This window comes from Phodopus roborovskii, unplaced genomic scaffold (genome assembly GCF_943737965.1).
Source record: "Phodopus roborovskii unplaced genomic scaffold, PHOROB, whole genome shotgun sequence".
NCBI classification, from domain to species: domain Eukaryota; kingdom Metazoa; phylum Chordata; class Mammalia; order Rodentia; family Cricetidae; genus Phodopus; species Phodopus roborovskii.
Window position 1 is genome coordinate 3,034,498 of NW_026126550.1, and position 119,127 is coordinate 3,153,624.

The window sequence follows — 119,127 nt, forward strand, 5'->3', positions numbered from 1 at the left end:
TCCATTTTTACCAAGCAGTTTAAGATGTCATCTATAGGGTAGGAGGAGATTTGAGAAACATTTTCTAATTATCAGTCATTATATTGTTCATTGTATCAGTGGGTTCCTCCTGTGTTCTAGTGAAACTTGAAGTCTTTTCTTTGTTCCTGGGAAGGTAGCTATAAAACTTGCTTTTCTGGGGAGTGGGCATGGACATGTTAACTGAGATCTGCTTATGTGTATCTTCTTGAGCCAGTGTGTCCTGTGTGGCCCTTGTGTGTATCATGTTACCTACTATACTGAGAACTGTGCTGAAGTACAGAGTTCTGTGAAGAATTTGGTCAAGATGCCCAGCCACTTCTTCAGCCTTTCTTACCTTCCCAGGCTCAGGACAACTATAAATAGGCCATATAAACAAAGCTCTGTTATTCAGAATTATAAATTCCTCTTGGAGACTATATTTCTCTTTCCAGAACATCTGACTTCTAATGATTTTTAGTTTTGGGAGGTGCAGTGAAAGAGAGATGTTTATTTTAGATTTTTAAAAACTTCTAATTTTCCATGGTCTTGGCCCTCCTCCTATATGTACAGGAATTTCCCCCTTAATCAATAATACCCCTGAGCTGAAGGAGAAAGTTGATTTGAAACAAACAAACAAACAAACAAACAAACAAACAAGACGGAAGTCTGGATGTTACTTCATTTCTTTCAAGCTGATAGCCCCTGTTACAGAAAGCAAGATAGAAATTATTTCTATTGACTGTCCCTGTGGATATTTGCATAGGCTGCACTGGTGTGGGGGGGAGTAGGATGGACTTAGCGGGCAGCACATGTCAGAGTCTGTTCCTGTCATGTCATAGCATCAGCAGGTTACTTGTGGGTAAAGAGATAAGTTAACAACAGGAGGAGCTGGAAAGAGAAACCAAGTCCTATTGATAAGTACACAGTGAATGTGTGAACAGCATCCATTGTTGTAATTTAAGAAAACCAGTGCTCAAGAGACAGATGCCATGCAACAGGGTTCAAGCAGTTCAAGCAGAGGGTTTATTTACTTATTTATTTTTAATTTATTATTTTATATGTCGATCCCTTCCTCCCTCCCTTTCTCCCTCCCTCCCCTCTCCCTCCCTCCCTCCTTCCCTCCCTCCCTCCCTCCCTCTCTCAACTGCCTTAACCTAGAGACAGGAGAGAAGCCCTAGTCCCTACTTCACATGACCTCAGATCTACATGACCCCAACTGGATGGCATTCCCCTACATTTTTTTTTTTTAATTAGGCAAAGGGATCATAAAAAGGGGAAAGGGAAGCCGGGAGAGATCAGCCTCCAGAGACAGGAGTAGCAGGAGAGAGAGAGGAGAAAGAAAAGGGGGAGAGAGAGGAAATGGGGGATAGAGAGAAGGAGAGAGTGGGGGAGGGAGAGGAACAGACAGAGAGGGAGAGAAAGAGAGGAGGAGGATGGGAGGTGAACAGGGCCCTTAAGGGAACATAGTGAATATGTACAAATGGTGCTCTTAGTGGCAGCAGCTGAGGTCATATCCTATCAGAATCCCAAGGACAAGCCAGTATAGATGCCTGAGTACTAATATCCATAACCTGTGTTTCCATTCCATGTACTACCTGATACATGTACCTATGCTGAATGTTCAGATATTGTAGAGAACTTTAAAGATAATCTGATTTAAAGATATTAATGTTAAAATAACAGAATTTTTTATAGTAACAGAATGCTTTTTTAATTTTACTAATATTCTCTGCCTAACAAAAACATTGCCATGTATTTCTCACATATACTTTTATTTAGCATTCATATATATTTTCCCTTATTTAGTCAGTATTTAGGAAAATATACCAAGATATTCTATTGAATGTATTTATTGCACTGTCATATAATTAGCATTTTTTTTTACTATATTAGGTATTTTACTTATTGTTGTTACTGAAATAAATATTGCTTTTCTTCTTAGGTTACATTCTTGTGGTAAATTATCATGGGTTCATGGCACAGCTTTTCCTAAGCTCTAGGCTGATATGGATGCCTTATAAGATCCACTCTCATCATTGCAGATCTACCTAGTGCCAGCATGTGGTGTTGGGCATCCTCCCCTGTGGACTCTCCCTGGTTCTCTTATGACCTCTCCACTTCCACCTTACTCAGAGGGCTGTTGTCAGGGCAGATAGCTATCCACATCATATTTTAGAGATCTCTGTCCTTGCATGATACCAGACACAAGGGTATTCTCCAGCTCTCATTTATTACACCCTGTTTTTTCACAACCCTTCTGTTCAACCCATTGTACATACCAGGATGTGGGTCTTTCTTCTTATCTGCCTCAAGGCTATCATCAATTCTGTGTGTTTGTCTTTTCCAAACCCACCTCCCTGAGCTATTTATCGGGGTCTTGGGACAAATATGAATGTATGAGAACATCTCAACAACTCCCCATTTAGAAAATGCATAGCACCAGAGGAGGCTCCCATAGTTAAGGCCAAACATTCAGTAATCATCCTTCCTGTTCAGTCTTTTGCTACAGCGAATTTCCACAGTACTCACCCTGATCTTTTCCCACTGCCAGTCTTCTCTATATATCTTCCTGCTCTCCCAGCACAGGAGTACATCAGGTCCTCACTTTCCCATCAGAAATATTGTAAGGCTTGAAATCGGGCCTTTGGTCAACAAGACAATACTCAACCCAGACCCATCTCTAAAATCATCCACAAGGATGGTTTATAACTGCTTCTGCCTTTGAATACGTAACATTACTGAGTAAAGGTTTGCTAGCGTCAGAGATCTTGGGTTTAGGAAGAGTCTAGCAGTGATTTCCTAGTCTGTTTCCCCAGAATTCAGAGATGGTTAGTCTGAAGAGACTTACTTTCATCTCTGGTATTGTCAACATCGTCTTCTAGACTGGGTGGATGACTGTTCCAGAACTTTGCACAGCCGCTTTGCCCCAAATAAATGTACAGACACTATATTATTTATAAAGCTGTTGGCCAATAGCTAAGGCTTCTTATTGGCTAGCTGTGTCTTAATTATTAACCCACTTCTACCAATCTATGCATTTCCATGTGGTCTTATGCAAGAACACCTGGCTCTGTCCTCTCCTCCCGCCTCTACATGACAACGACTCTCTGCCTACACTTCCCAGAATCCTTCACATCACCTATCTTGCTGCCTATTGGACACAGTATTTTATATTTATCAGCCAATAAGAGAAACATATGTAGAGAAGACATCCCTATCATATGGCTTAGTAGATAAGAATGCTTGCTTAATAAGTATGAGAATCTGAATTCAAATCCCCGTCACCCATGTAAAAAGCTGAGCATGATGGCTGCACAAGAAAACTTTAACCCCAACACTGGTGGCACACAGGAAGGTGGGGCTTGCTGGCAGTCAGCCTAGCTTCAGATATAGTAAAAGACCCTAACTCAAGGGATACAATAGAGAGTGATCTAAGTATCACCTATGTTCTTCCCTGGTTTCCACATGTGCACAGGTGGGTACATTCCAAGCATGTATGCAAATACCACACACACACTACACATACACAAACCTCTTGGAGGGCATAGATTTACAAAAACCATTTTAGTTCCTGCCAGGACCCTGAGGCCACAAGAGACAGTGTTCTGAGATAGTAAAATGCCGCCTTCTACATTTACACCAAGAGACTACCATATTTTTCTACTGATATAGTTAACAAACTTTAAAACACTTTAATTTTCATTCTTTCTTTATCTCTTCCCCATTTCATCTTATCCCAAGTCTTGAACTTCTGCAGTGTCCACAAATTCTTGATGTTCAGGTCAGCCCCATGAAGTGATGCTTCTGAATTCACCCCAATCTCTGTATTGACACAGTGTAAAGTTTGCTTTGAACTTACTCTCTCTCACATTCTGAGTTGCTTTCAGATAACACATGTAATTAAGAAAATAAATTCAGACGAACTCTGCTTTTTTGAGAGAATGAGTCACAGCAGAACACCCAGGGTCTGCTAAGGGTGGTATTTGTCTCCATCTGTGGGACTCCATCCTCCTCATTATGTGGGAGGAAGATGGCACAATCATTTTAGAATAAATAACTAGCGGGAAAGGCATACAGTACTGGGGCAAATTTGTGAGTTCATTTCTGAGTTCCTTAAACAGGCACCCAGATACATTCCCACCATTTTGATGCACTAATTTGCTTTCAACTTCTTTGCATGAATGCCAGCTAGAGACTTGCTTGCCCTGGGTTGATCAGTGTGAACTTATTTAGTGAGTAACGTGGCATCTCCTGTGGAAGAAGGTATATTAAATACCCGTTTTTAAAAGAGAAAAATCACTAAAATATCACATTCTTGGTAATGATAGAGGCACATTGAATGCCTCAGTGATGGGCAGAAATATACAATAGAGAGACTTCAAGGAGCACTGAGGACAGACAGAAATCAGATGAACTAGTCAGATTTCTCAGTAAGACATCACAGAATATTAAATGCTTCATTTCATAACATCTTCCTTAGCTCAGAAAAGGGACAATATGTATGTAGCTTGTTTCTCATTGTCATTATCAGATACAGTACCAATTGGTTCCTTAGTAATTCTCAGTCGTGCACAAGAACAAAATGTTTGCCTTTATCATTCTCTGTAGTGTTTACAGGGCCTTGAATGACATTTAACATATAGCAGCTACTCAACAAACACTTCTTGATTGAATGCATAGATAACAGAGTAGTTCTTTAACCTAATAAATAGTGGTCTCACTAAATATATGGATATAACATTTTAGCACAGGTATTTTAAGACTTCTATTTGTCAGTTTGGCATTTATACAATAAAATGGCACTTGTGTACTTATGACCTTTCTATTAGCATGTCAAACCCTGAGATTATAAGGAGGCTTGCTTCTCGGGAAGCTCATTGCTTCAGTGGCTACTGCTGCTGCTGATAGTGAAACACACAGACACAACCAGGAACAGAGGACATAACATTCATAAGTCATAGGTCTGCTGCTGCAGAGCAGCTCTACAAGGAAAGTTAATGGCCAAAGATGGATATGAGAGAGATGGATATGAGAACCAAACATATCCAGAGGTCACTGAGATGTCAGGCCCTAACAAAGAGTCCTGTAGGACCATCCCTTTTAACATGAGCTAGAGGTGAGAGCTACTGGCTGGCTGCTTTGCTTTTCTGATATTCAGCTTGAAGTTTGAAACCCAATATCAGTCTCTGGGTCTTTTATTAATTTGTATTACAGGGAGCATTTCATGGTCAAACCACAACACAGATGAAATCTGGGATCTAGGCTGGTAGAAGTTTCTGATCATGAAGTAGTGTGTACACTATGACTTTGTCCATCCATAGAGAAAGGCAACTTAGGATGGATTTCTTTTTTTTAATTATTCTTTTTTTATTTTACATGTTGAACCCAGTTCCCTCTCTCCTCCCTCTCCCCCTCCCTCCCTATCTTTCTCCTTCCCCCTCTCTCCTTTCCTCCCTCTTACCCTCTCTCTCCCTCACATGCACCCTGACCACACTCCCCTCCCATCCCCCCACCCCAAATCCACATGTAGGGCAATGCCATCCAGGTAAGGTCATGTAAATCTGTCAAGTCATTTGAAGTAGGGACTAGGACTTCTCTCCTGTCTCTAGGTTAAGGCAGTATCCCTCCATGGGGGATGTGTTCACAAGGTCCTTTTGTGCACCAGGAATACATCCTGGTTCCAGTGTCTGAGGTCCCTTAGACTGCTCAGTCCTTCTAGCTGAGAACCATATTCAGGGGGTCCGAGTCAGTCCCAAGCTGGCTTCCCAGCTATCAGTCTGGGGGCCCATTAGCTCCTCCTTGTTCAGGTCAGTTGTCTCTATGTGTTTCTGCAACCTGGTCTTGTCCTCTTCTTCTGCATCTGGATTCTAGTTCGACTCAGTGTTTAGTTATGGGTGTTTGCTTCTGTTTCCAACAGGTACTAGATGAGGGCTCCATGATGGTGGATAAGTTAGTTGTTGATCTCACTATCCAGGAAGGGCATTTATGGTAGCCTTTCCATAAATTGTTAGTTGGCTCGAATTGTTAGTTGGCAGCAGTCTTTTAGATCTCTAGACCTTTCTTTAGGATCAGTTTTCTCTTCAAACCAATAATGGCTCCCTCTTTTATGTTCTCTCTCTCTCTCTCTCTCTCTCTCTCTCTCTCTCTCTCTCTCTCTCTCTCTCTCTTCTGTTTTCTATTCCTACCTTGACTCAATCTTCCTAATACCATGTGCTTTCCTCTACTCCCCTTCTATTTCTCCTATTTTGCTCTCCATTCACTACCCCCTCCCCACTTCCTATGTGCTCTGGGAGACTTGTTCCTTCCCCCTTCTGTGAGGGACTTTATATGAATCTCTTAGAATACACATTGCATCCTAGTTCCTTTGGTGGTGTGAATTATAGGCTCATGATCCTTTGCTCTGAACACAGTTGAGCACATGTCTTAGTTGCATGGATGTGGATCATTTGGGTATATGCCTAAGAGGGGGATTGCCGGGTCCTGTGGTAAACTAATTCCCATTTTCTTGAGGAACCGCCATACTGATCTCCAAAATAGCTGTACGAGTTTGCCCTCCCACCAGCAGTGGAGAAGTGCTCCCCTTTCTCCACATCCTCTCCAGAATAAGTAGTCATTGGTGTTTTTAATTTTAGCCATTCTGGCAGGGGTAAAATGGTATTTCAAAGCTGTTTTGATTTGCATTTCCCTGATAGCTAAGGATTGAGCACTTTCTTCAGTGTCTTTCAGCCTTTTTGATTTCCTCTATTGAGAATTCTTTCTTCAGTTCTGTACCCCATTTTTAATAGGGTTATTTGGTGTTTTGTTGACTAGTTTCTTGAGTTCTTTGTATATTTTGGAGATCAGCCTTTTGTCAGATGTAGGATTGATGAAAATCTTTTCCCAGTCTGTGGGCTGCCGTTTGGTCTTGTCGAAATGTCCTTTGCCTTACAGAAGCTTCTAAGTTTGAAGAGGTCCTATTTATTAATTGTTGATCTCAGTGTCTGTGCTCCTGGAGTTATGTTCAGGAAGCAGTCTCCTATGCCAATTTGTTCAAGGGTACCTCCTACTTTCTCTTCTAAGAAGTTCAGTGTTGCTGGATTTATGTTGAGGTCTTTGATCCATTTGGACTTGAGTTTTGTGTGTGGTGATACACATGGGCCTATCTTCAGTCTTCTACACACCATCATCCAATTGTGCCAGCACCATTTTTTGAAGATGCTTTCTTTCCCCCATGGTATTTTTTTAAAGCTGTTTTGTCGAAAATCAGGTGTTCATAGGTGTGCTGGTTAATATCAGGATTTTTGATTCGATTCCATTGGTCTACCTATCTATTTTTGTGCCAATACCTGGCTGTTTTCAGAACTATAGCTCTGTAGTAGAGCTTAAAGTTGGGGATGGTAATGCCTCCTGAAGTTCCTTTATTGTACAGGATTGTTTTGGCTATCCTGGGTATTTTGTTTTTCCATATAAAGTTGATTATTATCCTTTCAAGGTCAGTCAAGAATTGTGGGATTTTAATGGGGATTGCATTGAATCTGTAGATTGCTTTTGGCAAGATTGCCATTTTTACTATATTTATCCTACCTATCCAAGAGCATGGGAGATCTTTCCATTTTCTGGTATCTTCTTTAATTTCTTTCTTTAGAGCCACAATGTTCTTATTATATAGGTCTTTTACTTGTTTGGTAAGTGTTACACCAAGATACTTTATGCTTTTTGTGGCTATTGTAAATGGTGATGTTTCTCTGATTTCTTTCTCTGTCTCTTTGTCATCTGAATAAAGTAGGGCTACTAATTTTTTTGAGTTTATCTTGTATCCTGCTAGTTTGCTGAAGGTGTTTATCAGCTGTAGGAGTTCCCTGGTAGAGTTTATTGGGTCGCTTATGTAAACTATCATATCATCTACAAATAGAGACAGTTTGACTCCTTCCTTTCCAATTTGGATCCCCTTGATCTCCTTTTGTTGTCTTATAGCTTTAGCTAGAATTTCAAGTACAATATTGAAGAGATGTGGAGAGAGAGGGCAGCCTTGTCTTGTTCCTGATTTTAGAGGAATCACCTTAAGCTTCTCTCCATTTACTTTGATGTTGGCTGTTGGTTTGCTGTATATTGATTTTAGTTTGTTTAGGCATGTTCCTGTTATCCCTGATCTCTCCAAGACCTTTATCATGAAAGGGTGTTGAATTTTATTGAAGGCTTTTTCAGCATCTAGGGAGATGATCATATGGTTTTTCTTTTGCAATTTGTTTATATGGTGGATCACGTTGATAAATTTTCGTATGTTAAATCATCCCTGCAACTCAGGGATGAAGCCTACTTGGTCACTGTGGATGATTTCTCTGATGTATTCTTGGATTTGGTTTGCCAGTATTTTATTGAGTATTTTTGCATCAATGTTCATTCATGAGGGATATTGGTCTGTAGTTTTCTTTCTTAGTTGTGTCTCTATGAGGCTTATGTACCAAGATTATTGTGGCCTCGTAGAAAGAGTTTGGTAATGAACCTTCTGTTTCTATTGTGTGGAACAATATGAGGAGTATTGGTATTAGTTCTTCCTTGAATTTCTGGTAGAATTCTGCACTGAATCCATCTGGCCCTGGGCTTTTTTTGGTTGGAAGGCTTTTGATGACTGCTTCTATTTCATTAGGGGTTATAGGTCTATTTAAGTTGTTTGTCTGTTCTTGATTTAATTTTGGTAAGTGACAGTTATCCAGAATTTTGTCCATTTCCTTTGAATTTTCAATTTTTGTGGAATACAGGTTTTCAAAGTATGACCTGAAAATTGTCTGGATTTCCTCTGTGTCCGTTGTTATGTTCCCCTTTTCGTTTCTGATTTTGTTAATTTGCATGTTCTCTCTCTGCTTTTTCCTTAGTTTGGATAAAGGTTTGTCTATCTTGTTGGTTTTCTCAAAAAACCATCTCTTTGTTGCGTTGATTTTTTTGTATTGTTTTCCTGGTTTCTATTTTGTTGATTTCAGTCCTCAAATTGATTATTTCCTGGCATCTACTCCTCCCGGGTGAGTTTGCTTCTTTTTGTTCTAAGGCTTTCATTTGTGTTGTTAATTCTCTTATGTGACTATCCTCTGTTTTCCTCATAGGAAAACTTAGTGCAATGAACTTCCCTTGTAGCACTGCTTTCAAGGGGTCCCATAAGTTCGGGTATGTTGTGTCCTCATTCTCGTTGAATATTAGAAAATCCTTAATTTTTTCTTTATTTCTTCTTTGACCCAGGTGTGGTGCAATTGCACATTGTTCAGTTTCCATGAGTTTGTAGGGTATCCGCAATTTGTGTTGTTATTGAATTCCTATTTTAAAGCATGGTCAGGTGGTCTGATAAGATACAGGGAACTATCCCAATTCTCTTGTACCTGTTGAGGTTTGTTATGCCACCTAATATGTGGTCAATTTTAGAGAAGGTTCCATGTGGAGCAGAGAAGATGGTATATTCTTTTGTCTTTGGATGGAATGTTCTATAGATGTCTGTTAACCCCAGTTGAGACATAAATTATGTTAGTTATTTTGTTTGTTTGTTGAGTTTCTGACTGGTGGTCCTGTCTAGTGTTGAGAGTGGTGTATTGAAGTCTCCCACTATAAGTGTGTGAGATTTTATATGAGCTTTGAGTTTTAGTGGCGTTTCTTTTATGAATGTGGGTGCCTTTGTATTTGGGGCATAGATGTTCAGAAATGAGAGTTTGTGTTGATGGATTTCTCCTGCAATGAATACGAAATGACCGTCTTCATCTCTTTAAATTAATTTTGGTTTGAATTCTAACTTGTTAGATATTAGGATAGCCATGCCTGCTTGCTTCTTGGTTCCATTTGATTGGAAGATCTTTTCCCAACCCTTTACCTTGAGGTAATGTTCATCTTTGAAGCTTAGATGTGTTTCTTGTATGCAGCAGAAGGATGGATTCTGTCTTTGTATCCATTCTGTTAGCCTGTGTCTTTTATAGGCGAGTTAAGACCATTAATGTTGAGGGAGCATAATGACCATTCATTGTTAATGCTTGTTTGTTTTAGATTTGTTGTTGGCTGTGGAATTGTGAATATATTTGTCCTGCTTTACCCTTAGTTTGTGGTGGAGTGGGATTATCTGTTGCCTATGCCTTTGTGAACGTAGTTAACTTCCTTGGCTTGGGTTTTCCTTCTAAGGCTTTCTGTAAGGCTGGATTTGTAGATACGAATTGTGAAAATATGGCTTTGTCATTATATATCTTGTTTTCTCCATCTATAGTCATTGAGAGTTTTTCTGGGTATAGTAGTCTGGGCTGGCATTGGTGAACTCTTAGTACTTGTAGAACATTTATCCAGGACCTTCTGGCCTTGAGGGTTTCCATGGAGATGTCAGGTGTAATTTTGATAGGTCTGCCTTTATATGTTACCTGTCCTTTTTCCTTCTCTGATCTTAATATTCTTTCTTTATTCTGCATTTTGGTGTTTTGATTATTATATGTTGAGGGGTCTTTTTTCTTTGGTCCAGCCTATTTTGTGTTAGGTATGGTTTTTGTACTTTCATGGTCATGTCCTTCTTTAGATTGGGAAAGTTTTCCTCAATTATTTTGTTGCATATGTTTTTGCAACCTTTGAGCTGGGCTTCCTCACCTTCCTCTATGCCTATTATTCTTAGGTTTGTCTTTTTCATGGTGTCCCACATTTCCTGGATCTTTTGTGGTAAGGATTTGTTGGATTTAAGATTTCCTGTAATTTATCTTCCTTGCCTGTGATTGTCTCTCCCATCTCTTGAATTCTGTTGGTTATGCTTGTGTCTGTATTTCCCGATCATTTGCCCAGTTTTTCTATTTCCAGCATTCCATCGGTTTGTGTTGCCTTTATTTTCTCTATTTTAGTTTTCAAGTCTTGAACCATTTCCTTCACCTGTTTAACTGTTTTTTCTTTGCTTTCTGTACTTTATTTTCTTTAAGGAATTTGTTCATTTCTTCCACTTTTTTGTTCGTTTTTTCTTCCATTTCTTTAAGGGATTTTCTCACATCTTCTTTGACAGCCTCTATCATTTTTATGACAATAATTTTTAAGTCGTTCCCTTCTGCTTCATCTGCTTTGTTGTGTTCTGGTCTAGTTGGTGTAGATTTCCTAGATTCTGGTGGTGTCATGCTTGCCTTTCTGTTGTTAGGTGTTTTCTTGTATTGCTGTCTTCCTATAGCTTCTCCCAGTAGGTGTTGATGGGTCTCTCCCTCTCTCTATGGCACTTCCACGGTGGGCTTAGGTGGGCCAGAGGTTCGATGTCTGTAGCTCTGGATGGTCCAAGCTCTTTAGGAGGTCTCTCCATAGGCAGGGTTCCGGTGATGGGGGTCAATGATCAGGCTCCAGCAGAAGACTGGGGATGGGATGTTCCTTAAGCTGATAGGCAGATCTAGCCTGGGCCTGGCACTCTCTAGCTGCGGCCTCTTTGGCAGATGTCCTGTGATGGGGGTCTTGGGAGGGCCCCGGAACTCCAGTAGAGGACTCTAGCTAAGGCCTGGTGATGGGGGACAAAGGCTGGGCTGATACTCAGGGTGTTTCTGCTCAGATAGGCAGATCTAGCTGGGACCTGGCACTCTCCTTCTGAGGCCTCTTTAACAGAGGCCCTGCAATGGGGGTCAAGGATTCTGCTGGCAGGAATTCAAAGTGGTCCCGCAGAGATAGGTGGATCTCTGGGAGGGGTCTGGGACTCCAGTAGAGGACTGGGCGTGGGGGTCCGAGACCAGGCAGATGGAAATTACAGGTGGTCCTGCGTGGATAGGCAGGTTAGTGTGCTAGGAGTAGCTCCAGGAAGTTCCCCGAAGGTGGGCTGGATTGTTGGCTCTGCCTTCTGTCTCAGCACTCAACCATAGAGGTGGAACAGTAGGCATGGTAGGGGACAGGGTAGGGGGAGGGCAGGCTCTTGGTGGGAGTGGGTGGGGGAGCTCCAAGAGTGCTCTTGATGGGGATAGGACACAGGAACAGTGAGATCTGGGACCAACCCAGGGAGTTCCAGGGGAAGGGTGTAGGGGAGAGTCCACCCGAATTGGTCCCAGACTCACCTCTACCCAAGGCCTGGAGATGGGGGACCTGGATTTCTTTTTATTACAGTTTGTATCAAAGTGTGGAGAGATTTCCAGGGAGAAACATTCAATATTGAAACACACAAGTTTCAATTGCAAAGACCCCTCCAAGAATGTAGCCAAACATATCTCCTTATAGTCTCTTACCCTCCTTGCCCTTTCTATTCTGTTGAGCTTATTGTTCCCAATAGAATTAATGTTGAAGACAGCCTGTTTTCACACTGTGGTATTTGAAACATTGTTATATAATACTATAAATAAACATATAAAAGTTTAGAAGGGCCAAATACCACAGTGGCAGTGGCCTAGTCAACCAAAGTTTAACCTGGTATTGCAAGATGCCAAGTACAAGAACTCAGGTTGGATACCTCTGAATAGTACTAGCTGAGTATTTTGAGAGGGTACCAGTGGAGGCCTTCAAGAAGTTTGAGTCATATCCTGGGAAAGATACTGGCGTGGAAACTTGGGAAGATATACTTGGCGGCCTTGGAGGACATTATGGTTAGCTTTGGAGAGCACTGGTCAATACCTTTGAAAGGAAATGGTCATAAATCTTAGAAGAGCATTCATTGGTCAGAGGAAGGTACTATTGGGTACCATGGAAGAATACTGGTTAGAAACTTACCAGGGTATTGCTGGTCAGTGTGGCTCTGATAGGATGCTAGTCTATTGACTGCTTATCAATGCCAAATTGTTGACATCATTGCTCTGATAGTCTGTCAGGCTAGCATAAGGACTCTGGGAGTTTGAATTAGAATGTTCTCTATAGGCTCATATGTTTGAATGCTAGGTCCTCAGCTAGTGGAACAGTTTGAAAAGGATTAGGAGGTGTGACCTTGATGGGGTAAGTAGGAGGAGTGTCACTAGGAGCGGGATACCATGTCTTCTATTATTTATTTGTCAATGTGCAGTAAAAGTTACAATAGGATATTTTCATTATTTTCTCATCTGACATGGTCATTTCACTTTCTGTCTTTAAATATTTTTCATATTTATCATCTATTTAGTGTACAAAATAATTTCTTCAGACCTAAGTCTGACATGAAATGAAGGGACACACCAAGTTTTAATCCTAAGTATCACAGCATTCACTCATAAATGTCACATTTAGAAATGACCAATTTTAAACATGCTTTTTATTTATTTATTTATCTTATTTTACATATCGATCCCAGTTCCCTCTCTGTCCCTCTCTCCCCTCCCCCCTCCCCCCATCCCACCCCTTCCCCTATTTCACATGTAGGGTGATGCCTTCCTGGAGGGGTCATCTAAATCTGTCAAGTTATTTGGAGTGGGGCCTAGGCCCTCCCTCCTGTCTCTAGGTTAAGGGAGTATCCCTCCATGGGGAACGTGCTCCCAAAGTCCTTTTGTGTACTAGGGATACATCCCGGTTCCACTGTCAGAGGTCCCTTAGACTACCCAGGCCTTCTAACTGAGACCCATGTTCAGGGAGTCTGAGTTGGTCCAATGTTGGTTTCCCAGCTATCAGTCTGGGGGTCCATTAGCTCCTCCTTGTTCGGTCCAGCTGTCTCTGTGGGTTTCTAAACATGCTTTTCTTGTTTATGGTTTATAACGTTGTTATCATAATCCCTTTGCAAGTTATTTCAATTTAAATTACACACATTCAACTCAATTAGAAACATGAAGAAAATGAAAATAAATTAAGTGTATATGGAAGTAAGGAAGAAAGGAAATCTGGAGCTAGGATGGAGAAGAGGATAAAGCGTTTGCTATCAGGAGAACTCTTGACATATAGTAGAATTTTCATCATTTTAGAAGGATTTCCTATCAAGACTATGCCTGGGAAGGTTGCAAGTAATAACCTTGTGGTACAAAGACAACAAGATAAAAAATAGACAGCACTTCCTGAAGACTCCCTGTAAAACGAGCCTGTGAGCAACACAGCAGGCTTCCTCTTATCTTTCCCCTGCAAGCCAGGGTGTCTTAGTTGTTTTTTTTTTTTTTTAATGTGAAGAGATATCATGACCATGCCAATACTTAAAAAATGAAAAATATTTAATTAGGGTGGCTCACATTTTCAGAGGTTTAATCCATTATTATTATGTTGTGACATGGTGACATACAGGCAGACATCGTGTTGGAGAAATAGCTGAGTGCCCTACATTGAGGCTTGCAGGCTACAGGAAGTAGTCTCAGTGTCAGAGGGAAGCTTGAGCAAATGAGACCTCAAAACCTGTCTTGACATTTGCTTCAACAATGCCACACCTACTTCAACAAGGCTATGCCTCCTAACAGTGCCACTCCCTATGGGGGGGCAGTTTCTTTTAAACCACCACATAGGGTTTCTTAGTTTCTTTTATTCTGCTATAATAAGACACCATGGCTGAAAGTAATTTGGGGGAGGAAAGGGTTTATTTTAGTTTACAGCTTATATTATGAAGGGAAGTAGGGACAGGAACTCAAAACAGGAACTGAAGCAGAGATCATGGAAGAATGCTACTTACGTGACTTGCTCCCCATTGCTGACTCAGCCTACTTTCTTATTCCATCTAAGACCAGCTGTCCAGTGGCAACACCCAGTGGTAGGTTGGGCCCTCCAACATCAATCATTAACCAAGAAAATAACTCCAGAGTCCTGCCTACAGGTCAATCTGGTGAGGGTGTTTTCTCAGTTGAGGTTTCCTCTTTCCAAATGTTTTTAGCTTGTGTCAAGTGGTCAAAAACCAAAGCAAAACAAACTACAAAACATAACTAATCAGAACATAGGCTTCAATTCACCTTTTATCTTGTTCTTATTCTACTAACAATTCTACTTTCTGTATGCCCTTTTGAGCATTACAGCTAAAGATATGACCTCTTCTAAAGAAAAATCTAAGACATTTTCCAGACTACTAGGCTCTTGGGTCATAGAAACCCAAAGCTTCCAGAATCCCAATCTTGTAGACCAGGCTTCAGTTCTGTGACAGCTGTCCTGCCTGACACTTTTACACGAGACCACCAGTAGATGTTTGTGCTCTGCACTGAAAAGCAATTATTTAGATAGGTTTCCATGGTAGGGGTGGCACTGCATAGATTAAGAGGTATGCCTGTAGGATATATAATTGATGACATACGGTGACTTATAAGAGTTCAGCCCTGAGTCCTGATCCTGGCCTCTGCTTCCACCTGGGTCTTCAGGGAGAAGAGGCAGCATCTTAGAGGAGAAGGTTATCAACATTTCTGTGGAGTTTTAACATCCTTTGAAACAGCAACAGCCTAGGGCCTGCAGACCTAAATAAAGGACTTACATATTTCCTTAGTATGGTAGATTCATGGCCTGTGGGCTGCAAGAGCTACAATCAGCTGCTGTGATTCTCTGGTGTGCTGGCCTTTGCCAGCATGTATGCCCTCAGTAGTAGTCAATGGGTGCTACACTGCCCACTAACCTTAGCTATCTATGTAGCTAGTGAGGTTGGTGCTCCCAGAACAGTGACTATGCCTCCCTACATCCCTCCTCCAGGATCACAGCAGTAAAAAATAGATCTAGATTTATTCACTAGGGCTTGTCAAACAGATTTCTAAGTTTTAAGAACTTTTCTTATTAACGAATGCACATTTATAGCTGATGCCTCCTGTACATACTGGGCAGATACAGTACTGTTATCACTTTGAATGTATGTTTTTTTTTTCAAATATATACTTAATTAAATGACATTTTTACACTGTTTCACTCTGATCTTTTATTTTAGTGATATAGAATATCATTGCAAGTGATTAATTTCCAGATTTAACAGATACACTTTGGTGTGTTTACCACTAAGCCCATGACTGAGCTCATTTCATAACCAGGTTGTGATGATACTTGTCCTCAAAAGACAAGTTAAAAGAGTAGAAGTGGAAGAAATATATTTGATTATCATTTTATAGGACATCTTTTATGGGAGCCTTCAGACTGATTTATACTTAGATTCCATGACGAAAGGACAGCTGTGCACAACTGCAGTTGGCAAAGGCCATTGCCTGATATTCCTTGCCTGTGCCTAGTATGGGTCTTATGAGTTATCAGGCAAAGCACTTCAGAGAATCTCTTTATAGTTAGTTCCAAGATGGAAAGGTGGAAGAATAGGGGAAGATTATTATTTCTAGGCATGAAGATTTGCTTTGAGAAAAAAGAGGTTCTAGTTTCTAAGGTATTCCTTGGGAAATAGAAATTCTAGTTTCTATGGTTTGTCTTGGGAGAGAATGGATAGCAAAACATGGCAGGGTAGGAGACAAATACAGATTTTCTTGGAGGCCCCTCTAATTCATGGGAACCTTGTTCTTAAGTTCACAAGCTCATTTAATCACCCAAACCTTGTTAAATGAAAAAAAAACAAAATTCTCCCCTACCAAGATGTTCAGAGGTTGATCTACATTCACATAAAAGTGAGCAGTGCTCTCCAGCCATGCTTTGTTTATACTGAAACCATGGTAGTGAGCAGTCAGGTTACTCAAGGGTAAGTGGGGTCTGATGAGCACAAAAGAAACATGATCATAAAAATTGTTGATTACATCTGCAGATATGATTAAGTTGCTACACAGCGTTTACTGACATGTTAATTTAACCATTTATTCATATGCAGAGAAAAATCTTTTACAACTGGATAAAACATTTACAGAGCAACAATGTGTTCAAACAGCGTTGTGTAAATAAATTAATCCTGTCTGTGTAGAGATATTTTTGAGAAATTATTAAATAACAAACTAGCATGAACTTTAATTCATAGTTACATAGTTGGCTGGAAAAATTCCAGTTTGACCTCGAAGTTTTCCTTCCCACCAATCAAAATGTGAGTCAGTCTTTGATATAACTGTGATTCTGTCTCCGACTTGAAAATTCAAATCCCCTGGTTGTTGTCCTTCAAAAGAGTACAGTGCTGTCACTTCTATTGGCTGATTCAAACTGCCTAAAATAAGAAAATGCAATCGGACTGTAAATACTTTAGGAAAGAAGTTTAAGTATGGATTGTAAAGATAGAAACTGATCAGTTAGGGTTTAGGTTTTGGTTTGCTAAAGGTGTCAGAACCCACACTGCATAATCTCTGCAATACTCACATAATTAAACTTAGAATTTTTTCTTTTCACCCTTTCAGGATGAAAGACTGAGACAGATCCCCAGGATCCCTATGGTAGAAGGAGAGAACTGACTACTACACGTTGTCTTTACACCTCCATGAATGTTTTGCTTGTGTACACTGACTTACAACAGAACCAGTGCCAGGGGTTCGTAGCAGGGAACATGAAAACCCAGGGCAGCAGGGCCCAGCTGAGCCAGGGAAGGCTAAAACCCCAGGTTCATCAGCAAAGACATTTAAAATATTTTTATGTAGTTGATACTATTTAAAAATTTGGTTACCTGCTTTTTTGACAATGTTACTTATACTTACACAAAATAGCCAATTCCTCAATAGTTTATATACTCAGTAACACACAATTTGATGACTTTAGTGGCAAAAGTTTAGGACATTAAATTAATGGCTGTTTAATCTTTGGCCTCACTGTGTGTTCAATTCACATTTTTTTGGTAAGTGCTTAATTCTTTCAAGAAAAATTTCTAAGGAGTATTTAAGTAAAACAAGTTGAGAAATATTTTTACTAGAAAACCATGGGCTGCCAATGGCAATGCTTGCTACTGCAGAGTCTCCATTGGCCTCTTAAAGCCAATTTTGTTCAGAGAACAAAAGCATATCATTTTATTTATCATTCTTAATTGTAAAGAATATTTACAACAATTAAGAGTCTCGAACACTTTCCTAGAGATTTTCATAACCTATCAAATTAACTGGAAATTTTGTGATTGTAGGGCGGTTATAAACCATTTTTAAGCAATAGAGTTTTACTTACCAGTTTTCTCATGGTAGCTAGAAAGTTCAGGATATAGCTTATATTCATTTCCACTACCTGTTAAAATAAAAATAAGGGAAGATTTAAATTCTTTTAACCTTAATGTTGGGAAATGTGTTCACAGGTTTCTGGGTGTATCATAGCTGAAACAAGGCTTTCAAAATAAAAAGTTAGACTAGATGTTTTTGTCAAATAGTTTTGAGGTGAAAAACCCAAGAAGACAATCTAAAGTTTTAGAAAGACACATCATTGAGTGAGGAACTTGTTAAGGTTAGGGAACAAATACAAAGTAGCCAATTATTAGTAGCTGATGTACTTTCCTTGCAAGGGTTAGTTGGTGATTAAAGGCAATGATTAGTTACTTATACTCATTTTTACCCTCCATCTCATGATATTAAATACTATTGATGAGTGGTGTGTGCCCTAAAGAACTGAAGTAGAGCTGACTGGTTCTTTTTCATATATAAAAGTTTAGATTTGTGATTTCTTTAAGATTCCTTATAAGGCTACCTTGCAAGATAAGTAATAAAGTGGTTGGTTATTTCTTTGTAACCACAAAACACAGTCTGACAGTAAAAGAATATCTTGCTTGCTTATGCTCTGTTAGTTTATAATAAGTTGCTTGTGTATGAATGAATGTGGGTTCTTGGGATAATTTGTTTTTTCACCTGTGATACATAAAATGTTTAATCATGTAAGGAATATGGAAAACATGCTGCCTTTTACTTGCATGCATTATAATCATTCACTTGAAAAAACAGAATGTAACCACATTGTAATTTTTATATTGCCTGAAAGATTGTGCTGGGGTATATGAGCTGTAAGAGAAAGAATAAAGATAGAGTATGGTGACATATTGTTTATGATTTAATAAAGACACTGGAGATCAGTGTGCAATGCTAGTCACACTAGTTAGCTACAGAAACTAGACAGTGGAGGCATACACCTTTAGTCCCAGGACTCAGAAGACAGGCAGATGGATCTCTCTGAGTTCAAGGCTATCCTGTCCTACACAAGAGTGAAGAATAACAGAGCTCACACCTTTGATCCCAGCACTAGGGAGGTGGAGACAGGAGTAATATGACTGGGGGGGGGGGGGGAAGGGAGAAAGGAATAAAAGGAGGAGGATACAGGAATTCAGAGCCTTTTGCCTCTGAGGATTTGTGGAGACATGATTGCCATTTCAGTGGGGTAGAGTTAAGATCTACTGGCTTGTCTGCTTTGCTTCTCTGATCTTCAGCCTGAAACTTGAACCTCAATATCAGTCTCTGGGTCTTTTACTTGTCATGTTACAGTAGTGTTAAAATAAGTTAGAAGGAAAACATAAAAAAAATGACAGCATTTTGTTAACTTACATATTTTCTCAGCCTTTTGGTTAGTTTGGATAAAGGCTTGTCTATCTTGTTGAAAAGAACCAACTCTTTGTTTTGTTGATTCTTTGTATTGTTTCCTTTGTTTCTACTTTATTGATTTCAGCCCTCACTTCTATTATTTCCTGCTGTTTACTCAACTTTTTTTTTTTTTTTTTTTTTTTTTTTTTGTATTTTGAGACAAGGTTTCTCTCTGTAACAGTCCTAGTTGTCCTGAAACTCACTTTGTAGACCAGGCTGGCCTTGAACTCATTGAGATTTGCCTGCCTCTGCCTCCCAAATGCTGGGATTAAAGATGTGGGACAACATTGCCTGGGCCTCAACATTTTTAATAAATAGAAAAATGCAAGTTAAAACTAGTTTTATATTTAATCTTATATAAGGCAGAATGGCCAAGATCAAGAAAATAACTGACAACCAATGGTAGAGAAGACATGGAAAGGGGAAACCTTGTTCACTGTTGGTAGAATTGTAAACTGATATAGCCACTATGGAAATCAGTGTGGAGACTTCCCAAAAGTTAAAAGTAGATCTACCATATGACCCAGCTATACTAATCTTTGGTATATGTTCAGAAAAAAGGGAAATCATGAAATTTTCAAATAAGCAGATGGAACTTAGGTTAAAAACACTTCATGGAGAACCTGTACTCCTAGGAATATACAACAGACAAATTACAATTCTAAAGATTCTTTTTTATTTTATTTCTATGAATATTCTGCCTGTGTGTATGTGAACTACACATGCACAGGTCTATAAAGACTTGAAGGTGTCTAATCCCATGGGACTAGAGTTACAGACATTTTTGAACTGCCATGTGGGTGCTAGGGATGGAGTTGGGGCTTTCTGGAAGAGCATCAAGTGTTACTAATTGCTGAGTTATTTCTCAAGGTGTACATGATAAACATTTTGAATGTAAATCTCATTGTGGATTTAAGAAAATATTTTATGAATGAGAGAAGTCTTCACAAATCACAACAGTGGAAATTCATAAGAAAGTCTATGTTATGGCTTAGAAAAAGCTGAACATTTAACTTTTCTCTTAAATGCTTATAGTTCTTTCATTTGGTATTGAAATATAATAATATTTAATGATTATTTAAATACTGTTACATTTATACTGCAGTAGAAACACTTACTGTGGAAGCCAGCATTCTGTTGGACAGGTGCTGGAGATTGCTGTGGTCTTGATGATGGTTTTGGAGGTAATTCTTTAGCCTGGGAGGCACAAGAATAAATACACAAAATTTAAATACCTGCTTTTATTATGAGAATAGTCTGATTTTGTCTCTAACCTGTTTGAGCAGGTTTCATCCTCTGCATGTATTATTTAGGCTCTCAGAAACTCACATATATAGTGTAAGACTGGATGTGAGACTTTGTTATGGGTTGATCTAGTACACACTTGCACTTAAGCCTCCTCTTCCTCTGACATCTGTGTGTGGTCTGCAGGGGTCTGCAAGTCCAGTGATGTGGTCACAGGAAACATTCAGCAGAGAAAGGTTTAAACTCTGTATATCAATTTCACTCTGCACAACATCGATTAAGTGGAGACCAAAGGAAGATAGGCACAACTAGTGTTGGTTCTCTAATACTACCAGATTTCACCTTAAGAGATATGTAACTACAGAAGACAAACTATTCTTAAAATATGTGCAAGGTCAAAACTTTAGGACATTTTTAAAGACTTTATATAAATGAATCATAAAGGAAGCTCAGTATATCATTGGAACTTGATATTAGAGATAGTATGTCCTAAGACAAACACCTTATATTGGTTGAGAAAAACAGGAAGACTTTCCATAGTACCTTCCTCTGCTCCCGTGCTATTCTTCTCAAATTATTGCGTTGTCCTTCATTTTGATACTTTTCAGTAAAGGAATTGAGAATTTCATAAAGATCTTCTGCTTGAGCAGGCTGTGGAACATCTCCAAATAAAATGTCATAAGCACGAATGTCCTGACAGTAAAATCTAGTAAACACAAAATTAAGAACATTTCTGTAAAATACAAAGATGTGCTTTGGAGGTAAATACAGCACATTCATGTATATGTGTAATCACCCTTATGACATATAACAGATACCACAAGACTTACCCCATGTCTAATTCTTTGATTCAACCCAAGCTCATTTTCTAAATCAGTGAGCATAAATATTGATATGTACTTTTCTTCACACCAAAAGCATGTCAATAGACAGACATTTTATATAGAAGTACATAAACATATAAAGTATACATAATTTTTGTAGGCTTTATCTTTGTGCTTTTCTCTAAAATAATTGCTATACATGGCTTTGTGATTTCTTTAAAATGTTTGTTTTTTATAAAAATTAAAAATTTACTTTTCAAGTTTGAAAGACTTGCAGTTCTTTAAGGGATTATTGTTGTAGCTTACCTAAGATTTAGCTGAGCTTTAGGGAGAAGACTGCGCGAAACGCCTAGAGTTAAGAGTTTCTAAAAGCATTCTCAAATTCATGAAACCATAAATGAGCAGACACAACACTCATGCTTCTATAAGATGAAGATTTTTGCAAACTTTAATTTCCCTCATTCAGACTAGTTCTGTTTTATATGCAAGATAAATGCATGATATTATTCTCTTGGGAAAATTGATGTGAACATTCATTCCTTCAGTAGAATGCCTGTCCTACTTGGTGGTCCCTTGGGTCACCAAGACATTGGCTCCTTTGGGCTCATGATTCTGGTATTTGCTGGTTGGATTTCTAAGACCCACTTGAGGACAAATGATCCAGACAAAAGATTAAAGAAACTCTGAGATAGCAATAATATTTAGAAATCAAAGTGACTTTTGAATCAAAATTGGTCTCTATTTTGTATGGAAGACAAATCCAGAGTGTGGTGGTGATAGAAAATCTTTCACAGTGAGGCACTTTTAGCTGACCCACAAGATTATTTGCTGTACTTACTACAAGGCAAATACTGTCATATTGTCACCTAGTTGAATGTGCTTATAATGGCAAGCCAAAAAAGAAAAAGAAAAAAACAAAAACACAACAACAACAACAATAACAACAACAAAAAACACAAAAACCAAAAAAGCAAAAACAAAAACAAAACCCACACCCACAATTAATAGATGTCATGATTGTAGTCTTATTTGGCAAAGGAAGTATGAGTAAGAAAAATGTCACATTTTCACAAATATATACTACTTTTCAACTTCTATTATTTTATGTCTTTTGCCTGTGTATATCTATGTGCTCCACATGCTTACCTGGTGCCCTCAAAGGTAAGAAGAAGGGGTTTTATCCCTTGGAACTGGAGTTATGAACCACCATGAGGGTGCTGGAAACAAAACCTGGGACCTCTGTAAGAGCAACAAGTGCTCTGAATTGCTGTGACATCTCCTCAGTCCCAAACAATACTAATTTCATCACAAAGGTTTTAAATATAGATCTTGCTGCATTTAAATGATTATATAAGTATACTCATAAATTCCTAAACTATGACAAATTTTGAAGTATTATCTTCTTATCACATACTTTAAAAAAATAAATCAAAGTCACTCTGTATGAACTTACTTCCGGTTAGTTTCTTTCCTTTCAATTAAACAGCTTCCTTCTAGGGAAATGCCAGCAAAGAGGCCTCGGGATTTGCAGTAAGTGAAGACAGCTGCAGAGCTCCTCAGGGATACATTTCCTTCCAGGTTCCTATAAAAGATGGCAGAACCAGGATAACTGCTCATCACTTGGTCACAAGGCCTGTCTTCCTAGGCCATGGTTTTCTTTGGCTAAGCTAGAGTTTTAATGTGGGAGAACATATCACATGGAACAGCTGTAGAAGGCCTGATGACCTAGTGAGATTGCACTGGAGAGAGAGATTTGGGAGCTAATCCTCTCAACCAGAGAAACACATCCCAAGAGTGCTGAGAGTATGGATTCTTCCTACATAGACCATTCCAGATGGTTTACTGTTTAACTTCTGTAAGTAGGGATCGTTTCTGATTCTCTAGTTTTACTAACCCAAGGGTAGTCTTTCATTAACAGAGAAGGAAGATAAAATTACAGGGTTATAAACACTGCTCAGTAAGATTCAACCATTTCACATTCTCATGACTTAGTTTGAGGAAAACCTGTTTTTAAAATTCCAGAACACCAACACCCTTTATCAGTTAAGAATTTGAATACACTTGGCTTCATCAAAACTATAGTAAATTTTATGTCAGTTCAATGGAAAGCATGGCCTGTGCTTGTGAAAAACCTTATTTTTTCTTGTGTGTCCAGTGCTCAGAGTTGATTACATTCACTGTTTTCTTTTTCTTCTTTATTTTTGTACATTTCTGGTTTAAGAGACCTTTAATCATCTCACAATTGTAGAAATCATATTTGTTCATTTTAATTCAAATTTCTTCTTAATATGAAAAAAATACTATGACTTTTAAAGGCTTTACAGTTTGGTGTATGTTTACTCACCTGCCTAAGGGTCCAACTGCAACAGTAAAATTCCCTCCAAGTGTCAGGTTTCCACCCTTTGCAAAGGCTTCTACTGCTTTGTCATAATTCAGAATTATCACCAAATCTGATACCTGAAATGTAGAAACCCACTCATTTATAAACAGCCATACTGCCTGATGTAGTGGTGTTCATCTATAATCCTAGCATAGGCAGTTGTGTTCAAGGCCATCTATATATCACATTCCAGCTAGCAAACTACTGTTTCAACAAATAAACAACAGCTCCCCTACCAATAAAATAGCCATACCTAAATATTGCATAAAATCAGCTATACCATGTATAATGTAAACTCTCAATGTAGACAGAAAGCCAGATATGGAAGGGATACCATTACTTTGAATAGATAAGGCCAGAAGCCAGCCTTGTGCACGTATTTATGGCAAATACCTGTGTGCCATTCAACCCTCAATAGTCCCCTTTATGGCTCGTGACTATAGGAAATGGAAGCTGATAATGTATCAGCTTCACTATCTGAAAATTGCCATACTGATAACCAGAAAAAAAACAAAAACAAAAAAACCATGAAGACAAAACGTGCTTTGATTTCAAAATAAACTTCTACAAAATCCAGTCTCATAGAATGCAGAGCTATGTTTCCAAGGTCAGGGATTGGTGGGTTTTCAAGGCCAAGGATTGATGAGTTTTGATGGCTTTTCACACCTGAAGTACAGACTTTTTACCCTATACTTAGAATAGCCAAGGACAGTTAAGTAAAGTAAAGGAGCTCTGAGAGGCCACTTAGGAAAAAATGTCAATCTTCTTCTAATTGTCTATCTGCTCTATAATAGTAAGACGATCCTGTGTTCTTTTTGTGATGCCACTAGTTAACAGTCAATAGCTAAAGGCACACATTTCTATAGCTGAAAATGCAAAGCAGAAAAGTCTTCTTGAAAAAAGGCTGGGCAGTGGAGCAACAGAGACCGTATATGATAGCACTGGAGAATCTGATAAAAGTTTGAGTGTCCTATATAAAAATGGTGGTGTAAGTTTTTAAACTAAATAATTCCTTAAACATAGGAGCTAAAAAATGACAGTCCCAACAATAAAATTTGAGGAAAATGTTTTAAGGTGTCTTTTCTCTGAGCTATGGTCAAGAAACCACTTGGGATCTGTGTCACCTAACTGGGTTGCTAAGGAGGTCTTTCCATAATCTCAAGTCTGGTTCAGGGGTACCACTTGAGAGCTGGCAGCTAGCCATCAGTCCCACCTCTGAGCACTGATAAGAAGCCTGGGGTACTTCTTGTTTGGCTCCTGTTGTGTAACATTAAAACATTCTTTACTGCAGGAAGCTCCTTAAGCAGGAAGGTAAACAAATCAAAATAGCTTCAGGAAGTCCCTGAAATGGATATGCACTAGGCTCCTCCTCAACAGAGTAAGCAATAAAAGCTTCAAGTGCACCTAAAATGGAAGGAAGCTGGGTGGCAAAGAAGACTCTTGGAGAAAAGCTGCTAGAAGAGCTAAAGTTATGTTTTAAGTTTTAATTACTGTGATTAAGAGATCCATAAAACAAACAAAAAAAAAAATACCTCTAACCTGTAAGCACCACTTGTTCATGTAAGATAATAAGCTATGCATTTTCACTCTGGTAAACAAGGTTGGCTGTCCCAAGTGCGTGATCATATGTAGGCAGGAGGTACGTAGACAGGAAGACAAAGGCAGGAAGTACATAGCCTTATGGGTTTGTCTTTATAAGCCTCTGTTTAATGTAATTTGGGTGATTCTCTGGGAATCCCAGGTGTAGACCTGGCCAGTGTCTAATTTCCTGGCTAGTATTTAATAAGGTCTGCTTCAGACTTGGCTCAAGAATTGTGGTAGTGGTCTTATTCTCAACTGGTGGGATTAATGCTGCAAAGACTCTGAGATCACTTGCCTAGAAAAATCTAAAACCAGAAGAGATGTCTTGAAGAGGTTTAGACCAACTCAGGCACCTGGAAAAGGCACCCACCAAGCTGTTGAGTGTAGTGGCAGCTTGTCTTGTCAATGAACTTGTAGTGGTGGCCACACCCTTTGGGCATGGTTTTAGGTGCAGATGTGACCCATTATAAGGTAGAGGAGGGGCTGGCTCATGCTCTCTTGGGTTGCTGAGATCATTGGAAGAGCAGAAACTGCATCTTCTGGAGCAGGAAGACTGCTGTGGTTATTTACCCTTATCTGTGTAAGTCTTTCCATAATAAACATCTATTTATCATTTATCTTGGGTCTGGTGAACTCATTTAAACCCCGCCTTCTGGTGACCTGTCTACAGGTTGCAATGTGCTCCAGGGTTGAAGCTTTGTGAGCTGGCATTGATGCTTGGGTGGACTTTGATGATGCAGCTGTCTTTGAGTCATTTCTGCTCCTGTAATAACCCCTCATCCATATTACTATAGGTAATCCCAATAAAACTAATTGGTTTAACAAGCTGGACTTTGGTGCTCTCTGTATTTTGCTGTGGGTTCCCTATCTGGAGTGAGCAGATGTGTATTATATCTACTCAGGAAAAGTTGACATACAAACTTCATACTTCACAGAAGCCAGGTTGTCTTTTCTCTCCATTCTCCCTTACCCCCGCCCCTACCTCCATCCCTTGGCTCTGTGTAGAAGCTATGCAGCTTTTCTGCCAATCTTGTTATTACAGGGGTTTATATATCCTTCATACCGAATTTGGAGGCACAACTATTCTCACCACACAAATCAGATATAGAGATTATCTTACAACATCTTCCAGTCCTCACTCAGAAGCTTGAAGCCAAGTCACAGGAGGTATGAATATACTGTATAAAGATTCTGTAGAAGCAAACAGCAAATCCTTTACTTAAGATCTCCCAAACTCACATGTGAGGATATGATACTTATCCCTGTACTTAAGTACAAGGGGAATCTTGTACTTAAATTGCTAGCTGATTGGTATGGAATCTGTATCCCAGTTCAATTGGCCATGCCCTTTACCCTGGACTTAAATCTCCTCTTAACCAAGCTGATGCCAGGCCTTTCCTACTCACATAAACATGAATCAGGCTCCCCCTTCCCCAGCATGGAATTTCTTGGGAACTTTTAATTATTTAGTGTCTATATTTTAGGGCTTCTGTTTCAAAACTATTTTAAAAGAAGCATTAAAAATACTAAAGACAGTACTTTAAGATGAAATAAGTAACTAGATAATAATTCAAAACCACATCTAAAAACTGATCTTTCCTGCATGTTAATGAAATAAATTCCACAACTAATTTTATACCAACATGAATATATGCTTTGTGATCAAAACTTCATAAATGGCAAAAAATTTTAAAGAAAAATTATAGCTTATATTATTCCAAGAGTTTTTATGCAACATCAGTCTATTTGATCATCAATATTAGCTCAAGAGAAGGCCATTTTCATCTCTGTGTCATAGCTGAAGAAAGCAGGATCCAGAAAGAAAAGGTGACCTCCAACATCACACAGCAAGAAGGTGCTGTAGCCAGAATTTGAGCCAGTGTTACCCTCCCCCGTAGTATATAGTTCAACCATTAACCCATGTTGCTTTTGAAAGTATAGCATTTAATAAAACGTTTGTTTAATATCTTTATGTTTTAGTATATTTCTTTTTCGAAGCCATTAAAATGGGAAAAAGTCCTCAATTTCCAAAGAATAATCTTGAACATCTCCTTTTTGGTCTTGAATCTTTTGAAATTTAAGCTACTTGTTATTACTTAATCTTTCAATGTGTTTAAAGCAAATGGTCAAAGCAGGCTCACATGGAGTTGTAATGATAAGAGAGCACAGGGACTATAGAAAGGTTAAGAGGTTGTAAAAAGAGCACTGGGAGTTGTGGAAAAGGGGATTGTGGAAATCAGGGGGTGGAGCTAAGGGGAGGGGCGAGACATCAGGACGGGAATTCTAGCTTATTTATAGAAAGGAAACTACTAGGAGAAGGCACTGGAGGCCACAACTGTTGGGAATACCACTTCCAAGGTTCCAAAGTGGATTCTACTGTACACAATGCAGATGAAACCTAGAAGAGCAGAACTGAAATGATTTGTCTTTTTGCTGTCTTGAGTATATACAACAGTTTATATATAAGGCCAATGATAGACAAGTTCACACAGTGGGAGAGAAAGACAAGAGGAGAGGAGAGGGAGAGGGAAGCAATTTCCACAAGTGTAAGAAGCAAAGTAAGAGCACTAAGAAACCTTAGTTATGTCATGCTGGGTTTGAGTTCCTTAAGGGATTGTGACAAAGGCATAGACAGTCCTCTTACCTCTATTCCTATTTCAAATCCTCCACCAAGCCCAGCTATCCCAATGGCTGAAGGTGCAGACCATTCTGATAAAAACAGACAAAAACAGGGTTAGGGTTAGGGTTAATATTCAAGACAGAGGTAGCCAAATATCAAACCAAAGCCAAAGGCCAACAGCTTTATAAAACTAATATAATGTCTGTGTGTTTATATTGGGGCGGAGAAGGGCAGCAGGACCTGCTGGGCCAGACAACCTCACACTACAATCAATATTTGTACAACTTATCTTCCTAGGTTTATGTCATGATTGTATCACATACATAAGAGATCAAAATTCAAAAGTTTGTTCCAATTCTTACCAGAGATGGGTAACATAATTCTAATTTGCTGCCATGGCAAATTGTTTTGGCTTCTCTGTGTGAAGGAAGGATATTTTATAATTGTAAACTATGCACAATTAATTCTTTTTGGAATTTTAGGATTTATTGTACTTACTTTTACTGTATAGAAACAAATCTAGAAAAACTATGTTTAACTTGGTATTGAACACATTCTAGACAAGTATTATTGATGGACACATCTAGAATTAACTTGCCAGTCTTGGAAGAGTTTCATTGCCTGAAATTCACAAAGCTGCTTTTCACTCCTGTGCTAAGAAACCTTACAGGCTTATTCTCTGGGATCAGGAAATTGCCTTGCCTTATTTGGGCAGCCTTTTAGTTAGTTTCAGCAGGAGTATAGCTGCTGTTCTATAAGATGGAGGAAAGAAACTTTAGCTTCCAAAAATAATAGAAAAATGTAGTATGGTTGAGAGCAAGAATGGAGAGGTTGGCAGAGTCAGAATCTCACTTTTAAGCAACAAGTTGTCCTGTCATTGGATAGAAGACCAATCTGTAGAGCCTTACTGTGGAGACTAGTTAATTCTTCTCTAACAGGGATCCTTTTGAAAGGTGTCAGATCTGTGTTTGGTGTCACTGCTGACAGCATTGGGCAATATTTTAAAAAAAAAAAAAGAGCTTCATACTTTCCAATTTTTAAAGATTTAGGATATTTATTATTTTAAAATGTGAGAATTTAAAAAGTTAATTGAAAAAAAAAAAAAAGAAAAAAAAAAAGAAAAAAAAAAAAAAAAAAAAAAAAAAAAAAAAAAAAAAAAAAAAAAAAAAAAAGTTAATTGAAGTGATTACATGTTAAGACATTTTACTAAAAGGCCTAAGGAAGTAAAAGTGACTGGTAGATACAGCACTGGAGTTATAATGTACCCCAGTACCAAAGGAACCCTGAACTATGAAAAGATGAATTACAACTATGGGAAGAGAATACTACTGTCTCTGGAGAAATAATGAGTTAAATCTAGGGATAAAGGACATGTCTATCAATACCTGTGCTTATTGTCTGAAAGTATAAATGATTTCTGTTAAAACAGTTAATGACACAACAATGTGTTCTTTTATATGAAAAGGTACATTTTTTTTGTTCCTGCCCCCCTAACACTAACCCCTAATCCTAACCATAACCACCACCATCCCAGAGTTTGATCTTGGGAATGGTTGATTTTCATTGCTTTCCAACATAAAACCAGTATGTTATGAACATGACACAAGACTGAGACAATGAGAAATTCTGCCATGCATACAAACATTTCTATCTTTTAATAATATGTTGTTTTTTTTAATTAAGCATAAAATGTTTGGATGTTGGCTAGATTAACAATATGTTCTTGTTTGTTCATTTTTCTTGTATAAGATGTTAAACATGCAAAATATGTTTTAAAGAGCACATCCTGTTGTAAATTAGGAATTTCATTTTTTAGATGCCCTTAACAAAACTTCCATTTCTTTTTTTTTTATTTAATTTATTATTTTACATGTCGATCCCAGTTCCCCTGCCTCCCTCCCTCTCTCCCTCCCTCACTTTTACCCTCTCTGCCCTCTCACATGCACCCTAACCACCCTCCCCTCCCATCTCCCCACCCCAATTCCATATGTAGGGCAATGCCATCCAGTTGGAGTCATGTAGATCTGACAGGTCATGTGAAGTAGGGACTAGGGTTTCTCTCCTGTCTCTAGGTTAAGACAGTTATCCCTCTATAGGGGATGTTTTCGCAAGGTCCTTTTGTGCACCAGGGATACATCCTGGTTCCACTGTCTGAAGTCCCTTAGACTGCCCAGTCCTTCTGGCTGAGACCCATATTCAGAGGGGCCTGAGTCAGTCCCATGCTGGCTTCCTGGCTATCAGTCTGGGGTCCCATTAGCTCCTCCTTGTTCAGGTCAGCTGTCTGTATGTGTTTCTGCCGCATGGTCTTGTCCTCTCCATTTGCATCTGGGTTCTAGTTTGACTCAGTGTTTATGTATGGGTGTTTGCTTCTGTTTCCAACAGGTATTAGATGAGGGCTCCATAGATAAGTTAGTTGTTAATCTCACTGTCCGGGAAGGGCATTTACGGTAGCCTTTCCATGGATGCTCGAATTGTTAGTTGGCGGCAGTCTTGTAGTTCTCTAGACCTTTCTTTGGGTTCAATTTTATCTTCAAACCTTATTGGCTCCCTCTTTTATGTTCTCTCTCTCTCTCTCTCTGTCTCTCTCTCTCGTCTTCTATTCCTACCCGGACTCAATCTTCCTAGTCACACGTGTTTTCCTCTCCTCCCCCTCTCTTTCTCCTACTTCTCTCTCCATTCACTGCCCCCCCCCCTTCCCCTGTGCTCTGAGGGACTTGTCCCTTTCTGCTTCAATGAGGGACTTTATATGAATCTCTTAGAATACAACTTGTATCCTAGTTCCTCTGGTGGTGTGAATTATAGGCTGATGATCCTTTGCTCTAGGCCTAAAATCCATATATGAGTGAGTACATACTATGTTCCTCTTTTTGTGACTGGGTTACCTCATTCAGGATGGTTTCTTCAAGTGCCATCCACTTGTCTGCGAATTTCAAGATACCATTATTTTTTTCTGCAGAGTAGTATTCCATTGTGTAGATGTGCCACATCTTCATTATCCGTTCTTCAATTGAGGGGCATCTAGGTTGCTTCCAGGTTCTTGCTATTACAAATAGTGCTGCTATGAACATAGTTGAACAGATGTCATTGTTGCATGGATGTGGATACTTTGGGTATTGCCGGGTCCTGTGGTAACCTAATTCCCATTTTCCCAAGGAACCACCATACTGGTCTCCAAAATGGCTGTAGGATTTTGCACTCCCACCAGCAATGGAGGAGTGTTCCCCTTTCTCCATATCCTCTCCAGCATAAGTTATCATTGGTGTTTCTAATTTTAGCCATTATGGCAGGAGTAAGATGGTATCTCAAAGTTGGTTTGATTTGCATTTCCCTGATAGCTAAGAATGTGGAGCATTTTCTTAAGTGTCTTTCAGCCTTTTTGATTTCCTCTATTGAGAATTCTTCCTTCAGTTCTGTACCACATTTTATAATAGGGTTATTTGGTGTTTGGTTTACTAGTTTCTTGAGTTCTTTGTATATTTTGGAGATCAGCCCATTGTCGGATATAGGATTGGTGAAAATCTTTTCCCAGTCTGTGAGCTGCCGTTTGGTCTTGTCCACTGTGTCCTTTGCCTTACAGAAGCTTCTAAGTTTGAAGGGGTCCCATTTATTAATTGTTTCTCTTAGTGTCTGTGCTCCTGAAGTTATGTTCAGGAAGTGATCTCCTATACCAATTTGTTCAAGGATACCTCCTACTTTCTCTTCTAAGAGATTCAATGTTGCTGGATTGATGTTGAGGTCTTTGATCCATTTGGACTTGAGTTTTGTGCATGGTGACAGACATGAGTCTATCTGCAGTCTTGGACACACCCTCATCAAATTGTGCCAGCACCATTTCTTGAAAATGCTGCCCTCGCCCCACTGTATAATTTTAGCTGTTTTGTCGAAAATCAGGAGTCATAGGTGTGCTGGTTAATATCAGGATTTTCAATTCGATTCCATTGGTCTACCTGTCTATTTGTGTGCCAATACAAGGCTGCTTTCAGAACTATAGCTCTGTAGTAGAGCTTAAAGTCAGGAATGGTGATGCCTCCTGAAGTTCTTTTATTGTATAGGGTTGTTTTGGCTATCCTGGGTCTTTTGTTTTTCCATATAAAGTTGATTATTATCCTTTCAAGGTCAGTCAAGAATTGTGGTGGGATTTTAATGGGGATTGCATTGAATCTGTAGATTGCTTTTGGCAAGATTGCCATTTTTACTATGTGTATCCTACCTATCCAAGAGCATGGGAGATCTTTCCATTTTCTGGTATCTTCTTTAATTTCTTTCTTCAGAGCCACAAGGTTCTTATTATATAGGTCTTTTACTTGTTTGGTAAGTGTTACACCAAGATACTTTATGCTTTTTGTGGCTATTGTAAAGGGTGATGTTTCTTTGATTTCTTTCTCTATCTCTTTGTTGTCTGAAAAAAAGTAGGGCTACTTACTTTTTTTTTTTTGAGTTTATCTTGTATCCTGCTGGTTTGCTGAAGGTGTTTATCAGCTGTAGGAGTTCCCTGGTAGAGTTTATTGGGTCGCTTATGTAAACTATCATATCATCTACAAATAGAGACAGTTTGACTTCTTCCTTTCCAATTTGGATCCCCTTGATCTCCTTTTGTTGTCTTATAGCTTTAGCTAGAACTTCAAGTAAGATATTGAAGAGATATGGAGAGGGCAGCCTTGTCTTGTTCCTGATTTTAGAGGGATCACCTTAAGCTTCTCTCCATTCAGTTTTATGTTGGCAGTTGGTTTGCTGTGTATTGCTCTTATTATGTTTAGGTATGTTCCTGTTATCCCTGATCTCTCCAAGACCTTTATCATGAAAGGGTATTGAATATTATTGAAGGCTTTTTCAGCATCTAGGGAGATAATCATATGGTTTTTCTTTTTCAGTTTGTTTATATGGTGGATCATGTTGATAGATTTTCGCATGTTAAACCATCCCTGCAACTCAGAGATGAAGCCTACTTGGTCATTGTGGATGATTTCTCTGATGTATTCTTGAATTTGGTTTGCCAGTATTTTATTGAGTAATTTTTCATCGATGTTCATTCATGAGGGATATTGGTCTGTAATTTACTTTCTTAGTTGTGTCTTTGTGAGGCTTGGGTACCAAGGTTATTGTGGCCTCATAAAAAGAGTTTGGCAATGAACCTTCTGTTTCTATTTTGTGGAACAGTTTGAGGAGTATTGGTATTAGTTCTTCCTTGAATTTCTGGTAGAATTCTGCACTGAATCCATCTGGCCCTGGGCTGTTTTTGGTTGGAAGGCTTTGGATGACCGTTTCTATTTCATTGTGTGCTATAGGTCTATTTAAGTTGTTTGTCTGTTCTTGATTTAATTTTGGTAAGTGACAGTTATCCAGAAATTTGTCCATTTCCTTTGAATTTTCAATTTTTGTGGAATAAAAGTTTTCAAAGTATGACCTGAAAATTGTCTGGATTTCCTCTGTGTCCGTTGTTATGTTCCCCTTTTTGTTTCTGATTTTGTTAATTTGCATATTCTCTCTCTGCTTTTTCCTTAGTTTGGATAAAGGTTTTTCTATCTTGTTGATTTGTTTGCATTGATTTTTTTGTATTGTTTTCCTGGTTTCTATTTTGTTGATTTCAGCCCTCAAATTGATTATTTCCTGGCGTCTACTCCTATGGGGTTGAGTTTGCTTCTCTCTGTTCTAAGGCTTTCATTTGTGCTGTTAATTCTCTTATGTGACTATCCATTGTTTTTTTTTTTTTTTTTTTTTTTTTTTTTTTCATATGGGCACTTAGTGCAAAGAACTTCCCTTGTAGCACTGTTTTCAAGGGGTCCCATAAGTTCTGGTATATTGTGTCCTCATTCTCGTTGAATGTTAGAAAGTCCTTAATTTCTTTCTTTTTTCTTCTTTGACCCAGGTGTGTTACAATTGCACATTGTTCAGTTTCCATGAGTTTGCAGGTTTTCTGCTATTTGTGTTGTTGTTGGATTCCAATTTTAAAGCATGGTGGTCTGATAAGATACAGGGGACTATCCTAATTTTCTTGTATCTGTTGAGGTTTGTTATGCTACCTAGTGTGTGGTCTATTTTAGAGAAGGTTCCATGTGAAGCAGAGAAGAAGGTATATTCTTTTGTGTTTGGATGGAATGTTCTATAGATGTCTGTTAAACCCAGTTGAGACATAACTCCTGGTAGTTCTTTTGTTTCATTGTTGAGATCCTGATTGGTGGTCCTGTCTAGTGTTGAGCATGGTGTATTGAAGTCTCCCACTATAAGTGTGTCAGGTTTTATGTAAGCTTTGAGTTTTAGTAGCGTTTCTTTTATGAATGTGGGTGCCTTTGTATTAGGGGCATAGATGTTCAGAAGTGAGATTTTGTGTTGATGGATTCCTTTTGTGATGAATACAAAATGACCGTCTTCATCTCTTTTGATTAATTTTGGTTTGAATTCTAACTTGTTACATATTAGGATAGCCACGCCTCCTTGCTTCTTGGATCTATTTGATTGGAAGATCTTTTCCCAACCTTTTACCCTGAGTTAATGTCTATCTTTGAAGCTTAGTTGTGTTTTTTTTGTATGCAGCAGAAGGATTGATTCTGTCTTTGTATTCATTCTGTTAGCCTGTGTCTTTTCATAGGTGAGTTAAGACCATTAATGTTGAGGGTGAGTAAGGACCATTGATTGTTGATGCTTGTTTGTTTTAGGTTTGTTGTTGGCAGTGATATTGTGAATATATTTGTTCTGATTTACCCTTGGTTTCTGGTGTAGTTAGATTATCTGTTGCTTGCATTTTTGTTGGTGTAATTACATTCCTTGTGTTGGAGTTTTTCTTCCAATGCTTTCTGTAAGACTGGATTTGTAGAAACGTATTGGGAAATTGTTTTTGTCATTAAATATCTTGTTTTCTCCATCTATAGTGATTGAGAGTTTTGCTAGGTATAGTAGCCTGGGCTGGCATCCGTGTTCTCTTAATACTTGTAGAACATCTATCCAGGACCTTCTGGCCTTGAGGGTTTCCATGGAGAAGTTAGGTGTAATTTTGATAGGTCTGCCTTTATATGTTACCTGTCCCTTTTCCTTCACTGCTCTTAATATTCTTTCTTTATTCTGTATGCTAGGTGTTTTCATTATTATATGTTGAGGGGTCTTTTTTCTTTCTTCCAGCCTATTTGGGGTTCGGTATGCTTCTTGTACCTTCAGGGGCATGTCCTTCTTCAGATTGGGAAAATTTTCCTTGATGATTTTGTTGAATATGTTTTTGGCACCTTTGAGCTGGGCTTCCTCACCTTCCTTTATGCCTACTATTCTTAGGTTTGGCCTTTTCATGGTTTCCCACATTTCCTGGATGTTTCGTGTTAAGGATTTGTTGGATTTATGATATTCTTTGGTCGATGAATCTATTTCTTCTAGTTTATCTTCCTTGCCTGAGATTGTCTCTCCCATCTCTTGAATTCTGTTGGTTATGCTTGTGTCTGTAGTTCCCTATCATTTGCCCAGTTTTTCTATTTCCAGCATTCCATCGGTTTGTGTTGCCTGTATTTTCTCTATTTTAGTTTTCAAGTCTTGAACCGTTTCCTTCACCTGCTTAATTGTTTTTTCTTGGCTTTCTGTACTTAAGAAATTTGTTCATTTCTTCCACTTTTCTGTTTGTTTTTTTTCTCCACTTTTTAAGGGATTTTTTCCCATATTCTTTGACAGCCTCTATCATTTTTATGATGGTAATTTTTAAGTTGTTCCCTTCTGCTTCCTCTGCTTTGTTGTTGTGTTCCGTTCTAGTTGGTGTAGATTCCCTAGATTCTGGTGGTGTCATGCTTGTCTTTCTGTTGTTATGTGTTTTCTTGTATTGCTGTCTTCCCATAGCTTCTTCCAGTAGGTGTTGGTGGGGTGTCTTCCTCTCTCTATGGCACTTCCCCGGTGGGCTTATGTGGGTCAGAGGTTCAATATCTGTAGCTCTGAGTGGTCCAAGCTCTCTATGAGGTCTCTCCACAGACAGGGGCCTGGGGATGGGTTCAGTGATCAGGATCCAGTAGAAGATGCTGGCAGGAAATCAGAGTGGTCCCACAGAGATAGGTAGATCTCTGGGAGGGGCCTGGGACTCCAGCAGAGGATTGGCGGTGGGGGTCCAAGACCAATCTGCTGGAAATTACAGGTGGTCCAGCATGGATAGGGAGGTCTACTGTGTTCAGATTCGCTCCAAGAAGTCCCCCAAAGTTGTGTGGACTTTGGCTCCACCCTCTGTCCCAGTGCTCAACCAGAGTGGTGGGACAGTGGGCAGAGTAGGGCACAGGGTAGGGGGGGCAGGCTCGAGGTTGCGGTTGGTGGGGGTGTATCAGAGCTCCAAGAGTACTCTCGATGTGGATACGACACAGGATCAGGGGGATCTGGGGCCAACTGAAAAGGTACTTTTAACTGAAAAGACACTTAGTTGGTTCTGACATGTGACTAAGTTTTAAATACTACTATATGCATTGGTTCTTAGGATTCTTAGCAAATGCATTTTGAATTTGTTTGTGAAAAAAATCAAACAACAGCTTTTACTCTAAAAAGAAATGATATAATGCTTTTAACATTATAACATTGCTGGAAGAAGGGGTAGGTCTTCAAATGTCACTATCTTCCAGAGAAACAAAGAAGTTTACAGTTTACTTTCATAAACAGCAGAAACTGGATTTCCCCCAAAACTGAGGAGTAAGAACTCACATTCAACAAGAGAAACACATGTAGTATATTCAAGAAAGTGTTGCATAGAAGGCCTAAAAAAAAGTAATATAATATAGTCAGATATACCTTGAGTCCCATCTAGTAATAATCTAAGGCTAGCTCTACTATGTTTCCTGACACACATTACTCATATTTCGAGACGAAGCACATGGCAGATTTGCAGATCATGTTTCCTACGAGAGCATTCACAACAGATGTAGAAGATTTAAGGTCTCTACAAGTACCAACTTACTTCCATCTGGAAGACGTGCCAGGACAATCCCACTGCCTCCCCTGGCTGTCACCAGAAATCCAGCTTTAATCACAGACAAAACTGCAAGTCCTTTTGCTTTTGCAATCACATGGGCTGAAACAAACAAAAGCAGCAATGACTAAAATACAGCTTGTGACAGAACTTATTTTAAAGATACAGCACTGAATTAATAATTAATATGAAATTTTGTATTTGACAACAACATTTAAGTGATTCGCCATTTCAAAAGGTTTCCCTTTTCAATCCATGGTCTATTTAAACTATCACTTTATATTGAAATTCTATTTAAAATACTAGTGTATTCACATTTTAGAGTTTATTACATAAAATGAGAGTTAATAGTACATGTATGCTCTAAAGGTACAATCTCATCACTATTTATTCTGCTTAGTTGCAAGGGAAGATTTGAGTTTGATGAGTTACATTAGCATATTGTAAACACAGGAATTAAAGCCACATCATTAACACTTGTTATGTATCATTTCAGGAGTTAATGCTATTGTTCATGAAAGCGTTGGACATAAAATAACAGTGTCATTTAGAAGAACAGGAAGCCAGTTATGGAATTCATCAGAATTATGGGCCAAATTCCCTTTGGTGCCTTTTGCTTACATAAAAAATATTGTTACTTGTAAATACAATTTTCCTATTTGCAAGAAACATCATGAAGTGCTTAGGAAGCTTACATCATAAACATTTATCTGAGAGGTTAGCTAGTGAGTTTTGAAAATCTGTTTGCAAATTCCCCTAAAACTGATAAAAAAAAAAAACAAAAACAAAAAACAAAACAAAACAAAAAAAAAAAAAATAAAAAGAATAAAAAGAACCCAAAAAAACAGAGTTTAAAAAGCTGAATGAAGCAGAGACTCAGCAGTTGTTTCTGCTGGTTCCTCTAAGTGGAGGGAAGCAAAGTGAGGGATGACTTTTCTGCTGATTGGCTCTGATCTTTGTCTATACACTAGAAGACAGCCTGTAAGGTGCTGCCCTTCTAAAGTCTCAGACTAGGGTGGTCTAAATGCTTGCTTGTTTCCATAGGACATCTATGCAGAAAAGCTAAGGAATGTAGAAAGCAATGTAGGAAACAAACATATTTAGAAATTTACCTACCAGGAATGATTTTATCAGGTCCATTTCTGGAAGTTATTTCTGTAAATTCTCTTAATATTTTGGCAGCTTTCTTTGCTTCTGATTTCAGATTAGAAGGTATAGGGTTATTCACTGAAAGATTAAAAAACATATTACAGTGGGAAAAAGAATCTAGTTTCAGAATGCATTTCAGTTTTATTCTCTCATACAATTGAGCATTTAAAGTCAAATGTTACCAAGGAGAATGACTTCCTATCCTCATTTATTGACTAGCTCATCTCTGTTTTCTTAAGTTGTGACTTCTTGCAGATAGCTAACATTAAACACTCAAACACTCACCAATTATGAAAACATGGGACTTTGGGTTCCTAGGTGAAAGCTGGCTGGGCTTCTCTCCTCACTAAGTATCTTCTCCTTATAATTAAATTACCCACTAAGGTGTAATAAGTGAAATAAAAACTTGAACTTGAGGATTAACAAAAGATAAACTTCATAATTGTCTTTGATAGAGATAAACTTTGATATAGTTGGCTTTTTTTTTCATAATGCCTGAATCCTTATACTCACTTTTCCTCTATTTTACTATAATGACAACAGAGTAGCGATATACATGGGTATCCTATTTAATGGTTCTGCTGAATGGCCACAATATTTCTTCAGCCACTGTACAATCAGGATCTGAACACTCATAATAACCTTAAACCACTGAATTCCAAAGCCAAGAAAACTATACGGTTTTCTTTTCTGAAGAAATATCAAGCCAAGAAAGTAATTTTTTTTCTGAAGCAACTAAAATATTTGAATATTTCTAAATTTTAAAATGTCATATTATTAATATTAAGAAGAGTATAAAAGTTGGGAAGAAAAAATCTTGCTTTGTAAACCTCATAGCTTCAGTGAACTTAAGATCTGGAAACCATTTTACATATTGACAATTTGTTAATAACTCAGGCTAGGGGTCAAAGAGTGTCATTCAAATCTCATTCTGAATAAACTTCCACTGGAGAAAGAAAGCTGATCACTACTTCTAAACTAGAACCCGGGTCAAGATCAAAGCCTAGAGATCAAAGGGCCTCTCTCTTTTTCTAGATCATAAATTAACGCCATCAACAACTAACTCTCAACAAACAAATAAAAACAAACATCAACAGAAATATAAAACAGTACATATAGGAAAAGTACAACTAGAAATGGCTTTCTACATTTTCATTCTATATTAATCCAGGTGTTAAAATTTTAATTTCTAAGGTTAACTTGCTAAGTTGATAAAAATACCATTAGAAACCAAAGAAATAAGAGCACAACTAGATCTATATTTAGAGCAGTTAATAAAACCTTAGGTTTTATTTTTTGTTGTTGTTTTTGTTTGTTTGTTTTTTTAAGAGCTAAGTTTCTTACAAGCTTCTGAGATGCTGCCTTTCCAAGAAGCCCAACTTTAAGCTCTGAATGTTGACATCTTCCATCTTTCATTCTAAATCAGCATAATCTTTCTGGGGGCTTAAGTTTTAACTACTTACTTTGTTTTTAAAAGCCCAAGTTTGTCAAATCAGTAAGTCGGAATCTATGTTCCTGGTCAGATCATTAACCTCTTTAAACAAAATTTTTTAAAGGGAATAAATTATTTTTTACCCAGTCATAAAGATCTTTGTGATTAACTTTGGTGTCCAGAAGAAAACAATTTCCTCCTATTTTATCTTTAGCTACATCCATCCCACTCCAAACTCTTAAGCTTGTCCTTCCTGGGTTAAGTCAAGCACTTCCTGAGTGGCTGGAGAGATGCCTCATTAGTTAAAAGAGTTTGCTACTCTTACAGAGGGTATGGGTCGGGTTCCCAACATCCCCATGCTGGATGCCTAATTCTACTTCCAGGGAATTCAATACCCTCTTCTGACTTTCTGTTTTTTTTTTTTTTTTTTTTTTTTTTTAAATTTCAATTAGAAACAATCTTATTTTACATATCAATCCCAGTTCCCTCTCCCTCCCACCCTCCCATGCCCTCCCCCCACTCCCTCTTCCCCCCCTTCCAGCTCCCTATCCACTCCCCAGGGAGAGTGAGACCTTCCATACAGGGGGGATCATCAAAGTCTATCACATCATTTGGGGCAGGACATAGGCACTCCCCCATGTATTTAGGCTGCGAGAGTATCCCTCCATGGGGGAATGGGCTCCCAAAGGCCATTCATGCACTAGAAATAAATACTGGTTCCACTGTAAGAGGCCCCATAGACTGCCCAGGCCTCCCAACAAAATTTACAACCAAATTATCCATGTGAACTCCACTGCTTTCCCCCCATCTGGCACCAGGCTGTGGATGGGGACATAGAGCTGGGAGCAAGGGCAGAAAAATCTTAGCTTTGTACCAGCTACCCAGAGAAATTCAGATGTTGGCTTAGGACAGGATCATAGATGCTGCTTGACTGTTATTAAAAAACAGGAAAAAATTAATTTAATGTGTTTAGAACTTAAACAGTAAAAAATCTTGTCATTTCCACATTTGCGAATGAGTGAACAGACAAGGACCTATGACTCTTAACAGTCACAATGCACTAATTTTACCTTTGACTATTATTAACCTTTTATTTTGAGACACCAAATACTTTGTTTTTAATAGGAAGAAATCTCCTGAGAATAAAAATAAAAAAATGTACCAGTTTTTTAAAAAAGACTTTTTTTTTAATTAAAAATGGGGAATGTAGCATTGACTCATTTCACTGAAACTGGTAGTGAGCCAAGAGCCAATTTTCCTTAATTAAGATGCCATAAACAGTATGGACGTCATTACTTATTCTATAACCTCCAGGATAGCAATTTGCAAGCAACCAGATACTTACTTATATGGTATTTCAATAACAGGCCAAGGTGTAGAATAAAACAGCACCTTAAACCCAGCCCTGTTATTCTCTAAACTTTGTGTGAAGGTTTACCAACTTATTATGAATCCAAACATTTCCTCATATCTGAAGGAAGTACCTGGGCCAGCAGGAACACAGAACCTGTTCACTTGGTAAACACAGAGCAGGGCAAGGCTCTGCGCCAGGGCAGGGCATTCCTACGGGTGAGATTTCTCAAGTCTTTGTTCCCTGCTCTACCTTAGTAGGGCAGTGGTAACATTTACTGAAATGAAGTGAAGATGGCACATTTTGACGGTAGAGAACATTGAGAAAACTGTTTCCTATTGTTACCAGTCAATCCAAAACTCTAAAAAGGAACATACAAGCATTTTATTCCGAGGCGCAGTACTGAGAGCACTCTCCACTGCCACCCCTCTTAGTATGGTGTTGCAGAACTGACACCTTTTCCTCTGGAAGCCCCACACTCATGTGAGCATCCCCTGCCCAGGAAAATATCCCTTTCCAGAGATCCCGTTCCCACAAAAGCCCTACACAAATCTCGGCTCTGTACCAAAGGTGCTCTTCTATCTGTGACAAGTACACAGGGTGCTATTTCTCAAAACAACCTGAAACCAGAGATAGTAAAATATCAGATTATTAGAAATGTAGTTTTTTCTGTAATGAACTGAATCGACTGTGATGAACAGCCAATCAAAACCTTCATGACCAAGAGTATAGCAACTAATCTTGAGTTCTGAGGATTTGCCAAAGGATTCGTGGAGTATGAACTTGGTGGATGCGCACAGATAAACCTACGGACTTGACTGTTTCATTCTCTTTCACAATTTCCACTGCAAGATGAAGAGTGGCTACAATACCGACTTGCCCCAGCCGCTCAGACCCGTACTCACTGATGATGCCCGCCGCTCCTCTCGGTGCCCAAGCTCCTCACACCAACCCAGGAAGAGGAAGGCGTTCTCCTTGGTCGGCCTCGCCTCCCCGACGGGACCCGCCCAACGGGTGCACACCTGACCCAGGTGAGGGAATAGATGTACGCCCGGCTTTCGCCAATGCAATCGCCAGTTCTATAACCCTGCTCAGAACATAGCTCAATTGCTTCCACCCGCCTCATTCCTCTGGAGTCTTCTAAACCACCTCCCTCTTTTTAATTAGGAAAACCCACTGCTTGTGCAGTAGGCTGGCCTAGGTTCGGTGGTCCAACCGGGTACCTTGCCCGGAAGGGCGGTCCCTCAGCAGAGGAGCACCGCCCAGGGAGGGTCCACAAGCCACTATCCCAGAGCTCATTGGCCGCCCTGGCATGTCCTAATCCACCCAGCACAACACCATGCCACCGTGAAACTTCTTGGCACATCGTCCTGCGTTCACTCCGCCCCTGTCCCTAGGCGTGTGACCACAGCCTAGCCCAGAGGAAACTCTGGACCCCGTTGCCAGGCCCCGCCCACCAGCCCCGCCCCACAGCCGAGTCCGGCCCTCCAGGAGACTTCTGGCCCCGCCTCTGGCGGCGCGGACTGGACTGCGCAGGTTTGCCAGCAGAGCACTTTCGGTACGCATGCGCCACGTCCTTACGCCGTGTCTGGGCGCCAGGGTCTGTACCGAAAGATGGCAGAGGTTGGGTCCAAGTCAGTGTTGTTCGTGTGTCTCGGTAAGAGCGCTCCGACTTAATGTTTTTTCTCTTTGGGACCCTGAAGTATTTCTTGTGTTAAGTTTCTCAACAAGAGCACTGGGCGGAGGGAAGCAGAGACAGGAGGCTTTGGCTGGGCCCGCGCCTAAACACTCGTTTGCCAGGCGTTTTCATACCCATCCCCCATCTTCTGAGAACCTGAGATCGGTGCAGTTTTGCCCCAGGATGCCCTTGCTCTCCTTCCTGCCCTTCGCAAGACCTCGTACCCTCCCAACTGCCCTTCCTCCACAAATCTATGTCCTACTCCCTCTCTTCCCCAACACGTGCCCCCTCTTACTTGCTCCTCCTTTAAGTCCGTGTCTCCCATCGTCTACTGTGTCAGTTACTTATCTCTGTGATGAAATATCTAACCAAAACAATTTAAGGGAGAATAGATTTGTTTTGCCTCAGTTTCAGAGGTTTTGGGCCTTTCTGGAATGATGGTTGATTATGGGCTTGTAGTGAGGCAAAGCATCACGGTCATCAGGTGGGCAGAGCATGAATCAGAGACTACTCCATGAAACTGGAAGTGCAGAAAGGGGGGCCTGAAGTAGAAAGCAAGACAAAACTTTAGTCCCAAGAACATGCACCAGTATGTACTCTATTCTGTTAATCCCCACATTACTTTCATTATCAGTCAAGGAATACCAGTGACCTCATTCAGTTGGTGTGAAGTATTGAATAAAAGCAGAAACGGTGGGAACAGGGTGTAGTTTGTAGTCAGGTCTCGGGCAGGAGGTCTGCCTGTCATGGTCTAGAGTATAGAGTATGTGGTGTTCAGGTGAGAGTTGTAACCAGGGAAGCCATGGTACCTGGGTTTGGAGACCAGGTAGCCTTTCTCAGCCAAGATTTCTTTGCCCATGGCTACCATGGGGAGAGATTAGGGTCCTTATGCACAGTGGGTACTTTAGGTCAGGCATCTGCATACTCTGTAAAGAGCTGGCGTGAATTCTTTAACTTTGTATGGTGAACAATAGTGTAGCCATAGATGGCCCAAAAGGAACCAAGCTTGGTTATGGTCAGTAGAACTTGTTTATAGATACCAGCATTTGGACTTGATACAATTTGTTCATATCACAAGATTTTCTGCATTTGCATTTAAAAATGATTTAAAACTAAAATTTTTATTAACTTTCTGGACTATATGTGAATGTGGTAAGCCATGAGTTGTCATTTCTGGGCCCCCATTTGGAGTGCAGATCATGGGAGTCAATGTGAGGACTTGGGTTTACTTTGGGCGAGATAAGCCATGGGAGGGTTCAGAGCAGAAGTGGGGAGGGTATAGTTTGTTTCATCTGCTGTTGAAGATTAGACTGCAGGCGGCCCTGGAAAAACCAGGGATATCTTTCTTAGTCAGATGTGTGCTAGTCAGGTGGTAAATTATTAGTCCAGGAAAATTTGAGAGTGGTACAGATACATTATACCCAGAACACATTAGGAACACAGTAAAAGCTGTTATGTTTGGAGTGCAAACATTTTATTCCTTCAGAACCCTTCATGGGACTCTTTTAAGGTGAAGGGGCTACTGGTTAAAAGAGCTTGTTTTATCAAGATTATGAGAGGAGCTTTTTGCTCTGTTAAGCTGGTCAAGACTGGACAAAGGCAGGTGTGATCTCAGCTTCAACCATTGTGGTTGGAAGAGAACTAAGGTCATGTTTAAGTTCCAGAATTTGTGAAAAGTAAAATCTGAGGCTCTGTGTTAATGTATATATGTACATTTTTATTTATGCATTTTTGATGGGATCAGAGGTCTAACCTAGGATCTTGTATATGTTATGCAATATTTCAACTGTCTATCTTTTAATAACATTAAATTTAATAACAAATTGGGAAGCTAGAGGCAAATTATTAGCATTTATATTTCCCTTTATTGATCTTGTAGGTTTCATGACTTGTAATCTCTGTAGCAATAGGGTACTTTATTTTCCCTCTGTTTTTTTTTGAGACAGGGTTTCTCTGTATTGCTTTGGAACCTGTCCTGGAACTAGCTCTGTAGACCAGGCTGGACTCAAACTCACAGAGATTTGCCTGCCTCTGCCTCCCGAGTGCTGGGATTAAAGGCCAGTGCCACCAGTGCCTGGTGTGAAATAAGAGTACTTTTAATCTACATTTACGTATCTTTAAATACAGCTGTCTAGGGTGAAAGTATGAGTGAACATGCTAAAATGATGAAATGGCCCAAATGTTTGTATTGTGGAAAAACAAAACTGTTACTTCACAGTTAATGATGTATTTCTTTTTATACAAAGATGGAGACATTTTGCATTTTATCTTTAAATGTTGATATATTACACATCAGCTACCTCTAATGTTCTAAAACAATGACAGTTGTCTTAATTTTCCTATCACTAATGGCTATAAAAAGTACTGCCTGGATATGTGGTAATGTACATAAAGCCTTTTGTTGGTGAAAGATGGCAGTCTTTATGAGAAAAATCAGGGCTAGGGAGATCTTAGTTGGAGGGACATGGGTTTTCTTTCAGACACCTATGTTTAAGTAAAAGAAAAACAAACAAAAACTGAACATGGTAACATACGTTTATAATCCCAGTACTGGGTAGGTAGTGTTTGTTGGGTCCCTGAGCCTCTTGGCCAGCAAGCCTATCCTACTAGGTTGCTCTAACCCAGTAAGAAACCCCGTCTCTGAGGAACACCACCCAACATTACCCCTATCCTCATATGTAGCTGAACACTTGCCTGTGTACCTACCTCTATACAGAGAAAAATAAAAAATTAGAATGTAGAAAGGAAAACCTTCACAACAAGGACTAGCATTATGGAGGACATTCAAAATGAATTCCTGTCTTAGCTTAATGGTTGATCAATAAGACTTTTTATTGCTATTAAAATAAACAAACAAAACACAGTATAAAGGGAGAAGCCAAGTACTTAGATATGGAAGGATATTCAAGGCAGGAACTGGTCCAGAGCATCTATGTTTCATCACATGTCAGAATGTCCTATTGTCTATGAGAACCAGGAAATTTTGACCTCTCACAGTTTCTTTCTTGCATAATTTTGTTCATAATGTTGGGCTTACATGATACACTCAAATATGTTGTTTTGTTTTGCTGTGTACCTGGACCAAGTTCTCTTGTATTCTGCCCTCCTGCCTCTTGCCCCCTGAAGCAAAGCAGACTTCCTCTAAGATAGGATATAGGATCTATAATTCTATTTTCCTTTATGAAACCTTAAACCTAGAAAGATTTCCCCTTTTTCCTTAAAGACCTGTGTTCCATAGTTGATCCTATACTAGGAGGAAAGAATAGATGCAGACAAACCTTACTAGGCTCCTACTGGTCTCCCTGCATATGTTTTATCAGGAAGAGGTGCTTTGTCCAGTACAACTATCCATTCTTACCATATTTAGTCATAAAATTATATATGCTAAATTTTTAAAAGTGGGAAGTGGGACAGTTTTTTCAAAATCTTTGGCTCTTCAATTGGAAGGTTTCCATGTCTAATAAAATTAATTATATCTGTGTTTTTTTTTTTGTTTTTTTTTTTTTTGGTTTTGTTTTTCTCTTATAAACCTGCCTTATTAGAGTTGTCTGGGCTGATTAAAGCGTGGGTGAGGAAAGGAGCCATACCCACAGACCTTAGACTATTTACCATTGGCTTTTTCATGTAACTTCACAGTATATCTCTGAGCTCTTCTGAGCTTTCCACCTTGCAGGAAGAAGTTGTATCTTAAACAGCTTTCTATCTTCAGGCTTACCATAGTACTTGACTCAAAAGTAGTAGGAATACAAAATAAATGTGTTTGGTAAGCTACCTTGCTAGAACCTTCAGGTTGTTCTCACTGGCTACACCAAGTACAGACTTGGCATGGGATTAGGGCTGTATGTTCCAGGCTCCTCAGTTTATATTCCCTGCTGGCAGTCCCTGCTTTTTTGTCTGGAGTAGTACAGATGTACTCCTGCATCCTGCAGTTCCTACCTTCAGGTCCTCCCACAATGCCATTTAGATTTCTTATCCTGTGGACATCAGTTCAAGCTTAGGTTTCCTGGCATCTTATTTAGCTTTGTGGAATCTTTGTGTTTCTCTGTCTTGTGCTATTGTAGCACTTGTTTATCAGCATTTTTAAAAGTATTATTATATTGTGTCTTCTTAGTATATGAGCTTGCCTCATTGTTGATCTGCTTGCAGATCTAAGGTGTCTTTTGTCTTCGTTGGTGTAGTAAGGAATTTGGTTCTTGTTCAGATTGGCTCATCTTTGATTTCCTTGGTACTGTTTTGGAATAATAAGAGTATCTGTTAACACCTGGAGTCCCCATAGTTTATGTTGTTGGGGGATTCAGGTAGGTTCTGAGTTGTTATCTCCTCACATTTAATTAGTAACTTTGAATATCAGTACTATGGTTAGCTTCCTGGCTTGGCAGTACTACTTTTATATATTGTCAGTTAGTGACAAGAGGGTTAGGTGTCCCCGAAGTAAAAGAAGACTTATTTGGGACCCCCGCAGAATGAGTTTTCCCTTCTTCCATCTGTCTCCAGTCTGTATCTTCTTTTGAGTGGCAACTATGTCATTACCTGAATTCTACATGGAATCAGGAATTCCATGATTCTAAGGAATCATCAAACCTGAGAGGCAAGGTATGCTTGGTAATCTTGAAAATACATACTGCTGTTCTATTGTACTTATTAAGCTGATTGCAACCCACTTCATTAATTTCAGGACTTGATTTTGGTTCATTGCTAGTGAAAATTGATTTGGGTTTTATTTTTCTTCAGCTCTAGTTACCTTGATCATGGGCAGTGAACCTTGTTTGATCAGCTGTTTGCTAGGGAATTCTGCACTGCTCTCCCAACTAAAGTTAAATAGATGCAGCTGGATATCCATTTTGGGAGTGGTCCATACATTCTGTAGGTCAGGAGTTAATATGTACCTTTCTTCCACAATTAACAATCTCTGTATGTCTTCTCCCTCTTTTTTTTTTTTTTTAAAGGTAACATTTGCCGGTCACCCATTGCAGAAGCTGTTTTCAGAAAATTGGTAACTGATGAAAATGTTTCAGATAATGTGAGTACTATTCAGTAGCATGAAGAGTCCAGGCTGACTACCTTTGGGCAGCAAGGTGCCAGAACATTCTTTTTCTCTCCTGCAGTGGAGGATAGACAGTGCGGCTACATCCACCTATGAAGTGGGGAACCCCCCTGACTATCGTGGGCAGAACTGCATGAGAAAACATGACACCCCCATGAATCACATTGCACGGCAGGTACCGTACTGGAACTTGACATATGTTTTGTGTTACAGTGGGCCATTGACAGCAGCGCTGTTTCCGACTGGAACGTGGGCCGGCCCCCAGACCCAAGAGCTGTCAGCTGCCTAAGAAATCATGGCATTAGCACAGCCCATAAGGCAAGACAGGTAGAAAAGATCTTGTTTAATTTCTACGACGTAGAATCTCGTAACTTGAGAGACTGACCACCCTATGTGTTACTGGATGCATTTGGTTAGGGTGAACTAACTTGCTGCCTGTGTAGTTCTGAAAGGCATGGATGACTTTGGGTAACCTGTTAAAATACAAATTAAAGGCATAAAGTTCAGTGAGACAATCTTGACTATGAGCCAGACCTGAGTTGTGGTCTTTATTATATTACCAAGTACAAGCTTCGGTTAGACATCCTTTCTGCTTATGTTATCAGTTTGTTGTTACAACAAAGTTACACTGTACACACACACACCTTTTCTACTTTGAAGTACCATAAAAATATGGGAGAACTCTAGTGTTATTATGAACACTTGCTAGTCTGTCTTAAAGACTGGAAATAAGAACAAATTTTTCAGTTACATATGAAGATAGTTTTGTGTCCATATTATCAGAAGATGCCAGCTATGTTTTTATGAGTTCTTTATTTAAATTAAATAGTTCATTGACCCTTCTTTTAGTACAGTGTTCATTAGGTGGAAAATAAAGATTTTATGTCTTTTGTTCATTTGAATCACTTCAGGCTTTTGCATACTTAGCCAATCTGCCACTGTCTTGGGAATGTGGACTTTGAGTGGTCAGTCAAAACTTTAAGATGTGGTTCTTTTTCATACTCTGAGTGTAACTAAAGCAAGTAGAATATTTTCAATTCATTGGCCTTGGAAAACAAAGCCATAAGCTCCCTCTAGAGCAATTTTAATGATTAGCTTTGAAAGTAGAATTTCAATGGAATCTGTTTGTTTTTCTCTTTTCCTTTTTAAGAAAAAGTTCTCAACCATTGTTTTTTTGTATTTTTAGTTCCAAAACACTTAAAGAATATTTTGTAGGTCAATACCACATTTTTTACTTATGTATGCAGATTTGTTTTTTCTTACTAATTGCCACACTTTGTGTAAATAACTATTCTAGTACAGTTCTTAAAGTTTTATTTCCCTAGTCTACAACGGAGGTTTAATAGGTGGCATGTTGTTAGGATACTGTTCTTTTTAACTCAGTAGTAATGTCTTGGGATGTGAGCTTAGTGAGTCCATACATTTATAGTATCTTCTCCATGTTGCTGCGAAGTGTAACACCAGTTTGCCCTGGTCAGTGTTAGGTGCTTCATCATTCTACCTGCTCCACTGCTGCTGGACATGGCAGCTTCTATTGTGAGGTTTCTTTGGGTAACGTCACTGCAAATGGAGTGAGCATGAGCACAGGATTCCAATGGGTTTATACCTAGCATCTATACCCATTCCTTATCAGATACACTTTGGAGGAGATGTTTTCTTAGCTTTAGAAGTTTATAAAAAGTTGACAGTAGCTCTACTTTGAAAAAGTTGATCTGATCAATTGTTTTTGCTGTTCCTTTGCTTTGAAATTATCCATCTTTTTTTTCTGGCTGCTTGTTTTTTTTCTGGTCTATAGTTAAGCAGCTTTGCTGTGGGAGACCAAAGTATGATCTTTGAATTGTGACTTGATTTTTTTAAAATAAATTTTGGGAAATGACAGACTGTTACTTCACCATATTTTCCTAAGAGATAACTTTTACATATATTGAACATAAACTCTTTATGTTCTTTTCTCTTGCTTCCATTCTGTCACTCTGTTCTTGTTCTGAGATTTCCTGGTAACTAGTTTTCTGCTCTAAGCATTTTACTCTTTTCAAAGTCTATAAGTGTCTGGAGTTACTCATGTCTGTCATTTTATTGACAACTGTTTTAAGTTTTATGTGATCATTTTTGTAATTGTAGTTTTCTGGTGAAACTTAACCTCTTATAATTTTTTGATATCATACTGTTACTGATATTTTACAGTTCTTTGACAATTTCCTGTGTGTGCATAATATATTTGCTCCTATTCACTTTCCTGTTTTCCTCTTTTATCTCCTCATTCCCTTGAATTCCTCCTTCCCAACATATTTCCCTCATACTTGTGTGTGTTTGTGTGTGTGTGTGTGTGTGTGTGTGTGTGTGTGTGTGTGTGTGTGTGTTCATCCCACTGAGTTTAATTAAGGTTGTTTGCATGTCTGTGTTCGGGGTTATTTACTGGATAGTGGGTAATGTGCCATTGGCTGTACCACTTAAGGAAAGTAACTTCTTCAGCTAGGGGTTAGGCCTCATATGTTTTCTCTCCCATTCTTGCCAGACTGTTGATGGGCTCCAAGTTGTGCAGTAACAAAAGCTGCTGTGAATTTACAAGTGAACATACTGTTAGTCTTTTAAATAAGGTCTGTTAACATCCTTCTGGGTCATTTCTGAGCTTGTTCTCTTCTTACCTTTTTGGAGTACTGGGAATTGGAGTACCTTAGGTAGGGCCTATTACATGCTTGTATACAAATGATCTGCCACTGAACTATGTCCCCAGCATTATTTAGTTTTTATTTTGATGGTCTCATTCTGTAGCCTGGGCTGATCTTGATTGTGATCTTCCTGCTTCCCCTTCACAAGGAGCTGAAATTACAGGCCTGTACTACTAGGCCTGGTGAGTCTGATTTCTCCCCTTTTTGTTGTGTGGTGTCCTTACACTAACAATCATAGTGCCTTTGAATTTTTACCACCATTTTTGTCAGGATGCAGGTAGTTAAGTGTCGCGATCAGAGAGGAGGCTTCTGGTAACTCTTGAGTACCCTGCTCCTTCTGCTGGGTCTGAGGTATGGCATGGTCAGCATACCTTTGGGGCAGGGACAGCTCAGAGCACTGAATGTTGGTCTTGTCTTTACTGAGTCCACACAACTTCTCGTTGGCCTGTTGAGCTTTTTGACCTGGTAGGAGAGGACTTGGTTAGGCCAAGAGGAGCAGCCTATACTAGTCTCATTTTCTGGGCCTGTGCTCTTCCAAGGCTTCCTGTCCTGCCAGGCCTGGCCCCAGTTTCTTCTCTATTTTCCCAGGCTGACAACAAGGCGTTTGGGGCCCTGCTTTTCCACCATAGCCTTTGCTTGAGTCTTTACTCTCAAGGAAGCTCTTGGGTACTTGACATCATTGAAATCTCAGTTCTGATGGTTGTTTGTGCATATGTACTCAGTTGTGGTTTACTATCAAACAGTAAGTAACATTCACAGTGATCCACAAGTCCTTTGGAAGCATTCCTAAATTGCATATAACTTCACCTTAAGTGGTATTACCTAGTAGAACTTAGTGCAGAGGCTGATAAGAAAATCTGCCTGACAGTGTTATTCCCTGAACTGAAAATTAAAACACCTGTGGGCTAGAGCCATGTCTCAGTGGTTAAGAGTACTTCCTCAGCACCCAAGTTAGGCAGATCATAACTCTAGCTCCAGGTGATCTGATATACCTTCTAGTTTCTACTAATGCCTTCATACAGATACATACCTACACACACACACACACACACACACACACACACACACACACACACACACACACAAATCTTAAGAGCAAAAGCTCATAGTTCTAGGTTTTTAATGTTTTAAAAAATATTTTTATTTTAGGTGTATGAATGTTTCACTTGAAAATATATGTATACTACATTTGTGTAGTGCTTGCAGAGGTTTGAAGAGGATGTCAGAATCTTTGAAACTGGAATTTTATTATATAGTTGTGACACACTATGTGGATGCTGGGGACTGAACCTGGGTCCTCTATAAGAACTTTTCACCTCTGAGCCATTTCTCTAGTCCTGGATATGTATTTTTTAATTAAGAAAAAAATAATTTTGTTTTAGTTTTAACAATGATAAAACCTACGTAAATAGGCTGTTTGGATGTGGACATGAATGAGTGAAAAGGCCCTTGGGAGAGCTCTGGGTAGGGTCCAGTCAATGCTCACTGAGTTCAGCAGGTAAGGTCCATGCAGAGGAAGGAGTTCAACTGGAGGTGATTTGTTATCTGTGGCTGCATTCCTGCCATACTGCTGTAATGAGCCAGCTATTCTTAGGAGCATGCTTATCACCTGGAAGAAGAATCTTGGTTTCTGTGTGGATTTTCTAATGATATTCGGTAATTGGATTAATTTTTCACATGCAATGTCCTGTGTGTAAAAATGCTTTACTGTGTGTTCATTCTTTACAAGATGAAGTTCTAGCTACTCTTCTTTCTCAGCTATTTTAAAACCAAAAATCTAGAGTGGTTTGACTCTGTAAGTCATCAAGTGTTAACTCTTTTAAAAGACAAATTAATTATAGTAAGTTAAAAATTAATGCTAAGGTATTTTTTATAACTTGAAAAATAACACTTTATATAATAGTATTTTAGTATCTTTGAAATAAGTTATATATATTGGGAATAGTAAAACCATACAGTTCTTTGTGATTATTTAAATGCTATACTAAAAGTTAATAGAAGTGTATACTAAATGCTAAAATTTTTCATTTGAGTAACAAGCAAGTGGCCATTTTTATTATTGCTTGGCTATAGTCATTACGCCTTTTACCCAGATGCTTCCTGGGTCGCCAAAATCTAGAAGATAAATTTCTTCAACTGTTACATATCTTAAACTATACAGTGTCAGAAAGAAGTACATCTGATGAAGTACTGGAGAAACTCTTCCATGTTGAGTTATGGATTCTTGTCCCTGGTGGACCCTTTGAAAGTCAGTTATTCTCCCTTTTCTGAGGCCCGGTATCTCCACTCCTCCTTGCTTCATGGATGGATAGCTCCCCTAGAAGATCTGTTCCTTGATTATTCTAGAGTGTGTTACCAAGGCCTACGACAGTCAGTGGAATGACATAGAGTGGTGGAGGTGATGGCTTGAAAGTCATTTCATGTGTCAACAGAATTGTATTTCTTTACCGAGGGTCCAAAACTAACAATAGCCTTTATGTCCAGATTTTATATTTTCTGATTATTTCAAAGAAAGAATGATCTAAAATTTTGCATTGCAGTTTTGGAAATACAATTATTGTATTTTAACTAAAAATATTCCAAAGTGCTTATTTTATTAAAATTTTAGTTAATGACTGAACATGTAACTTAGTTAATGAGTTAACTTGTAATTATATGTTTCTTTTTTCCAACTACTGTTTTGTAAGTATATAATCACTGTGTTTTGACTTCTTAATTGCAGATTACAAGAGAAGACTTTGCCACATTCGATTATATACTTTGTATGGATGAAAGCAATCTGAGGTAATCATATATATATTTGTTTTTTGTTTTTTGTTTTTTGTTTTTTTTTTTTTTTTTTTTTGACACAGGGTTTCTCTGTGTAGCCCTGTCTGTCCTGGAACTCACAACTGCCTTTGCCTCCTGAGTGCTGGGATTAAAAGCGAGCACCACCTAATAAGGTAATCATATTTTAAACGGTATTTCTGTCCTCAATTGTGTCATAGCCCCAGCAAGTTGTTGTACACAGTGACTTTATATTGTCTTACAGTTTTTAATGTACAAGGTTAATTATAATTTACAGCATGACAGAATTATCAGAGGATGAGGTATGGTTGACTCAGATCTGTTTACAGAGATGTGGCTTCCAAATGAGAGAGTCCAGCTAGTGCAATGAGTGGACATGGAGGCAGCTGGTTTGGGGCTATAGGAATAGAGGTGATGCATGGATTTGCATTAATTCAGCTAAGTGCTGTAACAGATGAGGAGTATCTTATATCTTATTTCTTTATTAGTGCAGGCTCCAGAGTAAATCTGGTAAGACAGAGACTTTACTGGGTTTACATTTTTGGTTAATTACAACTGATTGGCTAAGGTGTTATGTAGCACTGGTTGCTCTGTAATGCTGATGTGGTCCACAGGTCCGTACCCCTCTTTATTAAATTCACTTTATTACCAAGAAAGAAAATGAGGAACAGTGGACTTAAGTCACTCCCCTAAGTTCACAGGACAGGTGGGTGGGTCTAGAAGGGCCTAAAATCATAGCTGCTATCATCTTGACCTTCATGCTTTCCACTGAACATATTTGTCCCAAGCACAATTGCTCCTGGTCTCACCTGTCCTTGCCCTCAGTCCTACTTGCTCCTGTCTTCACTTGACCTGAATGTTGTCCCTTTGTCTTGGGGTGTGGTATGCATCCCAAGTTCTTTCCTGGCATTTTTTGAAATGGTATCATTTTTATTTTCCCAAAATACATTTCAAAATCAGAAGAAAACCTAATAATTGAGTGACTTAAAGATGCTCATTTGGGTATCAGAATCTGTACACTGTGGCATACAGCTGCAAGAGTCCCACAGGTCTGCAGAGTGTTCTGTTTCATTTCAAATCAGGTTGCACTGTTGTATTTTGATAGGATATTTCATAAACCCTGAGCAGATGTCCCTGTTTAACTTAAAACCTTAGATCAGAAATCTAAGTTCATGTTTCAATTTTACAGAGATTTGAATAGAAAAAGTAATCAAGTTAAAAACTGCAAAGCTAAAATTGAGCTACTTGGGAGCTATGATCCACAGAAACAACTCATTATTGAAGATCCCTATTATGTAAGTACATTTCAGGTTTGGGGCCACTGTTAAGATGGACAGGATGTATTCTGTGGTATTAAATGACAGGTCTAGGTCTTCTGAGGACATTGTCATCCATCATAAACCATTGTTGCTTTTTCTTTTTCATTCTTTTAGGGCAATGACTCTGACTTTGAAGTAGTGTACCAGCAATGCCTCAGGTGCTGCAAGGCCTTCCTGGAGAAGACTCGCTAGATGGTCCCGCCCACCACCATTGAGCAACTCACTCACCAGAGCCATGCCCAAGGGTGGTGGCAGTCCTTAGCCCCATGTCCCACCTCTCTTTTCAGCTGACTTACTGTCTACCTTTAAAATAATTGTAGGTGGAAATTAGGGATATGTCAGAAGGATAAAACTATCTGAGTAAGACAGTTTGAGGTGAGGCTAAGCATCCTTAGACTAAGTGAACTTCTCACCTTGCCCTAATTAAAATAGTGACACAAGCAAATATGGAACAAAATAGAACACAGTGAAGTAAGAATGACCTACAGGGTCCAGGTCAGGCTTTGCTCCCAGCCAGCCTGGGTAGTCTGTGCTGACTAGAGTGTGTGCATGGCCAGCACCCAGGGGAGCCATTTGCTTGCCTTATACCTCTCTGTCCTAGACTCCTTAGACAATAACTCCATCCCCATTAGCCTCCATTTAACACTGGCAGAGTTTTAACTCAGACACACTGAGTGCATTGAAATACCTGAAAGAGAGGAGAAGCCGCATGAGATAATGCTGGCCTGCAATTCCAGCAGGAGTCCCTGGCTGGACAGTGAAGATGGGGGCAACAGATTGATAAAATTAGCATTTTTACTCTTGGTTTTTGTCTAGTGTTTTTGAGCTTTGTTTCTATTTGAGCCACTTTACCTCTTTAGAAAAGAAAAGGTGTGCTTAAATAGTGGAATGTTTATAGTGTTCTTTCATCAACGTTTTAAAGTTACAAGCAAGCATAAGTAATCAGAAAAGTGACCTCAAATTCATATGTCAGAAAAGAAATGTGAGTTAAACCGGGACATTAACAAATATAACTGAAATAGAAATCTGGTGTCTGCCTGCTTTCTTACTGACAGAATGAAAAAAATATGTAAAACAATGCCTTTATGTGCCTTTTTACTTGGTCTGTTAAGTTTGTGTACTTATTCTCAATAGAAAGTAAAGTGATAAAAAATATAAGCACATTGCTGTGACATATGGTGAGGTATGTTTAATTAAGAGACTCTGGAGCTATCCTTATCTATGGGCCATCTTCGTGTAACTGATGTTTCCTGCCAGCTTCCTAGCTGAGTAGGTGGTAAATGTCTGTCTTAGCCCAACTTAACTGGTCACACCTAGTGATCTCCAATCCTGGAGAACTTCTAGTTAGAAAAGGTATCTCAATGTTTGAAAGAAGCATAGATACCTGGGAATATGCAGTTACGGGCTTGACCATAGCCCATTCTCAAAGGAAGGTGAAAAAGACCCTCTTGAGAAAAGCAACTACCCCAACATCCCCTTTTCACAGAAAGGCCATGATGTCCTGACAAAGACAGATACTTCACCCATTAACTTTCTGGCTCCTGTGGGGTTTTGGTCATAGTTTTCACAAAGTTAAAAACTAGGAGGGCAAAGGACAAATAGTTAACAATAAGTCAGAAGCTCTCATCTTAGTTTGGTAGTTGCTTGAGGATCTCAAATTTCTCTTTCACATTATAAAGTCCTATTTTCTTGAATTTTTATATGTATACCTTAGATGCAAATCCTTGGAATGTGGAATTCTGGTGGCTACTTTGTTCTGTGGCTGTTCCAAACAATACCATGTGTAAGACTCATAAACACAGACACTTACCATTTTAAGTTCAATCTAATTACTTAAAAAAAATACATAGTCATTAAAATTTGGAACTGTTCTTGGTGTTCTTAGTTTGGCATTCTCTTCCAATTATGTAGGAAATAGTGAATATGAACTTATTTGGAGTATTGTTGACTAAATGAGACCAAGTAATCAGGAATTTATGTCATTTAATACTTAGTGACACACACACACACACACACATATATATATATGTCACGTGTTTGTGTATATAGCAATGATAATGTTGTAGAATAGGCACTCTGAAGACTGATCATTATACCAAACACTTCATTTATTTCCTTGTACTTATTCACAGTATTTACATATTGTACAATACCTGGAATGTACTTTTACAGAGGACAAATGAGACTGGCCTGGGCATATCCACATGTTGATATGCCACTGTCTTCAAAACAAGTGAGGTCTTTTTGGTTTTCATTAAAATCTTTCATGCAGTTCCAAACTGTACTTTGGGAGTTTAATTGTAGAAGTAATACAAAATGTCAAATCATACTTTACACTCTTATGAAAATACAGTTTAATGTTCTGCCTAGGTTTCTAAAGAAATACTTGTGGCTCTACCTAATCCTAAAAGGGAAATACCTCATTTTATAGTATTAAACATCAAATATGGAGTGCTCTCTCTTATAATCTAAGAGTAGCAAATCTCACTGACAGATACACTGATTTGCTGAATGAATATTTGTAAACTGTCAGCAACATAGAAAATGCAAAGTAATTATGGAAGAATGCAAAAATAAATCTCTGTCCACAGGAAATGGGCATGAAGATGGTTCTGTTCTCTTGTTGGTTTCCAAGGCACTTTTCAAGGTTCCTGGTGTTGCTCCTTTGCAGCTGAAAACAATTATATTTGATTTCATAGAACCACTCACTCTTTATTACCAATTCTAGGGGACCTGTGAATCCAGTAATATGACAACACATTTATAAACGAGTCTGCTTCTCTTATGTTGAGAGTCTAGGTTTTCCCCCCACTCCCACCTGGAAAACAATTCTTCAGTTACCATGTGTTTGCTGCCTAAGTGATGAAAGCCATCGTGCCCACCTATGAATGAATACTTGCTAAAGTTAACTTTAGTTCTTGGTCCTACATGTAAGGTAGAGTTCCTTGGGTATTCATTCAACAGATTTGCAGTGTGTCGCTTCCGGGAAATAGTTTGCCTTACACGTCTGCGTTCACACAGTAAAACTAATACTCCTTGTTAAAATGTGTTTGCCTTTTAGTTTTAAAAGAAGGGTAATATCAGGGTTACTAGGCTATGTTCAGGTTAAACCAGGTACTTGGATACTTAGTACTGAAGTCTATACTTTAAAAGAAACCAGAACCAGGCTCAGGCTTTTCACTTAACTGACCTACAGGTTCAATAATAAGATATGTGTGTGACTCAGAATATGCTTTCTCTGGTCCGAGGACAGTTACTGAGCTTCCCAAGGAAACCTCATGAATTTGCTCATTACTTGTCTTCTAGGACTTATAAAACCTTCCCCTTAGGCTGTGGGCAAGAGCTGGGACAGGAATCTAGTTCAACTGTCTTGAAGGGAGAAGATGGGAACTGGACACAGCAGAAGACTGGTATGAACATTGTGAACCAGGCTTTTCTCTGTTGTGGTGAGACATGATGCTTGTTCTGGCCCTGAGAGTCTGACTAGTGCTCTGAACCAACCCACAAAGTACAGGGATACCTATTCAAGTTTCTACTGGTGGCCACTAGATACTGGTTTGCTATCATTTTAAACCCTTCTGACTTAACAAGAGTTTAATCTTTAAAAGTTTTAAACTAATAGTTGACAGGGATACTAGTGTTTTGAACTGCCCCCCACACCCATATTTTGGCCAAACTGAACCTATTCCTTTTGGGATAAGTGACTGTTGAAGCAGGTGGCCTTTGTGTAGAAGTTTGTGAACACAGATCTTCCTGTCTCTGTACTGTGTGCAATATCCTGTCAAATTCCTACTGGATAATGCAGGAGATGTAGCAGAGGCCAGTGTGGGACACATTGTGGCCACCCCGTGCCCTATCTATCCAACGTGCCTTGCCTTTTCCTTGTTTTCTACAATATAATGTATCAGTGCAAGCACATATGTGCTGCTGATGCCTGCCAGACACAGACCAAATAGGGATGATGCATGAGTGCTGTGTGCTGGTGGTAGTTTGGCTCTTTGGGAAACTGAGTCCTGTACAGGAGGCTAGGTGGTACAAAAGGCAAGAAAGTTCTCAGTGGATAGGCCGAATATGCTCTCTCTACTTAGCAGTAAATGGAAATACTTCCCAAGGGATATAATGGAACTGACATTTTTATCTCCCCAGCACATCACCAGCACGTACGTGTGTGTGTGTGTGTGTGTGTGTGTGTGTGTGTGTGTGTGTATGTGTGTGTGTTCATTAAGAGAAAACACTTCTGTGTGCTATAAATGTGGTAGTTAAAAATGTTGGAAAGGAGGGAAATGAGGGCATGCACTTCTCAGCTTTGACTGGCATGAACACACCTGCTTCTTCCAGAAACAGCCAGTTTGCTTATGCAGCCCTCACTGCTTCGCTTCACCAGTAGTGGAGAGGCTCATATTTTTAGTGGCTTTTGGTCCTGATATATCAGTCCAGATTGTGAGGATGTTGTGGCCAACATCGTGAGGCTGCTGTGTATTGGCCCTGCTAAGTCATGTCCAAGGTTTACCTCTGCACAGGGCTGCTGTTGTACTGAACATATCTGTAGATAAAAGAGTGCTGCTCTCATCCATTTTTTTTAATGTGACAATCTAGAACAGCTACTAAAAAAAATGCATCATTTTATTTGTATTTTCTGGACAGCAGGCATGTTTTCTGGGAGCAGGCATTTGCAGTCAGGAAGCATGTCTTACTTGTGGTGTGAATCCCCATCTAATAATGCCTGACTTATAACATAGAAATACAGGACTGATTAAACTAAAGTTCTGTCAATTAGTCTTGAATGAATGAGTGGAATCTGTTGGGAAATAAAGCCATCTCCCCTCTATGCATTGTTAGCAGCACAGTTGAGAGCATTAAGAGGCCAGTGTACAGTTACAACCTGATAGTGCATTTACATTTCTTCCACTAGGCATTCGGGGTGAGCACTCAGAAACATTTATGTTAGCTGTGTTAGTTTTTTTTTTTTGTTTTGTTTTTTTTTTTTACTATGATCATAACACTCCAAACCTTTACCAGATACATAAAATTTGTGTGGCTGTGATTAGTTATAAGTAGTATAGTTTAACTTAAAGTTTTGTATTACTTTACCAAGATACAAAAGGAATGCACATTTGAGAAGTATCATGTTTCAGGAGTGTGTGTGTGTGTGTGTGTGTGTGTGTGTCTGTGGTGTATACATATGTACATGCAGATGTGCATGCCCCTGTATGCATACAGAAGCCAGAGAAGGATGGTGAGTGTCCTGTTATATAATATCCTTGTCCTTCAAGAAAGGGTCTCTCACTGAAACTCTTGTCTGGCCAGTACAGCTCTGGGGTTATAGGTATCTGTTGTCATGGCCAGCATTTTACATAGCTAATAGGAATTTGAACTTAGAGCCTTATGTGTGCATAGTAAATGCTCTTACCCTCTGAGCTATATCCCTAACCTCATGCTTCAGTTTTTAAATTTGGTGTTTTTATGGACTGATAGGCAATGCAATGTTGGGCAGCAGGGAACCACAGTTCTAGCCTGCTACATTTTCTATATTGTTTATTAAATAAATTTGAAGGATGTCTGTGTTCATAAACATCAGTGAATTAGTTCAGCTTGGAAGTCAACAGCAATAGATTAAAACATATCCCAATGTTAAACTATCTGCTATATGACATTCCAATAAGAATGTCCACTATAGATAGCCAGCAGGGGGAGCCTTCTACTCATGGCCTTTGTTTTGAGATAAATTGGTTGATTTTTGCTCAGAGTAAGGCTACTATTGTGAAAGCATGCATGTGTTTAAATGCCCGGGTGGTTTATTATGACCTACATGGGAGTCTGACACTTGCTGTGTGTCTACCACAATTGTCTGGTAGCTTACCTTATCTCTCCATGCACATGGGACTGACAGCCAGCCGCGTAAGTAGCCTGGCACATCTTTTATAGTCTGCAGTGAAAACAAACCATGGACCCTTGTCAGTTGCCTGAACAACATTAAAATTAAATATAGGCTGATTTTTTTTTGCAAGTATACAAAGTGCTATAATCACCATTTTTAAAAATATTCTGAAGTCCCTAGAAGCAATAGCGTCTGTTACCTGAAATTATGAACTCTAAGTTTCTTACTTCAGGGGAAGATTGGCATTACAAGCAGAAATCAGCTGAAATGTGGCTGCCAGGGTTACAGAAATGCCATGAGTGCTGCTTCTAGTGAGACAGGCTCTCAATATACCTTTGTGTGAATTCTTTAGATTACATGCAGACTAAGTCTCCACTTGAGATGAGCCTTATAGACTTTTGTAATGATGTTAGAAAGAAAGAGGGTCAAAAGGGCCAGGGCAGAACTGACCCAGTTGGGAGGCTATGCAAGAAACAGAGGCAGGAGGATAAGAGGTTCAATGCTAGCCTGGGGGTACAGAATGAATTTGAGGCTACCTTGAACAACTTAACAAGAACATGTCTCAAAAGGTAAAAAAGAGATCGGGGTGGATATAAGCTCAGTGATAAAGTACTTGTGGGAGGCTCTAGACTTATTAATTATCATCAACGAAGAAGAGGAACAAAAATATTCTAAAGGAATATTTTCAAGTGTAGACTGGAAGGAAAAGGTAATAGTTTTTAAGTGCTGCTGCTTCCTATGATCCCATACTTCATTCTTCTGCTTCATCAAAAAATATACAGTAAGGTTCAGTTACCACACCTATAGGAAGATTTCCCCAGAACAAAATTCTGTGAAAAGCTTCAGTAATTTATGATTTATTGAAGTTTATGTCTCAGGAGTAACAAAAATCCTCAAAGGGGGAAGCATCCATGGGGAAGCATCCATCCTCAACAGAGAATCTGAATGAATGACAATATATACACACTCAAGAAGTCAGCTTCTAAATGTTTATGATATAAATCCTTTAGTTAAAGTGGAAAGAGAACCTAACCTGCTTTTGATTGGTCACCTAGATTTGTGCTTTATTGCTCTTCTCCCACAATGTTTGGGATGTAGTTTTCCCAAATAGATTCTCTACCAAGGTGGAGTAGATTGTGAGCCCAGGAGTAATCTAATCAACAAACTATACATACTTCCACTACAGGTGTTCCCATCTCTCTCAGTCCAAGTCTCAAGCAGTACTCCTCAACCAGCAATGTGCATGCAGAGTAGAACAGATCCTATTAATCAGGAACAAGGGAGATGTGGTTCATTTCACCAAGCTCTTATGGCTACCAAGGCTCTGGTTCTTATCAATTCTAGCACCTCAGGATTTCAGTGAGTTTCTAAACAACCTATAACATCTCAGAAGAGCCATTATTCTGTTCTATACGGGAAAAGAAATGGAAGTAGCTAATTGTCTCAGTGCACAAATGTGTCAACCTTCCCCCTCTTGGGACTCAGGACCAGGAGTCTGTAGATATTGTTACCAAAGGATGCAACAGTGTGGAGTAAAGTATGGCATCCCGGGAGAAGCTTAGTGGAGTATGAGCCTTGGGCCTGGTTTTTTGATGTCTCTTTGTCAAGCATTTGAAATTCTGTCTCCTAGTCTCTAAGAGAATGTGTTTTAATGCTAGAAGTTCATGTTCAAATTTAGAATCTAGACTATTATTGTGTTGTAGGAGATATTTGTTATAAAATAGAAGCACACTTAAACAATAAAAGGGTTTTGTGGATCAAAAAAACAAGTCAGTAATTCTCAAACAGAAGATAGTTTCACTACATGAGAAATTAGGGGAGATAGTGACTCAAGAGCTCCACATAGCAAGTTCCAATGAAAAATTAAATACTACAGGAAGCATGTTGGCTCACCTTGGGCTGCAGGCCTGACTATGTCTGAAACATGCTAGTGAGTCAGCCTTGCTGGGCCAAGACCGACGATGTGATGTCATGAACCTACCTAGCAGTGCCCATCATATAGAAGCAGTCTGTAAATGACGGGCATCATTATTCAGAGAATCTCTGCTGCCTAAACAGAAAAAAATTCCTATTTCATGTAACGAATATATATCTGTGTCAAGCAGGAAAGGCTACTTAAGTCTGCTGACTGGGCTGCTGTCCTCTTTATCATCTCTCAAAGCAGCCAGTCAGATCCTGGTATGTCTGCAAGGCTTTTACCTGTGAAAGTCAGCATCTCATTTTAAAAAATGGTTTTATGAAGAGAGCAAGGAGTCATTATGGGGAAGTGAAATATACTGCAGTAGATACATAGATGAAGCATGTTGAAAAAAAAGAAATTTAAATGAAGAACATGAGAAATGGGTCAGTGTATGATCCCTGTGTCTCTGGGCTGAGGAACAGCCAGAAGAGCAGCATTTGGAACAGAAAAAATACTTGGGCGGCCGGGCATTGGTGGTGTATGCATTTAATCCCAGTACTCAGGTAGCAGAGGCAGGTAGATCTCTGTAAATTCAAGGCCAGCCTGATCTACAGAGCAAGTTCCAGGATAGGATCCAAAACAATACATAGAAACCCTGTCTTGGAAAACAAAACAAACAAACAAACAAAAAAACAAAAACAAAAAAAAATCTTGGGCAATGAGTGATGAGACTTTTATTACAAATGAAAACAGCACTGGTCAGAGCATTGGAGGTAGTAAAAAAAACTTTTTACAGGAAAATTTCAGGCCAACCAGACTGTTTATACCCCAACACTGACCACCAGCAGACACCTGAGCATCTCACACCTAATCTGTGTCATGTCCACTAGAATAGAATATGGACTTTGTGAAAGAATTCATAAACAAAATGAGAATGTGAATGAAAGGAAGGGCTCAGCCCATTGCAAGAGCTGATTATATTCCATGGGTTATCATGAGGTAAATACTTTCCAGTGGAATTGGTTGTTACAGAGTTTAAGCCATCTGCTCCAATGTCCTGCCCCAGTCCAGCCAGGTAGGGACACTCAGGCCCCACACCTGTCAAAAGCAGGCCTGCTGCACTGCAAAGGAAGAGTGGAGCGCCATTTGCCTATTGGGTGCTCACTTACATGCAGGGATGGTGCAGTCTCGCGTGTTGTGGTAAAGTCTGTGAAAGTGCTTGCTGCACTTCGGACTGAAATAAAGAGGACCTGGAACACAGAGGAAGAAAGTCACAAAGACTCAGGGCAAAAAGGAGCAGGGAGGGCAGAGGAGTGAAGGGAACACACACCTGTGAGATGTTTCAGAAACTTGTCCTTCATCCTTAGATCTCGAGGAACAATCTCTATGAGGGGTGAGAAATCATATTACTTGAACAAAGCACCTATTAAGTGTGATCTTAAGTGAATGTGGAGGAAATTTTTGAGAATCGCATTATCCATACTACAATGCACTGGATAGAATAGGACAACACTTGGCAGTTGCACATAATACAATGTGGACACTTAGATCAGCATGATCTTTCTCAAGCAGCATTAACTACTCATAAAGCTCCAATATTACCAGTCTATTTTCTCTGGATATGATAAGAATTATAGGCCCTAAGTTACAGGTTTGGGGAAAAAATGGTTTTGGATAGGTTCCAATGGATGTATCACTTGTATACACTGTAAAAAACTTTGAAATCAAATTCCACAGCATTTAAAAATTCTAGAAATAAACCTGAACCTTCTAAACAAAACAGAAAGTGTGTTATTGAACACTATACATTGTAGGTAATATTTTGAGGCGGGTGTGAACAGATGGGAACATACATCACCTTGATTTATAAGGCAAAGTAGGGTCCCCAAGGAAAGGATTTTAAACATCAACTTGTAATTGTGCTTTTCATTGACACCTGGTCCCTAGTGATGGGTCCCAGGTTGTTTGTCCCCTCTATCCCCTGCTGAGTTTGGATATTGTTTTTGCTTTATTTTCAGTCTCTGTAATCATTTTCTAAGTTTCTGACCCACATGAGGCCAAAAACTTCTCTATGATTGTGTAATGTCACATTGTATTTTACCAGAAATACTATTTTCCTCTTTCCTGATAGTTGAAGAGAGACACTGACATTGAGTCTTTCATGAGGGAGGTAGAGACTACTCCCCGAAGCCTTTCTTCATGTACTTCTTACTTGAGTCAGTTTACACAAAAGTGACCCTATCATATTTGACCTAATTCTGTCATGAAAGCATTAAAAGCTTGCATGCTTTCCTGAGAAATTCCCATGGGCCACTCTGGGAAGGGCTCCACCAGGGAAGCTCTGGCCATTTCTTCCTCTTCTGGAAATGGTGGGCTGGGAACCTTCCCCTGAAAAGAGCAGAGTGTTCTGAACTGGGCACAAGCATATCTTAGAAGTGGGTTAGATTGTTATTTTAGAGGCTCACACACAGTCTCCTGTTTCTGCCAGTTTCTTTTTCTTGAAAAACAAAAAACAAAACAAAACAAAAAACCCCTTATTTGGAATTTTAAAAATTGATTCATGTTTAAAACGGTGTTTCTAAAAAAAATTCTATTTAAGAAAATACTAATATAATGTGTCTTTCAGATAGGTAGGCCTGTCATCCACACTGCCAAGACTTACTCTTTGCTCCTCAGGACACACTGTGGCTAGCACTCTCTTTTAGGGGCCACACTGACAGGATCTCACTCATTCTTTTTCCTTCCGGTTTGCACTGATGGGCATTCAGGTATGCCTTGGTTTCTCGGGTTCATATTGCCAAGACTCACTTTCACTCATTCTCTATCAGGTCTACATTGCCTGGACCTCACCCACTCCCTTCCCCATGGTCCACATTGTTGAACAATCAATCACCCACTCTCTACCAAGTAGATTGGAACTGTCACTCAGCACTTACCCTCTGCCTCTCAGGTCTACACTAAGATTCTCACTTACTGTTCATAGTCCACACTGCCCGGATCCTCATTCACTCTCCACCCCACTGGTCCACAGCTCAATCTCATTAACTTTCTGTGCTTTGTGGTCTAAGCTGCTGGGCACTCACTTACTCTGTTCCTCAGACTTATACTGACTGCTAGGGCTCCCTCTTCCACACTCTATCCTCAAAGGTCTACCCTGCTGGCCGGCCACTCACTGATTATTTTCTGCCTTTCAAGTCTATGCTGCCAGAACTCTCCCTTACTCTATTTCATATTATGGTCTACACTGCTGAGCTCTCACCCACTAAGTCCTTCATGTCTACACTGAGGAACACTCACCCACTCTCTGCTCCTCTGGGTCTGCCCCATAATCCGTGGCCTCTCTGCGGCCCAGGGCAAAGTCGAACTCGCCAAGGAGCTGTAGCCTCTTGTCTCCCGTGTGGAATTTCTTCAGCTCCTGGACCAGCTCAACTAGCAACCTCAGCAGCGTCTGCCTGTCTGCAGGCTCCCGGGGCTGCGCGCGTCCCCGGTCCCCCACCATGCTCAGCAGCAGCAGCACAAGGAGCAGCGGGCGCCCTGACACGCGCATTGCCCCGGTGGCCTGTGTCGCGGGTCTTGGGACCCGCCGACCCACCAGCCAGAGTCCAAGTTTCCCGCACGCGGAGTCCGCGCAGAGATCGCGCCGCACAACTTTCTTTCACCGCGGGAAACGGCGCGCGGGGTCTTGGACACTTCTCGGAGATAGGAGGCCACAGGTGTAGCTCGGCCTTAGGTCTGGAGCTGCGAAGAAGATGGGCCACCCTGGACTTGAGGGGCCAGGACACCTGCCAGCTGTGGGTCCCGCACTGCCCTCAGGCACCTGCAACCACACTGTGGATCCCACGTTGCCCTCGGGCACCTGAGCCCACACAGTAGGTTCTGCGCCTGCCGCGCTTCTCCGTTCCCCAGTCCGGACACTACTTATGAGCTCCAGCTCCACTTATCCAGCGCAGGGACACAGGGCGCACGGCTCCTACGGGGGCAGCGCCGACCCTGCTGCTCCAAGTCCCGCTGTCCTCGGGCGCTTCTTATCCCTGCGGCCGCCGACGTCAGGCGGGTCCCCCGGGTTCCGAGCGCTGCTTTAATTAGAACCTCCGAACACTGCTCCGGGGCGCGGATATTCGTCAGGCCCCTCCGCCTCTCGCTCTCTCATCCCCTCCCCCGTCCCCTCTGGGCCCAGTCTTCAGTCTCCGCCCCTCCCTCACGTCTCCACCAGCGTCTGGTCTCCCCCTCTCTCGTCCTTCCTCTGCCTCTCCTGTCTCCCTCTCCCGCAGTCTGTTTCCCTCCGTTCCTGTCACAAGTGACAGGATGAGCAGAAATGCCTTTACCGGGAACTGGGATCTGTTTTTGTCTAAATGTAGATCCTGGGCTATTTAAATGGAGCTGCTTGATTGCCTCGACATTGCGTGTCATCCAGAGTCTGGACTTTTCCTAGAGATCTGCCTGATATAGGCAGGTTTCAGGGTCTGAAGAAGAAGATGGGAACGCCTTGTACTCGGAGGGACCCCAGCAGCCTGCGAGGTCCTTGGAGTAGGGACACTGCTGGACTACGGGTCGGCTCCAGAGCTCTTGCCACTCAAGGTGCATCTTTAAGAAAGTTTGATCTTTTGGATATAGCCAGGCACATTTGCAGGCACAGCAATTTACTTGCTTGATTTTTTTTTCTTGTGATAAGTATTACTAACTGCAGTTTCCCATTTCATTGGTGCTTTCTGGGCAGGAGCTGGATGTCCTCCAAGTCAGCGATCACATTGGGAAAGGTGTTCTTAGTACAACATCAGAAAGGGAGAACTCAAGCATTAAAAGCCTAGATCTTTAACCTACAGCTCCTCAAGCTGTTGCGAAGATGCAGTGCCTTGCAAGTGCGCGCCTGCATTGGCCAGGAGTGAGGAGGGGGTCGCTGTGTGCCAAAGCCCCTGCTCTGAATGGATCCTGGAACTCTAATGCTGTCTCCTCTCTCCATCACTGATCTGTTGCTCTAGAAGATCAAGTGCCTGATAGAGTGGGATGAGTAGTGACTGGAGACCCTAAAATGTGACTCCTTTGGGTGGTGTGTCTATCTCTAAAAGCAAACACTTTGATTTTCCAATTTGGGTTTCTTTTATTTTTAGTTTAGTTTGTTTTCCAGTTTATTTAGTTTTGTTGCATGCAATATAGTTGAAATGCATAGGTTGCTACTGAAATTTATGCAAGACAAAGTAAAATTTCCTGAGAAACAGATCTTAAGCAGATAAGGTGGGGGTACTTCTTTCCTTTCTCTATCCGTATATAAAGGGACTTAAAGGGACACCAACTGCCCAGCACTTTCCTCCTCATCAGGTTAGCATCCACTCCATACTCTGGTATCTACAGATCTATGTACCACTAATCACAATGCAATGGAAACAGAAAACTTCTAGGTTATTGTGATTATATTTCACTTAATCACATACTATTTTAGACCTACTTAAACCTGCTTAAACAATGCTTCACAGAATCAAACGCTTCAATTTTAAAGACAAAACAAAACAAAGCAAAACAACAACAATGGAACAGCATCCACCCCTTCAAATTCTACCAGCACAGCAAGCCTTGCTAATGATGAATATTATTATCCTTTGGTTTTCAGTGAGGAAAATGGGTTCCTCTTGGGACTCTTTCTATTACCCAATTGTGCTTTTCTCAGTGCACAATATAGATAGTTAAATGGACAAACAATAGAGAAAATGTGTGTTTGGTTGGCTATTGGACAAGAAATAAGACAAAGATCAGATAAGTCATGTGTTTGTTCAATCTTATGAAGTTCTATGCTAAGATGACTCCAAGCATCTCTCATTTCATACAATATAAACATTTCTAGACTTTAAACACTTACTTGAAAGAATGTATGCATTATTCGTGTCTGCTCAGCTTTCATATATTTTCAGGATGAACTCTGTGGAGTTCCACTTACCAGAGTTGTGTGAGTTTTAAGATTCTCAGTAGTCAAGACTGGTCACAAGACCATACATGCAAGTTCACAAGACCTTTGAAGGTAAATTGGAATATTACTTGGGAACTCCAATTGTTTTTTTACATGAAGTGAGCCTTAGTGGTTGGACATTGTTCCTAATCTAAAACTAAGTAATTTGGTGATGTTACAAAACTACTACAACAACAAAACCAACTTCCTACAAAAAGCTGGAAGTAATTCACCTGAAGTCATTACTATTAGCTTAACATATATTTGAGGGGAAGAAAAGTTATTAAATTCAACTAATTTCCTCCTTTACTAAATGAGCAAGTGTCTACTGTCAAGGATTCCATAAGCTAAAAACAAAAAACTAGCAAGAAACTACAGTATAGGTTGTCTTAGTTTTCTTTTCTATTGCTGTGATAAAGACCAGGACCAAGAACAGCTTGGGGAGGAAAGGGTTTATATGGCCTATATATCACTAGTCACAGACAACCCAGGGAGACCAAGGCAGGAACTCAAGGCAGGAATTAGGAGGCAGGAAATGAAGGAGAGGCCATCCTTGTAGGTGGAAGTTTCTTTTCTACCCACCAGCTTCCAAATAACTGATACAGAGACTCAATATCAATTGTAAATGCTCAGCCATTAGCTCAGGCTTTACAATTTCAATTAATCCATATTTTTATCTAGTCTTTGCCATGTGGCTTGGTACCTTTTCTCAGTACAGCATGCCCAACTTGCTTTTCCCTGTATCTACTTGTCACTCCTGACTCTGTCCTTCTTCTTCCCAGCATTCTTAGTTTGGCTCTTCCTAAAATTAACTTGTCCAGCTATTGACCAGTGAGCTTCTTTTTTAAAACAATCATAGTGACATATAGTCACACAGTGTAAAGAAATATTTCACAAGTCTAATTTCTTATAAAATTCAGGGACTGACCTGCCCACGGACTGTCCCCAGTGGACTGGGCTCTTCCATATTAATCATGAATCAAGAAAATACCACATAGGCTTGTGTAAAGGAAATCTGATAGAGGCATTTTCTCAGTTGAGGTTCTCTTTCCTAGATAACTCTGACTTGTGTTAAGCTGACGAGAAAAAAAAATCCAACCAACTCATAGATTTATTGGGAGGATTATTTATTTTTCTAGGTTTGAACTAATTTAGCAACTTCTGGAGAAAACAACCGAGAGGTAAAAGTTGTATATAATCTGCCTTCACTCATATCCATTTCAAGAGACAGGAAGATTATTTTCTAAAATGATAAACAATGTTAATTAAGCTTCAGCATTTTTTGTTTGTTTTTCACAACAGGGTTTCTCTGTGTAGCCTTGGCTGTCCTGGAACTTAGTCCGTAGACAAGGCTGGCCTTGAACTCACAGAGATTCTCTTGCCTCTGTCTTCTGAGTGCTAGAATTAAAGCTGTGCACTACCACCACCCAGTAAGCTTCAGCATTTTAAAAACAACGTTGCCTTGTTCCTGAAAAGTGCATATTTAATTTTAGATGAATATTAGTTCCCTTTAAACCAGTGGTTCTTAAACTGTAGAGAGTGAGTCTCAAAACACCTTAGTGCCTTGCTCTTTGGAAGCTTCAACATGCAATCTTTCTGTGGCAACAATGGAAATAACTGTGTATATGCACATTCATATTAGACATAAAAAACCTATCTGTGGTAGAAAAGAGCATTTGAATGGCTAAACTGGTCTATAGGAATATCTGAGCCAAATGTTATTTTATGTGCTCAGAAGCAATACAAAACTATTTACATTTCATATAAATTCTGCAGAAGGTTAAAATATCCTGATTAAAGATAATGCATACAATGATGCAGTGTGAGAGAGACTGAAAAATTCTACATAGTCCCAAATATCAAACCCTGATTTTTTTTTTTTGATAATTAACTACTCTGACAGATCAACACCTAGTAGCAACTTCATATATACTGCCAATGTTTCTTATCTACTATTATTAAGGGGAATATCAGGTATGCTATTCAGGCTCCCATTTTCTGGGAGACTGTCTATCCATTGGATCCTGGATTTGGGCCTGAGTGGAAGTGATGGGGATGAGTAGAACTTCAGAAGAGTCAGGCCTGTAGTTGGTCTTTTAAACATAGAGATCTGGGGCTACTCTTCTGCCATAGGCAGGATTAAATTCAATACAAATAAAAGGAATTTTGTTAGGAAACCTCCCCACCCCGGCTACCACACATACCACATCTGAAATCTTAAGCAGCCCAGGAAGAAACCATTACCAAGTGTTAAAACAGTACACTTTGGAGACAACAGAAAAGAGTGTAAAACACTATCAATATTCAGATTGGAGAATATGAGCTTTGCTTTTACTACGGGAGCTGTTTCTGAAGTGAAGGACAGAAAGGAGGTCCTTCACACTAACAATAAGTTTTGCCCTGTATTCCAGCCAATCTAAGAGTTTAGAAATTCATGGTCTCTTGTCTAGTGCATTTAAATTTTTTTTCATTTATTTTTTATGTACTTGAGTATTTTACCTGTGTGTGTGTATGTATGTATGTGTACTATTGTGTACTATGGACATTTTAGAATTTTATTTATTTTAATCTTTAAGATTTATTTATGTTTGCACTTTCCCTTTCTTGCACTCCTTGTTTTTATTGACTGATGTCCTTGTCACCTTGTAACCCCATCTAACCTTGTCACTGCTCTCTCACTGACCTCTGCAGGCCAGGTGGGGGCTCCCTTGCACTCTGTGTTTTTCCTATCATAGTGCTCATCTCCTTTGTGCTATTGCTTTTCCTGGAATTCCCATTGCTTTTTTTTTTTTTTTTTTTTTTTTTTTTTTTTTTTTTTTTTTTGGTGGATGGTATATGCACATGTACCTGCATGCACGTGGAGCAGGTGTCTTGCTCTATTACTTTTCACCTTATTTCCCTGATATAGGGTCTCTCACTTAACTTAGAGTAAGACTGGCAGTCAAAGAGCTCCAGAGAGCTTCCTGATTTTGCTTCTCATCATGCTGGAATTACAGACATGTGTGACTATGCCCACCTTTCTAGTATAGGCTCTGGGCATTTGAATTCAGGTTCTCATGCTTGTGCAACAGCCCTCTTACCCACTGACCCATTTATTCAGTCCCATTAAGTTGCTTTTCTGTATCTTTCACTCAACTATTATTCTTTCAATGAGAGAGTACATGAACATTATACAACACTGGTGTTTTGTTGTATAACTTAAAATTGAGTGTATTATTACTATTTTTTTGCTGACAAAATAATTACTAAAGCAAGCATTTCTTGGGCACTATCAGACATCTTTAAATTAATAAACAAATAATGGAGATACACTTGGAAAGAGAAAGTTTTAGAGTTCAGGCCGTTGCTTTTGGATAGATAGCAAAAGAGCACATTATGTTGGGAACACATAAAAGAAGTATATGGAAGGAACAATATTATCTGTCTCAGGGACAGGAAGCAGAGCAGTGAAAGTAAAGGGTTGATGTCCTACTATCTCTCTCAAGGACACACTCTTTTAATGACCCAAGACCTCCTAGGTTTTATTTTTCAAAGTCCACCACCTTCTAAAGTGCCAAGCCAGGTACACATAACCTTTATGGAATGCTTAAGATCTAAATTAGAGCAAAGTATGTGCACCCATGTTTCCCAAAGTTTCACAACCATCTCACAAATGCAAAATCTATCCAGTCTCTGAAGTCTCAGAAATTGTAGCCTTGTTCAAAAGTAACAATTCAGATTTTCCTTCAAGATTGAAGACAAGCCAGCCATTATCCCTTGTAAAAATGAAAAAGAAGCCATGCCTTCTCAATGCACAATGTCATAAGAGGCACAGAGTAAAAATCCACTACCAAAAGGGAGGAATGAAGAGCAGAATGAAACAAGCCCCAAACAAGACCAAAGCTCAGAATGCCAAACATTAAATCCTCACACTCCATGTGGTCTCCCAAGAGTGGTGCACTCAGGTGCCTATGCTTGCTGCCCTCCACAAAACCTCTCTCAGTTCACCTCTACTTTACCCTTGTAACTAACTTGCTTTTAGCAGATGTGTAACCTGGCATCTCTAACTTCCTGGGGTTTCTGTTATAACTCAAATTTCATTCTTTCAGCTTCACAATTCACCCAGGCTGACCTCAGGCTTTCCTTTGAAATCTCAGCAGAAACGATGACCCTGACTCTTGCATATATGTATATGTATATGTATATGTATATGTATATGTATATGTATGTTTATATGTATATGTATATATATATTCTTATTTTACATATCAATTCCAGTTTCCTCTCCCTCCCTCCCTCCCTCAAATGCCCCCTGACTCCCCTCCCATCCCATCCCCACCACTCTACAGGGAGGGTGAGGACTTTCAGGAGGGATCATCAAAATCTATCAAGTCATTTGGAATAGGGACTAGGCCCTCCCTCCTGCCTCTAGGCTAAGGGAATGTCCCTCCATGGGGTATGTGCTCCCAAAGTCCTTTCGTGCACCAGGGATACATCCTGGTTCCACTGTCAGAGGTCCCTTAGACTGCCCAGGCCTTCTAACTCAGACCCATGTTCAGGGGGTCTGAGTAGGTCCAATGCTGGTTTCCCAGCTATCAGTCTGGGGTTCCAGAACTCCCCCTTGTTCAGGTCAGCTGTCTCCATGAGTTTCTGTAGCCTGGTGTTGACTCCTTTTCTTATCACTCCTCCCTCTCTGCAACTGGATTCCAGGAGTTTGGCTCAGTGTTTAGTTGTGGGTGTCTGCTTCTGTTTCCATCAGCTACTAGGATGGCATATAAGTTAGTTATCAATCTCATTATCAAGAAAGGACATATAAGTTAGCCTTCCCACTGTTTCTCAGATTGTTAGTTGGGGTCATCCTTGTAGGTCTCTGAACATTTCTTTAGAGTCAGTTTTCTCTTCAAACCTATAATGACTCCCTCTATTATGGTATCTCTGTTTTTGCTCTCATCTATTGGTCCCCTGACTCAATCTTCCTAATCCCACATGTTCTCCTCTCCTCCCCTCCTCTTTCTCCTAATTCCCTCTCCACTTACTGCCCCCACTCCCAATATGATCAGGAGATATTGTTCCTTTCCCCTTTTGTGAGGGACCTTGTATGAATCTCTTAGTTTCCTCCTTGTATCCTTGTTTGGTAAGCATTATCCTAAGATACTTTATGTTGTTTGTGACTATTGTAAAGGGTGATGTTTCTCTGATTTCTTTCTCAGCCCTTTTGTCATCTGTATATAGTAGGGCTACTTATTTTTTTTTTTTGAGTTTATCTTGTATCCTGCTAATTTGTTGAATGTGTTTATCAGCTGTAGGAATTCCCTGGTAGAGTTTTTTTGGGTCGCTTATGTAAACTATCATATCATCTGCAAATAGTGACAGTTTGATTCCTTCCTTTCCAATTTGTATCCCCTTGATCTCCTTTTGTTGTCTTATTGCTTTAGCTAGAACTTTAAGAACAATATTGGAGAGCTATGGAGAGAGAGGGCAGCCTTTTCTTGTTCCTGATTTTAGAGGAATCGCCTTAAGCTTCTCTCCATTCAGTTTGATGTTGGCTGTTGGCTTACTGCATATTGCTTTTATTATGTTTAGGTATGTTCCTGTTATCCCTGATCTCTCCAAGACCTTTACCGTGAAAGGGTGTTGGATTTTGTCAAACGCTTTCTCAGCATCTAGTGAGATGATCATGTGGTTTTTCTTTTTCAGTTTGTTTATATGGTGGATCACATTGATAGATTGTCATATGTTGAACCATCCCTGCATCCCTGGATTGGAGCCTACTTGGTCATGGTGGATGATTTCTCTGATGTATTCTTAGATTTGATTTGCCAGTATTTTATTGAATATTTTTGCATCAGTGTTCATTCATGAGGGATATTGTTCTGTAGTTCTCTTTCTTTTTAATTTTTTTGGAATTAAAAAATTATTTTTAGTTTTATATATTATTTATTTATTGATTCCAGTTACCTCTCCTTCTCCTGCCCCCCCCCCAACTCCCCTCCTATTCCATTCCCTCCTCCACTAGGAGGGTAATGCCTTCCAGTAGGGATCATACTCTACGCTAAGTGAGTTTCCCTCCATGGGGAATGTGCTCCCAATGTAGTTTTCTTTCTTAGTTGTGTCCTTGTGTGGCTTGGGTACCAAGGTAATTGTAGCCTCATAAAAAGAGTTTGGTAATGAACCTTCTGCTTCTATTGTGTGGAACAATTTGAGGAGTATTGACTCTTGTATTTTGTATGCCTGAAAAATGGGTGTCATGTAGATAACATCAAAATTTGATGCCAAATGAACTGGACATGAGTTTTCTTGAACAATATTTGCAATGGTTTCCACTGCCTGGATACAACTATGGGCATGTAGGGTACCATGATTCTCCTACCAAAAGATTCTAAAGTCTCCGAAACACTTTTGAACTTCTGTATTTCCAAGTCTATATTGGTTGAGGTCTTGCTGATTCCTGAGATACACTCAGAGCTTCTTTTTTAGTGTACAAGTGGAAAACACTTGACTTAATTTTCTTTGGTGTTAGGAAGAAAACTCTTCTAAATGTGTCCCTTTTCTCATAAAATTCCAGTAAGATCTGCTTTGTTTCTCATTGCTCCTGAATATCAGTATTAATTTTGCTAGAAGAAAGAGTCAGCTTCAGTTTCATAACCTAAGTGCTGAGATGGCTTGAATTTTCTTCTTGCAGATAACCTAGTCCATAACATTTAAGGTAGACCTTCTCACAGTCCCTCAAGATATGGACAGAATTCAACCAAATTCTTTGCCAGCATATTATACAGATGACTTCCAATCATGAATTTCCACGAGAACCCTTACCAGCCTAACTTTTTCTTTCTGCATCCCTGTTATCATAATGGCCCTTTGAGTCCTTATATGCATTTAGAAACTCAGTCCTTTCTTTTAGATTTTTATTTGTAGCATGTCCTTATTATTTTATAATTTCCATAAGTCTTTGTTGTAATGTTTCCTCTTTTACCTCTAGATATAATTTGGTACTTCTCTTTATTTTGGTTATTTTTAACTAAAGGCTGGTCAACCTTGTTAATTTTTCCAAAGAACCACAACTCTTCATTGACTTTTTGTATCCCCCCAACAATTCTTATTAAATTCCACTTACATCATCAAATAGAGTCAAGTTCCAATTTTCTAGGCATCCCTAAATTTCATAAAGTTTACAACCATGATTAATAATCACAGATATATGTGCTATGAAAACCAGCATTGCCAAAGTATAATTTGAAATAGACAATTTCCTTTGAAGGCATGTACTAGCATAGTAAAGAGTGTTAAAATATATTTAAATAAAAGTTTTGATGTTTTATTTGAACTGATTTGGAAATCATTGTAGAAAAAGAGACATTCAATATGCCCCATGATGGCAGGGAACTATTCATATTGTCATGGATGTTAGACAGAGGAAAGTGTATAATAAAGCTCCCAAGGTCAGGCCTGGAACCTTAGAGTTTAAGATAGAAATATGAGCTGAAAAGAAGGAAAGGGAGTTAATAGGAGAGGAAACTTTATGATCCCCTTCCTCCCCATTCTCTCCAGAATTGAATGTTTGAAAATGTGAATCCACTGTAAATACAACTTGACTTCTTTTTCTTCTTTGTAGGTGAGACATTATATCTTTGATCCCTACTTCTTCGTGCTGTACATGAAAATATCAAGTGTATATTCTACCTCAGGATGTTTATAAACAATAACATATGTTAATTTCTTATTTCAATGCCTAATATTTAATAAAATTAAAAGCAAACAATTGTTATTAATTATTAATAGTTCTGAATGGTCTGGAGAATGTACAACTGCTGTACATTGGGTTTCAAATGAGTACGTTATTGTATCAAACAAAAGCAAAAGAACAAATAGTAGGTATAGGAAGAAGAAGCAGATAGATATCAATATATTATTAAATCAGATACAATATTCCCCATAGTTGACTAGAGTAGCTCGAGAAAGCAATCATAAGTAATATCATCAAATTGTGGGCTCACAAACATCCAGCAGAAATCAACTGGGGAAGCTGTGTTAAAACTGTTAGTAAGAGTTCCTGATAGAGCTTTTTCCTGCACAGATGGGCTTTGATCTTTGCATTACCATCACAGGCACTTTTATACCATGGGGTAAACAATAATAACCTCTGTTTTCAATGGTTTACCTTCTAACTGTTCTCAAGGATATAATGTGACCTAAGACTTTGAAGGATATTTGACATAAACATGATTTAATATGAGATAAGGGAAGGATTTCTTGTGTTCAATTCTCTTCTAATAGCTTAAAAAGCACACAGAAAGTTCCCAATTTATGTATAATAGTGTTTATGTCTTAGTCACCTACACTTTCCTTCCTTCCTTCCTTCCTTCCTTCCTTCCTTCCTTCCTTCCCTTCTGTGTTTGAGACAGGGCTCTTCTGAGTAGCTTTGGCTATTCTGGAACTCACTCTGTAGACAAGACCTGATCTCAGACTCACAGAGATGCACCTGCCTCTGCTGCTCAAATGCTGGGATTAAAGGTGAACACCACCATCACCAGGCTTTCTTTCATTTCTAACAACATTTCATAAAAAGTGCATATTTGAAATTCTGTAGACCATATATTGATTCAGAATATGTAACTTGCTCACAAACATTAAAGATACATATGTAAGGGCACCAAAATATCCTCAGCAAGTTTTCATGAGAGAAGCAACAATCATGACATGGATAATGATCAGGGAAGCCTAAAGCAGTTTTCTAGATTAAGCCCGAGGATCTAGCCCATGGGGTGAAGTTCCATATATGTGGGTAAGGTCTACTGCTCAAATCTGAAGCAATATATGTGTACAATTAAAAAGACATATATGAGATATTTTTTGTGGCTACAGATATATTAAGATTATGAATTTATTAGAAATGTCTACATTTTCCTCATCATATCCTTACCTACAATAAAAAGAACACTTAAACATAGTATTACCACTTCCTGACACTTTCCCACTGTTATTTCACAGTGTTTATGAAAAGAGCAATCAGATATTACTTCAATCCAGGTGGGCTTCTGTAAAAAAATGTCATAAGCTGTTTATCAACAGCATATTTATTTCTTACAATCTGAAGGCTGGGAAGTCCTAGATAAGGTACCAGTAGATTCTGTAGTGTCAGCCTTCTTTATATATATATATTCTACAACACAGTGGTGTTCTTTCAAAAGTCTGAACATTGTGCAAGGAGAATTTTGGAAGGTAGCAATGGACAATGACTGTTTCCCCAAGAAAGAATATTGTTTTTATTTTATTTATTTTTTTCCAAAAGGACACTACATTAGTTACTTTGATCATTTCTGAAAAAAACAAAACAAAGACAAACAAACAAAAAACCTCACAAAACCAAAACACCTTGGCAAAAGTAACTTAAAGAAAGAAGGATTTATTTTGACTCACAGTTTGAAAGCAAAGTTTGGCAGAGAAGGTACCAGAAGCATGAGGCATCTGGTCTCATTGCATTCATTCACAGTCAGGGAGCAGAGAGAAAAGGTTTCTGGTTTTCTCTTGCTTTTTACTTTTTATTTAGTCCAAGGGTCCATCCCATGGAAGGGTGAAACCTACAGTTAGAGCAGGCCTTCCTACAGCAAATAAGCTAATTCAGAAACTCCCTCACAAATATGTTGAGAATTTGTTTTGCTAGATGATTCTAAATCTAGTAAAACTGGCAATACTAGCCACCACAGATTTTTTTCCCCCTGGAAATCCTGTATTCTCATACTGATACAACATTACTGAAATTAAAAAAAATGTTTCTGGTCTTTCATATCTCAGTATTGGACTCTGAATTGCATTTATATTATAAAACAATAGTAGGTTCATGAAACAAAAAGTAAATGCCCTGACATAATCCAGAAGATGTAAGCCTGGCTTTTCATATACAAACTTTGATAGCTAAATTGTATCAATGTTCATGCTGTTACATGGCCAACACAATGGAGTCTAGAGAAGAGCAATACCTGGAATTGATTGCTGTAGTTTCATAGGTATCTCCTATCAAAACATGTCAAAGCAACTTTCAAGGGATTAATTTTGCTGAAATTAATTGATAGGCTCTATGTAAAATGATTAACAGCTTCTCTTACTGCTGATGATTGGATTCTTACCCAGTTTTGATGAATATTTCTAAAGACAAATTTCATATATTTTTCATCTAACATGAATAAATTCTAGTTCTTTTCAGCAGGTTGAACTCAGAGAGTGATAGAAAATAATGAAAAAGTTATAGCCACTCTAAAGCTATAACTTACATTAAGCCAGCATTTTTCTGTATTTTGTATGTATTAGAAGTGAAAGCTCTTAGCATGTTTGACATATATTTGAACTCTTATGATTAGTGCATTTGTAAAAGAATAGTTCCTCACAGTGAGCAGGCAATTATAATCTTCATCTTTTAAAATACATCACTGTTGAGAAACTGTTAAATGTCGGTGTCAACTCTATCAAGTTTAGGACATTTAGACACAAAGGAAAGACAAAATAACCAGCCAGATGTCCAAACATTTGATACCTATGAAATTCCACTGAAGTGATGGCTAAGCTGGCTTTGAGAACATGCCTGTAATTGCCTATACATATCCCTGGGAATACTGGTGAATTTTAAGCTGGTATGAATCTTAAATGTGCTAAAGATGTTTGTTATTTAAAGAACCCATGGGTAACTTATTTTTAAAGTAAATAAGCACTTCATTAGGAAAGCTGCTATCTCCTCTTTCTTTCTTTCTTTCTTTTTTTTAAGAAATCAATTGAAATTGTATGTCACAATGTAGAAATAGATTTTTAAAGCAAGTTGGTATTTTAGAATTATTTTTATTACATATTTTCACTTTATTCCATCTATTTTACAATGCTATAAATATTCAGATTTAAGAGGTCTTCTTGACTGACAAGAACAAAGATGTTCTGGTTAGTGCCGTTGGGTCTGGTTTTCCAAATCTCCTCCATGAAGAACAAACTTCAACTGAGCCTAGGGCTTTGGGAATAAATGAACATGCTGCTCCCCGGTTACACAGGGTCAATGCATTCTTACAGTTGCCATCATTTCCCATCCAGTCTTTGTGGTCAACAGCAGAGTTTTATTCTGTAAGTATTCTTTCTCATACGTACATTTTCCAAAAGTATTAATGTACTGGAAAGAACAAATAAACGGGTTTCAGAGTCAACCAACACTTGCCTGCAGATTTCTTTAAAATCCAGAAGCTTCTCATTTCTCCATAATGCTCTTGATGTTTGGGTGTCTCTTGATGTTTAACGAGATTCTCAGGGTCAGCAGGTTAGGAATAAAATTTTAGCCTTGCTGGGACTCCCTTAGTGAACTGAACCATGGTTTCAGTTAAATGCTTCCATGATCTTAGGTTTGTTAGTGGCAGAACTTACTTAGGCCTATTCAGATGGACTATTCTGAAAAAAGAAAATGATCATTGGTCTTGGGTATGGTAAAGATTTAGCTCTTTGACCACTCACCACATCTATTATCTGTATAGTTATGGCCAAATGTAATATATCTCTATTCCTTGGTTGTTTAATACCCTATTGAAGATTTCATATTATATACACCTTAAACTCAGGTTTAATTGAGACAATATTAACTGTATGAACATTTTTACTCTTCCATTTGTGTCTTGTTTTTATATTTTTATTTTTAAGGCTGAAAATGATTGTTTTTTATTCAAGCCACTGAAACTGTAGCTTAAGCTATACATAATTTTAAAGTTGGAAATAAAAGATATAGTAATGACTTTTGTGACAAGCAACAGAAAACTCAAAAGTGGTTTATAATTACATATAAAATACAAATATGTGCCATAGATTCATATATACATAGTGTCAGGAGATGAGAGCCTGAAAAACTACCCTTGTAACTCTGTGGATCACAGTCTTGAAGACTGGACAGACCATGTGCTTTCTCCACCTTGATGTGGTAAGTCTTGATTCTTATCCAACAGCCTTTAATAGAGTCTGCAAATACAAGTCGGCAACCTGGTGCTTCTGGTTCTTTAAGTAAATGAGATGGATTCCAGGCTTACTGTATAGAAAGAACAGGCCCTTGCAGTCAGATTGGGTAAAGATGCAGATAGTGAGAGAACATGTTTTCCTACAAGTGGATTAGAAACCGTAAGCACTAGCCTTAAGAATTAATCAGCTGTGTGATATCAAAAGTATAACTATTAGCTCAATCATATAAAATCATAACATTTAAAATCTCAATATAATTAACAGTGTCATGGATACATTTGACTACATATCATATTTAAAACTAGTACTCCCATCTTCTAGGGTGATCACTGCTTTCCTGAACTCACAGAACTCTAGTAGCACACAAGTTTGTCTAGCTTTGTCTTAGATAGCTACATTTTAATACACAGCAGACACAAAACACCAGACAGCAATGTAAAGCTGTATGGGATGGAGAACAGCCAGGGCATGCTCAGAGATTTTAGGCAGAGCTTGTAAAGCCCTAAGACCACAAAGAATCATGATTGAACAGCATTCTAAAAATTCAGGAGACAAACGGGAATAAACCTAAAAGACATGAAATGCATTTTTGGGGAACATAGAACAGGAGATGCATGTGATACATGAACTTAAGCTATGTTCATTGCTGTATTAGGCATACTAAAGTATGCACAGCTTTTATACAGGATAGTCTTATTTCATGGCCTGGCTTATGCTGCTTGGTTATGAATGTGTCTGAGATCCCATGTAGACTCTGGGCTACACTTTGTTCTGTGGGACAGCAGAACACAAACTTAATGCTGTAAAAATTGCAATTTGATTCAGATAAAAAGCAATAGGAATTGTGGAGAGGAATATGCATTTAGGTTTATGTTTACCTGGGGAGTTTTCATGTGTACATAATCTGTTAACTTTGGGGAAGCTGCTACCAGAAATGTGGCATTGATTATATCACGAATGAATAATCGTTCTGAATGTAGGAGTATCCAAAGAAAACAGAAAGATTAGAAAGTCAAATAAGACAATGCATTTCTGTCCATGTAGAAAAGGTCTTTAAGGGTTCACTCACTTCTATACTCTTCTCTCAAGGTTTGACTCTGTGTTCTATCTCTGAACAGAAGCTGGGTGCTTGTCCACAATAGGCCCATCCACCAGTATCAACAGAGGCAGTAGGGATTTTAAAGGGATGCACAGTGATTTTGTAACTCTGTTGGTGTCCCTTCTTGGTGGTACCTAAGGTTGAATCTGAATGGGTTGTTCTCTCAAACTGGAAACACATTGAGGCTTTTGCAGCCCAGGAGGTGGTCTGCTGTTTCAGCCAGACACCCTTGTCCTCTTGTTCCTTGTAATGGAATGGACTCCATTTAATGTTGGGGTTGGTTCCTCTGAACTATATGCTTGTGTCATTTATGAGAAGTTGCTTTGCTTTCTCATTTGACCCTCAGTTTTCTTATTTAATAGTTAGTTGATGTTTAACTCCATGGGCTCTGTGAAAAGGATGCTTTTAGAGTGGGAAGTGGAAAAAGAGGAAGGGTGAATTTTAAAATTTTTATATTTATTTATTTATTTTTCTTTCTTTTTTTTCACCATAAAGGTATGGGCCTTTAATACCTTCTGTCATGAGTCTTATTATATTTTTTTGTGATACAGTATGACCTGTGTGGGACAGAATGTAGCCAGATAATACAATTACCTGGTTAGCATTAGGGAGGAAGACAAAGGTCTCTTACACCCAGTCACATCTGGGAAGAGCTTGGGAGCTGATCCACCACAGACATCATGGGTCCTCAAAGATGCACAGGGCATGTGTTGGTGGGTATGGCCACAGAACCCTATGACTATGAATGGCATGGATGAAGTTCACAATCAGAAATCTCAGTTAGTTTTCTTTGTAGACTGCAGATATCAGAATAGCAAGTCAAGATCTACTTTGCTTTTGACAGACTGCCTCATTTAACTAGATGATTAAAATATAGTGACATTCCATAAGTATTTGGAATGTTTGAATTAATACTTTTATTTTGTTTAATTAACTAAGAGCAAAAATTTTAGATAAGTCAGTAGGGAATATTTTCAATTAGTAAGCTTTAATTATCTTCAAATCAAAGCTGCTTACCTAGGTGATATTGAAGACTGTCTCCATAGAATGTTTTCCAAACAGGGCTACAAAGATATACAAGAGATTATTTGGAAGGCTTAATGGATTAAAATGGATTCTAGGAAGACAGTGTTCTTTGAGATCACCAGCAAATAGCAAAGACTAGCTTACATGCCCAGAGTTTACATTAGCAATAGAGGCCCAGAAATGTCTCTTACACAAATTCTATATAGTACTTAAAACCTAAATTATGGAATCTGCTTGTAATGTTATTGTTGTCTCACTAGTGAAGAGATATTAATAGGGTAGAAATGGGGGCTATGGAAGGAGTTGATTCCTTTTACTACCCACTTTGGTCTGAGACTATCAAAGGAAAATTATATATGGATGCATTGTAAAACTAATGGCTGTGTTTACACCACCAATCATGGGTCAGCTGAGTTGGAAAGATGGGGAGAAAATTTAGTTTAAATCCCAGAATAATGAAAAAATAAATTAGCTCAGGTGAGCAACATCAGGTAAGAAGGATGTAGGGCCTGGATCTCTGGGCAGAGTGGAGAAATATAGGGAAAAGGATTTGAAGAGTTTGCCATGCAATGAGATAGTTCCCACTATGCTTTGAGTCATGTCTATCCCACAGCAGGAGCGTAGCCTTCAGCTTCTGGCCTTATTGTGAAATTGAAGGGTTCCTTTGGCTATACTTGCTCCATGCATACTCTGTGCATTTACCATAAGTCATCATTCACCTAAGTACATGCTGCTTTTCATTGTTCAGCTCAATTACTTTGTTGTACAAACAGATCTGTCAACCCACAAAAGAGGAGACTCTGATGTTTGAATTTAGTTAATGTATTTATTGTTATATAATAAAAATCATCTGTTGCTATCAGCCCTCTTGTGTCAGGGGCTTTGGAGAGTGTGTGTGGCTGTGCCAGTGGGGTCACAGACTATATATTCTGATTCTGGAAGCTCACCTGCACAAAGGGTGCAAAAGCAGGGAAGATGGAGACATTTCACTAAGCAGGCCCTGACACAAGGTCTTGGAGATTGTTTCCATCTGATAACCCTCCTTATGTCCCCATACATTTCCCCAGGGGCTTGTTTACACTGCTTCCATCGTGTTGTCTCTTTAATAGAAACATTGCTTGTGAAAAGGTTATTGAGTCAGGGACAATGATTAGTACCCAAGTCCTTATCCATCCCAGGAGAAGTGTCTGTCATTTTGGCAGAAGACTTCCTGTCTTTGTGGAAGAAAATTGTTTTTGGCTTGTTACTCTTTAGGATTACAGCTTCCCATTGCCTCAAGACTTATCAGCTTTGCTTTATAGAGATAAACTCTCATATATAGTAATGTATAAGTTTGAAATCCAAGTCATAGTTGTAGTTGTGATAATGTGAGAGGGGAAGGCTAAAATCCCAGTTTTTTAAAAATACTGTTTGCAGAGGAGAAAAACAATCAGATGCTTTCAGAATCTGATGTTGGGGGAAGAGTCCTATTCCGAGAAGCAAATAATAAGAAAAAAAATAATTTCTTGTCCTCATAAAGTGAATTCCCCAGTCACAATACAATACCAGGGCACATGTACTCCTCCCAATGCTTCAGTGTGAATTGTCAAGTGTCTGTGGCCAGATAGAAAGGACAGGCTGGCCAGGATCTGGCTCCCTTATATGTACATGTTTAATGAACACTGATTAGATGAGCTTCATGCCACACAGCATTATGTCTATAATACAAGACATCTGTTGAATGTGTGCATGGACAAGGAAGCTGAAGGCTCATCGGGTTTTTGCTCATTGGCACCAAACATAGGACAAATCAAACAAATCTTCATCAGAGGTGCTTGTAGCTTGCACTCTACTTCTTGTGCCCTTTCTGGTTCCCAAATAAAGGCAGAATTCCATAATCGTGTGGCATAGCAGCCCACTGGCCATTTCTCTGGACCCTGGCCAAGTATCTCATGCACCAACAGCACTAGAATTTTTCATTCTCCTCTGGTGGCTTAGCAAGTGACAGGAAAAGCACCCAGATGTAAACAGCACACTGAGCCAGCAGGAAGACTGGAAGGGGGCCAGCCAGGCCCTCCCAGACAACACTGTGTGGTGTAAGGGACCTGGCACAATCCGGCCCCTTACCCTCCTGGCCAGCACAACTGATACTGTACATGCTAATTACGAGAGGCCTGTTAAAATGTGAGATTTCACTGTAGATTGGACTTGACACTTCAAACACCCTGACAAAGTTGTTTCCCTAGGGCACCAAGCAAGGGACTAAACTATTAATCAAAGGTAGGCCCAGCTGTCACACCTACTTTGCTTTGAAGTTCTCATGCATACGAAGAGACAAAGCTGAGGAAGGAAACCAGACTTTTTAAAAGAGTTGTTCCTCCTTGAACTGGGCTAAGTGGAGCATGGTGCCTTGGACATTCATTGGTGTCCCGTCAGCAAGCACATGCTGGCTTAGAAGAGGCTAAGACAATGGGAGGTCTGCAATGTGTGTGTGTGTGTGTATGTATATATGTATATACTTCATATACATATATCATAATATATCAAAAAGAAAAAATACATGAAACTTTAACACATACAAATATTAATGTATTATTAGTTATATGAATTTCTAAACAATGTAAATCAGAGAATTTTGAATTTTATATTCATAGACCTGTACTTTCATTGCTTTAAAACAATTAAACAATAGCTATTATTAAATTCAATATCTCTTATAATGTATTTTGACTACATTATTCCCTCCTACCTAAAATCTTCCCATACCTAACTCTACCTCCTTACACATCAAGCTTGGAGTTTTCTTTTCTCTGTCCCTAGTAAATACTCTTCTCATGTGTGGGGAATCTGTTTCTGTACGCTTTGCTGTATGTGTGTTCATGTGTGTGTTTCTCCTTTCCAAAAAAACTTTGCTGAGCACTAAACCTTGCTTTTCTTAGCTTTTTATTCTCTAAGTTGGTGGATAAAAGGAACCCATTTCTGAGGCCCCGATGACCTCACCATGATTTCATCTTGGGAGGGCTCTATCAGGATTTCAAGGACTCTCCTGATAGAAGGGGGACTGGATGAAGCCCCGAGAGTATGAACTTGTTTATGCTGTTTTGATTGTGGTCTGGAGATTTGAAGAACTACTTGGCATCTTCTCTTTCTTGGAGCTCTCACTTTTCAAACACAACAGATTTGGTAAAGTGCTGATAAGGTTAAATCTTGATTATCATCCAGCTTTATGCCATTTAAATCTATGCTTTTTAAACCCTGTCATGGATATTTTAAAAAGTTTGGCTTTTTTAGAAGAAGAAAAATGAAATTTCCAACCCCGGGATAATGTGAATATTAATTATTTTCCATAAACTTGAGGTGTCCTCTCCTTTCCCACGTGTAATCGCAGGAAATGAAGAAGTAGAAACAGAAATCCATTTTCCCAGTTCCTGGTTTCTTTGCTTTCTCTAGGTCTTTTTCCTAATTTGAGTGCATCATTCCAATTGCACAGCTATCTTTGAATGTCTCTAAGTTAGTGAAACAGAGTGTGCCTCCCTTGTCTCCAAGGCTTTTACAAAGCATGTTCCATCCTAGAGTTTATGTTTTGGCCACAGCCAAATTTAGCTCAATGTTTCCATGATCATGAATTCTATCATTAAATACTTGGACTCCTCATAGTGTTGGTACCTGGATGGATCCTTCTCAGAGGAGAGGTGTTGAGAAAGCTGTCATTTTTGGAAGGCCAAAGAGAGGTCAAGTCACAACAGAAAACTGAAATGGTGGCTTTGCTTTTGCCTCCTTCTTTTAAAACAGTTACATCGGAACCCTTACATGTTGCCCATAGAGTTATTGCCCAAACATGGGTTTGACAAATATACAAAGGAAGGGTATGGGAATATCAACAAACTCACATTCTTATGATGCAAATGTCAGTAGATTAAAACTTGTCTTGCAGTGGAGATATGGATTATTCTCCATTACCACCACCAAGTGTCTGATACAGCTGCTAAGCTCTGGGCCCCTGATTGATGGTGGTTCTGGCTCATGTATTCTTACATCTCCGGCACTTATCACAGGGTTGAAGGGTCCATTGTGTTGGGAAGTTTACCCTGAGGCTGTATGTGGAAGCTAACAAGCTTTGTGCCACACCTTGCTTAGCTTTTTCCTGGAAGCGTGACTTTGAGACAATGTACAGAAAAGCTGGGATCAGGTGGGATATCGTCTTAGTCAAGTGTTCTACTGCTGTAAAGAGGACTCCATTACCATCGTAACTCTTATAAAAAGAAAGCATTTAACTGGAGCTCACTTATATTTTCAGAGGTTTAGTCCATTGTTGTCATGATGGAGAGCATGGCAGCACTAGGACAGACATAGTGCTGGAGAAGTAGCTCAATGTTCTACATCCAGATCTGCAGGCAGCAGGAAAAGTGAGACACAGGGCCTGGCTTGGGATCTTGAAATCTCAAGGTGTATTGTCATTGAGATACTTCCCCCATTGAAGCCACATCCACTTGAAGAAGACCACACCTCCTAATCCATCTTAAGCAGTGCCACTCTGTGATGAGCAACCATTCAAATACATGAATCTATGGAGGTCATTCTTATTCAAACTACCACAATTTTGTTGGAGCACCAACAACTGTGCAATAACCTAAAACCTCAGCACTTTTATTATGTATAGCACAGCAGTGGGAGTAAATTTGTCTTGGAGAGAGTCTCAGGCTGTAAACAACCAGAAGGAAATGGAAGTTTTGTGTTTTCTGTACACTTTGACAACATTCAGACATAGACCAGAGGAAGTCTATGCCAATTCCTTACTCTTGACCTCAGGAAGGCTTAGTCCCATTGTTCTGAGATACTGAGGTCCTTGACAGGACTATGCTCATGTCACTAACATACATTTACTCAGGAATCCATTCATTTCTTACACATATATTCAGTGCTTCCTCTGTTGCTCATACCAAGGTAAAGCCATAGGCTCCATGTAACCTGAGAACCTGCAATCATAACTTTATACAGGAGTATTGGCTATAAATGCATACTTCTTGCAGAACATTTTCTTATGTTCGTATACATTATTTAAGCAAGATAAAAAAGTAATGTCTTATCCAAATAATACATTCAATACTTTTCATGCTTGAATAAAAAAAGAAATAAAAGGCAAGAAAAGGACATGACTGTTCTTAGGAATGGTGGAGGAGAAAGTTTATTAGATATATGTGGGAGAGCATAGCCAGAGGTAGAGACATCTGGGAGAATCCAAGATGGACATGACCAGACTGAGCTGGACTATATGGGGAGAGAGGGGAACGTACAAAGAAGCAGGTAACCAAACTATTTCGATTATATAAAGAAGGGCTTCTAGAGGGAGGGCAGCCCAGCTCCTGGGCTGGACAGGTTAGGGTAGAGGGTGGGGTGAGCCAGTCATTCCCTATAACAGGTAGGGACTGAAGGATGCTGGGAGAACCTGGAGGCCAGATCTACTTTGATATGTTAAATAGGCACCTCAACTGTGGGTTTGAAGCTTAACAACACTGATCTTCAGGAACTCTATTCTATATGTGGTATCTGACATTGCCTTGTGCTTGGGGGCAAGACTGGACTTGAGGATGGGCACAAGGGAGGTTAGTACAAGGCCATTGAGAGTCTCAGCTTTGTACCTATCAGCAGAGTAGCAAATCATTTGCTCTGTAGTTTTTTATTTTGGTTCATGTGAAGTGGAGGTAGGTCTAATCCTTCTGACTCAACAGAGCATCATAATCCTCACTTAGATCAAAACCTGTTATCAGGGAAACTGAAAATGTATTAAATACTTAAATTTTACTAATTTGAGAGATAAAAATGTACTGAACTTTCAGAACTTACCATTTGGGTCTCTGGATGCCTACTCACTTAGGCTTTATGGCCAGCTAGCTTGGAATTTATTTTTATTTTTATTTTTATTTTATAGCAATAGACACTTCAAAATAAACTCCTGTGCACTTTAATCAGTCCTTAATGCTGCATGAATAATATCTGGGGAAAATGTTTTTGGTTGAACATCTTGCTGACAATAGTAATGCTCAATTTTACTTACCAAACTGTCCTACTTTGTTTTACCTTCAGGATTAGATCTGACATGAACAAGCCTTATTGTTAGCCTAGTTCTGTTTCGAGAAACAGAACTTTAGAGAATGAAGGAATCTTTCAAGTCTTCAGTGATTCATTTTTGGAGTTCCTGTGGGGAAAGGACCAGGTGAGCATGGGCCTCTAGCCTCTGGATGCCACCATTATAGTAACATGGATGTGTGCCACCTCAGTAGCTCCAGAATTGGCAGTGTTATGTGAACTGCTTCTTCCCAGGACTATGGAGATATGTGTGGAAGAGTCCATAGATAGACTCTGTATTTTAAGAGGAAGTGGTGGAAGATCAGGGTGTTCAAGAAAAAGAATCAACATACTTTAGAGAAGCATGTTGTTTGAATGTTTGAATCACTTTTTAAGCTAAGCATTGGTTTTCTTAAATGTTTTTTTTTTTTTTTTTTTTTTTTTTTTTTGCGCTCTATAGGGGCTTTGCAACTTGGCACTTGTTACCTAATACAAACTTCTAAAATTAATATTAGTATAAACCAACTCCAAGTGTCTAAGAAGACTTTGAATCCCATTAGACCTTGCCTAAAGACTCCAGAGTTTACAGAAGCACCCAAGATCATCCCCTATAGAACCATTTTGGATGTTTGTGAACCCACAAAGATGAAGATGGAACCCAGTCTCTGGTTCACCTGGTATAGTTCTGAGATTTCAGTGGTGGCAATAATGATAAAGACTGAATAAAGACACAGCTCTTCATGAAAACAAGTTGGTAAGACCTTGCTGTTGTATCCTCAGCTAACATCCATTCTCTTTTCTTCCATCCAGATATATAAACAAACTTGGTTTGTAGATTCAGGATCTAGATGCCAGAAATCTTATTTTCTAGCCTCTCTGGCATGCCTTCTGCTGAACCTGAAACTCTTTCTAAAGTCAAGGCCAATAAAAATATTACGTAACTTGAAAGAAGAGTGATGCCTTTTTCATGTCTACCTGGTGTTGCTTTTAAAGGTGAGGCTCAGGAACTCACACAGTGCTGGTAATTTATGAGCTCTTGTGACTCATGAGCAAACCATATCTGTTTGCTTTTATTTAATTTTGCAAGTTTTATATAGAGTTCCTGTAAATAAAACATTGTGCTTTGAGAATGTAAGGGCATGAAACAAATGCAGCTTAGCCCAGTGCAGTGCCAAATACTCTAGATTTCAGAGATTCTTCTTAGGAACCTTGAGTTTTACATTGGAAAAAAATTGTTGGGCTCAAAGAACATTACTAAAATGCACATTTCCTTTTTTTTTAAAAAAACCTTATACTGAAAATTGCTTTTGTGCAGCTCTTTTTCTGTGCCTTAGTCACAAAGGATTCAGTAATTCTGTCCAGTCCTGATAGCACATGGCCACAACTGAGAGCCTGTGAGCCCTTCTGCCCAGTCCTGGCAGAACTCTGTCAATTAACACAAATGCATGGGACAAAAAAGAACTTGTTTTTTTTTAATCAGTGAAACATATTGATAACATGTACTTATGAGATAACATACAAAGTTGTTGTATTTGGATATCTGTAGTTTAATAATCAACACTTTTGTAAATGGTTCTCATTCTTTTCCTGGGATATTTCTGTCTCTGCTAAGAGCAACCAGAAGAAATCTATAAATACACACCTATTCCTATGTATTTTTACTTTAGTATCATTAAGTTTTACAGTAATATTGTAGACCCTATTCCTGTATTTATTGAGGATGTAATCTTGGTTGTTTTGCAAAGGGATATCAGAGTATTGGTACACTTTCTGTATTTTAAATAAGGGAAATAGTCAAGAACAGATAGTAGAGGGTAGGGCAGAAGAGGCATGAATATATGTATATGTGAATAATTTAATTATACTTATTCTACACAGGGAATGATGTTCCTCTTAGAACCCAAAGGTTGCCAAGTAAAATACCAGCGTCAGATGTGGTTGGTTTTCTTCCTGTGCAGTAGTCATCAGAGGTATCTCAGAAACCCTCAAAAAAAAATACAGGACAATACTACTGCTCTTGAATGTTCACCAGAACTTGGTAAGACACTAGTGCTGAAAACATCACATATTTCCATCACAGGACGTGGAAACATCAAGTTAATTCTGACCAGGAAGCTCTTTCCCTGATGGTACTTTGTAAGCTGTCTGAGGGAGCTCTTTTTAGCTGCGAACTATGTGAGTTAAGGACAGGTCTTTTGCTGATAGTTTCTTCTTTTGTGTGTGTGTGTGTGTTTTAATGTGGGATTTGTGTATATGTGAATGTGTGTATTTCTGCCTCTATGTGTGTTTCTTGTGGGTTTTTTGACTCTCTGTTTCTGTTTGTTTTCTTCTATCCTGATTTGTTAGTTTTTATTTTACCTTATTGTTTATTACTTTTAGATGCCTGCTTGTTTTATAATGAAAATGAGAAAGAAAAGGTGTGGATTTTTGTGGGTGGGAAGGTGGGGAGGATCTGAGAGGAGTTGAGCGAATGGAAACCATAATCAGAATGTATTGTATGAAGCAAAAAAACTACTTTCAATAAAAAAAAAAAACAAGAATGAAAAGACCCCCTCCCTCTAAGATTTGCTCATGGCAGCAATAGTGGAATAAACGTTAAGGTGACTGTTTTTTTTTTTTTTTTTTTTTTTTTGATAGGATTTAAGGACTAATCCATAGGAAAAATAACACCAAGAATTTATGGTTGAGGAACCGGTAGGACTTGGGATAAACCTACTACTACTATTTTACTAAATATCTCCATATCTTTAGATTAGTACATCTCTAAGATCTCATTAGGGAAATTTCTTTGTACAGTGGATAGCAGTTAACTTAAATTCACAATTTGTTTAAGTGCAGAGACTAAGTGGCCATCGAGTCCTAATCCACAAAGGGGACATCTATATTGAAGACCCCTAGAAGGCTTAGGTACCATTGCAGAGGAGGAGGTAGAAAGATCATAGTGTTTAAAGTTAAGGAGTACCAGAGAAAAAGTACCTTTTGGACATGAGCACTGAACTCATAGTAGTTGTGATTGCCTTCACAAGATCAAGCCAATCAACTTTCTAGCATGGAAAAGGTGTGGCTCTTATGTTCCCACCCATAACTGAGGAGCTACCATTGATAGTTTTTTTGGGGGAAATTAAGAGTAAATTTTCTTTAAGGGTTTAGTCCCTGGAAGGTGGGCTACAATGCTCTAGTGGATGTCCCCACACCCATAAGTATATGGGCATCACAAAGTGGACTTGTTGGTTTGTTAAAAAAAAAAAAAAAAAAAAAAAAAGAGGATACAAAATTGGGAATGTTGAGGAGACAGAAAGTAGATTTGGAAGAAATTAGGGAAAGGAGTGAATATGATCAAAATAAATATATACATTTATTTGAAATTATCAAATAGTAAAATAGTGTTGTAAAAAGAATACATAGATATAATTAAAGAAAAACATCTCTCAAGAGGCAATTAGTGATGATCTGAGAAGGTATATCATCTTTTGAAGACTGGTAGATACCTGAGAAGTCAACAATCTCAAAGCATCTTCTAAATCATATTTAACACTTAAATTTAGTGAGAGGCTTGCTTAACAGATTATCAGTAAATACATAATGTGGGGAAAGTTTCAGTCAAATAAACATTTGAACTAAATTAGGAGTCAGACAATTGGAGGAAGGAACATTGGTATAATCAATTAATTTAGCAGCAGCCAGTGACATGGCAAATCATTTAGTTTCAGATATGAAAGCGCATTAGTTACTTTTCTTTGCTTCCCCGTGTCAGAATGACTTATAAAGGAAACTTAAGGGAGGAAAGGTTTACTTTTATCTCATGGTTTAAATAAATATCATAGCAGAGAAAGTATGGCAGTGTAAGCTTGTGGCAAGATATGCTCACTGCCAGAATACAGACAGCCAGAAGGGGAAAAGGCCAGCCTGTGATTCTCAAATCTCACCCCTATGTCCTTCAGACTGGCCTCAAGTATGTGGGGTTCTACAGTCTCCAAGGGCAGAACTACCAGTTGCAGTCTAAGTGTTCAGGCTCATCAGCCTTGGGGACATTATACATTCAAACCATAACATTGTACTTAACACATAAATTTGTAGTTCAGGTAGGGGAACATCTTGCCTGGGCCAGGTTACCTGGTCTCTTGTTTATTCATAAACCAATGCAGGTGGAGTTTTCCCATCCAGGGAGCTGTTTCCAAATCACTAGCTCCTACATTTTAAGTTAACCAATATTCCTTACTTACACTCTGCCATGTACCATCTTCTCTGACTCCACCCTTTCTTATCCAATCATTCTTAGTTTGGCTTTCCCTGTTCAGAACTTTATCCTGGCTATTGGCCAGTCAGCTTATTTATTAAACAATCACAAAGACATGTATTCACACAGTGTAAGGTAATATTCCATAGCAACAGCTAGTTAGGGGTGATCAATGGTAGCTTTATGAGTCAAGTGATAGCCAAGAACCAACAAGGTCCAATGGCGCTTCACTGGTTCCACTGATCAGAAAAGCTGAACAAGCAAGGCTCTGGTTTTCTAGCACAACTATAGCAATGATGCTTAAATGTAAATATGCCAAGATGGGCCAGTTACTTTACTTCAAAGCAGAGACAATCAGAGCTAGTAAAACCGTGAGATTTAGCTAGATGCTCCTTAAGAGACTTGACTTAAAAAAAGAAACACAAGTTAATTGAAAGTAAAAGAACAAGAAACAATATACCAAGAAATAAGTGACACATCCCAGTTGATCCAGACATGGTAGATTCAGGGGCAGAGCCCCTTATGGAAGATTAAAGAAGGGGATCTTAAAATAGCAAAATAGTCAGATCTTTGGGAAGATGCTGTAATCACCAATAATAAAGCATCTATATGCAGAGATTCAAAAACAAAGAAAGGAAAAACAAGGGAAAATCAGACAAATCCCATATTACGGTGGAGATGTTTTTAGCATTCTGTTCTCAATAAGTAATAAAAGAAAAAAATCTATAAAAATTGTACATATTGAACTTGAGCAGGATGTTTATAAATAACTCAAGAGGTAAATGACAAAAGCTAGGAATTAGAAAATATTTTAACTGTATCCAAAAAAATTGTCAATTCCAATGTTTAGGCAGAAGCACACTACTTTTTAGATTGATAGTAGGAAAGGAATGTGAAGTTAAAATTGTTCTATATTTCCATCTAACAATATGGAAAAAAAGATATTAACTAAACCCAACTTAATAACATATAGGGAATAATAAAAAACTAAGTAAGAGAATGACAAACATAAAAGTTAACCAAAAAGGCCATTCTTTGGAAAAGAATAAAATTTATAAATTCTTAACAAGAACTAAGAAATGTATCCTCGCTTAGTGAAGTGTGTGTGTGTGTGTGTGTGTGTGTGTGTCTGTGTGTGTGTGTGTGTGTTGGGGGTGTGCATTTCCAGGAGAGAGTAACTGAGGGAAGAATACCCTCCCTGAATGTGTGTGGCACTATGCTATAGTCTGATTCCTGTTTATTATGCATTGATAAACTTCATACATTGAGTTTCCCTTTCCACATGCTCACCACAAATGCACAATCTTGCCCTCCTACACATCCTCCTTTCTACACAACTTCTTCAGCCACACACTTCAGGCACTCTGATGTTCAGCTTCACCTCATTTCTAAAGTAGTGGATCCACTTGACTATGAGCAGAATCAAAGCCAAGGTTTGTAAGCCAAAGTAAATAATTTCTCTTTTAAGATGATTTTGTTCGGTATTTTTTTCATAGCAATGGGAAAGCTACCATATCAAGTAGGCAATAAAGATTTTGAACTTTTGTGCTAGAAGTAATTTAGGCTTATCAAAACACCTTGCTGCAAAGATACTTCAAGATACAATAGCATAACTGTAAGAACAGAAGTTTACATAAGTTCTTCCTGAATATTCAGAACAAAAATACTTTCTAATATGTTATGTGTCCACACAGTTCTAGCAGCAGATCATAGCAAAACAATTCCCTCCAAAAAAATGTAGGACAGAATTGCTTATTAGCAGCCTCAAAAGTTAAATAGACTAAATGAAAGAAAGTGAACATTATCAAGTATGAAAGGTCCCAAGAACGCAAGATTGTCCAAAATACAGAAAACCACCACTGTGATCAGCATGTTAGTGGACTGAAAAAACAAAAGTTACACGGACATTTTAATGCAGTTTATAAACTTTCAGCAAGTTCAAGGAAAGAATACCAGACCACTGCCTAGTGAGAAACCTCCACCTTCCTTCAAAGTGAGCTAATGAGCTTTTCATCTGGAACCAGGATCAGGACAATGTGCTCTTTGTGTCTTCAGGGCATTGTGCTAGGTCTTCTGGTCAGTGTAATAAAACTTGATATAATAAATACACATAGATTGGAAAGGAAGAAACTAGTGCCTTTGTTTTCATTTTATAATTGTTCATACAGAAAAAGCTAAGGAATTTATAACCTAAACACACACACACACACACACACACACAAATGAATGTAGCAAGGTGTTGTGTTTGTTTTTACTCTTTTGGCTTTTTGGTGAGCCCATTACCCAGCTCCCAAATAAATCACACAGAGAGTCTTATTATTACTTATGAATACCTGGCCTTAGTGTGGCTTGTTGCTAGCCAGTTTTTCTTAAATTAACCCATCTAGCTTTTCCCTCTGGACTTTTATCTTTATTACTTCTAAATATCTTATTTTCCTTCTTACTCCATTACTGACTGTGTGCCTGGTACCTGACATTCTACTCTCTTTGTTTTCTTCCTCCCTGTTTTTTCTTCTATTTAGTCTCTCTGCCTACCAGCCCCACCTACCCTTGATCCTGCCTCACTATTGGTCATCAGCTCTTTATTAGACCATCAGGTGTTTTAGACAGGCAAAGACTCACAGTTTCACAGAGTTAAACAAATGCAGCATAAACAAAAGTCATACACCTTAAAATAATATTCTACCACAACAAGCAAGTGAAAAGTGAAATAAACTTTATTATAATGTGATCAAAAATTAATATACAAAATTTGTCCATATATGTAAGTAAAAGCAAAGAAGTATTAACTCATGTGTCACTTCACAGTTCAAATTATTAAGAATTAAAATTATCAAGTATCCAAAGTATCCAAAAGTTGGTGTTTTAGCATCAAAACAAACCCAACCCAAATCTCAATGAGCTTCTTCTGAAAAATGAAATTGTTTTTAAAAGTTAGTTATAAAACTTAGGTGGAAATATGAAGGACTCAGAATAACTTAAATATTTTAATAAAGCCAGAGACAATCCTTCCAAATTTGATGACTTACTCCAAGGTTGGAGTAGCAGAGACATGTATACCTAGCACATACAATTATATTGTTGCCTCAGAAAGGACACTCACTCATTTGTGTCAACTTGAATTATGATAAAAAATTCTAAGGAAACTACATGGAAAGAGGAATATATTTTTAGTTGATGCTAGGTTATCAAAATAAATTTAGAAAAACTCAACCTTTACCTCTACATCTCCCTGCACATGTGAACAAATTCATCTTCTTATGCAAACCCCTCACAATAATGTAGAAGAAAACCCTGGAGCATATTCTGGCCACATTTGAGAAGCCAGGTGTTGATCTTGTAAAGAACAGATTAGAAAATTAAATCACATTACATTATTTGTAAAATATGAAGGCTGGTCAGAGACTGACAGAAAGCATTCATGATGCTTTTATCACACAAAGGGTTTGTATACAAATTACATAAAGAACTCACTCATTGAGTAGCTTATACAAATGTCCCCTGAATGAATACTGCATGTTCCATAAAGATGTGGAAGAGTGCTTAGAAACAATTTGATTTCAGGATGGTGTAACTTAAATTCACAGAATGGTAGCATTTGTTGAAATAAAAAAAAACACTAAATGTTGAGGTGGTTGTAGAAGCCTTGAACTCTCACACATTATAGGACAGGTGTAATGACTTTAGAAACTGTTTGACAGTTTATAGCAAGGTAAAATTACACCCGCTATATGATTATGATGCTTCACTGATATTTACTCAAGAGGTATAAACACATCTGTCTACTAAAAGACTTAAAAACATTTTTTAGTAACTTCAAGCTCTAGATTGAGATAGATACCCATTGGCAGGGTGCTTATGGTGCGACAGTATGACTTCTGGCATGCATGTAGCATGCATGAGAAACATGTTGATGAAGGAATGCAAGCATGAAAGATCACATGCTGCCTCTACTCCCTCGGTGAAGCTGAAGAACTGGCCACCTGTGTTAAGGGAAAGGAGAGTGGTGGATGTGCCTGAATACAGGATAATAAGTGCTCTGGATATAAATGGAGGCACTCTAACTGCTGCGGTCACAAGATCCATGGGAATTCCCAGGCTTTGACTCTAGAGTTGTGAACTTTTCATGGGAAAGACTCTACACTGCGATTCAGTTGGGATGCAGCAGTTCATCGGCCATGCCAGATGATCTGGGTGAGCTCCAAGTCTACATACAAGTGTTAAGATGAGAGGAGGAATGAGCAGAGAAGAGGAAATGCCAAAACTGTAATGCAGGGAAGAAAGGCTGTAGTTACCCAGGGAGCCTAGAACAATCAGGACAGTGGTTATGAAACTGGGCGAGAAAGTAATACCATCAGGGGGTTCTAGAGAGAGCAAGGCCTTGCCTTATGGCATTACCTGTGTGTCCACTGTGGACATCAAGATGCTGTAACTGTAAGGTAACAGTGCTGTTCAAGCCATGGACTCTGAAGTAATTTGTTACAGCTGCTTCAGGAAATGAGTAAAACTGGCATGATGTGTTCATGACTATCTTTACCAAATATCAGAACATGTCTTCAAGGTCGGTGCACTTAAGTGCATGAAAATTTCACCTTAATTTAAGAAAAATTTCAAAAACAACAACATAAAATAAGTAAAAACATCTATTCCTTAATTAGATACAAAAATGGATTTCCCCTACTCCATTCACAAAGCAAAGTTCAAAGAATTTGAGGAGATTTAAACATAATATTTCTGATTTGGTTGATATTTGCTAAGTAAAAGAATTCCTCCACTGACCCCATCAAATATGAATTTCTAAACCATTGCAGTAAGGAAAGGCAAGCTGTATAATGTTGGCTTTCATTGTCCATGTCACACACTGCTACAGAATCCCCGTGCCTTTGCATTCGTGGGTTGAGTTCCACATTGTTTATAAGTTTTCTAGTTCTCCTTCCACCATATATGCAGGTCCCAGTAACTTTGTTCTGACTGCCTCTAAAGTGACTGCAGGAAGACATGGCCTGGGGCTTCAGAAGAGCATTTCCCTACAGAGGGAAGACTACTTAATACAAAAATTAAAGGAGGCTGCAGTTTGGTATTAGGGAAAATTACATAGGAAGGAGAAACAGTCAGGCACAAATGTGTGAAGAATCTGATAAAAGATGCCTCATGGCTTTGCTGTCTCATGCTATCAGTATGAATCTCCTCAGAGAACTCTCCTGAATGTTGTAGGGAAGGGAAGGTGAAATGGGAACTAAGAATATATTTCTGAAAGCTTGCATATCTTCATACTGATGTCACCCCTAGGGTGAGATCAAAGTGTGGCAAGGAAACAGAAAACAATGTTAAGTCATAGCCAGGAGGCAGATGGCTTTAGGGGAGCATGGGGGATGATCCAAGCCTGGACAGATATCTATCCATGACATTCTCCAAGGACCAGCCTATTTGCTCCTGTGGTCCCTCCTGACTCAAGCAAGCCCTTCCCTATCTCAAATGTGAACCTCCCCTAACTCAATATGCTCCTCAGTTCACCAACACCAGAATAACACATCCAGACTGGTGTGTTTTTCATATGATATAGGTATACTCCTCTCTTGACTCAGATGTGCTCAACTGACCAAGGTATGATTATCTTCCAACTCAAGTGTGTCCCTGTTCTGATTCAGACATGCTCTTCCTTCTGAGTTAGGATGCTGTTTTTCTTACTCAGGTAATCTCTCCCATGGCTCTTGTGAGGTCTCCTCTCCTTGTTTACTTTAATATGGTGATCCATTGTTTTATTATTCAGAGTTTGCAATTCACATCTTGGTCTACATTAGTAAAGATTTAATACTGTTTCTGAACATTGAAAACCAAAATGACTGTAAAAGGTTAAAAATAACTTTGTACATATTTTAAAATGTAGTTGCTTGGGATACACAATCTGTGTACCTCATCTGGCTCAGATGAGTGCCAGAACTTTGCACTCCAGGCCAGCAGGCCTCCATTTGTGCTCACTCAGAAGAAAGGGCACACATGTGCATTGCCGGTCTTGCCAGAAGGATCATGATGTAGTGTGTGATGGCTTCTGCATTGGCACACACTTAAAGGATACATTCTGTAGGAAGTTCCACCTGGACATGATTTCAAATTTTCTAATTCACGTATTGAACTTTAATCTAAAATTAGACAATTTCTTGTTGTATTTTGTCTGATGCAATCTGAGCATTTAAATCTCCCACTGGCAGTATGTAAGACAGGTGTATACCTGGTCTCTAGTGGTAGCCAGATCTTTCCCGTTTGAGTTGGTTCAAGTTCTTAGTTAAATTTACCAGTTTTTAATTGTTATATGATGTTATAAATATAATTATTTCATTTTTTTTTACAGATTATTTGTGGCAGAGGTATGAGAACATATTTTTTGCCTAATTTATTATTTCTAGTAGTTGTTTATATGTGTTTGTTCTACAGAATTTTCTGTGTAAAGAATTATATGATCTGCAAATAGAAATTTCTTTATCTCTTCATATCCAATTTAGATATTGGTGCCTCTTGTGTTGGTTTCTTGCCTAATTGCTCTTGCTAGGATGTCCAGCTCAGTGTTAAAAACAAAATAAAAGTGTAATTGACTTTTAATATATTATAAAATCTCCCTTACACTCCTAGTTTGTTTAGTGTCTTTGTCATGAATGGATTTTGGATGCTGTCAAATGCTATTTATGCATCTATTGAGATGATCTCTTATGGGTTGTGTTTCACTGTGTTGTGTATAATAGTAACTGGTTTTCTTATTTGGAATTACAATAATATTATTGGGACAACTCATCTTCTGCTGTGTCTAATTATTTATGGTGTATAACCCTCTTAATGTGCTGTTTGGTTCCATGTGCTGAAAGGAAATGTTAATTTTTAACTGTGGGGTGGTTGTTATGCTTCTGAGAGTGAATTTCCTTTGGTGAGGGGTTGGGCTTAGGCTCAAAGCCAGAGTGACTTGGACAGCTATCAACTGCATGTTTGCTAGTTGAGCATTTCACAGGAGTGGAAATTAGTCATATCAAGAAAAACATGCATTAGCAAATACATTTCTACTCATGAGAGGTTTCAGTTCCATACAGATTTCTTACCATGACCCCAACTAACAATCTGAGCAAAGTGGAAAGGCTACCTTAAATGCCCTTCCCTGATAATGAGATTGATGAGTAACTTATCTACCATCATAGAACCCTCATCTAGTAGCTGATGGAAACAGTAGCAGACACCCACTGCTAAACACTGAGATGAACTGGAATCCAGATGCAGAGAGGGAGGAGTGATAAGAAAATGGGGACAAGACCAGGCTACAGAAACCCACAGAGACAGCTGACCTGAACAAGGGGGAGCTAATGGACCCCTAGATTGATAGCTGGGAATCCAGCATTGGACTGACTCAGACCCCCTGAACATGGGTCTCAGAAGGTCTGGGTAGTCTATGGGACCTCTGACAGTGGAACCAAATGTATCCCTGGTGCACGAAAGGACTTTGGGAGCACAATCCCCATGGAGGGTTACTCCCTTAACCTAGTTCCTACTCTAAATGACTTGACAGATTTTGTTGATCCCTCCTGGAAGGTTTCACCCTCCCTATGGAGTCTGGGGAGGGGTGGGGGGGATGGGATGTGAAGGTGTTTAGGGTGGGGGGGGGTCATGGGAGGAAGGGAGGGACTGCCTGTCCATTGAAATAAAACCTTCTCTAACAAAGTTGGAGAGCAGGTCTATGTTGTAAGCATATGTATTTAGAAACTAATTTTATAGCATGACCATTTAATAAATAATAAGCAGAATCTATACAAGGACCTGTGACCCCCCCCCCCAGCCATGAGCTTTTGACATGAAGCTCCCTAATGGGGAAACAGGCTTGCCAAATCCAGTCAGAAAGTGATTAGTTACTCAATAACAGTTTTATCAATATTATAATCAGCAGATAGGTCTTGCCTGGAAGGTTGGTATTACAACATTCAGGGTCTAGGAATAGGAAAGACCAGTGATGCCTTTTCTTCCTCAGTAGACTACAGAGTGTCTTTGAGCACTGTAAAACCTAGCCAGGAGAGAAGAAAGTTACTGTTTTATTTGAGATTGATTTTTCTGTGTCCTGCAGGCAGAGTGTATGGTTCAACAATAGGGTCTTATCATGTAGTTACAGTGGGTAACTGTACTGCCTGGTATTATGTGTCAACTTGACACAAACTAGAGTCATTAGAGGAAGGTGCCTTATTTTTTTTTTCTGTTGGGTTGTGAGAGACTATTCCACATTGCTTTATACAACCCCTGCTTTGGGTTAGTCCTCTCTTTACCCCTAATTTCCCCCATACTCTCATACTCCTCCTTTCTTAAGCCTTTTCCCCAAGTCTATTTTGCCATTTTTAAATTTTTTAAATTTCATTTTACATTCCCACCACAGTTCTCTCTCCAACCCCTCCTCCCACATCCCTTCACCTCCTCCCATACCCCTTCTCCTTCCCCCACCTCACCTAATCTCCTCCCCAGCCCACACCCAGTCCACTCCTACTCATGGGTAAGGGCTCCCATGTGGAGTCAACATAGTCTGGCACAATAGGTCAGAGCAGGGCCAGGCCCTTCTCCCATGCATTAATATTGAACACGGCATTCCACCATAGGGAATGGGCTCCAACAAGCTAGCTCATGTACTAGGTTTGTATTGTGGTCCTACTACCAGGAGCACCTCAGGTATTCCAAGCTTTACAACTATCTTCTACATATGGAGGGCCTAATTTGGTTCCATGGAGTTGTAGCTCCAGAGGTCATGAGTTTCCAGAGCTTGGTTCAGCTGTCTCTGTAGATTTTTCATCATGATCTTGACCTCCCTTGCTCATATATTCCCTCCTCCCTCTCTTTGACAGGATTCCCAGAGCTTGGCCTGGTTCTTGATTGTGGATCTCTGTGTCTGGTTACATCAATTGCTTCACCAATTATTTTATTTATTTATTTATTTGTCTATGCCTGGATGGATTTGTTTGCTAGCTTTCTTTTTCTTCATTTATTTATTTATTTTATATAACCAAGTCCATTTAAATGAAAACAAACATTTATAGACAATATTTGGGAATTTGGGCGTTGTTCTTTCCTTGTATCCTAGTTCCTCTGGTGGTGTGAATTATAGCTGGTGATCCTTTGATCTAGGTCTAAAATCCATATATGAGTGAGTACATACAGTGTTCTTCTTTTTGTGACTGGGTTACCTCATTCAGGATGGTTTCTTCAAGTGCCATCCACTTGTCAGTGAATTTCAAGATACCATTATTTTTTTCTGCAGAGCAGTATTCCATTGTGTAGATGTGCCACATCTTCATTAACCATTCTTCAATTGAGGGGCATCTAGGTTGCTTCCAGGTTCTTGCTATTACAAATAGTGCTGCTATGAACATAGTTGAACAGATGTCTTTGTTGCATGGATGTGGATCCTTTGGGTATATGCCTAAGAGGGGGATTGCCGGGTCCTGTGGTAACCTAATTCCCATTTTCCTGAGGAACCGCCATACTGATCTCCAAAATTGCTGTAGGAGTTTGCACTCCCACCAGCAGTGGAGGAGTGTTCCCCTTTCTCCACATCCTCTCCAACATGAGTCATCATTGGTGTTTCTAATTTTAGCCATTCTGGCAGGAGTAAGATGGTATCTCAAAGTTGTTTTCATTTACATTTTCCTGATGGCTAAGGATGTGGAGCATTTTCTTAAGTGTCTTTCAGCCTTTTTGATTTCCTCTATTGAGAATTCTTTCTTCAGTTCTGTACTCCATTTTTTAATAGGGTTATTTGGTGTTTTGGTTACTAGTTTCTTGAGTTCTTTGTATATTTTGGAGATCAGCCCATTGTCGGATATAGGATTGGTGAAAATCTTTTCCCAGTCTATGGGCTGCCGTTTGATCTTGTCAACTGTGTCCTTTGCCTTACAGAAGCTTCTAAGTTTGAAGAGGTCCCATTTATTAATTGTTACTCTCAGTGTCTGTGCCCCTGGAGTTATGTTCAGGAAGCGGTCTCCTATGCCAATTTGTTCAAGGATACCTCCTACTTTCTCTTCTAAGAGGTTCAATGTGACTGGATTGATGTTGAGGTCTTTGATTCATTTGGACTTGAGTTTTGTGCATGGTGACAGACATGGGTCTATCTTCAGTCTTCTACACATCCTCATCCAATTATGCCAGCACCATTTGTTGAAGATGCTGTCTTCGCCCCATTGTATAATTTTAGCTGTTTTGTCGAAAATCAGGTGTTCATAGGTGTGTGAGTTAATATCAGGATTTTCAATTCAATTCCATTGGTCTACCTGTCTATTTTTGGGCCAATACCTGGCTGTTTTCAGAACTATAGTTCTGTAGTAGAGCTTAGACTCAGGAATGGTGATGCCTCCTGAAGTTCTTTTATTGTATAGGGTTGCTTTGGCTATCCTGTGTCTTTTGTTTTTCCATATAAAGTTGATTATTATCCTTTCAAGGTCAGTCAAGAATTGCAGCATTTTTTGGGGATTGCATTGAATCTGTAGATAAGATTGCTTTTGGCAAAATTGCCATTTTTACTATGTTTATCCTACCTATCCAAGAGCATGGGAGATCTTTCCATTTTCTGGTATCTTCTTTAATTTCTTTCTTTAGAGCCACAAAGTTCTTATTATATAGGTCTTTTACTTGTTTGGTAAGCGTTACCCCAAGATACTGTATGTTGCTTGTGGCTATTGTAAAGGGCGATGTTTCTCTGATTTCTTTCTCTGTCTCTTTGTCTTCTGAAAAAAGTATGGCTACTGATTTTTTTTGAGTTTATCTTGTATCCTACTAATTTGCTGAAGGTGTTTATCAGCTGTAGGAGTTCCCTGGTAGAGTTTATTGGGTCACTTATATAAACTATCATATCATCTGCAAATAGAGACAGTTTGACTTCTTCCTTTCCAATTTGGATCCCCTTGACCTCCTCTTGTTGTCTTATAGCTTTAGCTAGAACTTCTAGTATGATATTGAAGAGATATGGAGAGAGAGGGCAGCCTTGTCTTGTTCCTGATTTTAGAGGAATTGGCTTAAGTTTCTCTCCATTCAGTTTGATATTGGCAGTTGGTTTGCTGTATATTGCTCTCATTATGTTTAGATATGTTCCTGTTATCCCTGATCTCTCCAAGACCTTTATCATGAAAGGGTGTTGAATTTTGTCAAAGGCTTTTTCAGCATGTAGGGAGATAATCATATGGTTTTTCTTTTTCAATTTGTTTATATGGTGGATCACATTGATAGATTTTTTTTGTATGTTAAACCTTCCCTGCAATCCAGGGATGAAGCCTACTTGGTCATGGTGGATGATTTTTCTGATGTATTCTTGAATGCGGCTTGCCAGGATTATATTGAGTATTTTTGCATTGATGTTCATCAGGGATATTAATCTGTAGTTTCCTTTCTTAGTTGTTTCTTTGTGAGGCTTGGGTACCAAGGTTATTGTGGCCCCATAAAGAGTTTGGCAATGAACCTTCTGTTTCTATTGTGGAACAGTTTGAGGTGTATTGGTATTAGTTCTTCCTTGAATGTCTATTATAATTCTGCACTGAATCCATCTGGCCCTGAACTTTTTTTGGTTGGAAGGCTTTCGGTGACTGCTTCTATATCTTGCAGGTTATAGGTCTATTTAAGTTGTTTGTCTGTTCTTGATTTAATTTTGGTAAGTGATAGTTATCCAGAAACTTGTCCATTTCCTTTGAATTTTCAATTTTTGTGGAATACAGATTTTCAAAATATGACCTGAAAATTGTCTGGATTTCCTCTGTGTCCATTGTTATGTTCCCCCTTTTGTTTCTGATTTTGTTAATTTGCATGTTCTCTCTCTGCTTTTTCGTTAATTTGGATAAAGGTTTGTCTATCTTGTTGATTTTTCAAAATACCAACTCTTCGTTGCATTGATTTTTTTGCATTGTTTTCCTGGTATCTATTATGTTGATTTCAGCCCTCAAATTGATTATTTCCTATGGGGAAATTATTCACCTACGGGGTGAGTTCGCTTCTCTCTGTTCTAAGGTTTTCAGTTGTGCGGTTAATTCTCTAATGTGACTATCCTCTGTTTTCTTCATATGGGCACTTAGTGCAATGAACTTCCCTCGTAGCACTGCTTTCAAAGTGTCCCATAATTTCGGGTATGTTGTGTCCTCATTCTTGTTGAATATTAGAATGTCCTTAATTTCTTTCTTTATTTCTTCTTTGACCCAGGTGTGGTGCAATTGCACATTGTTCAGCTTCCATGAGTTTGCAGGTTTTCTGCTATTTGTGTTGTTGTTGAATTCCAATTTAAAATCATGGTTGTCTGATAAGGTACAGGGGACTATTTCTATTCTCTTGTATCTGTTGTGGTTTGTTATATCACCTAGTATGTAGTCGATTTTAGAGAAGGTTCCATGTGAAGCAGAGAAGAAGGTATATTCTTTTGTGTTTGGATGGAATGTTCTATAGATGTCTGTTAACCCCAGCTAAGATATAACTTCTGTTAGTTCTTTTGTTTCTTTGTTGAGTTTCTGATTTGTAGTCCTGTCTAGTGTTGAGAGTGGTGTATTGAAGTCTCCCACTGTAAGTGTGTGAGGTTTTATATGAGCTTTGAGTTTTAGTAGCGTTTCTTTTATGAATGTGGGTGCCTTTGTATTAGGGGCATAGATGTTCAGAACTGAGACTTTGTGTTGATGGATTTCTCCTGTGATGAATACGAAATGACCATCTTCATCTCTTTTGACAAATACTGGTTTGAAGTCTAACTTGCTAGATATTAGGATAGCCATGCCTGCTTGCTTCTTGGTTCCATTTGATTGGAAAAACATTTCCCAACCCTTTACCCTGAGGCAATGTCTATCTTTGAAGCTTAGATGCGTTTCTTGTATGCAGCAGAAGGATGGATTCTGTCTTTGTATCCATTCTGTTAGCCTGTGTCTTTTTATAGGTGAGTTAAGACCATTAATGTTGAGGGTGAGTAAGGACCATTGATTGTTGATGCTTGTTTGTTTTAGGTTTGTTGCTGGCAGTGGTATTGTGAATATATTTGTTCTGCTTTACCCTTGGTTTCTGGTGTAGTTAGATTATCTGTTGCCTACATTTTTGTGGGAGTAGTTACCTTCCTTGGGTTGGAGTTTTTCTTCCAATACTTTCTGTACTACTGGATTTGTAGAAACGTATTGGGAAAATGTATTGGGCCATTAAATATCTTTTTTTCTCCATCTATAGTGATTGAGAGTTTTGTTGGTTATAGTAGCCTAGGCTGGCCTCCGTGATCTCTTAATACTTGTAGAACATCTATCCAGGACCTTCTGGCCTTGAGGGTTTCCATGGAGAAATCAGGTGTAATTTTGATAGGTCTGTCTTTATATGTTACCTGTCCTTTTTCCTTCACTGCTCTTAATATTCTTTCTTTATTCTGTATGCTGGGTGTTTTGATTATTATATGTCGAGGGGTCTTTTTTCTTTGGTCCAGCCTATTTGGGGTTTGGTATGCTTCTTGTACTTTCAGGGGCATATCCTTCTTCAGATTTGGAAAGTTTTCCTTGATGATTATGTTGAATATGTTTTTGGCACCTTTGAGCTGGGCTTCCTCCCCTTACTCTATGCCTATTATTCTTAGGATGGCTTTTTCAAGGTTTCCCACATTTCCTGGATATTTTGTGTTAAGGATTTGTTGGATTTATGATTTTCTTTGGTCGATGGATCTATTTCTTCTAGTTTTTGTTCTGTGCCTGAGATTCTCTCTTCCATCTCTTGAATTCTGTTTGTTATGCTTGTCTGTAGTTCCCGATTTTTTGCCCAGTTTTTCTATTTCCAGCATTCCTTCGGTTTGTGTTGCCTTTATTTTCTCAATTTCAGTTTTCAAATCTTGAACTGTTTCCTTCACCTGCTTAATTGTTTTTTTCTTGGTTTTCTGTACTTTCTTTATTTTCCTTGAGGAGTTTGTTAATTTTTTCCACGTTTTTTGTTTGTTTTTTTCCTCCATTTTTTTTTAAGGGATTTTCTCACATTGTCTTTGAGGGCCTCTATCATTTTCATGATGGTAATTTTTAATTCCCTTCTGCTTCTTCTGCTTTGTTGTTGTGTTCCGTTCTAGTTGGTGTAGATTCCCTAGATTCTGGTGGTGTCATGCTTGTCTTTCTGTTGTTAGGTGTTTTCTTGTACTGCCGTCTTCCCATAGCTTCTTCCAGTAGGTGTTGGTGGGGTCTCCCCCTCTCTATATCGTACTTTTCAGGTGGGCTTATGTGGGTCAGAGGTTATATATCTTTAGCCGTGGGTGGTCCAAGCTCTATAGGAGGTTTCTCTGCAGGCAGGGCCCAGGGATGGGGCAGGGATGAGGATCCAATAGGAGATGCCTGAGGAAACTCAGAGTGGCCCTGCAGAGATAGGCTGGCAGAAGAGGAGGATGGCTGGGCTGATACTTGGGAAGTTTCTGCATGATAGTCAGATCTCACTGGAAACTGGCACTCTCCAACTGATTCCTCTTTCTTTTGCAGAGGCCCTGCTTTGGGGGTCAAAGATCTTGCTGGTGGGAACTCACAGTGGGCCCTCTGAGATAGGTGGATCTCTGGGACTCCAGCAGTGGACTGGAGGTGGGGTCAGATTCCAAGCAGGTGGAAATTACGGGTGGTCCCGCGTGGATAGGCAGGTCTCCTTTGTTCAGAGTTTCTTGGAGAAATCCCCGAAGTAGGGTAGACTGTTGGCTCCACCCTTTGTCCCAGTGCTCAAGCAGAGCGGCAGGACAGTGGGCAGGGTAGGGCCCAGGGTAGGGGGGGGCATGCTCAGCGGTGGGATTGGGTGGGTGTGTATCAGATCTCCAAGGGCACTCTCGATGGGGACGGGACACAGGAGCAGTGGGATCAGGGGCCAACCCAGGGAGTTCTGGGGGGGGGGAGGTTGTAGGAGAAAGGCCGCCCCAATTGGGCCCAGACTCACCTCTAGCCAATTGCTGGCAGAAGAGGACAAATGCTGAGCTGATACTTTGGAAGTTTCTGCACGATATTGGGATCTCACTGGAAACTGGAACTCTCCCGCTGAGGCCTCTTTCTCTAGCAGAGGCCCTGTTTTTGGGGTGAAGGAGGGAACATAGAGTGGACCCTCTGAGATAGGCGGATCTCTGGGAGGGGCTCGGAACTCCAGCAGAGGACTGGAGTTGGGGGACAGAGACCAAGCAGGTGGAAATTACAGGTGATCCCGCATGGATAGACAGGTCTCCTTTGTTCAGAGTTGCTTGGAGAAGTCTCCGAAGTAGGGTGGACTGTTGGCTCCACCCTCTGTCCCAGTGCTCAACCAGAGTGGCGGGACAGTAGGCAGGGTAGGACCCAGGGTAGGGGGGGCAGGCTCGTGGTGGGGATGGGTGGGGGTGTATCAGAGCTCCAAGGGCACTCTCGATGGGGACAGGACACAGGAGCAGTGGGATCTTCACCAATTATTTTTAAAGGTCCTATTTTCCAATAAAAGATGAAAATCTAAGAGTATTTTAAATGTCTTTTTACTTCAAGTAATGATCTATGAAAGCTGATTTATGGTAGTATGTAATTTTTAAAAGATATATTTTATGTAATTAATAACCAAGCACCTTGATTAAATAAAGTTATTTATTGGCATATAAAGGTACTTTCCTTCATTATCTCATTGAATTTCAGTTATTTGTTTAAGTGTCTGATACTTTCCGGAAGGTAACTTCTAAATGTCTTGGATATTCCTTAGTTTCTGTGGTCCTCTAATTTATAAGCTACTGCAGGGCTTTGTAGGCCCATCTTGGTTAGTTTTTAATCCACTTAATACAAAGGAGAGTCACCTGGGAAGTAGAAACTCATTTGAGAAGAGCTTCCTTAAGATTACCTGTAGGCAAGTCTGTAGAACATTTTCTTGATTAATGATGGATGTAGGAGGGCTTAGCTTACCGTGGATGGTGCCACCCATGGATAGGTAACACTGGGTTATGTAAGAAATCAGGCTGGGGGAATGGAGAGATGGCTCAACCATTAAAGGCTAGGGTCACAACTAAAACTATAAGCAATCAGGCTGGGAAAGTCAGTAAGCAGTGTTTCCCCAATGGCTTCTGCTTCAGTTCCTGAGCCCAGTTTCCTGTCTTGAGTTCCAGCCCTGATTTCCCTTTATGAAGCTATAGATGAAATAAATACTTTTCTTTTTCAAGTTGCTTTTGGTCATTGTATTTTATTTCAGCAATAGAAAGCAAGCTGAGACAGAGTTAATTATGGGTTAATTTAGTTCCTTCTCTGTGTTACTCCATCTTACTGTGTTGTTTCTTCTGCTCTTTCCTTTTTACCCTACATTTCCTATATATATTTGTGGAATGAAAAACTATGTAATAATCTTTGGGTATGTGGACAAATATTTAGCTGTAGTTATGGTTATGCTAGTTTAGTAAACTGACAGTTGTATAGTTTCCTCTAAGAGTCACAACTTTGCTAACCCTGGTAGTTGGCTAGGTTTCCAGTACCACACATGATTTCTCTCTTTTTGAGTGGGTCTTAAGTCCAATTAGAGAGCTGTTGGTTATCTATTACTGAGGTTTATGTGGCACTACTGTACCTTTGGGGTTATCATGCCATGCTAGTCCTTGTTATGGGTCATTGGTATCATATCTGAATAGGACTGTTGGTTGCTTCCCTCCTTTGGAAGCTTGCATATTTCCTCCAGGGACCATTAAATTAGTCTTCTTCTTCTTCTTCTTCTTCTTCTTCTTCTTCTTCTTCTTCTTCTTCTTCTTCTTCTTCTCCTTCTCCTTCTCCTTCTCCTTCTCCTTCTCCTTCTCCTTCTCCTTCTCCTTCTCCTTCTTCTTCTTTTGGAGACAGGGTTTCTCTGTATTGCTTTGGAGACTGTTCTGAAACTAGCTCTGTAGATCAGGCTGTCCTCGAACTCACAGAGATCTGCCTGCCTCTGCCTCCCGAGTGCTGAGATTAAAGGTGTGTGCCTGGCTCTAAATCTAGTCTTCTTACCACTCATCAAGGAAGCTTCATTTTGGAATAGATGGAGATCATTACACACACACACACACACACACACACACACACACACACACACACACCATTATGGAAGAGGGACCAGAAATATTGTTAAAAGCTAGAGGAACAGGGAGTTTGTTGTGAGATTGTGTCTCCTAGACATGTCAAAATCTATATCCATAAAGTGTCACTAACATGGCTGCCCTTAGGCAGCTGAACAAGGATGGCACCAATAAACATGGTAACATGGAAGGGGAAGCTCACAAGAACTCATCTCTGTACAAAGAACTATAGGCAACTCAGGAATAATGAGACCAGGAGAAAATAGTATTGTCCTTGAAAGATTACACCAATTGGTTATCCAACACCAAATGGCCAGCCTTGAAAACATAAACATACACACAAATAACATACATAGATTAAGCAGGTTGTATTATATATTTTTGAAAATATATTCCATGAATTTGAAAGAGAGCAAGGAAGATATTTGGGAAGATTTGGAGGGAGGAAAGGAAAGGGGAAATGATGTAATTATATTATGATTTCAAAAATAATTTAAAAAGACTATATAGATTTAAGTTGTGATATTGTATCTCATTCTCATCCGGATAGCCACATTTAATACATGCTTTTGTCCACATATGAACTATTACAATTTTGGCTTGCTGGACTGAGTAAAGAGCTAAAGTTGTGGTATCTACCCAGGTACGTTAGAAATGCCTTGCCTGTCAAAATATTCCTGTGGCCTCCATACCATAATTTCTAAAAAGTTAACAGTTGGGAATCTACCAGGCATACTTTGACATTTCAGCTAACGATCATAAGAAATTGATAGCAGTTTTCTACTTCTGGCTGCATCACTTGAGCTGACAACTGAGATGTAGCAGGTTTGGTCTAGGAGGGTGGTGGGGTCATTTAATCACAAGGGTGTTGAGAAAAGACCCCCCACAAATGAGTTTCCTGTCCATAGTTCTGTGCTTTTTGTAAGAGGGAATCAGACATAGCAATAGCACATTTCCTCTAGGACATTCCCTTTAGTCACCAAGACAGTCTGGCTGATGCAATTTTTTTCTTTTTCCTTTTTTTATTTAAATTTGAAACAAAGTTGTTTTACACTTCAATCACACCCTCCTGTCTTCACCCTCCCATCCTCCCCCATCACCCCCACCAAACCCCAGGATTTTGAGTCATGTACACTTGACCTTCAAGAGCCACTCAATGCCTAAGAGATATCCCTCATTTTTTTGGCAAGTTGTTCTTAGAACAAAGAATCCACTAGGGTGAACAAATCTAAACCACAGATGTCAGAGGTCAGATCAAATGCTTGTGAAGGCTGTGTGTTAAACTTGGCTAAACTTGTTCTCCCATCCTTCCTCAACACCATTCATGCTCTCCAAGGACACAGATTTAATATCCTCATTATTTTGTCAGGTGCAATTTACTAAAGTCATAAAACCCTCACATTACCCATGCATCTTTTTTAGACAGATTTATATTTTTTTTAAAAAATAAAGATATCCTTTATAAAATGGGAACTTTTAAAAACTAAGTATCCAGTATCCATCATGCATATCTAACTAGGAAAGATTAAGATTTTGAGTTCAGTTGAGGCAGGCAAGTTAACTGACTAATCAAATATATAATTTTTTTTTCTTTTTTTGATGATGAGTGTACTCTATATAAATTCTGCTGGAAGATAAGAGTGTGGACTGAGGGAAGAGAATGTAAGGGAGGTCTGGTGCTGGATCAGCTACCCAGTTCTTTTCACTGGACACTTTCCAGTTATTAAATATATTAAAATGAAGACAAGAGAGGTTATAGATGGGTAGCTTAATATTAATTTTTAATTCAGAATACCATGCCAGGAATAACCTGACGATTCTTCCATAATGCCCTGATAATTGCAGTGTAATGCTAGCCTCCTATTGGATTAAAATGTACCATTCACATCGAAACAATGCTAAATACACTACCTTAGAAGTAGTAGTCTGTAGGAGAAACTTCGGCCTATCTACGCCACCCACAGTCGCCCTGCCCCAGGCCAGCCCCCGATGCGTATGTGCAGCAGGCACTTCCTACCTGAGCCAATCTGCCAAGCCTGTCTCAACCACCAGAGACTCCTGACAGAGAGACACATGACCCAGAGGCGCCAATGAGGAAAGGACATGCAGCAGAGTCCGCCACCTGAGCCAATAGGACCTTAGGAAGGGGTATAAAGGCAGGCCTACCTTACGAAATGAGTCTGCTGCATGCTCTGCGACTCCTTGCTTCAGTAGAATTTTTAACATTAACTTCTTAATTACGATATGAAATTTTCTCTATGTAATATTTTGATTCATATTTGCATCCTGGAATGCTAAATAAAGCTTTTTCACATACATATAACTACACATGCTCACCAGGAACTTGAGATGAAAACACTGAATCTTTTCAGCCTTAGCAAGCTTTATATGCATACAAACTTTATTAATCATAGGTATTATATGTATATGTATCTCTTAAACTTGTTCATCATCTATTACTGGAATTTTGTTCTTCTGACTGGCTCCTGGTAATGGTAACCACTGTTCAGTTCTCTGCTTCCACATACAAGGAGTATAGTACTTACCTTTCATCTAACATGGGTTCCAGATTCTTCTATGTTGAAGAAGAGTCTTTAAGACTTAGTAATTCTATCATGTATGGCATTATTTTTTTTTAACCTCAGCCAGTGGACATTTGCATTGGGTTCATATTCTGGCTACTGTGAAATGTACTGCAGTGAACATAAGAGTGCAGATATGTCCTTGGTATATTCATCTCTTTTAGGTGAATGCCAAATAGAGATTGCTAGTAAGATGATAATAGTAGGTTTTAGTTTTACATAATGAATGTATTAAATGACCTTTCTACCAGTGAAGCTCATGGTTCCTTTTCTTCACATCTTTACCAACACTCATTTCCTCTTCACGTTTTTATTATATTCCAGTAGGTTTGAGTCTATAGCTCAGTGTGGCTTTAATTTGCATTTTCCAGGTTGGAGATGTGAAGTATGCTTCCTGACACAGTCTAGAAACCTGTGCCCCACAGTTTGAGAAATTCTTACTCAGATTATTCACCTATTTTTGTACTCAGTTAATTGCTTAGGGTATTGAGTTCCCCATATATTTTGGATATTAATCCTTATCAGATATATGGATTTAAAATATTTTCTTCTGTTCTGTAGCTTTTCTCTGTTTTTTTCTTGCTGTGTAGCAGATTTTTTGTTGATTCAGCTCCCTTTCTAGCTTCATTTTTATTGTTTATTTTTTTAGGGGTAGACTCACAAATTATTTTCCAGATTAAGATCATTGACTCTTCTCTGTGTTCTTCAAGAAATTTTAGTTTCAGCTTAGTTCCTATACAAATATGATATTATTTTTCACAGAAATAGAAAAATTCCTAACATATGTAAGTGATGTCATAAAACTATGAACAGCTACAGAAATCCCAGGAAAAGGACAAAATCTGGATCACTCCGGGTCATTCTTTCTAATTTTAAAATATGTTACAAAATTATAGAAGTCAAAACAGTATGGCTATTAAAACAGACATGTGTATCAACGAAGCACGATACAGAGCTCTCAAATAATTCTAAGAATTTAGTTTTTTTGACAAAGGTGTCAGAAGTACAGAATAGGGAATCTATAAAAAAGTGTTTGAAAACTTGATGGCCTTATACAAAAATCAACTCAAATCATTAAAGACTTAAACATAAAACCCAAAGCTGTAAAATACTTTTGGAAAAATTTAAACAATAAAACATTTCATTTCAAGATGGGAAAGTATCTGGTAATCCATTTGTTCTATGTTAAAGTAAGGAACATTGGGCTATGGAAAGCAATAAATTGTCTTAAGTTTTTTAAAATTTAATTTATTTATGTTTTGTGTATGAATACTCTGCCTGTATACATGCCGCTGAGAAGTGGGCATCAGCTCCTATTTTAGATGGCTGTGAGCTGCTATGCGGTTGCTGGGTATTGAACTCAGGACCTCTAGAAGAGCATCCAGTGTTCTTACTTAACCCCTTAGTATCTCTCCAGTCCTTGGTCTAAAGCTTATGCTAAGTTGTTATTTTAGAGGTGTAAGTTATAACCAAATGTCCAAGTCTAATGTATTTTTTCAGTTAAAAGTCTATATTCAGGAGCTAAAGGCATAGCTTGGTGGTTAAAATAATTCTTCCAAGAACATAGATTTATTTCATAGCACACATGTCACACAGCTCACAACCACCTGCAATACCTCTAATCCTGATTACAAAGTCAGAGAAACTTTGAACAGTTCTAAACATATTCAAGCCATTAGATTCAGTAATTCTGTTTCCAAAATCTTTTTTTTTTTTTGGCCTTTACAAGCATGTTTTATTTATTGTTTAGAGTAAAACTTCTAATCATTTAAATCTGCTGTCCTGTATTAAATATTTCTTTTCTTTTTTTAAAATTATTTACTTTTTATTTTACATGTCGATCCCAGTTCCCTCTCCCTCCCTCCCTCTGTTCCTCCCCTCTCCCTCCCTCTTACTCTCTCTGTCCCCTCAATGCACCCTGACCACCCTCCCCTCCCATCCCCCACCCCAATTCCACATGTAGGGCAATGCCATCCTGGTGGGGTCATGTAAATCTGTCAAGTCATTTGAAGTAGGGACTAGGACTTCTCTCCTGTCTCTAGGTTAAGAGAGTATCCCTCCATGGGGGATGTGTCCACAAGGTCCTTTTGTGTACCAGGAATACATCCTGGTCCCACTGTCTGAGGTCCCTTAGATTGCTCAGTCCTTCTAGCTGAGACCCATATTCAGGGGGGCCTGAGTCAGTCCCATGCTGGATTCCCAGCTATCAGTCTGGGGGCCCGTTAGCTCCTCCTTGTTCAGGTCAGCTGTCTCTATGTGTTTCTGCAACTTGGTCTTGTCCTCTTCCTCTGCATCTGGATTCTATTTCAACTCAGTGTTTAGGTATGGCTGTTTGCTTCTGTTTCCAACAGGTACTAGATCAGGGCTCCAAGATGGTGGATAAGTTAGTTTTTGATCTCATTATCCGGGAAGGACATTTATGGTAGCCTTTCCACGGCTGCTCAAATTGTTAGTTGACTGTTTTCAAAATCTAAAATCAATGTGCATAAATGTACCTACAACTCTGTGTATCCATGTGCTTACAGGGTGGGTCAGGGTAGCAGTTTATTTTGTGAGGCATGGGAAGTCACTTAGCCACTCAGTCATAGGAAAAAAAAGTAATAACAAGGTACATTTGAAAATGGGATACTCCACACACAAAAATATATGGTAATGATGTCACAGATAATAAAAATAAGCAAATTGGACTTTGTTAATATTAAGGACTTTTATCAAATGATAGCCTCTACATGCCAAAAGGCAGTTCAAAGGTAAGAGAATAATTATAAATCATGTGTCTGATAAGGAATTATAAATATATAGAATATATAAGGACTATATAAGGAAGTGACCTAATTAACCATCAAAGACCTTGAGTAATCATTTCCCACCAGGACATAATATGGACATGAAAAGATGCTTAATGTCACTGATCATCCAGGAATTCCATTCAAAGTCACATGAGAGATGCTACATGCTATTGTTAAACAAAGGAAAAAACCCAGTACTTCATGGAAATGGAGAAATTGGAACCTGTGTCCAAAATGGTTATGAACATAAAATTCTACACCTTCTATGCAAGGTTCAACAGCAAATTAAGCAGTTACTATAAAGTAGTGATTATATTTCTGAACATGCAGTAAAAGGCAGACTTGAATGTGTCTACCTATATCCATGTTCATAGCTTCATTATTTACAGCAGCTCAAAGACAGAAACACCCTAAAATCCTTCAGTGATGAATAGATAAGTGCAATAGAGCATCCATACACAACTCAATGCTTTCCATTTAAGTAGAGATGAAATGACACAGGGATCAACCTCAAAGACATATAGCATAAAAAGTCAAATAGAATCTTGCAAGAGTCCACATGAGTTACTTAGAGTAGTCAAATTAATGGAGACAGAATATAAGCTAGGAGGGAGTTGTGAGGTTGGTGTTTAAGGAAAACCATGTTTTGGTTTGGAAAGATGCGAAGTTATAGAGGTAGATGAATGGTAGTGATGGTGCACATCAGTGTGAATGAACTTACTGCCAGTGTGATACACAACTAAACACGATGAAAATGTAGATTTTATATAATGATTATTTATCACAAAGAAATGAAGACTGACAAATACCATCAGTTTTCCCAAAAGAGTCCCCAAAGTGGTGGTTTTTTTTTTTTTTAAGTTATAACATAATGTAACAACAGGCATTGGTAGTTTGGTAGTTTTCCTATGATTTGCTGCCTGTCTTTTAAAATGTGTTTGTGTGAGCTATATGTGCACATGTATGTATGTGTATATGGGAGCCAGAAGAGGGTTTAGATGCTCTGGAGCTAGAGTTATAGGAGGCTGTGAGCTACCCAACAGAGGTACTTGGGACTGAACTGAAATCTCCTCATGCAAATCAAGCAAGCACTCTGAACTGCTGAGACATTTCTCCTGTCCTTTGTTGATTTGTTTCCTTACTGTTTTTGAAAATTTGCCATCTGGCATTCATAGACTGTTTTAATGTAAGACTTTTTTTTTTTTTTTTTTTTTTTTTTACTACTAAAGGAAACATTGAATAGTTACAGAAGTGGGAGTCAGAGATAATTCAAGTATTTCTCCTCTGTTGAATGTGGAGTTTAGGTTTAAATAAAATCCTTATGATAATTTCACATGTAGACATTATTTAGCTTGAACTGATGAACATAGAGAAGGACAGATACATCTATTTGCTGAGTGGAATGGCAATATTGAATTTTTTAAAACTTTGAAGTATATTTTCATAGTCTCCATCTTAAGAAATAGCCCGTACATCTACAATTCACATTTCTGTTTTGTTTTTAACAGATGTAGATATTTAATGAAATTTAATGAACTCCTGGAAGAGTTTAGGGCCAGAATATTTGAAGCTGAAATGTGAACTAAAATATAACTCTACACATTAAATTCTGATATCTTCCAGGACATGCCACCCTAGCCTTCTAAATGATGATTGCCTTTGATGTGTAGGGAATGTACCTGCAATATGAGAGTAATGACAATTACTAAAGTTCATGGTATTAACCTTAGAGTCTGGCATTCTAGAATCTTGAGATTAGTTATGAAGGTGGGCTGGCAAATCAATTCCTAATCTGCCTGACCTGATAATATACTTTGTTTCATTTTTCTTTCTCTAAGGGGATGAAAAGTCAGCTTCTACAGAGGCTGAGTGGTAACCATTTCTTTCTGCCATCTTGTATCACTTTACTTGCAACCTACAATGAGAGTTGATAGTTTGGTTTTCCAAAATAGATAGGCCAGAACACTTAGGCTTACAAAAAGAGGCCATATGCCCTTGCTTAAAGTTAGGCGCTACCTAAATAACCGATGCAGAGCTTTAACATGGAAAAATAGGTATGTCGGTAATAACCTCACAGCATAAGTCAGAGCATACTTGCTTTCAAGATGATGCAGAAACACATAAAGACCTTGGATTGCAGACTACTGGGGATACATATTTGACTAGGTGGGGAGTAGAACCTAAGACAGTACTGTGGAGGTTTCATGGGCTTCAATAGTGTTCTGAGGATGGACCAACATCAAAACACAAAGTCACACAAGGATCTGAAACAGTGTGCTTGAGTTGAAAAACTGGGTTTTAATCCTTGAGCACTTTTATTTTTAAATGTGTTTTTTTTTTTCACATTGTGGATTTTAAGGACTGGAGACATCACAGTCCAGAGATAACTGTGCCTCTGGAGCCTACTGGATAGTGATTCTGCTCTAAAGAGGATCATATTCTCTCAGGTCACAGGTGACTGGTGGCTTAGTGCCAGAGCATCCCTAATCAGTAGATGAGCACAAGTTCTCAGAACATGACTGATATAAATGGCTATTTGACATTTGGTAGCTCCATCAATACATTAGGCATTGTAGAAAACATCATTCAAGTCTTGATCAATGAGATTACAATCTTAGTTAATTAATCATAGAGACAAGCCACAAATAGAAAAGTACAGAGTGGGGGACGGCTACAACTGTGGTGAGCAAGCTCTCTGTTGATGTCTCATCCTCTGCCCAGCTTCACAAAGATCTAATATGTCTAGAGAAGATTTAGAGGCCTTGTACTGGACTCAGGGATGGCTCTGAAATAAGGCTATCAATGATCTAACCGTCTGTCATCATCATTCTGGATAAGGCAGGGGAGTACACCAGGACAACTCTCTCTTGGTTCCCTGAAACTCACTTGTGCTTTAATATCCACTGGTGGGTCATTTCCATTCCTTCATGGAATTAAGATGCCAGTACTTTCCTGATACCTCCTGAGCCAGAAATGTCAAGGCACAGGTCTCTGGTATTGAAGATAAAGTTGTTCATGTTTGAGTAATCAAGAAACTATAACGATCTGGGAATCCATTCACAACAGTACATAAACCAACCATGGTATTGCCTATATTCTCAAGCTCAGGAGATGAAGGCACAAAAATCATGCCTTGGGCATGCGAATAAAACACATCTATTTGAGGACACTCTATAGACACTGGAACTTTGAGGGTGATTTTTTAAAAAATATACATATTATACCCAAATGAGTTTGAATATTTGTTTATAGAATGTTTCAATTCTTTAAAACTGCAAAAGTTAATAAGCTACTATAATGTCTCTGTGGGAAAGGGGTTTTTAAGAAGTTGTAATAGTGTCAAAGTTGGGTCACCTTCAGCCCCCATGGCACAGAACTGGGGACGTGGAGCACATGGCTCAGCTGGGCTCCTTTCTTCCGTGCAGCTGCCCACTGGTATTGGCTCCAGATGAAGGTCTTTTGGGCTTTGGCATGTGTTATATGAACCATAAAAGGAGGACTGCAAAGATGAAGGGACAGAGCCACTATCTTTGCATAGATTTTCTTATCAAATTCTACCTGCTCTTGGAGCCTTACTGAAGTTTCCAGGAATCTAATTTATGGGGTTTCTTTCCTTCACACACTTGTTTTATGGAGAAAAGATAGGATTCAGGCCACTAATCTCCTATAGACTTAAATTAGAATAGTAAGAGGTTTGCAGGACTCCTAAGCTGTTTGGCCTCATACCTCATGCTAATCAATAAAACCATGTTAATCAATGAAAGGCTGTGTGTACTATGGTGTTCCCTAAGGCTATATGGAGCTGAAAGATTCCCATTGCTGACTGATGAAGGGAAGAGCTTCATCATGTGTGTGTGAGAGATAAACATTTCTGTTCAGCTACCAGTTATTTGCATTTTCTCCTCTCTCTCTCTCTCTCTCTCTCTCTCTCTCTCTCTCTCTCTCTCTCTCTCGGCAGGGGGCAGTGTGTGTGAAAGTTCAGTTTCACAAGTCCCTAAACCCTCAAAGCCCATCTTTGGTGACATATTTCCTGCAACAAGAGCATAATTCCTAAACCTTCCTAACAGTACCATTTCTTGGGGGACCAAGTATTTAAATGTCTAAGGCTAAGGGGGCTAAGGGAGGATATTTCATTCAAAACACCACACTTACCCTAAGCTCCCCCCTGAAAAAAAAATAGTTGATAGAATTAAACCAGAAAAACCAATTAGCTTTATATCCTCCGTTATAAGTCATGTGTCAATTACCTGGCTTTCATCTTCCTTCATTACTTAATATTTCCGTTTTTGGGTTTGTTTCTGGTGCTGCTTATAGCACACAACACCTTGCGAATGTGGTATAGGTACTCTATCACTGAGTTACTACTTCATCTTTCCTTTAATGTTTGCTAGAATTCAGCAAGGCAAACACACAATTGTAAGCTTTCTTAATGGGAGATCTTTTTTAGATATTTT

General features: G+C 39.0%; 3 protein-coding genes across 5 annotated transcripts; 1 reads left to right on the top strand and 2 right to left on the bottom strand.

Annotated features, from left to right (window-relative positions):
* Positions 1–16,557: 16,557 nt before the first annotated feature.
* Sh3yl1 (SH3 and SYLF domain containing 1) lies at positions 16,558–41,779 on the bottom strand. Its single transcript, XM_051201297.1, has 10 exons — positions 41,639–41,779; positions 37,916–38,025; positions 36,788–36,901; positions 27,910–27,974; positions 23,649–23,761; positions 22,758–22,886; positions 21,024–21,186; positions 20,350–20,432; positions 17,845–17,897; positions 16,558–16,906 (listed from the first exon to the last, which is right to left on the bottom strand). Coding segments are annotated over exons 1-10 (1,023 nt in total). The 5' UTR covers positions 41,641–41,779; the 3' UTR covers positions 16,558–16,715.
* A 479-nt stretch (positions 41,780–42,258) lies between these two features.
* Acp1 (acid phosphatase 1) lies at positions 42,259–56,823 on the top strand. 3 transcript variants are annotated; one of them, XM_051201290.1, is made up of 6 exons: positions 42,259–42,388; positions 47,356–47,429; positions 47,515–47,628; positions 52,845–52,906; positions 54,099–54,204; positions 54,343–56,823. In XM_051201290.1, exons 1-6 carry the CDS (start codon positions 42,346–42,348, stop codon positions 54,418–54,420), a joined length of 477 nt encoding a protein of 158 aa, XP_051057247.1. In that variant the 5' UTR covers positions 42,259–42,345; the 3' UTR covers positions 54,421–56,823. The 3 variants fall into 3 exon arrangements, with proteins under 3 accessions (XP_051057247.1, XP_051057248.1, XP_051057249.1); XM_051201291.1 differs by lacking the exon at positions 47,515–47,628 and adding an exon at positions 47,667–47,780; XM_051201292.1 differs by lacking the exons at positions 47,356–47,429; positions 47,515–47,628 and adding an exon at positions 47,667–47,780.
* Positions 56,824–56,838: 15 nt separating this feature from the next.
* Positions 56,839–65,826, bottom strand: Alkal2 (ALK and LTK ligand 2). Its single transcript, XM_051201293.1, has 5 exons — positions 65,304–65,826; positions 63,337–63,390; positions 63,176–63,256; positions 60,089–60,154; positions 56,839–56,899 (listed from the first exon to the last, which is right to left on the bottom strand). Exons 1-4 carry the CDS (start codon positions 65,551–65,553, stop codon positions 60,090–60,092), a joined length of 450 nt encoding a protein of 149 aa, XP_051057250.1. The 5' UTR covers positions 65,554–65,826; the 3' UTR covers positions 56,839–56,899; position 60,089.
* Positions 65,827–119,127: the final 53,301 nt, after the last annotated feature.

Coding starts and splice junctions, on each gene's coding strand:
- Sh3yl1 (XM_051201297.1), bottom strand. Junction 36,902..37,915: donor ACCTGATAAAATCATTCCTG/GTAGGTAAATTT, acceptor TGTTTGTTTCAG/CCCATGTGATTGCAAAAGCA. Junction 17,898..20,349: donor AATGCTGGCTTCCACAGTAA/GTGTTTCTACTG, acceptor TTTAACAGGTAG/TGGAAATGAATATAAGCTAT.
- Acp1 (XM_051201290.1), top strand. CDS start 42,346: ATGGCAGAGGTTGGGTCCAAGTCAGTGTTGTTCGTGTGTCTCG. Junction 42,389..47,355: donor AGTGTTGTTCGTGTGTCTCG/GTAAGAGCGCTC, acceptor TTTTTTTTAAAG/GTAACATTTGCCGGTCACCC. Junction 47,629..52,844: donor TGAATCACATTGCACGGCAG/GTACCGTACTGG, acceptor TCTTAATTGCAG/ATTACAAGAGAAGACTTTGC.
- Alkal2 (XM_051201293.1), bottom strand. CDS start 65,553: ATGCGCGTGTCAGGGCGCCCGCTGCTCCTTGTGCTGCTGCTGCTGAGC. Junction 63,391..65,303: donor CCCAGAGGAGCAGAGAGTGG/GTGAGTGTTCCT, acceptor CACCCCTCATAG/AGATTGTTCCTCGAGATCTA. Junction 63,257..63,336: donor GTTTCTGAAACATCTCACAG/GTGTGTGTTCCC, acceptor TCTGTGTTCCAG/GTCCTCTTTATTTCAGTCCG.